Source organism: Canis lupus, chromosome X (assembly GCF_048164855.1).
Source record: "Canis lupus baileyi chromosome X, mCanLup2.hap1, whole genome shotgun sequence".
In the NCBI taxonomy this organism is placed as follows: domain Eukaryota; kingdom Metazoa; phylum Chordata; class Mammalia; order Carnivora; family Canidae; genus Canis; species Canis lupus.
Window position 1 is genome coordinate 33,379,105 of NC_132876.1, and position 144,179 is coordinate 33,523,283.

The window sequence follows — 144,179 nt, forward strand, 5'->3', positions numbered from 1 at the left end:
GGTGTCCCAATAACTGGGTGATTTTGTGTAAGCTGTTTAACTTCTCTGAGCCTTAGTTTCCTAATCCATACAACCAAAATAGAACCTCTCGTGAAGTGCTATTTTATAAAATGTTTATTCATTTAAAGATTTTTAATTTATTTATCTGACAGAGCACAAGCAGGGGGAGAGGGAGAAGCAGGCTCTCGACTGAGCAGGGAGCCCCATGTGGGTCTCCATCCCAGGACCCTGAGATCATGACCTGAGCCGAAGGCAGATGCTTAACCAACTGAGCCACCCCGGCACCCCTTGAAGTACTATTTTAAGAACTGAGATAATGCAGGTAAAATGCTTGCCGTAGTGCCTGACCCATGGTAAGTGCTCAGTGGCTGGTAACTGCCTCTGCTGTGAATTCATATATGTTGTCTGTGGTCAGAGAGATCTAAGGTGCGTGGTTAGAATTGGCAACCACGTCTTCTATTTTAAGCTTTGAAGTATAGAAATAATTTCAAAATTACCAAAAACTTGCAAAAATAAGAATGGAAATACCTATTATTGTTGTTATAGCTCATTTGTACCTGCTCTCTTTCTGTGTATACATATTTTTTTCTGAGCCATTTGAGAATAAGTTATATAATTTTTGACCTATTAACCCTAAATACTTCACTGTTTATTTCCTAAGAATAGGGATATTATTGGAGAATCCTGGATGGCGCAGTCGGTGAGGCATCCAACTCTTGGTTTCATCTCAGGGTTGAGCCCTGCATTGGGTGGGCTCCATGCTCAGTTCTGAGTCTGCCTCTCCCCATTGCTCTTTCTCTCTAAAATAAATAAATAAGTAAGTAAACTTTAAAAAAAAGAGTAGGGATATTCTTTTTACTTGACCACAGTACAGTTACCAACTTCAGTAAATTTAATATTAATACAATTTTTTTTACAATTTTATGTAATCTGTCATTGTATTCCAATTTTGTCAATTGACCCAATGATGTTCTCTTTTTTAAAAAAGATTTTATTTATTTATGAGAGACACACACAGAGAGAGGCAGAGACACAGGCAGAGGGAGAAGCAACTGCCAAGCAGGGAGCCCGACGTGCGACTCGATCCCGGCACTCCAGGATTACAACCTGAGCCGAAGGCAGGCACTAAACCTCTGGGCCACCCAGGTGTCCTCTCAATGATGTTCTGTAAAGAACTCCTCCCATACAGGTTCCAGGCTAGGATCAGGTGTGTATTTAATCGCCATATCTCTCTTATCTCCTTTAATCTGGAAACATTTTCATAGACTCTCTTTGTTTTTATGACATTGACATTTTTTAATGCTTTTAAAAATTGTTTTAAGTAATCTCTACCCCCAATATGGGGCTTGAACTCACAACCCCAAGATCAAGACTCTCATACTCTACCAACTGAGTCAGCCAGGCACTGCATGACATTGACATTTTTTTTAAAGATTTATTTATTTATTTATGATAGACATAGAGAGAGAGAGAGAGAGAGAGAGAGAGAGAGAGGCAGAGACACAGGCAGAGGGAGAAGCAGGCTCCATGCCGGGAGCCTGACGTGGGACTCGATCCCGGGACTCCAGGATCGCACCCTGGGCCAAAGGCAGGCGCTAAACCACTGAGCCACCCAGGGATCCCTGACATTGACATTTTTGAAGAATACTGTCCTCATGCCCCCCCCTTTTCCCTCTTCAACAGAACATTCCTTATTTGGGTTTTGGTTGAAGTTTCCTCATAATTAATTCAGGTTATGTGTTCTCAGCTGAAATACTACGGCGGTGATGCTGGGTCCTTCTCGGGGTCTCGCGTCTGGAGACACATGTCCATCTGTGCCACATTAGTGATGTTAATTTTGATCACTTGGTGAGAGTATTGTCCAATTTCTTCCCTGTATAATTTTTTTCTGTGCAATGAACAAGCACTTTGTAGGGTAATACTTTAAGACCATGCAAAATTCCTACTCCTAATCAAAAGCCATCGATGATCCTTGTCTGACTAATATTTAACATGATGGTTGCAAAATGCTGATTTTCTAACTCCCATACTCCTTCACGTCACCAGCTGCATATTCACAGTAAATAAGATCTCTCCCTCCTCATCCATTTTATTGTTGTTATTTAGTTATGTTTCTTACTGGTATGGACTCACAGCTTTTCTATTTTTTCAATGTTTTGTAATTTATTACTGTACTTATTATTTTGATTCTCAATTTGTCACAGATTTGGCCCACGGCCCTGTCAAGCTGGTTCCTGTCCTTTTGACATATTCCAGTCATTTATTTTGAGCATTTCCTTAATTTCTGGCATAACAGTATGTTCCAGGCTCATCTTATGCCTACCTTGCTCAGTCCTGAAATCAGCCATTTCTCCTAGGACCTCTGTGCAATACAACCCTTTGACACCAGTTTGCAGTCCCTCCTTTTTTTTTTTTTTTTTGAAGATTGACTTGTTTATTTGGGGGGGAAGGGGCAGAAGGAGAGAAGCAGACTCACTGCTGAGCACAGGGGCTCAATCTCACCACCCTGAGATCATGCCCTGAGCCCAAACCAAGAGTTGGATGCTTAACCAACTGAGCCACCCAGGCACCCCTGTTTGTGGCTCTTTCTATCACACAACAGCTGGGTCAGCCCTGCCAAAAGCAAGGTGATGTTTGTGAGATTTTTGTGGAAAGATGTATCTCCAGGGGTCAGGATAATTTCTGGGGAGTAATGGGAAACAAAGTTGATTAGAAAGTTGTCTAGAGAGCTGGAACTTCTTGTGGTAAGCAAATGGAAATAAATGAAGGTCCCCGATCAAAATTCTCAATTGGAAATCCCAGTAAAAAGAATGTAAAAGGTTGATTTCGTGAAGATTGAATTTTTAAGTTGGGGATAGACTGTACATGGCATTATCAAACAAGTATATTCTTTTATTTTTCTAAAGAGTTTATTTTTAAGTCATCTCTATACCCAACATGGGGCTCAAACTCACAACCTCAAGATCAAGAGACTCATGCACCACCACTCCACCAAACTGAGCCAGCCAGGTACCCTGACAATTCGGTATATTCTTGATTTCCTTATTTGAATAAAAAGAACATTATGTAAAACATCTCTCTCATAATTTCCTTGTGTAATATAGGAGCACAACAGCTAAAATAAGTGAAACCAATAGAAATCCCTATTTTGTTTTTGTCCGTGTAACATCATTTTTTGTGCCAACTGCTTTGGGGGCTGGGGTGGGCTCAGGACTAAACACAAAGAATACAAGTAACTGTTTGGAGCCTCATCTCCTTTCTCTGGCTACCCTCTAGTGGAGGTGAACTGAAATGATACAATGGCCTGAAAATCAATTGCTGGAGGAAAAAGAACCAACTAGGTGAACTAGGTGGTGCAATCATCAGTTAGACCTGGGGGGACTTAAAATATCACTGCATCCAATCCCTTATTTTGCAGGTAGGGAAATTGAGGTCCAGGGAGGGAGGAAGCTACTTACTTGCTCAGTCAAAAGCTAATGGCAGAGCCATAATATATGTTGCTTCCTCGTATGCACCATCATTTTAAAGAAATCCTTGAAACTTTTCTATTAAAAAAAAAAAAACTTAGCCCATTTGGAACCAGCAGAATTGATTTAAATGTTGTAGTACTTTGTCATCCAATATATATTTTTCAGTTTTAATTTTTTTTTTTTTAACGTAGGCTCCATGCCCAGCACAGAGCTTAACATGGGGCTTGGACTCACAACCCCAAGAACAAGATCTGAGCTGAAATCAAGAGTTGGACTCTTAACTTGACTGAGCCACCCAGATGCCTCCAGAAATTCAGTTTTAGGAATGGGGGGGGGGACAGTCAGTAGTTATTCCAAAATACTATACATCTGATCCCATTCCAATTTTTTCTTCAATAACAGCTTTTTAAAAAAGATTTTATTTATTTATTCATGAGAGACAGGGAGAGAGAGAGAGAGAAAGAGAGAGAGAGAGAGAGAGAGAGAGAGGCAGAGACACAGGCAGAGGGAGAAGCAGGCTCCTTACAGGGAGCCTGACGTGGGACTTGATCCCCAGAGTCGGGATCACACCCTGAGCCAAAGGTAGATGCTAAACCGCTGAGCTACCCAGGGATCCCCCAATAACAGCTTTATTAAGATATATTTCATATACCATAAGATTCATACCATAACAGTTTGATAGCTACCACCATTTCTTTCAAAAACACATAGACAAGCTTCTCTTTTAACAGTTGAAAGCTATGGGGCGCCTGGGGTGGCTCAGCAGTTGAGTGTCTGCCTTGGGCTCAGGGTGTGATCCTGACTCTGGGGATCGAGTCCCACATCGGGCTCCCTGTTAGGAGCCTGCTTCCCCCTCTGCCTGTGTTTGTGTCTCTCATGAATAAATAAAATCTTTTTTAAAAACCAGTTGAAAATTATTAGTTTTCTTTTCTCCTTGAATATATACAGCAGTTCCCCCCTTATCTGTGGTTTCGGTTACCTGCAGTCAACATAGTCCAGAAGCAGATGATCCTCCTGATAGGTCATCAGAAGGTCAATAGTAGCCTAACGCTGTCACCACACCTACATCATTCTCCTCACTTCGTCTCATCACGTAGGCATTTGATCATCTCATATCATCACAAGAAGGGCGAGTACAGCAGAGTAAGATAATTTGAGAGAGAATACATTCATATAACTTTTATTATAGTATGTTGTTACCAATTATTCTAGTTTATTCGTTATTGTTTTTAATCTCTTACTGATCCCAATTCATAAATTATACCTTATCATAGGTATGTGTGTATAGGAAAATATAGTGTATATATAGGGTTCAGTAACTGCATTTTCAGGCATCCACTGGGGGGTCTTGGGATATATTCCCCTTGGCTAAGGAGGGACTAACTGTACTTCCATTCCTCTTATCTCAGATTTTTCTCCTAATGCAATATATTTTTATTCTCGAAAGTGTTTATGTTGATCATCCTGTCATACCTCCTTGCAGCACATATAGATACACACATTAAACTTGTATTTTTTATTTTCTGTGACCTTAATGCTCTAAATGTTTAACACTTCTCTTCTGAATAAGTTAGCCATACAGTTATGTTGCTGCACACTTGATCGACATAAATGTAACAATTTTAATAAAAAATTAATAAACATGAAAAGAAAATTTTTATTGGAAATACAGCTCTAAATAAGGTGTATGGGACCATATTTAAGTTAGCTCATATTTCTGTGGATGACTATTTCTTTTAAAAATTTTTTTAAAAGATTTTATCTATTTACTTGAGAGGGAGAGAGAGCTGCTGGGCCTGTGGGGGCTCGGCAGAGGGAGAAGCAGACTCCCTGCTTAGCAGGGGGCCTGAAAGGGGCTCCATCCCAGGATCCTGGGATCATGACCTGAGCCAAAAGCAGATGCTCAACTGACTGAGCCACCCCGATGCCCCTGTGTATGACTATTTCTTACTGCTAAAAGGAGACAGGGGTAAGCCTCAATTTTATTCTTGTTTTTCTTTCCTTTTATAGATATAAGCACTGAGGAACCTTATTCACAATTTTAAGTAGGTGACAATTTTGCTAGAGCAATGCCACTCAATTCTTTGAAACTTTTCCAAGTATATATAAAGAATGCAGTGATCTATTATCGTTATTTTTTTTAAGTAAGCTCCACACCCAGCATGGGGTCGAACTCACAACCCTGGGATCAAGAGTTGCATGCCCTACTGACTGAGCCAGCCAGGAGCCCCAGAGGAGGTACTCCTTCAATTTTGCGTTGAGCAAAGCATTAGAAACCACTCGACTGGCCCCAGCACTAGTATTCTGAATTGTCCCTCTCTTTGTCTCTAGGGAGTTTTTTATATCCTCGGGCTAGTCCTTGTAGTAAATTTTGGGATGGATGAAAAATAGGATTTTCTTTTGTCTGTCAAGGGGAGATACAGGCGCTCATGAAAGGGGAGGCAGGAAAGGAGATTCTGCATGTTGCCTCTTCCTCAGTCAGATGGATTTTAGGAAATGTGAGAACATATGGAAATAGAGAAAATGGAAATTGATTCCTTTAACACTCTGTGCCTATACATGCCTTGGAGAATCTTCATGTACCCTCAGACGTAGGTGTACTTATCTTTACAGCAGGTGCAACCCAGGAGTTCTCACATTTTAGTGCTTATTGGAATTGTTTGGCGAGTTTGCAAATAAGCAAATTCTGGGGCGAGTTGCTTGTGATGCTGATTCAGGAGGTTTGGGGTAGGGCCCAGGACTCTGCATTCTAAGCACACTCTGTTTCCTCCTTCCCAAATGGTGCAGGTTGTCTGTGCTTGACACTCAGGATATCCTGGGCTAGAGTATAGTATAAGATGCAGAGGGACAGTTTGCCTTTTGGCTGCAGGCATATACACATACCCAACCACCTGTGGCCTCTTTTTCTCAGCTCAGGGTCTAGGGCAGGCCACTGAATGAGGCTAAAATAGCCACCTAGTGGGTTCTGTGTGGCCACATAAGCCCCAGGAGAGTGGACAAGCCAATAGCAATTCATGGATGTTGGCTACTGGCAATATCTATCCCTAAATAGCCCATCCTCTACCCTCCCCACACTTTGCTCCTTCCTCACTGGGCAGATGGTAGCTTCTCTGAGATTACTCAGTGTGCTATGATGGGTCCGCAGGCTAACGTCAGGTTGTGTGTCTTTCAGGAATGGCTGTGGACCATGTTATGCTGGTGTCAGCCTATAATACCTATGAGAGCCCATCCTTAAATTTACAAGCTATTTGTTAAAGAATTCTAATTTAAATTGCAAAGAACAAAAATAACAAATAAAATTTAAACGGCAACAAATAAAAATATAATAAAAGCAAAGGTAAAAATACTCAAAACATATCACTAATTATTTTCTTACCTTTTACTGTCAGTCATGATCTTGTGATCATTTATATCTCTTACCTCTGTATGGTGGAAATACCATAGAAAAGTGCACTGCTCTGTGCCTCAGGTCCCCATTAATGTTAAGTCACGCTGATAGCTTGAAAGTGGCCATGGTGAACATTATTTGCACAACAAAAATGGCAAATGCTACAAATCTGGCTTTCTTTTAGAGAGCTCTCTGTTAAAGCACTTATCTGGCCACTCACCTCTGGTTGTTGGACTTGGGAAAATCCACGGCCTTACTTGTCTGCCTCTTAGCCTTTGCCCAAATGAGTTAGCTGGTCGAACTTTCATTCCTAGCTCAGGGATTTTTAAACTTGAAGGTCCAAACAATCTTGTAGAAAGTTTTTCAAAATAGATTCCTGATCCACCCCTGCCCCCATTTCTGTTTCAGTGTGACCCAGGAGTCTGTGTATTTAACAAGCTCCTGGGTGCTTCAGAGGAAGATGGACTAAGCAGACAGACCATAATTTGAGAAGCGCTGCCCCATCAGACTGGAGGAAGAGGAACAGGAAAAAGGAGAAACAAAATGTCCTGTTCTTGACATGATTGCATGAGAGCAAAATGCTTTCATGTAATTGTTTATAAGCTTAAAATAAACCCTTTCCCTAATGGAGATGCATGAGAGCCTGGCTGACTGAACCCTGCCTCTAATGGTTTATTCCTTTCATTTAGTGAATGCTCATGTCAAGGCAAAAATCAAACCAATATAGTCACACATAATTTCCCATCTCTCTTCTATTATTCCAACCTTTTCCACATTGTACTGCGCAATGCAGCAGATAAAATCAGATGGAATATTTGTTGAGCACCTCATACTTATAAGGCCCTGTGATCAATTTTCATACACATTCTAGGGGTCAATCCATAATAATCAACAAGGAAGAGGAATGATCTCTTGTCTTCTGTATTTTTAAAAAACATTTTATTTATTTATTCATGAGAGACACAGAGAGAGGGAGGCAGAGACACAGGCAGACAGAGAAGCAGGCTCCATGCAGGAGCCCAATGTGGGACTCGATACCAGGACTCCAGGATCAGGCCGTGGGCCAAAGGCAGATACTAAACCACTGAGCCATCCAGGGATCCCCATTGTCTTCTGTATTTATTTCACCTCAACTCCCAGGGTTATTTTTTTCTCCCAGGTTTTAAGGCTTTTCACCACCTTCCAGTCCCATTGCCACCTGTGTCTGTCCCAGGTGTTGCAGCCTGTGCAGTCTGCATCCCACTGGCCTCATTATTGGAGGTTCACTCTTATTACACACAGAGCTTCATTAAGACCAACTATACTTTTATTTTTAGCCTCATCCAAAACTTACCCTTTAGAAGAGTCTCCTAAGTATGGACTCTGACTTACCTAAGTGAGATTCAATTTAAGCTGTCTTTGGCCATTATTTTAATAAATTTTACTTATATTCAACAGTTTAAGAAAATAGGTTTAGTTCTTATTCTTTTTACAAAGCACTGCTTTACTAAACACTTCGTTTTGTAAGTAACTTAGATTAGTTTCATGGTCCACTAAAATATATGTAAAATTTGTTTTGGGGTTCAGCAGATTAATACAGTTCATTCCTGTATTTTGGCTCCCTCTGTTTGGTCTGGTCCCAGGAGAAGCACAGTATTGCTATCTGCCATCTGCTGCAATATTCCTCCCCATTCCCCTCAACTAGGGATGGTGAAAATCTAAGCCTTTGTTCTTCTAGGAATTTTTTTTTTCTTCTAGGAATTTTAAGTCATGCTTTTGGTCTTCTTATCCAGATAATGAATAATATACACTGCAATGGTGAGTACCACCTAGGGAGACTATTTATTGATTCTGCTGATGCATGTTTGGGGAAAAAAATTAGAGAAAATGCTTTTCGATATACTGATTTGGATCATGATCAGTTGAATTAGAAATTCTAGGGGTAGAACTCAGTCACTGATTGTGCCATTCTGGTGCCACAGGTCAGAAGTTATAATGTCGGGCAGCCCCGGTGGTGCAGCGGTTTAGTGCCGCCTTCAGCCTAGGGTGTGATCCTGGAGACCTGGGATCAAGTCCCACATTGGGCTCCCTGCATGGAGCCTGCTTCTCCCTCTGCCTGTGTCTCTGCCTCTCTCTCTCTGTCTCTCTGAATGAATAAATAAATAAATCTTAAAAAAAAGAAGTTATAATGTCAGCAGGAACATAAAGACATTAAGAACAAAAACAAATGAATAAACCAACAAAAGCAGACCAGACCTATAAAATACAAAGTGATGGTTGCCAGAGGGGAGACGGATGGATAAAATGGTTGAAGGGGAGCAGGAGATACAAGCTTCCACTTATGGAATGAACAAGTCATGGGAATAAAAGGCACAGCACAGGGATATAGTCAATGATATTGTAATAGCATTGTATGGTGACAGATGGGAGCTACACTTGTGAGCAGAGCATAATATATTAACTTGTCAAATCACTAACTTGTATACTTTAATGTAACACTGTGTCAGCTATACCCCCCCCACACACAAAGAAGCCATTAATAGCACAAAGCCTGACCTGTCCTGGCAGCTGGGTCAGGTAGGTGACAGGTTTGGTTGGCTCAATTGGGGTTCCTAGTTGCTATGGACCCAGCATAGCCAGCCCCAGAAGCAATTTCTTTCCTTTTTTTTTTTAAGGGTTTTAGTTATTTATTTGACAGAGAGAGAGAGCACAAGCAGGGGGAGCAGCAGGCAGAGGGAGAAGAGAAGCATGCTCCCCACTGAGCAAGGAGCCCGAAGTGGAGCTGGATCCCACGACCCTGGGATCATGACGTGAGCTGAAGGCAGACGCTTAACTGACTGAACCACCCAGGCACCCCTCCAGAAGCAATTTCTATCTCCCATATCTGCTTCCCTTTCTTCCAACATTTTCCAGTGCCCCATTTTTCTAATTAGAAATTCTGACAAAGATATTTATGTCTATATCTACCATTGTTACTTACAGTAATAAAATACAGGTACATCTTGAATGTTCCATAGATTGCTTAAACTGTGTCCATATGATGGAACATTTATATACCATTAGAAAATGGAAACTGCACATATGTAGCATATCATTCAAATTACCTTGTATAATTGTATTAGCTCTTAAGAATATATATGCATAAAGTAAATATACTAAAATATTAGTATTGGTTATCTCTGAATTACAGTATTATCGGGGATTATTTATACTGTTTGGTATATGTCAAGTTTTCTATGATGAGAAAGTATTAAAGTAAAATAAATATAATTTTAAGTTAAAAGGGATTTCTTATGAATTTGTGTCAGCCTATACATCTGGTACACCAGCAACTGAATCCTCTCTAATGTCTAAGCCTTGCTACTAGTCCCAGCATATCAGCATATATAACCCAACTCTGCTCCCACAAATGCTGCCCCAAGGGTAATATTTTGCATGTAAATAGCCCTTAAATCATGGCTTCTTTATAGATTTTTACCAAATCCTCTTAAGATTTAGGTTTCTCACAAAACTGAAAGTTGAGTATACGTGTCACAGATCTTCATGTCGTTTATGTCGTTGCATTGACCTGAAGAGGCTTTACTATCAATTCTAATAGTGGGAAAGCTTTCTATTAAGGGTGTTCTGACTGTGACTTTTGAAGGAAAGGGCTGTGGCTTATTATCTTTCTATCCTTTCCAGTACCTGGTATAGTAGGAACCCAGAAAATAAGCAATAAAATGACTGAAATTGTAATTGTAACTCTTTCATGAGTATCTGAGATCCAAAGCATACATATTATAGATGGTTCAAGGCAACCTAGGTGATTATCTGAAAATTATTTGCTTTGAAATTTTCCCGTGTTGTTTTAGCCTCAACCAGCTGCTTCAAACTTGGTTCACGCAGTTTTGAAATTCTGGTGAGCTCTTCAAAAGTACATCAAAAATATATTTTGTCAGAGAAATTAGGGTTACGTTTGCCATTAAATACCAAAAGTTTTTACAGAAATCAGCAAGCTGATCTTAAAATTCCCATGGAAATGCAACTGGCCCAGAACAGCTAAAACAATTTTGAAAAGGAGAAACAAAGATAGAAGACTTATAGTTCCCAGTTTCAAAAGTTAGTACAAAGGTAGAGTAATCAAGGCAGTTTGGCACTGAAATATGGATAGGCATATAGATCAATGGAATAGAATTAACCTTTACATTATGGTCAAGTAACTTTCGACAAGGATGCCAAAACAATTCAATGGGGAAAGAATCTTTTCAAGAAATGATGCCGGGAAAACTGAATATCCATATGCAAGAGAATATATGTACAACATACATAAAAATTAACTCAAAACAGATCATGGACCTAAGTGTAAGAGGTAAAACCATAAGACTTTAATGAGAAATCTTAGGAATAAATCTCGAATTCAGCAGTGGTTTGCTAGATATGACATCAAAAACAACGACAAAAGAAATCGATATATCAAAAAATTTTTTAAAGATTATTTATTTATTCATCAGAGAGAGAGAGAGAGAGAGAGAGAGAGAGAATGGCAGAGACACAGGCAGAGGGAGAAGCAGGATCCTCGCATGGAGCTTGATGTGGAATTGATCCCCGGACCCTGGGATCACGCCCTGAGCCGAAGCAGACGCTCAACCACTGAGCCACCCAGGCATCCCTTGAAATATCAAAATTAAAAAGACTTTTGCTTCAAAGGACACATCAAGGTAAAAATATTTTCTTTTTTTAAAAATATTTATTTATTTATATAGTCACACACACACACACACACACACACACACACACACACACACACAGAGGCAGAGGCATAGGCAGAGGGAGAAGCAGGCTCCATGCACCGGGAGCCCGATGTGGGATTCGATTCTGGGTCTCCAGGATCGCGCCCTGGGCCAAAGGCAGGCACTAAACCGCTGCACCACCCAGGGATCCCGGTAAAAATATTTTCAAATCATATATCTGATAAGGGATTTGTATCCAGAATACCTTATATTTTTATATTTTTTAAGATTTTATTTATTTGTTCATGAGGGAGAGACAGACAGACACACAGACAGACACAGGCAGAGGGAGAAGCAGGCTCCATGCAAGGAGCCCGATGTGGGACTCAATCCCAGGACTCCAGGATCACACCCTGGGCCGAAGGCAGGCGCTAAACCGCTGAGCCACCTAGGGATCCCGATGTATCCAGAATATTTTAAAGTCCTCTAACAAAAAATGAGTAGGAAATATCAGAAAGGGAGACAGAACATGAGAGACTCCTAACTCTGGGAAACGAACAAGGGGTGGTGGAAAGGGAGGTGGGTGGGGGGTGGGGGTGACTGGGTGACGGGCACTGAGGGGGGCACTTGATGGGATGAGCACTGGGTGTTATGCTATATGTTGGCAAATTGAACTCCAATAAAAAAAAAGAAAAAAAATAAAGTCCTCTAACAAGTCAATAACAAAAAGAAAAATAACTCAATTTAAAAATGGGCAGAACATTTGAATAGAAATTTTCCCAAAGATGTACAAATGCTGAGCAGGCACATGAAAAGATGCTCATCATTATTAGTCATTAGAGAAAGGCAGATCAAAACCATAATGAAAATGGACTTCACACCCACTAGTATAGCTATAATAAAAAAATTGACAATAACCAGTGTTCATAAGGTTGTGGAGAAACTGGAACTCTCACACGCTGCTAATGGAAATGCAAAATGGTGCAGCCATTGAAGAAAACAGCTTGGCAGTTCCTCAAAAATTAAAAAGTTACCATATGACCAGCAATTTTATTCCTAGCTTTATACCCAAGAGAATTGAAAACAAATATCCAGATAAATGCACAATGGAGTTGTAGAAATGAAATGGAATAAAGTCCTGATATATGATACAGCATGGATGAAGATATTAACTAAAAAAAGCCAGAGACAAAAGAACACATATTTAATCATTTATGTAAAATGTCTAGAATAAGCAAATCACAGAAATAGAAGTAGATTAGTGGAGCTGGAGCTGGTGAATGGAACTGGCAAGTGATTGCTATGGGTACAGGATTTTTTATTGGGGTGATGACAATACTCTAGACTTGGTGGTGATGGTTCCACCACCAAGACTATTGAGTTATACACTAAATGGGTGTATTTTATGGTATGTGAATTATATATCAATAAAGATGTTTAAAAGTGCATGAGACGAGGGGAACCTGGGTGGCTCAGTTGATTAAGTGACTGCCTTCAGCTCAGGTCATGATCCCAGGATCCTGAGATCGAGCCCTGCATCAGGCTCCCTGCTTAGCTCCCTTTGCCTCCTCCTGCTTGTGCTCGTTCTCTTTCTCTCAAGTAAATAAATAAAATCTTAAAAAATAAAAGTTCATGAGAAAGAATGACTTTTGATTTTAGACATGACTAAACACCACACACATATACACACACACACCTGACCCTTGAACAATGCAGGGCTTAGGGGTGCTGAACCCCCATGCAGTCAAAAATCCACTTATAATTTTTGACTCCCTAAAAATTTAACTACTAATAGCCCACTGTTGGCTGGAAGCCTTACTAATAAGATAAATACAGTTGTTAATCAAATAAATAGTTGATTAACACAATTTCTATGTTGCATATATTACACTTTCTTACAATAAAGGAAAAAGAAAATGTTAAGAAAATCATAAGGATTATTATCTGAGTATCTCTTTACTTTGGTTATTAATTGATATACTTGGCAGCTCTCACATTAGGGGCATAAATATCCATGGTTGTTAGGTCTTCTTGTTGGATAGACCCTTTAAGTATGATATAGTGTCCCTCTTCATCTCTTATTACAGTCTTTGGGGTAAACTCTGGGAAACAAACAAGGGGCAGTGGAAGGGGAGGCAGGCGGGGGGAAGGGGTGACTGGGTGATGGGCACTGAGGCAGGCACTTGACAGGATGAGCACTGGGTGCTATTAAGTTGGCAAATCGAACACCAATAAATAAATATATAAACATATATATTTTTATAAAATAGGATGGAAACAGGAAGAAAAAAACAAAATAAAAATCATAAGGAAAATACATTTATAGTACTGTATTTACTGTGCTTACAGGGGCACCTGGCTGGCTTGGTCGGTAGAGCATGTGACTCTTGATTTCAGGGTTGTGAGTTCAAGCCCCACACTGGGTGTAGAGATTACATAAAAACAAAGTTTTTAAAGAAAAAAAAATCTAGGGGCACCTGAGTAGCTCAGTGGTTGAACGTCTACCTTTGGCTCAGGTTCTGATCCCAGGGTCCTGGGATAGAGTCCCACATCAGGCCCCTTGCAGGGAGCCTGCCTCTCTCTCTGTCTCTTATGAATTAATAAATAAAATCTTAAAAAAAGAAAATCTTGTATGTGGACCTGCACAGTTCAAACTTGTGTTCCCATGTTAAGAGCCAATTATATGTATGTGTATGTATATATAATAATGTACATGTACATTAATGTACATGTATATATAATGTATACACACACATATATATAAACTTATAAGCCGGGATCCCTGGGTGGCGCAGTGGTTTGGCGCCTGCCTTTGGCCCAGGGCGCGATCCTGGAGACCCGGGATCGAATCCCACATCGGGCTCCCGGTGCATGGAGCCTGCTTCTCCCTCTGCCTGTCTCTCTCTCTCTCTCCCTCTCTCTGTGACTATCATAAATAAATAAATTTAAAAAAAAATAAACTTATAAGCCTTGACATTCTATTCTACACCATCAGTTTGTTTCATGTTTGTGATTGTTTTATTATTTTTTAAAGATTTTATTTATCCATTCATGAGAGACACACAGAGAGAGGCAGAAACATAGGCAGAGGGAGAGGCAGGTTCCCTGTGGGGAGCCTGATGCAGGACTCAATCCCAGGACTCCGGGACCATGACCCGAGCCAAAGGCAGACACTCAACCACTGAGCCACCCCAGGTGGCCCCTGATTTTGTTTTAGATGATTTTCAGGTATAACTCTATGTGCATGGCCTGAAAAAAACATAGCCAGAGGCTGATTAATATTTCTAATTTCCCTTTTCCTCTTTTTAGTATAGTTTTATCATTTTTAAGATTTTAAATAAAATGACTGTTGAGACCATGTTATGGACTGATTTATATTGCTCCCAAATTTATAGGTTGAAACCCTAATCCCTAATACCACGGAATATGACTATATTTGGAGATAGGGCCTTTAAAGAGGTGATTAAGTTAAAGTGAGGTCTTAAGGTGAGATTAATGCAATTTTATTGGTGTCCTTTTAAGAAGTGGAGATAAGGACATAAAGAAAGGCATCAGGGGCACATGTGCACAGAGGGATGCCCATGTGAAGAGGCAGCATGAGGGCAGCCATCTGCAAGCCAAGGAGAGAGGCCTCAGAAAAAACAAAAGTTGCCAGCATCTTGATCTTAGACTTTTAACTTCCAGAACTGTAAGAAAACAAATTTGTGTTAAGTCACTCAGGGTGCGGTATTTTGTTATGACAGAACTAGCAAATGAATGCAGGCAGACTCATTTGCAACTCAGTTATGGGCTGTCGGGTTAGCCTCTATGAAGATCCACAGCATGAATCCCAACCACCAATATACTCAACTTTTAAAAAAGCATCCTCTCTCATTAAGAGAGGATTAAATTATTTATGATTAAATTATTCATAACTAAGAAATGACTATCTTTGAAAGAATGGCTTTCCTATCTTCTAATGAATTACTAATTCTTTATGTCACTAAACTGTGTATTCTCAAATATTTGTTTTTTGACAATTCAGAATACTGCTTATATATAAGCAGAGTGTAATCAATACCTGTTTGCATGTTGAATTAGATAAGTGGGTTTTTACTAACCATTCTTTATACATAAATATGGATTTATATACTTTATATATATAAATTCTTTTTTTTACCTTATTTATATGTGAATATAAATATATCCCCCCTCTCTTCCCATAAATGGTTCGGCACTGAGGTAAGAGAAGATGACCCCTTTAATCATATAAACATAGTCTTAACAAAATTATCACTTTCCTGTTTCTATTAAGACTCCTGGCAAGACCTTGACACAGATTAAGCACTTGATGTTTGCTGAATGAGTGAAACCTCCACGCAATACCAGGACAGAACTGTAAAACTGCTTTAAGAAAATGCTTAGCATCTGAAAGCAACGCAGGAAGTGGTCTACAGAAAACTGCCACAGCTTGCTTATTAAATAAGGATGGCTATGTACATAATCAAATCCCAAATGATTTTAATTAGAGGGACAGAATAATATAATCTAATTATTAAAAAGATAATATGGGTGGGGGAAAAGGTGCTCACCTAAGTAACTTTGGAAAACAGTTCTGTGACCAGAACTATGACACCAAAGATAAAGACTATACAGAAAAACTGGACTCCTGTTGGTAAAGTTGTTTCTCATGGGGATATAGGTTACCAATTCTAAAACCATTGAATGTGTTGTGCTGGGATTGAATAAATAAGTAAATGGATAGTAAATGGTGGGAGCCAGGTTTCTCTGTTGGAGAAGGAGGTTATTAATAAGCAAGAGGAAACTAGAATGATCCACGTATTAATGGATTAGAGACGTCAATAAGAACTTATAATATTGATGGTTACATAGAAATGTTTCTAGATATTTATATATATATATATATTAGCATACACACATTTATTTCTTTGCTCTGCCAGATGAGAAAGTCTAAGAGAAATGACACCTGGGAGAAACGAGCACATCTAACACCCAGATCTTGGTTTCTAATATCCTTCTCCAATAAAGGGAACCAGGGCTCCTCGATTAAATGGCTGGGGCAGGAAAGATACAAGATGATCCTAGAGCATCTTGGAGTGACAGAAAGTAAGGAAATGCTAAAAAAAAAAAAAATAGGGGATGCCAACTGGACACAGAAGCCAGCTTGAAAGAATTCCTAAATACAAGGCTGGAACAAGCTGAACAACAAAATAATACAGTATTGGTTTACAAGTCAAAGCATAAAATAAATACCCACAAACCCATGCTAACGTAAATAAAGGGTTGAGTTAAATAAATAAATAAATAAATGAATGAATGAATGAATGAGAAGAGACCTATCACCCACACTTAACAATACCAAATAAGTTGTATAGTTACTTGCCCCAAAGGAGGTTTGGGCTGTGCTTAGTGATTCATTTCCAAAGGGTAGATTTATAGAAAAAAAGAAAAAATTAACTCTATAGTAGAGAAACCTGAAAAACACTACTACCTCAGCCAGGTTTTAAGTCATGTTGATAGTATGTATCCTTAGTAGGATGAAATGAAAAGAGCAATTTACCTCTGTGGTCTTCCTTCCAAAAGTCCATAAACCCAGTCAAATCATGAGAAAACACCAGACAAACCCAAACCCAGGGACATTCAACAAAATACTTGACCAATACTTCTCAAAACTGTTGAGGTTATCAAAAGCATGAAAAATCTGAAAAACCATAATGGCTAAGAGGAACCTAAAGAGACCTGACAACCACATGTAATATCATATCCTGGATTAGATCCCAGAACAAAGACATTAGGTTAAAAACCAGTGAAATCTGAAGAAAGCATATAGTTTAGTTAGTAATAATGTACCAAATGTTGGTTTTTTAATGTGAAAAATGTACCACAGTAACGTAAGATGTTAACAGAGAAAGTGGTACAGGAGTTACACGAACTCTTTGCCAACTTTTCTGAAAACTTAAAACTATTTTTTTAAACTTATTTATTTATGAGAGACATATATATATAGAGAGAGGCAGAGACACAGGAGGGAGAAGCAGGCTCCATGCCAGGAACCCGACACGGAACTCGATCCCGGGTCTCCAGGATCACGCCCTGGGCCAAAGACAGGCGCTAAACCGCTGAGCCACCCAGGGATCCCCTAAAACTATTTTTTAAAGAAAAAGATGTATATATTTGGGAGGAGGGAAGGGTCAGAGAGAGAATCTACAGCAGACTCCACGCTGAGGACAGCAGAGCCCAATGTCAGGCTCAATCCCACGAGCCTGAGGATCATGACCTGAGGCAAAAATCCAGTCAGATGCTTAACCTACTGAGTCACTCAGTTGCCCCTTAATATTCTAATATAAAATGTGTATTTAAATTAAGAAAGCATAATAGGCCTAAATGCAATATGGTATTCTGGGTTGGATCTTAGAACTGAAAAAGACACTAAGTGGAAAAACTGGTACAATTTGAATAGTCTGGAATTTACTTAATAATAATGTACCAGAGTTGGTTTCTTAGTTTTGACTAATGCACCATGGTAATATAAGATGTTAACATTAGGAGAAACTGAGGGAATCCTATATAGGATCCCCATATATTCTTTGCAACTTTCTGTTCATCTAGTTACTTTAAAATGAAAATTTTATTTAAAAAATGTAATGCAGGGTAGCTGGATATAGGAGCAAACTATCTGCTTGGAACACCCTAGCTAACTTACACGATGGCATTTGATTTGTTTGGGACTCTGTGATAGATCTTTTTCCCTTCAAGTCTATATCCCATCTCCCTTAATCCCCTCACATCGGCCCTGCTCCACCAACCTGAATGTATTTCATGTGCATAAATCTATACCAGAAAAGTGGCTGTGGTTAATAAGGGGAGCCTGAGTTCCCCAGTAGCATGGCGGACTCAAATCTAGAGAACAAAACAGGCAAAGCTTCAGAACTGAAGGCAACAGGACAGCAGTTGAGGGGGGGGGGTGTCTATTAAGCTGGAGTTAACCCAAAGAAGACAGTTAAGATTTTTTGGGGAATAAGACAAAGATTTCAGGCTGGGAGGAAAGGACCAGAGACCAGGGAAAATGTCACCATGGAGAGTACTCCATTTTCTCTGCCTTACTCTGGCTTACTTATAAACTCTGTTACCCATATTATCCTTGCTGCTTGTAATATTAGATGAACAAAGATTGGCCTGAGATCAAGTGGCTGCGATGAGTTACCAGGAAGGGCAGAACAGACAGGGGTTAGGGTGAGAAGGGGCATTTCTAGGTCCACAGCCACAAGACAGTTCCAAGCCTCTTACTTGTTTCTGTGGGAATCTTCTCCGCCAGACTGTAAGCTCTTCTGGCACAGGAATGTTGCCTTACTCTTCTCTAGTCCCAGCAGCGCTCTGTATATAGTAGGTGTTCAATAAACATTTGCTTAATGAATCAGTCAGAAAACTAGAAACAGTGAAACTGGGAGGGAATGTTTCTCTTTTGAAAAGTTATGGGGAAACATTAAATTTCAAACATGTCTCTACCTTGAATCCCCATAGTAATTGAGGTTATTTAAAAATATTCTACCCTTGGAAAAAGCTGTTTTTCTTTAAAAATAACTGAAATGCTTAAAGAATATTTTGACGATTTTTTTTTTATGAGTGAGGCTATCTGACCTCTGATTTTCAAAATTACACAATTGAAATCAGGACTTGAGAGATAATAAATTGTTAAATATATATTTCAAAGAATAAAAAGTCATTGCCTAGTCATTGCCTAGTCATTGTATCATTTGAAGATCAGAGAAGGTGGCATGCTAAATTATGTTGAGTCATTAACAATTCCAATTAAGGTAAGCAAGAGAGAGAAAAACTCAAAATGACTTTTCAAAGAGCTTTTAATAAAAATCTTTTAAACTTGTTTTGTTCATCTAGCACAGTGGTTTTCATCTTGCCACATTAGGTCCATGATGAAATTTTCAAGGAAGGAAAAATTGGAAAATAAGGGAATATGGTTACTTTTTTGCCCAAAAGCTAGGTTTATTCACTTTAATAGATTGTTCACTGCTCTAAGATGATAAGATTGTACTTAACTTTTTAAACTATCAAATGTTCACTTTTCTGAAGAGGTGATCATAGATGGCTTAAAAAGTGTCAAGTTGGCAAAAAAAAATGTTGGTGCTTTATGTCAATACCTAAAATGATATTCATCTATGAAATCTCAAATGTCTAGAAAGCACTTCTATATACTTTTTTGTGGGGGGAGAAAGTCTAGAGGGCACTCAGGGATTTGGGAAAGGCTGTGAGAAATGTACATTTGTTGAATACACCTACTTGTGAGGCAAAAAGCTTTATACATACATGATTTCTCAGTAAATCTTTACAATTTCAGTTAGGTGTTCTCATATAGATAAGGAAATGTAAATATAAGATATATAACTTACCCATGGAATGTACTAATAGAGGGAACCAAATCTAAGTTTCTCTGATTCTATAATCTGTGCTCTTTCCTCCACACCACTTATTAAATTGAGTTTCTAATACTCATTTTAGGGAGAAATATTAATCAGTTTTTCTTTGTATATATCTTGATTCTGTGTTCCCAAATTCCCCTTCTGACTTAGAAATCTGCAGTGTATTTACATAGTGATAGCAAACATTTAAAAAACTAAATTTAGAGACATTTGTATTATTCTCTCAAAATAGCATCCCAACTATTTTTTTTGCCTTTTTGTTCCAGAAACTGCATAAAACCTGTCAGGAAATAGTCCTGTGGCAATGCTCCAAATATCTGCAGTTGAAATGATTAGCACCACAGTAGACTACAAGTCTTTGGACAGAAGTCAGTGAAAGCCAAGCTGCCTCAAAGAAGTTGAAGACATCAAATTCTCTGTAACACTAAACCAAACTCACTGCCACCCAGATTTTGAGATTAAAGAAACTGGTTACAAAGTCAATGGCATAACAATTCCATGTGTCAGGTAGAGTACAGAAGAGCGAGCAGGGGGGCGGTGGGGAGAGTACAGCACTGGAAAGAGAAAGCAAGGCAAACAATATGTAATTGTTTGTAATATGTAAAAAGCAAGGGGAGAAAGCAAGGCAAACAATATGTAATGAACCAGAATATCCAGAACACTCCAAGACCATGCTGATTAATAAGGATATGATCATGGCTCTCCAGCTTCTCACTCAGATATGGAAAACAAGTGGAGTAAAAAACACATAAACATACAGATGAAATCTTAGCAGTGTTCTTTTTAGAATTAGAAAAATTTTTTTTCTTAAAGGTATGTAGCTAATGCATTATAACTTAAGGGTCCAAAATCCAGTGTTCTGCTTGCTAAAAATCAAAGTATAAAACAAGACTTTATTTTTCTTCCATTCCTCAGTTTACCAAAGTCATTTGAAAATAAAGTCACATATTTAACAAGTGTTTGGCGACCAACTTTTAATAATACATATTTAATTTTCAGAAACATATGCTAACCATCAACAACATGATCAGGGTTCCATTGCCCCAGATGTTATTTCATTGGTACATTATATCAATATTTACAAAGGCTTTCAAATTCAACAACACAAAACAAAACAGCTTAATTTTTAAAACTACAATGCTTTAAAAAAATGTAAACAGTTCATTTTTACATTATTGTAAAAAAGAAGACTCACTCCTTAATGCGGCTTAATTTTTTTACGTGAGCAAAGCCTGGTGCTCATGGATAAAGAATGAAAAGAATTCTTTACATAGAAACATTGTGCTCCAGTGTGGCAAGAAAAAAAAAAGAAAAAGAGGAAAAAGAAAAAGAAAAGAAAAAAAAGAGAAAAGAAAAAAGAAAAATGATATATATACATACAAAGAAAAGAGTCTTAAGTCCACAATTTAGACCACAAAAAAAATCTTATCCCCAAATTGAGAAATTTATAAAAACCATTTATACATGGTTGTTGACCTATTGAAAACCTGTATAACATTTTCAAAACAGTAACTCAGTCAATACCACTTTCCTGAAAAATGAAGTTTTGTGCAAAAGAAATGGTTTAAGCTAGAAACAAGACTCCCCCACCACTCCCTGTAAGAGGCCAAAAGGGCCACTGAAATAATTTAACTCTGTTAGATTTAGTGCATGTAACCAAAAGGCACACACATGTGATTAATATATTAATATATTTTCATGCAGAAACCTGTGCATGTTCACAATTATGTAACAAAAACACAAATATAACAAAACATAAAGCCTAATGTCTGGCAATGTTATTCTAGCCACATTTCTTTCTAGTCTATCAGTCCAGGGTTTATAGATCATTAACACTGCCTCTCAAAAAATATATTATATTTGAACTTCCAATAAAAATTAAAACAAAAAGATGTTAGCCTGAAACACTATAATATACTTTTTTCAGTTCTGATACATATAGAAACTTACTGATATGTTTATTTTAAATGTCATTTCAAATTAAGATACATTTTTCCTTTTGTTAATAAACACTTTGATTGCTCCAGTGAAGTCAGCCGAAAGAAGAACTTCTGTATTATCTGTCTTCATAATACCTTAAAAGCATAAAAAAAAGGTTTTAGTTGATTTTAAAAGAATACAAAACCTGAGGTTATAAGTGCCACATGTCCATGACTCCACACCTTTCCCCCATGTTTATAGTCTTCTCCCACCTCCAAGATTTTTTTTTTTTAAGTAATCTCTATATCCATTGTGGGGCTAGAACTCACAACCCTGAGATCAAGTCACGTGCTCCACGGACCAAGCCAGCCAGGCACCCCTCAGTCTCTTCTTTCCAGCTCGCTCTTGTAATCTTTTCATTCTCTTGTACTCTCCTCTTTCTGAGGCTCACTTCCACTTACTGTGTGTTACCTGGTCTTTCCCTGGCTTGGAGAGATTACAGACCTTTGGGGCCTGGATGCCTGGATTTACTCCCAGGGAGCCCAGGCCTCTAAATTGTCCAATGCTTCACTTCATGGCAGGAGACTAGCATATTATTCAGCCCCAGGACTAGAAGGCTGACAAAACAGGATCAGCTGGGCCAAGTGTGTTGCTATCAGGGGGGTCTCTAATAAGGTTGACAGTAAGGTTCATTGTACAGCAGACATACTGCAATTGCCATGAAATGAAGTATACATGATCACTGTGTAAATACTGACAGCAACTTTTTGCCTCTATGTTTTTTTTAAAGAGTTATTTATCCATGAAAGACACAGAGAGAGAGGTAGAGACACAGACAGAGGGAGAAACAGGCCCCCACAGGAAGCCCGATGTGGGACTTGATCCTGGGACTCCAGGATCACTCCCTGAGTCAAAGGCAGACACTTAACCACAGAGCCACCCAGGCGTCCCCAGCCTCTATGGTTTGTATTGAAGAGCTATATGGCTATGCTGAATGGCAAAATGCCTACCTCTTATATTTGCCAGCAAAAATCATTTAACAAACAAAGTTTGTTAACTATTATGCATAGGCAAAAGCTGTAGATTTATAAAGGACTGATCAGTAAGGAAGAAAATAATCCAAATTGAACTGAAAAGTTGTGTACAGAATGAGTTAAGACAAAATGGCTTCATTTAGATTCGCTAAAAACCTATCCTAAGCCTGTGAACATTTCAGAAACTTACTGATATATCCTTTGATCATATCTCAAAGTTGTGCTATGCAGCAGCAGCAAAGGACTTGGAATATGAGATATGAGAAAGGCTAGAAGAAAATAATTCATTGTGTACAGATAAATGCTTTGTAAGATACGACAATAATGATGTCTCCTATGCAGCAGACGTTTTGCTAGACACTATATATTCTCTTTAATTTTTACTACAACCTTATAAACTGGGTATTAACACTATTTTACACATGCGGAAAATTGAAGCGTAAATTGCCAACTATGTCAGAAATAGAGAGGACGATCAGATAGGTTTTATGATCTCATACCATAGTTTTCAGAGTTTATTCTTACATTTTACCTCAATGGGTACAAAACAGCCATCACAAATCTGAGTATAATGCATTAAAAGTTGTGCCTCTTTAAAAAGGATCCAGTGAGTCAATTGAACCCTGTTAATATGGTGGAGTTTTGAAAAGTTTTTTTTTTAAAGTACTTTTTCATCTTTCCTCAAGTTGTTTTATTTTTTTAAAATTTTAAAGAGATTTTATTTATTTGACAGAGCGAGAGAGCACAAGCAGGGGAAGTGGCAGGCAGAGGGACAGGGAGAAGCAGGCTCTCTGGAGCCCAATGTGGGGCTTGTGATCATAACCTGAGCCAAAGGCAGACACTTAACCTACTGAACTACCCAGGTGCTTCTCTCAAGTTGTTTTAAAAGCTAGAATTTTCAGGGGCACCTGGGTGGCTTGGTTAGTTGAGTGTCTTGATTTCGGCTCAGGTCATGATCTCAGGGTCAGAGATCAAGGCCTGTGTTGGGCTCTGTGCTCAGAGTGGCGTCCCCTTGGGATTCTCTCTCTCTCTCTCTCTCTCTGTGTCCCCCTACCCCACACCATTCCATATTCTCTCTAAATAAATTAATTCTTAAAAGAAAAAAAGCTAGAATTTTCAGTGAAATGTGTAAGGGACATGTACAGAGTATAAAAAAGGTATCACTGGGAAAAAAAAACCCAAATGACTTAAGTTAAAAGAGAACACTAGATCTGATTCTGAGAAAAAAAAGAAAAAGTAAGTATTTCTAGACAGGCATTTAGTAAGGGTTTAATAATGCTGATTTGGTTTATTTTTAAATCTTGTAATTGAAGGACATACTAGACTGAAGTTTATCTATGCTGCCACAGAAGAAATAGTGTATTTGGTACAATGCACAGTGTAAATAATACTATAAGGGAAATTACTTGAGATTAAATGAAATAAAAATATTTATGAACTTTTAAGTATTCAAATACTTTTAGAAGCCCTGTTTGTATACTGTATCTTTTGTTGTGGCTTTAGAACTCTCTAAAAGGTCTGGTTGTAGTCTCTAGAGTGAAAAAGAACATTTAATAAACTATTCTGCAATTCATTTGAATAATAGATTTGTTTTCATTAACTAGTCCAAATTTTTTTTAAGATTTTTATTTTATTTATTCATGAGAGACACAGGCAGAGGGAGAATTAGACTCCCCATGGGGAGCCCGATGCAGAACTTGATCCCAGGACCCTGGGATCATGACCTGAGCCAAAGGCAGATGCTCAACCACTGAGTCACCCAGGTGTCCCGTAACCTGAGCATTTTATATAACTGAAATTACTCCTCATTTCTCTATGCATATGGTACAAATTGCAAAAAAAAAAATCAGAGGCTTGTAAATAGCTACAGATTTGAGAGGTTACAGAGCTATATATGTATGTGGCAAGTAGAAAAAGACACTGCTTTCATTTTGGTTTAATTCATTTGTTCAACACATGCCTATTAGGAGCGGCTACATGCAGGCAAGCACTGTGCTAAGCACTGGCATCACAACAATACATAGGACATTAGCAAGTCTCTGTCCTCAGAATGACAGTCCACTAGAAGAGACAGATAATAAAGAAATTTTGCATTTGTATGTCTTGTTTGCATTTCTCCAAGCAGAACTGCCCATAAAAAAATTATGAGCTTTTAAAATTTTCATTTTTAATTCCCAGGTAAATTTAAATGAAGTCAAGTTTGCAAGAAATAGGCCACTGAAATATTTAGCAAGGGATACTCCCAACAATTATGTTGTAAACAAGAAATATTCTTCATACACATGAAAACCTCACAATACCCTATGTAGGTCAATGAAGCTACTAAGTGCTGACTAGAAAAAAATGTAGGACAAATAAAATATGAGTACCTACCAGAGGGCACAGTATCCAAAACTTCAACATCTTCACCTTTTTCATTCCCTTCTGACTTTTCAGATTGCACATCCAAAGACAACATCAAACTTGGGTTTGGAGCAAAGATGGCTGATGTAACAACTGCATTGTGTGCTGGGGAAAAAGAATTTACTTCAGGATAACAAATAAATTTGATTCTAAACATCAAGACAAGAAGTATCATATGCAAAAAATACAGTAGTGTATGTTATATATGCTAATATCCTTTAAAATTAATACATAACTATTTAAAATCCAAAAATATATTCTAAAAAATATTACATATAGGCATACCTGAGAGACACTGCACATTTTGTTCCAGATCATTGTAAAAAAGTGAATATTGCAATAAAGCAAGTCAAATGAATTTGTTTCCCAGTGCATATATAAAAATTCTGTCTACACTGTACTGAAGTCAATTAATGTGCACTAGAATTAGGTCTATAAAGACAATGTACACATCTTAATTAAAAGGAGGTATGCCTGTACAAGTTCTGAGATTTCATGACTTCCCAAATTTTAGACAAGTTTTTCCTTGGTACAGAAAATTCAAACAAAGCCAAATACAAAGCAAAAGTGGTTATAACTGCCAAATTGTCTCTGAAATAATACCTGTACAAATTTACTTGTAATACATCTCCACTTTAACTTTATTCACTTTGGAAACACACAGAAGAAGGCATTTAGTTACCTTTAATACCTTCCCAAAAATCGTTACGGTCTCTCCTGACTGAAGTAAACTTGCTGAGGTCATGGTAAGTACTCCAGATATAAACATATTTATCTTCTGAGCCACTAACGAGGTAACTAAAATCATGGCTAAATTTGGGAAAGAAAGAAAAAAAATCAGTTTTTTTTTAGGTTTTCCTCTATCACTGCTTCCTACTTTAAAATACCTAAGCCAACACACAAGAGAGCTTGTTGAAATCTAGACTCCTAATCTTACTCCAGAGGTTCTGAACATGCAGGTTTGACATAGAGGCCAGAGGCACAAGGATGCTCATTAAAGCTCTAGATAACTGTGCTGCTAGTTAACCCACATTGAGAGAAATACCTACTTAACAAGATGAAAGAGAGAAGCAGAACACTTCACCAATTAAATTTCTCGGTAATTACTGGGTAATTCAAGAAGAAAGGAGAACTGTTAAGAAAAGGGCTGAAAGAGGGCTATAAGAAGAGGCAGTTATTTCAGGAGAGCCTCCAGACCCCAAATTAAGAGTTCAAATAATAATGTTCTGTAAAGGTGTAAATATAGGACACTGTAACTTTAGGGTGTTAAAAGGCTTTATTAGCTTCAGTAACTAAAAGGATAAAGACCATGGGTGGGTGGCAGGTAAATTTCCTCTTAGAAAGCTTACATAAAAGTACAAAAGCACAAACTCTGGAGCCGGGAGTGAGTCTTCTAATCCTAGCTCTGCAACACCTAGTGACTTTAGACAAATTACTTAATTTTCTGAGTCTTAGTTTCTTTGTCTGCAGAAAAGGGGCAATTCCAACTCCATCTACTAAATAGGTGGATAAGGTGAGTACTGCATGATAATAACATGAGATCAGTTGTAAAAGTGCAAAGTAACTAGAAACACCATATAAACATAAGGCATAGATCAAAGAAAATATGGGAGTAGATGAGAAATATTCTGATCTCTTGAGAATTTCTCATTGTCAATTTACCTGAAACTTGCTTTGATCTGGCTGCTGCTGTTGACATAACCCTTATACTTCATGGAGAGTGACAAATCTCTAAGATCATATAGTCTGATTCTGGAGTCATTTGAGGTTACCAGTATCTAAACATAAATCAAAGGAAAAGTTAAAAACACCACCTTTTACTCTAAGTTGTTTTTTTTAAGATTTTATTTATTTATTCATGAGACACACACACACACACACACACACACACACACACACAGGCAGAGACATAGGCAGAGGGAGAAGCAGGCTCCATGCAGGGGAGCCCAACGTGGGACTTGATCCCAGGACTCCAGGATCACACCCTGGTGTGAAGGTGGGCGCTAAACTGCTGAGCCACCCCTTTTACTCTAAGTTAACGTATAACCAAAAAGTGTATTACATATACATATACAGAGAGAATATACCTCAAAACTAAAAAAGACTGTATTCCATATGAAAGAAAATATAAGCCAAGACAGTAGGAACTTTCAGGAGTCTATTATATATAGTGTGAAAAGAGATGGTTCTGAATACTGAGTACCTTATTTTCTCCAGGTAAAGGTTCAATACCAGTAATTTTTCTTCCAACTTTGTTGCGTCCTCTGGTAGATCGGACATGTATTTGTGTGTGGTATTTCAGATGCTAAAATGAAATCACACATTTAAAATATGAGAATTAGAAGGAATCTCAAAGATCATCCAATCCAGCTTGCAGACAGGCATGGTATTACTTGCCCCAATTTATAATGCCCAGAGAGGATACACCACTTTACACAAAACTGCTAAGTATTCCATTATGAAATTTACACAAGATAATCATTTACCTCTGTATCATAGAAAATACATCTGCCATCATATGTCCCAATCACTGCGTATTTGCCATTCTGACAGAAATTTGCAGCTGTGATCAATTTTGTTTGACCGTCTACTTCATTCCATAAAGCAACTTTTTTGTCAGGTATGTTCCAAAGGCGGAGCTTTCCATCCAATGACCCACTTAGAAAATACCTGTCATCCTAAAGGTGTTGCAAAATAGAAAACTCTCATTTTACCAGATCAAGAAAAATTCATTAGGAAATCAAAACATAAACATATTAGAAATAATGTTTAAAATATGTAGATTCCATTTATAAAATATTATTCTTCAAGCATTATTTTTTTAAGATTTTATTTTTAAGTACTCTCTACATCCAATGTGGGGCCTGAACTCACAACCCCAAGATCAAGAGTCACGTGCTCCGAATGAGCCAGCTGGGTGCCCTCAAGCAAGCGTTATTAACTAAAAATAACAATTAGAAACTTCAGTATTCACTTTGGAGAAATGAATTTCTGACTACTTTATCATATCCTTAAACTGTTTTTTCCAACGTACGAATGTTAATGGATAATGTACTGGGAGCATATATTGTGTAGAATGGTTCAAGAAGTTTGAGGAATTCTGGGTTACAGAAAGTTAAAGACGATTCTCAGTTAACATGCATTCTCAATCTCCAAAAGAGGAATAAACTAGGCAGTGTTTTCCAACTTATATAAGCAGGGACCATTTTGGGGGAAGTGGGTGTTGTGGTTGAGGGAAGTTAGGCAGGAACACCTAGCAGGGCTAGCACCTTCAAGGAACATGCTTTGGGAAGAACTATCCTATAATGATATGTTTGTCCATATCCTCCTCTGGGATACATGTAATGCTTGGGTAAAAGAGTAACACCGGTTAGCCCACAGAACCAGTTATTTTGTGGGAACTTTGACACCAGGTCAGTAGGAAATCACTTCAGTATTCAAATTCTCAATCTCAAAGCAGGGGTTCTTGACAGGTGGCAAAGCTGGCCCCACAGGGGACATCTAGCAATGTCTGGAGACATTTTTGATGGTCTCAACTGGGGGTGGGGAGTTATTGGCATCTAGTGGGTAGAAGCCAGGAATGCTGTTAAACATTTTTCAACGTACAGGATAGACTTTAATCCTTTTACAACAAAGAATTATCCAGCTCAAGGGATGCCTGGGTGGCTCAGCAGTTGAGTGTCTGCCTTTGGCTCAGGCATGATCCCAGAGTTCCGGGATTGAGCCCCGCACTGGGCTCTTGCAGGGAGCCTGCTTCTCCTCCCTCTTCTGTGTCTCTGCCTCTCTGTGTCTCTCATGAATGAATAAATAAAATCTTAAACAAAAAAGAAAAAGGAAAAAAAAAGAATTATCCAGCTCAAAATGGCAACAGTGCCAAGGGTGAAAAACCCTGCTATAAACTAAACCAGGCCTACCACTAAGCTGGTCTAATTTTTTAGAAAATATTTTTAGTTTATTTATTTATGAGAGGCACACACATAGACACACACACACAGAGAGAGAGAGAGAGAGAGGCAGAGACACAGGCAGAGGGAGAAGCAGGCTCCATGCAGGGAGCCCGATGTGGGATTCGATCTGGGGCCTCCAGGATCAGGCCCTGGGCCAAAAGCAGGCACTAAACCGCTGAGCCACCCAGGGATCCCCTGATTATGCATTTTTAATTTACCAAAGTTCTTAACCAAAGTCTTCTAAGGTTCAAAATTATTATGGTCTTACACTATAAGCCTGCCCAGGAAGGGAAATTATATTGAGGGGAAAAAAAGTTCATTCTTCTCTCTTTATCTGGGGAAAAAAAGAGAAAGAAATGTAACTAAAATGTTCCATTAATATGACAAAGGTTCTTAAACATAGAGCGAAGAGGACATGAATAGAAATAGGATTTATACATTAACATAGGGGAGGGTAAGTCAGGTCAACTCAAATCCTCCACTTATTTAAATCTAGCTAGTGGAGCAGCACCAGCATGGGACTTCCCTTGTGCTTTTAGTTGCAGAGTGAAAATTAATTTAGCCTTACTCATTTGGTGGCTCTATCCTACAAGGACATAAGATAGGTCAGCAATTCCATGATGAATTTTCCTCCTTTAGTTGAAATCATACGAAATACTTCCTTTTCAGAGGAAAGAAACTGAGATTTTCTACATTGAAAATGAATTAAGATGGCTGGCTCATTTGGAAAAGCATGTGACTCTTGATCTCAGTGTTGTGAGTTTAAACCCCACACTGGGTGCAGAGCTCACTAAAACAAAACAAACGAAACAAAAAACCCACAATACCCCAAAACCAAACCAAAATCCCAAAAACAAAAAACAAAATATTTTTAGATGTTAAATGGGAATTCAGTATACCTTGTAATGCATTTTGGTCTTTGGCTCTTTCAGCCTTTTCTTCTTTGTCTCTTCCCACTCCACACCTCCCGCTATTCTTGCCTATTTGCTTCCCTATATTTAATTAATCTACCTGCTATCTCCTTTTCTTCCTCCATCTCCAGTCTCTCTTGTCTTTAACAGGACACGTTATTTTATTTATACTCAGCATGTCTTATTAAAGATCTGGGAAGGCTTTTCATTCTTACAGTTAGACCATAACATTTCCAGTTTTTCTAATACAGATTAGCAAAATATTTCCTTTCTCATTTTTTTTTAAAGTAGGCTTACACGCTAGCCCAATGTGGGACTTAAACACATAACTTGGAGATCAAGACCTGAATTGAGATCATGAGTCAGATGCTTAAGGGGTGCCAGAGTGGCTTAGTTGGTTGAGCATTCGACTCTTGATTTTGACTCAGGTCACAACCTCAGGGTTGTGAGACTGAGCTGCATGCTGTTACAGAGCTCTGCACTCAGCGGGAAGTCTGCTGGAAATTCTCTCCCTCTGCCCCTCCCTCTCCCTCTGCCCCTCCCTCTCACGTTTGTGTTCTCGCTCTCTCAAAAATAAATAAATAAATCTTAAAAAAAAAAAAAGAAGGGCACCTGGGTGGCTTGGTCAGTTAAATATCCAATTCTTGATCTCAGCTCAGGTCTTAATCTCAGGGTCATGAGTTCAAGCCCCACACTGGGCTCCATGATGGGTGTGGAGCCTACTTTAAAATAAATAGGGGGGCCTGGATGGCTTGGTCAGTTAGGAGTCTGCTTTTGGCTCGGGTCATGATCCTAGGGTCCTGGCACGGCCTCACTTTGGGCTCCCTGCTCCATGGGGAGCCTGCTTCTCCCTTTCCCTCTGCCTGCTACTCCCCCTGGTTGTGCTTGTATGCTGTCAAGCGAATAAATAAAATCTTTTAATAAATAAATAAAACAAAATGAAACACTAAATTAAGTTGTTCTTAACTATGTGGCTGTTAATAACTTTTTTTTCTGTAGTCCAAAAGCCCTCAGGGACACCAGGTTCCCTTGCCTTCTTCTGGTCTAATAAAAAATACATAAAAATTACTTACTCTTGGATGGAAAGCTATGGCAGTGACAAAATCTATATGTTGAAAACAGCAAAGGCATTCTCTTCTGGAAATGTGCCATAACCTGACCGTTTTATCCATCGAAGAAGAAAGCAGGAAGTAGTTCTATCAAGAAATTGACATTGATCATTTTATCACCCTATGAAAAAACACTACTTGTACAATTAAAGGCTTTTATTTTCAGTCCTATGTATTTCAATAGTTTTGTTATTATACTTAGCATCAGAAAGAACAAGATTATCCAATTCACTTGGAAGATCCCATTTTTTCCCAGTTACATACCATATTCCTTCAATTCTAAGACTTTTTTTATATTACCTGTTCTGAAATTAGGAAAATCTTACCATCTATGTCAAAAGAAATCTGCTAGGCAACAAGAGAGGACTAAGGTGTGCCTTAGTTGTTATAGTCTGCATGAGGCTATGAGTATAAGGCATCCATTCATTTGACTGTCACTTCAGTTCAGTTATTTTGACACTGGCAACACTAATTTATTTTAACTCACACAAATTCCCTAAGTGACACTTAAAATGCCTTCAAAAAGATTACCCTATAATGCAGCAGGAAAATGAAAAGTTATTGTGCACCTGTCATACCCTAGGCAAGAAAATGAGAGAAAAGAAATTGTCAAACATCTCGGAATAAATCACAGAATTTTCAAAGCTATAAGAGGGTAGTGTAACTGCTTTAGGCACTATGATGGCTCAACCCAGGAACCAAACATATATCTGTCAAAAGCTTCCAGCTGGCAGAAGTTCATTAACTTTTCAGCATAATCTATTTAAGGAGAGAACTATGAGTTATAATGAAGGAGAAAACACAAATGAGACCCTAGTGTTCTTTGGTATGTCTAAAGGTGCTAAACAAATCAAAGCAATGATGACATTTATTGAGTACTTGCAATGTGCTAAAAGTTTTTCTCAACACTATGCTATGAGGTTGGTTACATTATTATCCCCCTTTACAAATGAGAACACTGAGGGACAGAGATATTAAATAATTGTCTAAGACTACACAGCTCATCAGTGGCAGAGTGGAATTCAAACTTAGGGAGTCTGCCCTTCGGGCCAGGCTGTAACCACTACACTCTTCTGCAGAGTGCTTAAGTAGAACATGTTTTAAAAAAAGCAATAAGATGCTTAGTCATTTGCTAAAAGTAATAAAGAATCTTTAACATTTGAATGTAAAAAGGCTTAAGTGCAAATATTGATTTGGATACATTGCTGCACTAATAAATATGTGCTATTTGGGGCTAGTTTTAAAAGTGTATGCGTTATGTGGTATACCTGTTTTATTTTTTTTAAGATTTACTTATTTGAGAGAATGTGGCCATGTGTGCATGGTGGGAGGAGCAAAGGCAGAGAGTGAGAATCCTCAAGCAGACTCCTCACTGAGAGAGGAGCCCAACGCAGGGCTCAATCCCAGGACCTTAAGGTCATGATGTGAGCTGAAATTGAGAGTCTGACATTTAACAGACTGAGCCACACAAGCGCCCCTGTTTTTTAAACAGATAGCGTAACATACAATTAAAAAATAGAACTTTAGGGATGCCTGGGTGGCTCAGTGGTTGAGCATCTGTCTGCCTTTGACTCAGGGTGTGATCCTGGAGTTCTGGGATCAAGTCCCACATTGGGTTCCCTGTAAGGATCCTGCTTCTCCTTCTGCCTGTGTCTCTGCCTCTCTCTGTGTGTCTCTCATGAATCAATAAATAAAATTTTAAAAAAACCCAGAATTTTGATAAAAATGTTACTCAGACATCAAAAAGAATGAAATCTTACCACTTGTAATGACATGGATGGAACTAGAGAGTATTATGCTAAGTGACAATAAATCAGAGAAAGACAACTATGATATGATCTCACTCATATGTGGAACTTAAAAAAACAAAACAGATGAACATAGAGGAAGAGAAGGAAAAATAAAATGAGGTGAAATCAGAGAGGGAGACAAACCGTAAGAGACTCTTAACTTTAGGAAACAAAGTGAAGGTTTGCTAGAGGGGAAATGGGGTAACTGGGAGATGGGCATTAAGGAGGGGACTTAATGTGATGAGCACTGGGTGTTATATGCAACTGATAAATCACTAAACTCTATCTCTGAAACTAATATAACACTATTCATTAATTGATTTTAAATTAAAAAAATAAAGATGGTTTCTACATAGAAAAAAAAGAACTTTGAAAGATTTATAACTTTTGAAACATCTAATAACAATTATTTTTATTTTCAAGTTCCACTCAGTTCCAGAAATGTTCTGAAGAGTATGTACAGTTTTCTATTTTCAGTTCATTAATAAAACTGTATAAAACCCAAATCTATGTATATCAACAATATTCAGATAAAAAATAAAAATAAAAACCCCCAAATCTATGGTCTGCTCCCCATTAAACTCATTTTATTCAATTCTTGCAATACTCTATTGCTTTAAGCATATGAAAGAAATATGAAAACATCCCTAAAAGTGAAGATACTGAAGACTTATTAAGATTTGTTCTGTTATGCTAAGAAGATTCTGTTCAATAAATACTTATTGAATAAATGAAATTAAATACTTTTCTTGAACCAAGCAGTATCTTCAGAGTCAAAGAAATTAGATTTAAACCTAAGTTCCACCCATAATTAGTTTTGTGATCTCGGATAGGTCAGAGACCTAGTCTCCTTATCTACAAATGAAATATTGTCTACCTCACAGGTCACTTTAAGAATTAACAAGGTAGGTCGCCTGGGGTGCTCAGTCCCTTAATTGTAGGACTCCTCAGGTCATGATCTCAGGGTCCAGATCTGGAGATCAAGCCCAGTGGTATCGTTGGGCTCTGCACTCAGCAGGGAGTCGTTTCCCTCCTCCTCTCTCCCTTTGCCCTTTCCCCTGCTCGTGTATTCTCTTTCTCTCCTTCTCTTAAATAAATAAATAAATAAATAAATAAATAAATAAATAAATAAATAAAATTTTAAAAAAAGAATTAACAAGGTAATTCTCATTACCTGGCACAAAGTAAGTCTTCAATAGATAGAACAATCACTATAAATACTGATTATGCTAGATACTGAAGAGAAACAAAAGTAAAATAAAATCTGGTCCCTACTTTGGCCCTTAGAATCCTGTTGCAAATAATATCTAGACATGTACATAAGTAAACAGGTAAAAAAGAAAGCAAAAGAAAAGAGCACAGAGACAGATAAAGGCCTTATGAACAAAACCAAGATTCCTGGAGAAGAAATTCTGCCCTAAGACTCCAGTGTGACTCCTGCTGAATTTCTAGCCTGCCAGTCTGCCCTACAGATTTCAACTTGCCTGCACCCACAGTTGAGTGCTCCAATTCCTTAAAATAAATCTCCTTATGTATGTATGTTCTCTTGGTTGTATTACTCTGGAGAACCCTGACTGATAAGTGGTCAACGGAGAGCTCATTTCTTCCAGTCAGGGTTACATCCCATAAAAAATATTGGGTTGTTTTCAGAAAGTAAAACGAGTGAAGGTTCCCAAATATGTGTGTACTTTGTACTTATCCCCAATGAGTATGATTATTAGATTCTGGAAACTTCAGATTTGTATCTTCTGACAACTCAGATTTCACACAGGGTGTGGGAGGAGTATAAAGATACAATTAGGGCTCAGTTTAAGACCAGACTACCAGGTAAGGTCTAAGTTTTTTCCAAGTTAGAAAAAGACATTATGACAGATGGATTTTTTAAAGCATCCAGAATACCTAAACAATTATGACGGGAGCAGCAATTCATAAATGGAGTGATTCAAAGTTGGAGCTCAGGGAAAGCCTGACTTGCCTATATATACCAGTAGTAACTTTGTGGTACATGAGGTTCACTTGACACAGTGAAAATATATGTGCAACACTGATATCCCTCTGCTGGTATTTTGTTAACTCAGTTGACTTTTCTCAGTTTAAGGCTTTTATATTTTTAAAGCTTTTTTATTCATTTATTTATTTGAGAGAGAGAGAGAGAGAGCGCACATGCAGTGGGAGGAGGAGGCAGAGAGAGAGAGAGAGGGAGAAGCAGATGCTCTGCTGAGCAAGGAGTCCAATGTGGGGCTCGATCCCAGGACCCTGGGATCATGACTTGAATTGAAGGAAGACTTAACCAACTGAGTCACCCAGGAGCCCTAGTTTAAGGCTTTTAAATATTACTTCCCCCTCCAATTCTAAATATATTTTAGATCCTGATTACTGACAAATGTTAATCACAAAGGAAATATAGGGTATTATGCAAGAATTCCAAACAATGCTTCATGCTTCAGACGCCTTAAATAAAATGTAAAGTATCCCTTTAAGTTTCTGCAAAACTGCTAAGATACTTGTTCAGTGGTGGAACAGGCCCCTCTACTTCTGAAATAATTTTGCTCTAAGGGAAAAAACCAAAATGATGACTTATTAAAGAGTTACATATTGGTAAACTTAATGATTCAATAAATATAGATTAGCCAAAGCAGTCTTGCTTAGATCAGACTTCACCATTGTAGCTGCAGTCATATCCACTTTGCGAGGATAGTTACATTGCAAAATTACTTCATAAAGAAGAAAAAAGTACAAATATATAGACAGTTCGGGACAGAAGCTGTTAAGTAATATATACATTTTATTAGCCTAACTTGATGTTTCTCCTCTTTTTAACCGATTACTTTGTAGATAACTCCCATGAAATATATATAACCATTCAAAAACTTGACAGTGTGACAATCATAAGAAGAAAACACTTGTTTTTATCCCAAAGTCATAATTACATAGAATTAATACACTCTTCAAGTAAGAATTTCTTACTTTAGACCATGAAAGATCAAGAAGATCAGCGGTGTGTCCTTTATATTTGCAAAATGGCCGCTGCCGAAAAGGTGCATTTTTATCATCAGGATCTTCATCAGCTCCACTGCATACCTATTTAGATATAAAGACAAAGGTTAAAACTAGAAAAACAAAAGCTTCATACTCTTCCTACCCCATCCATTCTATCATTTTGTATGCTGCCTAACTGAAATCTTGATCTACCAGTAACAAACTCCCCTTTACGATGAATCTACTACTTATCACTCATCCATCTCCTTGTTCTAATAAACCAGGATCATCCCTGAAGACTGTGCTATCACAATCTCTCCCTCCTTAACAGAGCCCCTACTTTGTCCTTTTCTGAGCATCTGTTCCTTCCGGAGAGGTGGGAGCCAGCACCAGGGGATGAATCATGATCGGTCTTGAGCTCATTCCCTTTCCCAGTGATGATTGATTTAGGCATGGGCATGTGCTACAGTTTTTGTCAATTAGACATGAAGGAAAGTGGTGGGGGAGACAGAGGAAAGGCTTCCAGAAAGATTTACTCACTCTTAAAATGGGCATACTAAAGGGATGTTCTTCTTTCCTTCCTCTGAACATTGCTGTCCGTATGACACCTAAGACTGTAGTTGCCATCTAACTACCGTGAGGGGAACAAACCAAAGAACAACAGACAAAGAAGAGCAAAGCAGGAGGATGGCAGGACCCTGTGTCCCTGATGACACTACAGAGCTGCTGAATTAACCAACCCTGGTACCGCCTTACCTCCAGACTTGCTTCCTCATTGTTTAAGCCATTTTCAGTTGGATTTCTGTTATTTGAAGTCAAAAGCATCCTGACAGAGGTAGGTAGAAAATAATGCCATACATGTGTGCCATGCATTTAGTTTACAACATGCTTTTGTATTCATTATCTGAATGAATCCTAACAACTCTGTCAGGTAGGTATTAACATTATGAAGATGGAGATATTAAGAAAAAAACCTGAGGCTCAAAGAGATCAAAATAACATATTAAAGCTCACACAGCCACCTGTAAACAGCAGAACCAAAGCAGAAATACAACCATATGTCCAAAAATTGTCCCTCAAATGTTTTAGAGGATGTAGCATAGGCAAAAATACAGAGTTGTTAGCTAATAGGCCTTGCATATTTAGGTAGGATGATGAGGATGGGGGAAAAGCGTCTGGAGATATAACAGGGGATTAGGGTAAAAAGGTACTTTGAGACCAGATCATAAAGAGCCTCACATTTGTGGCTTAAAAGTTCAGATATTCTAAGGCAGTGGAGAGCCAGGACAGGCTTCTGAAAAGAAAAAAATAACACGATGTGACCAGTGCTTTGGAAAGAGAAAGCTGGGCAGTAAGGTAAAAGATGGTAGGGAGAAAGAGTTGGAGGCAGGAAGAGCAGTAAGTGTAAATAAGAATGAGGAAGGCTTAAACTAGGCCAGTGGCCATAGGACAAATAAAAACTACTACTACTATTTGCCTAGAACTTTACAGTGTATAAAAACATCTTTATATCTACTGCAAAGGTAGAACAGCTACAAGAGATGCTGTGACCTTTTGCCAAGCACTCCTAATCCTAGAGGACTACAGCTTCATCCTCTAGTTGTGTGTCAGCCTAGAGAGCACAGAAGAACACATAAAACTAAACAGGGTTGCCCTACTGCATAAAATTCAACCTTTTGCTAAATAACCATTTACATTTCATTAATTCCTCAGCATCATTCCTCTAGCACTGATTCCAGATCTTATTTTTCTCTTCAAACATCCATGTTCTTCTCCTTGTACTCTACATTTTCTTTCAAAATACTTTAATACATCTTTTTGATTATAAATACATGACCAGTGTAGACAATTCAGAAAGCATTGGAAGCAGAAAAACTAAAATTAAAACATAATTTGCTAACATTTTGATGGCCTTCATCTTTCATTTCTTAAAAAACATTAACTGAAATCATTGCACACATGATTCAGTATCTTCCTTTCCATTATACCATGAACATTTTCAGTAATTCACTCTCTGAAAACATTTACTAGCTGCATATGGATGTGCCATAATTTAATCATTCTCTAACTGGTCATTTAGACATTGACAATTTTTTGTTAGAATAGCAATTCAATGAACATCCTGGAACATGCATCTTTATCCCTATTTTATTATTAAGAGTATTACAGTTAAAAGGTTTAAACCCAAGACTTTTATACTATCTTCTGTTATTTGTTTTTAATAAAAGCAGGTATGTTTACTAAAGAAAATTTTAAAAGTACAGACAAGTATAAAGAATCAAATAAAAATGGCCTAAAATCTCATCATCTAGAGATGACTACTACTAATAATTTAGTAATTTCTTTTTCCCCCCAAAGATCTTATTTTCAAGTGATCTCTACACCCAACATGGGGCTTGAACTCACAACCCTGAGATCAAGAGTCACATGTTCTACTGACTGAGCCAGCTAAGTGCCCCAACTTTAGTGTATTTCTTTGAAAAAAAAACTTTTTTTATAAGATTTTATTTGACAGAGAGAGTGAGTGAGAGAGCACAAGCATAGAGAGTGGCAGAGGGAAAAAGAGAAGCAGACTCAGGGAGCCCGATGCAAGGCTCCATCCCAGGACCTTGAGATTATGACCTGAGCCGATGGCAGACGCTTAACTGACTGAGACACCCAGGCACCCTTCTTTGAAAATTTTTTTAACCTCACATTTTATTTTGAATATTTTTAATGTCATTAGTCTTTGAAAATAATCTAAGGACTCCATAGTATTCTACTTCAAGAATTATACCATAGTTTTTATTTTCCAACTGTTAAAAATTTAAATTGTTTAAATTTTAACTATTGTTAGAATACTAAGATGAAAATCCTCTTACTTACATCCTTGAGCCTGATTATTTTTTTTAAAAAAGATTTATTTATTTGAGAGAAAAAGAGTGAGCATGAGCAGGGGGAGGGGCAGAAGGAGAAGCAGAGGCCTCGCTGAGCAGGAAGCCCTATGCAGGGTTGGATCCCAGGACCCTGGGATCACGACCCCAGCCAAAGGCAGACACTTAATTGACTAAGCCACTCAGGCACCCCCGATTATTTCTTCTTGACAGAATTTTTAAAAAAGATTTCATTTATTTATTCATGAGAGACAGAGAGAGAAAAAGAGAGAGAGAGAGAGAGAGAGAGAGAGAGAGAGAGAGGCAGAGACACAGGCAGAGGGAGAAGCAGGCTCCATGCAGGGAGCCCAACGTGAGACTCGATCCCGGGTCTCCAGGATCACACCCTGGGCTGAAGGCAGCACTAAACCGCTGAGTCACCTGGGCTGCCCTCATGACAGATTTTTAAAGGCAGAATTATTAAAGGTAGACTCAACCAGTAAAATGTTATGTATTCTATCTATATGTATTCTCTATAAGCAGATATCTACATCTAGAGAGATATTTATATCTCTAAATAAATATATATAAAACTTTATTATGGCCATTTCAAATATACATGAAGTAGAATAATGTAATAAATAGAATGAACTCCATACATACATCACCTGCTTTAATGATTATGAATATTTTACTCATCTTGTTTTATCAATCCTTGCACGTTTACATATTTGCTTATTTTTGCTGGAGCACTTAAAGCAAGATCTAAACACCAATGATTTTACCAGTAAATAATCTTTATGTATTTCTAATTAATAAGCCCTCTTAAGTATAACTACCATGCCATTATTACACCTAAAAAATACCATTTGTATCATCTAATATCTAACCTATATTCAAATATCTGGTTATCTAAAAATGTCTTTTAAAGTTGGACTGCTATGAAAACTTGTAAGCCTTTTGATATTTATTAGCACTATTTACCAGTTATTGTGTTAATTATTTGAGATAAAATAAATAATATAATTCTTATCATTCTTATATTCTAGTCTCAGTATTTAAAAGCTAGAATGAATCTTTTAAAATATGTTAGATTATATTATTCTGTGTTCAAATACCCTGGCACAGAGTCAGGGCTCATAAAATGTTAGCTGTTGTTACATAAATTGATGTAGTACACTAAGTGCCTTTAACAGAAATATGAGCAAAATACCTTGGGGGCAGTGAGGGAACATATGAATAATATATACTGGATGCAGCAAGAAATGCTTCAGTGAGGACTCTTGAGTCTTAAACCAATTGGCAAGGCAAATGGGAACAGCATATGTAAATACATGCAATCAACAAAGAATCTGACATTTTTGTTGGGGTAACAATGAACATCTGAGAAATGGCTCAGAACACAAGGTTTGTGAAAGGGAAGGGTGAAAAATAACACTGAGAACTAAGGTCAGGCTGATCTCTGCAAGACTGAGCCACAATAACGAATCTGGACTTAAATCTATAGGTAAAAAAAGAGAACCCAAAGCAGTGCTTTAACAGGAAAGGAACTAAATCAGGTATGTTTTATAGGAAAGTAATTCTGTTAGCAATGAGGATGAAAGACTGGAATCTGGAAGAATAGCTATTATGATTCAAAGTAAGAGGTAAAGGCCCAGATTACAAACAGTGGAAATGAAAGGCCAGATTCCAAAGACATTTCTGAGATCCAGTTGGCAGGATCTGGTGAATGAGCAAACGCTGAAGGAGAGAAAAGTAAAAAGTGATCACAGTTTCTAACTCAGAAGATGGTATGGCTTTTAACTAACTGACATCAAATACATTATCAAAGGAGGGGTTATCCAGGGAAAATTATATATTTTTTTAAAGATTTTATTTATTTATTCATGAGAAACTCACAGAGAGAAAGGCAGAGACACAGGCAGAGGGAGAAGCAGGTCCCACGCAGGGAGCCCGACTTGGGACTCGACCCTGGGGCTCCAGGATCACGCCCTGGGCCAAAGGCAGGCGCCAAACCACTGAACCACCCAGGGATCCCTGGGAAAATGATATTTAATTCTGCTTTGGATATATATTATCATCACTGATGCCTGTTTTTCCCCATGCAGAGCTCCTTCACATAAACTGTCCATCGCATCTTTATACTTCAGTGCCTAACACGTAGTAGAAATGTAGTAATTGTTGTTGACCAAACCAAATCTAAATCAATGCATATTTTTGAAAGATTTACTTATTTTAGAGACATATTTTTTAAAATTTATTTATTTTAGAGGGCATGCATGAGGTGAAGGTCAGGGGGAAAGTCTTCAAGTAGACTCCCCTGAGCATGGAGCCTGATCTCACCACCTATGAGATCATTACCTGAGCCAAAACCAAGAGTCAGACATTTAACCCACTGAGCCACCCAAGAGCTCCTGAATGCACTTTATTTTTTAAAGATTTATTTGAGAGAGAGAGAAAACACGTGTGTGTATGTGTGCAGGGTTGGGGGAAGGGCAGAGGGGCAGGGAGAGAGAATCTCAAGCAGACACCCCACTGAGAACAGGGCCTGATATGGGCCTTGAGCTCATGACCCTGAGATCATGACCTGAGTCGAAACCAAGAGCCACACGTTTAACCTAAGCCACCCAGGTGCCCTTCAATGCATATTTTTAAATAAAATGCTGCACATGTACACTTTCACAAAAATTACCTCTCACCTCCATATAGCTAACTCCTTTCATCTAAATTTTAGATTTTAATAATCTTGAAGGAGATCAGACTATGTCACCCCAAAATATTCCCTTCGCATAAAGATTATTTTGAACTGGAGGCAACTGAGAAAGAACAGACACAAGAAAAAGTCTCTGCCCTCCCTGCTTCTACTCGAAAGCAGAGCAAGAAATTCTTTGTGAGGGTGTCTCCCCTTCATCTCTTCCTTGCCAAGAAGGGGAAAGTACATCTTACCTCTGGAGATAGTTACTAAATAATCCTTATCCTCCATTAGTTTCCCCCAATATTTTTACCTGGTCACAATTTATTCCCTTTAGGGGAGTAAATTTGAGCTTTAGGCCCAACCCCTTTCCTTCTGGCCTGGTCACCTCTCCACAAACTTACCACCTTTGTTAAAATCATATATAAGCCCCTGGGTCTAACTGCTTCTTTAGGTATTCAGTATTTTTCTATGAAGGCCTCCATATACATATATAGTGAACTGTTTCTCCTGTGAATCTGTCTTTGGTCAGGTTATTCGTGGATCCCAGCTACAATCCTGGCTGTAGAACCTAAGAGAGTAGCAAATTTTTTCCCTCCTTAAAATCTTCTCTCAAAAATTCAAAGCAGCAGTTAAATGCTATAACACCCATAATGATGTCCCACTAATCAAGCACACCAAACACAGATTTAACCCAAGAAAAGCACCAATTCCTATATAAACAACATAGTTACAACTTCTACTTTCAAGCAGAAATTTTACAAATCTCTACCATACTGGAGCAAACTCGGCACATCCTCTTCCTTTCTTCCATTTCTTCCATTTACAGAGCTACTTTTGTAAATCAATAGGAATGGAGAGAGCATAATAGGCAGAATTCTAGGCTTGGCATGACCAATGAAGAGGTTAGGGATCTTGGGTGTGTCATTCTCTATGCCCAGCCATAGTACAGGTAATTCTTTTTTTTTTTTTTTTTTTAAATTTTTTTTTTTAATTTTTATTTATTTATGATAGTCACAGAGAGAGAGAGAGAGGCAGAGACATAGGCAGAGGGAGAAGCAGGCTCCATGCACCGGGAGCCTGATGTGGGATTCGATCCTGGGTCTCCAGGATCGCGCCCTGGGCCAAAGGCAGGCGCCAAACCGCTGCGCCACCCAGGGATCCCAGTACAGGTAATTCTAAGTACTCTATTTTACATGAATGCTAACAAGAATGAGGATGTAGTTCAGAAGAGATAAGTATATCACTATCATAAGAAAAAAAGAACACACACATCAGGAAAGTAAATCAATGAATACACTGTATATACTGCCCCTCACTGTAGCTAGTGCTATGATAAAAGATAATATCAGATATCATACTCCAAAGGCATATGAAATCGAGGCCTCTTCTAACCACCCCCTAACAAAATGACAGAAGTGAAAGAAACACCAATCTTTTCCTGAAAACAACAGATATAAACGATACTCAACTACTATAGGAAAAAAACCTCAATACTCCAGGGGGTCACTACTTTTTGTATCAAAGAAATACTATGCTCCTCATTTTGAAAGCCTATATTTTGGGCACCTGGGTGGCACAGTTGGTTTAGTGACTGACTCTTGGTTTTGGCTCAGGTTGTGGTCTCAGGGTCGTGAGACTGAGCCCCCAGTCAGGCTCTGTGCTTGGCATGGAGTCTGCTTGAATTTCTTTCTTCCTCTCCCTTTTGCCCCTCCCCACACCACATACTTGTGTACAATCTATCAAATAAATAAATCTTTAAAAAAAAGGCCTGTATTCAAACAAGCTCAGGAATTACTTAGGTTTTCTGGGGGGAGGGGGAAATGAGGTAAGGGTGGATGGATGTAGTTAAGAATATGGGGGTGCCTGGGTGGCTCAGCCAGTTAAGTATCTGTCTTCAGCTCAGGTCATGGTTCCAGGGTCCTGGGATTGAGACCCGCATTGGGGTCCCTGCTCAGCAGGGAGACTGTTTCTCCCTCTCCCTCTTCCTGCCACTCCCCCTGCTTGTGCTCTCTCGTGCTCTGTCAAATCAATCTTTTTTTAAATTAATTCATTCATTCATGAGAGACAGTGAGAGGCAGAAACATAGGCAAAGGGAGAAGCAGGCTTCCTGTGGGGAGCCCGATATGGGACTTGATCCTGGGACCTGGGACCATGCCCTGAGTCAGAGCCAGATGCTCAACCACTGAGCCACCCAGGTGTGTGTGTATGTATGTATGTATGTATGTATGTATGTATGAATGAATGAATGAATAAATAAATAAATAAATAAATAAATAAATAAATAAATAAATCTTTTAAAAAATCTGTCAGTAGGGGGGGCTTTTGGGTGGCTTAGTCAGTTGAGATTCCAATGCTTGATTTCATCTCAATCAGGTCATGATCTCAGGGTGATGGGATTGAGACCTGCATAGAGCTCCAAGCTCAGCACAGACTCTGCTTGGTATTCTCTCTCTCCCTCTGCTCCTCACCCCCCCGTTGCAACTCACACGATCTCTCTAAAATAAATAATAAATGAAATCTTTAGAAATACATTAAAAAATCGGTTAGTAGGACTGTTGAAATAAGTATAATACAAGATGGTACAAATAGTTCCTGTTTTTAATAGTAGTCAATGCCTGTAAGATTTATGGTGAATTAAACTAATAAAAGCAAAACCTTCTCTCTAAAGCAAAGTGGTTAAATTTTTTACCACTACATTAGTCAGTGAAGGCTTTATAGAGGAAGTGAGCCTTGAAGAAAGGGCAAACTTTGAATAGAAAGAAGGGAGGTTACAGGCATCCAGATAAGGAAGATAGGAACAAAGGCACAGAAACAGGAATTCAAAACCGATTCAGGCCCACCACAGTCAGGCATGCGGTTAGGTTCCAAGGGCACTAAAATCCATAGTACAGATTTTTGCCTTAAATCAGCCCAGAGTCTAGTCAGTGAGAAAAACTGCCAAAGAACACACAGTAGTGGTATCAGTGTCAAAGTATCTGTAAAGTTTTGTGAGAACACAAATGAGGAACAATTTTGCCTGCCTGATTCAGGGAAAATAATGAGAGAAGATAAGATATTTGAATTGAATCTTTTTTTTCCTTTTTGAACTGAATCTTGAAGGATGAATAGAGTTCTGCCCTGTGAGAAAAGGGGACAGGGAGGGCACTGTGGGCAAAGCAAACAGCAGACAAAGGCAATGAACGTGAAATAATGGTTAGGGTACAGTACAGACAGACCTAAGTCCAGTGTGGTGAGCAGGGTGCACAGGCACCAGGGAATTAGAACTGAGTTAAAAAGGTAAGATGAGGGGGATCCCTGGGTGCCTGCCTTCGGCCCAGGGCATGATCCTGGAGTCCCGGAATCGAGTCCCGAGTCAGGCTTCCTGTATGGAGCCTGCTTCTCCCTCTGCCTGTGTCGCTGCCTCTCTCTCTCTCTTTCTCTGTGTCTGTCATGAATAAATAAATAAAATCTTAAAAAAAAGGTAAGATGACAGGGTGCCTAGGTGGCTCAGCTGGTTGGGCCTCTACCTTCATTTCAGACCATGATCCTGGGGTCCTGGGAAAGAGCCCCACATCAGGCTCCCTGCTCAGCGGGGAGTCTGCTTCTTTTTCTGCCCCTCCTCCAGCTCATGTTTGCACTCTCTAATAGAAAGTCTTTTTAAAAATTTGCATTTACTATCATAAAATATACATACATACACACACACATATAAAGGTAAAATGAGGCAATATCAGGAAGGGCCTTATTCTGTAGGCGACAAGAAGCCATCAAAAGATTTTAAACCACAAAATGGCATCAGATCTGGATTTTGGGAAAAAAGCTAATGGTAGTATAGAAAATGAATTGGGTAGAGACCAAAGACAGAAAAAGCAATTAGGAGGCTATAGCAAACATCTCAATCAACATTGAGGGCTGAGATATGTGAGTGACAATGGAGAATGAGGGGACAGATTCCATGGGGATTTGTAGGCAGAGTAGATAGAAATGTATAACTAATTTGATATGTGGGTAAGGAAAAAAGTAAGGAGTATTTTCTGATGGAGTTAAAAAAGTAAGGAAAAAAAGGTAATGGAGTATTTTCTGATGGAGTCAGAAACGTAACTTATGGATAATGATGCCATTAAAGAAGGCTCAAAAGAGAGAAGCAGGGCTGTGGGTAGGTAATATAAATATTTACATGAGTGACCATTAATATCTAAGCCAGTTACTGAAGCCAGCCAGCTGGGGATAATCCTAGGCTACTCATCAACAACCCCAGCTAGTCCATCACCAAGTGCCAGAGATCCTACATCTTCTACATCTCTCAAATTAGCTCATCGTTATAGTTTCTAGACCCACTGTTTCATAAAGTATTTGTTTCTCTCCTGGGTTAATAACCTTTTAAATGGTATCTCTCTCTGTAGCCTGGACCCCATCTAATTGATGCTTTACAGGGTTTACCAGAATGCTCTTCCTGAAACAAAAATCTGAACGTTTTAACTCAGCTCCTGACTGAAATTTCTCAGGACCTCTCCCCTCCTCCCCCCGACCCGTAGCTTGCAGGACAAAGTCCAAATATCTTGGTTTAACACAAAGGGCCATTTAAAATCCTAATCCTGCCTTCCTCTCCTCCAACTCTCACACATGCCTGCTCTACTCTAGCAACACGGGACTTCAGGTAGCAGCACCGTTAACATGCCATCCTGTTTCAGCCTCCAGGCTTTTCCACTGGCTGTTCACTGTGACGCTTTCCTTTCTTCCTTCTCTCACACACTTAGCTCCTGGCTCACAAACAAAGCCTCCAGGAAGATTTTCCCTCATGCTCTGATTTGTAAAGATAACTCCTATACTTGGGTAGTACCTTCTATAGAATATTACCATCTAATACTAGAATTGTGAATGTATCTATTTCATGAGTCAGCATAGTCTCTGAGGGCAAAGACTATGTCTCATTTGACTGCAGAATCTAGCAGTATCTGGCACACGTAACAAGCACTCAAAAAATATTTGTTGAGGGAATTCAATTTTAGACCTATTAATTGATGTGCTTGGTGAATACACTGACAGAGAGACTCTATAAATACTGCTACGTGAAAAGGGTAGCATGCCCAATAATATCTTATTGTTTAAAACCCATAAAGCTATTCAAAGGAAACAAGAATTATGAAGGTAGAGCCAATTCACTTGAGGCAACAAATGAATATGTCATATAAGGATGGGCAAGGATACAACCCTGAAAAACAGCACCATTTAAGTGGAAGAAAGAGACAGCAAGGGTATAGGAAGAGAACAAGGAATAACAGAACCATAGAAAGCTGAGAGGAATATGTCAAATACTATAGAGACAATGAAATTTCAGGAAAATACTGTTGAGCAGGTGAACATTTTAGGTTCTTTGTTTACATCCCCTTGTCTAGATCAATACACAAGGAGCACAGGGAACAGCTTAGAAAAATATTCTCCATTTGGCTTTTTAGGTTTAACATTGGTTATTTTTAACCTTCCAGCTATCAGATCAAATGAAAATCATTAAGATATTTTAAACTACCTGAAACTGTCATAAAATATTTATTAAACCAATAAGATAGAAAAATTAAAATATTTCAATATCTGTTTTTCTTTTCTTAATCACCCCTTATTCAGTATCCAATGTTTTTTTAAATTGTAACATGGATTTGAGGGGAGGGGATTTTGTTTAATTCAAATTTGCATTACTAGTTTAGTAGCTGGAATAGTATCATCCACTGTATGACAGCTTTTAAATACCACAATTTTTCATTTACCAATTCTAAAAGAAGAAACTCTTGTTTCTAATGTATCTTAATTTACTGCTTTCATGTAACTATAATTGCTGCTAGACAATAAGGTACTTCATGGTAAACAAATCAAATTATAGCAGTTAACAAGAGTAATCAGAAAATACTGAACATACCCCTGTATCTGTATCAGACTTTGATGAATTCAGACTTTCCTGAGAAGGGGATGGGGACACACGTCCTAAAAACAATATAATAATTATAAAAACGTATGTAAACACACTTACACAAAACATCAATCAGAAATAATGATACAGCAACACCTAATTAATAGTCATATAATGTAACATTCTGAAAAAACACATTTTCTAAATAAGTGAAGCATTAATTCTTTGGCCATCAAAATATTGGTTATCATTTTTATCATAACATCTTTATAACCATATAACCAATGTAATAAAATATTTTAAAATCCTCATTATTCATAGTGAATACAAACAAGATGAACAATAAAGGGGCACAAAGGGCCTGGGGTGGTGTAAGTCTCAATGGCCACTAAAAACGTCTTTCTGCTCCAGGCAGGGCAATAAAAGAAATGTAAACATAGTTTAACTTTTTGCGAACCCATTATCTTAAATTATGTATAACACAATGCAAGCTATACCCACAGGACCACTAAAGTATGTGAGGCCTCATTTGCCAGTTTAGTGGATCTTCCTAGATTTCTATATTCCTCAAATTGGTGCTTCAGATATACTCTATACTCCAGCCCATGGCTACTTATTCTTTCTCCCATCCCTTAACTTCTTGGTTTCAGCCCTGGTTGACCGGAGTGAGGATGGGAGTGAAAGGAAGGGGTTTGTGAACAAAATTTATTGAAGTTAAACAATTATAAGAGAAGGAACCCATAAACATAAAACTCTCATTTCCATCAATTCTAACTCTCCTGGTAAGTTATCAACATACAGAACTAGTTTACATAGCTGTAATCACGTGTACATGTATCACATTCTGAGGTTTCCCTCTGCCATTTAACCTTTTTTTCATATACCTCTAATGTACTGACAAATCACATTTCCTTTTCATAGATGGGTCTCCTTTAGCTTTCTTTACGTATTAGATGGATATTATTATTTTCATTCTTTTTCTAGATTAATTAGGTTATTTCATTTTAAGCCAGGGGAGAACTAAAGGTTGTCAGGGGAAACCAAGTAACTTTGTTCTCAACAGCTGATGAAATAAACTCTGCACTACACTTCAAAAGGGATAAAGTCAAAAGCTTTATGGTAGTATTTTCCATGGGATTTATATGCTTTTTTTGGTGTTGACTTCTGTCCTACTTTTAGGTTTGTGACCATTATGAAAAATAGTGGTTATTGCAAATGGTTGCCAGAGAAAGACATTATTATACCTAAAATATAAAAACAACAGATGTCTCTAGAGTTTTAAAGCCCACAGGTGAATGAAAAATACCTTCGGTATTGTATTTCATTCTCATATTGTTGAAATAGTCAAAAGCATTTTTTAGAGCCCATATTCTCACTACGTTATCTTGTCCAGCTGAGGCAAGTAATCGGCCACAGTGAGAAAATTTCATGGTCCACACAGCTCCCTATGAAAACAAAGAAAGGTTCAAAGTTATTACAAAGGGTGACGGGCACTGAGGGGGGCATCTGATGGAATGAGCACTGGATGCTATACTATATGTTGGCAAATCGAACTCCAATTAAAAAAAGTTATTACAAAGTTGAAACTTTTTTTTCAAATACTTTATTTATTCATGAGAGACACACAGAGAGAGGCAGAGACATAGGCAGAGGGAGAAGCAGGTTCCCCACAGGGAGCCTGATGTGGGACTCAGTCCCAGGACCTCTGGATCATGCCCTGAGCCAAAGGCAGAGGCTCAACCACTGAGCCACCCAGGTGCCCCTAAACCTTTTTTTTTTTTAAGATTTTATTCTTAAGTCATCACTACACCCAATATGAGGCTTGAATTTATAAGCCTGAGATCAAAAGTTGCATGTTCTACCGACTAAGCCAGCCAGGCACCCTTAAGAGTCGAAACATTATTTTAAAGCCAAAGTAAAGAATTATTCCAAATTATACATCCTAAGATAATGCTCACATTCTGATACGACCTGAGGCCAACAGTTCAATGATGCAACAGCACAAAGAGGAACTTTTAGGAGAAAGGCAGAATAAGAAAGCAGCATTTTACCATAATCTAAATTAACAAGGTCAAAGCACAAGCCTTGTCTACAAATTAAAGGAAATGGAGTTCCAAGATGGCCAGAAATCATTGTAAAAACACAAATAAAATCTCAGTCTCCTAGCTGAACATAAGGGGGAGTGGCATCAGAGGAGACAGAGCCCTCAGGATACCACTGATACTCTTGATCAGGGCTGAGGGAAATATAAGTTCACATTAGCAGTGACTTTCATTGCATTGGGCATTTATAAAGTGTTGGAATCATGTGGTCTCATCCTGTTTTTTTTCTCCCTAGAAACAATGTTTCACAGTATATGGTCAGAATTCCCAGATACTGGGCACCTGGGTGGCTCAGTCAAACACCTGCCTTCAGCTCAGATCGTGATCCTGGGGTCCTAGGATGAGCCCCAAGTCAGGCTCCTGCTCAGCAGAGAGTCTGCTTGTCCCTCTCCTTCTGCCCCTCCCCGCTACTCATGCTTGCTCTCTCTCAAATAAATAAAATATTAAAAAAAAAAGAATTCCCAGATACTGCTAACAAAGGGAAGTATGTATGTGTTGGGGGGTGGGGGTGGGGTGATTAAAGAACGTGAACCCTTAAATTGGAAAACCCAAATGCTATTACAACAAATACTGTTAAAACTACTATTGTATTATAACACATATCTATGCAGATCAAAAAGATTATCCAAGTTATGGGGTGCCTACTTATTTGGGAGACCATGCAACTCTTGGTCTCCAGGTCATGAGTTTGAGCCCTATGTTGGGTGTAGAGATTACCTAAAAATAAATAAACTTAAAAAAAGATTATCCAAGTTAGAGGCAACAGCTCATTTACTGAAATAACATTCATTTCCACAAAATTCCAGTATATTAAGAAATTTGTTATTGGGAGCCTACTAAAATGAGACTTTAGTTAAAACTGGAAATAATGAAAGTGAATCAAAACAGTACAAGGGTGAGTGGGTGACGGGCACTAAGGGGGCCACTTGACGGGATGAGCACTGGGTGTTATTCTGTATGTTGGTAAATTGAACACCAATAAAAAATTATTCTATTAAAAAAAACAGTACAAGGAAATTCCTCAAGGAAGTTATCAGAATCAAATATTTTATGTGGAGATCATAAGCACCAAAGTCTAAATTCTAATCTGGCTGCCATCTAATATGTTTACAGTTGTTTCCTTCTAGTTAAGCCAAATTTTGGATTTAAAATCTAAATAAATAAAATATTTTTAAGAATAAATAAATAAAATAAAATAAAATCTAAATAGACACAGATTCCCTGATCAAAAACTCATAGCATCATCTGTCCAATCTAGGAGTTTATTACCACCTTCCCTGTGTTCCTAGCATTTTCAAGGGGTAACCTACAATATCACTTGTGCACTTTATAACTACTGTGGTACATTTTAACTCTGGTAGAAAACATGTACCTGTCTTCCCTGGTTTTAGCTGCCATTTGACAAAATACACTGACCTACTGCAATATTTGTGTTAATTATTTAAAATACACTCAGGGAGGGGCAGTTGGTTAAGCATAAAACTCTTTTATTTTGGCTCAGGTCATGACTCTGGATAGTGAGTTCAAGCCCCACATCGAGCTCAGTACTCAGCAGAGTCTGCTTCTCCTTCTTATTCTGCTCCTTCTGCTGCTTGCTCTTTCTCTCAAAAAAAAAAATAAATAAAATAAAATATCTTAAAAATATGCCCAGGAAGCATTTTAAATGTCTTCTAAAGACACAGACCACCCTGTAAATTTAACTGCTTTAAAGTTTGGTACCTTTACACAGCTTTCTTAATGATACAGGCCTAGAGTTTACTTATTCAATAACTTTCACTTCTTGAGGGATGCCTGGGTGGCTCAGTCAGTTAGGAGTCTGACTTAGGCTCAAGTCATGATCCCAGGGTTCTGGGATTAAGCCCCATGTCAGGCTCCTGGCTCAGCAGGGAGTCTGCTTGTTTGTCTGTCTGTCTCTCTCTCTCTGTTCCCCTTCCTGTGATCAGGCTTTTTCTCTCTCAAATAAATAAAATTTACAAAAATTCAAAAACTTTCACTTCTTGATATTTGCAAATGAAGTATCTGATAAAGGGACAGTATCCAAAATATATAAAGAACTTATCAAACTCAACACCCAAAAAAAGCAAATAACACAGTTAAGAAATGGGCAAAAGACATGAATAGACATTTTTACAAAGATATCCAGATGGATAACAGACTCATGATAAGATGCTCAATATCACTCATTATCAGGGAAATACAAATCAAAACCATGATGACATATCACCTCACAACTGTCAGAATGGCTAAAATTAACAACACAAGAAACAACAGGTGTTGGCAAGGATGCAGAGAAAGGGAACCCTCTTGCACTGCTGGTGGCAATGTAAACTGGTGAAGCCACTCTGGAGAATGGTTTCTCAAAAACCTAAAAATAGAACTACCCTATGATCCAGCAATTCCATTACTAAGTATTTACCCAAAGGATCCAAAAATTGAGATTCAAAGGGGTACATGAACCCTGATGTTTATAGCATTATCAATAATAGCCAAACTACAGAGAGATCCCAAATGTTCATTGACTGCTGAATGATGAATAAAGAAGATGTGGTATAGGGCAGCCCAGGTGGTTCAGTGGTTTAGCGCCACCTTCAGCCCAGGGCCTGATCCTGGAGACCCGGGATCGGGTCCCACGTTGGGCTCCCTGCAAGGAGCCTGCTTCTCCCTCTGCCTGTGTCTCTGCCTCTCTCTCTCTCTCTCTCTCTGTGTCTCTCATGAATAAATAAAATCTTTTAAAAAAAGATGTGGTGTGTGTATATATATATATATATATATATGTACATATATATATACACACATATATATATATATATACACACACACACAATGGGATACTACCCAGTGATCAAAAAGCATGAAATCTTGCCATTTGCAATCACATGGATGGAGCTAGAATGTATAATGCTAAGGAAAATTAAGCCAATTTGAGAAAAACAAATACCAATATGATTTCACTCATACATGGAATTTAAAAACCAAAACAAGGCAGCCCTGGTGGCTCAGCGGTTTAGCGCCGCCTTCAGGCCAGGGTGTGATCCTGGAGACCCTGGATCAAGTCCCATGTCAGGCTCAGGCTCCCTGCATGAAGCCTGCTTCTCCCTCTGCCTGTGTCCCTGCCTCTCTCTCTCTGTGTCTCTCATGAATAAATAAATTTAAAAAAAATAAAAAATAAAAAATAAAAAAATAAAAATAAAAACCAAAACAGATGAACATATGGGAAGTGGGGGGGGAAAAGGAGAGGGAAACAAAGCATAAGAGATTTTTTTTAAAGGATTTATCCATTCATTTGAGAGAGAGAGAGAGAGAGAGAGAAAACACACATGAGTGGAGGGAGGGGCTGAGGGAGAGAAAAATACAATCTCAAGCAGAGTCCCTGCTGAGTGCAAAGCCCAAACACAATCCAAAACCCCCGAGATCATGACCTGAGTTGAAATCAAGAGTCAGATGCTCAACTGACTGACCCACCCAGGTATCCCAAACTGTAAGACTTTGAATAGAGAACAAATTGAAGGTTGATGGAGGGAGGTGGGTGGGGGATAGGCTAGATGGCTAATGAGTAATAAGAAGGAACTTGCTGTCATGAGCACTGGGTGTTGTACGTAAGTGATGAATCACTTAACTCTTATTCCTGAAACCAATATTGTACTGTATGTTAATGAACTAAAATTAAAAACAAAACAAAACAAAAAACCTTTCAGTTCTTAAATAATCCAGAAATAGACTGTATTACCTAGGCAATAAATCATTATTAGTATTAATTTACTCTTCTTTTTTTTTTTTTAATTTACTCTTCTTGAGTCAGGTTAGCAAAATTATATACCTAAGAGATTGGCTTTATAGAAGCCAATATACTTCTCTCAATGAAAACAGAGTCAATCCTGAAAAAAATAAAGGTTGCTTACCATATGCTCACCACTAAGATCTTGTACCACTTTGATCTGATCAAAATCATAAGGTCCTTTGAAACCATGTGCTGCTTTGAATTTGACTGGTCTTGTATATGGCATTCCTTCATCATCACTTGATGAAGGATCATCTTGATCAGTATGAAACACTGAATAGAAAAGCAATATAGAAATAATCACTAGCTAATGTAGACATAGCTATCATATGTCCATATCTACTCTTCACCAAGAAAATTCATTAAATGGAAAAGCAGTATCTATTACACCAAATAGCATATTGGTTAAGAACATGTGATCTGGTGCCAGACTGTCTGGGTCCAAATCCAGCTCTGCCATTTATTTGTCTATGTGACCATAGCCAAAGCACTGGACCTTTTGTGCCTTGGTTTTCTCATCTATAAAATGAAGATAATAACAGTACTTACCTCATAAGGTTTTTATGAAGGTTAAATGAGTAAATACTGGTCCAAGTGCTTAGAACAGTGTCTGGCACAAAATAACTACTGTATTAGTGCTTATTAAAAAAAAATAAATGAGTACAATTCCCACAAAGGCATAGGAAGTTAAGATCTGAGCAAATTTAGAATATATTCCTAATTTTGAAAATATTCATAAAAATGAAACAGCCTTACAAAACTAGCTTACAAACTGATCAATGAATACTCATCGCTTCCAGGTTGTCATAGTTATAGAATATGTAAAAATTCATGTTTAAGATGAACAAATTTATTTTTCTTCCTCTCATAAAATTAACTGATACCTACAGTACAGTAGTATTGAAGTGCTAAGATGTTTGCTAAAAGGCTCCTTACTTTCAATAAAACAGAATGCTTCTTATAAAGTATTTGAATGATTACAAATCAATTAAATATTCATTTGTAATGTTCTATTTCACTTACCTTCATCTCTAACACTTTTAACTTTATTCACAGCACGCTCACCATATTCCTCTGCAAGGTGCTTTGCTCTCTTTACTGATTTTCCTAAGAACTTCTTCAATTGAGTCCTTAGCAAAAATGCAAAAAAAAAACAAAATTATTTTTAAGATATTACCTATTTGAGACAGAGCAAGGACATGAGTAGGGGAGGGGCAGAGGAAGATGGAGAAGCAGACTCCCTGCTGAGTCTGCTCAGTCCCTGTCCAGTCCCAGGACCCTAAGACTGACCTGAGCTGAAGTTAGACTCTTAACTGACTGAGCCATCCAGGTGCCCCCCCAAACCAAAATTATTTATTAACTAACTATAAAAACTCAACAACTAACAAATAATCTCATCAGCTGTGATTAGTGTATTATAATGGACAGTATCATATACTCTAGAGTATTTGTTTTCTTTCTTTGTTTTTGAGGGAGAGAGCAAGTGAGCGAGCTCAAGCAGGGGTAGGGGATGGGCACAGGGAGAGGGAGAGAGAGAATCCCAAGCAGGCTCCTTGCCCAATACAGAGCCCGACGAGGGGCTTGATCTCAAAACCTCGAGATCATGACTTGAACCGAAGGCAGGTGCTTAACTGACTGAGTCACCCAGGTGCCCCTCAAGCATTGGTTTTCAATGGTGAATAATAAATTGGCAGGGATGGGGTGGGAGGGGAGTGTTTAAAGTGCATGAACCTGAGACCCACCTGCAGATCATATGATTTAGAGGGTCTGAGGTGGAGCTATTAATCTACAGTGAGAATGTCTTTGAGAAGACTACTTTAAAGAGCAATCCTTGGGACACCTGGGTGGCTCAGTTGGTTGAATGTCTGAATCTTGCTTTTGGCTCAGGTCATGATCTTGGGTCATGATACTGAGTCCCACATTGGGCTCTTGAGCTCATCAGGGTGTCTACCCCTCCCCTCCCCCTGTTTGCACTCATGCTCTCTTTCTCTCTCCTCCTAAAATAAATAAAGAACTCTTATAAAAAAGTAATCCTTAAAAAAACATTTTGCCAATATAAAAACTATAGGGGTGCCTGGTTGGCTCAGTCAGAAGAACATGTGGACTCTTGATCTAGAAGTTCTGAGTTTGAGCCCCATGTTGGGTATAGAGATTACTTAAAAATAAAATCTTAAAAAAGAAGCAAACTATAAGGAGGGGGCACCTGAATGACTCAGTCGTTTAAGAATCTGCCTTCAGCCCAGGTCATGATCCTAGAGTCCTGGGATGGAGCCCTGAGTTGGGTTCCCTGCTCAGCAGGAGTCTCCTTTTCCCTCTTCCTCTGCCACATCCCTGCTCAGATTCACTAAATCTCTTTCTCTCAAGTAAATAAAATCTTAAAAAAAGAAAGAAAGAAACTATAAAGGGATATTTACTTACAGAATAAAATGTTTGGTACCCTATGATGGCCTTTTGTCTCTTCTCTTTCAGTTTGGGTATTTGCATGCAATACAGTTAGGCTGAGCTTTCCCAGGAAGTATTCCCAAACACAATGTAATACAAGTATGCATTTCAACTGTCCATAAACAGGACTTATTTATTGCTTTTTAAGTAATCTGTCTCAAATTTCATATATTAAGATCATAAAAAATAAAACACAGTACATAAATGATATTTAAAACCAAAACAAAATTTACAGGAGGCAATTTTTACCAATTCATGGAACTCATGATGTTAAAGGGTAGTATTTGAAAGAGTTGCTAAGCCATATATAGAAAGATGTTCACTGCCACATTATTTACAAAACATAAAAAGTAGGGAAAAAAGGCATAAAAAGTAGAGAAAAACTGAGTTTTCATCAACAGAAGAATGAATAGGTGCTGGTATATTCTTACAATGGAATGCAATAAAATAAATGAGGCAAACCTCAGTTCTTCAAATGTACCAAGCTCTTACTCATCTTGGGGCCAATGCCATGTTATTTCTGCCTGGAACATTCCTCTCATGGTTAATTTCTACTCATCTTTTAGGTCTTGGACCAAACAGTTACTTCTCAAAAAAAGCCCTCAAATCTTTTTTTTTTTCTTAATGATTTATTTGAGAGAGAGAAGAGAGGGCAGTGGTCGGGGGAGAGAAAGCACAAGAGCACAAGCAGGGAAAGCTGCAGAGGGAGAGGGAGAAAGAAGAAGAGTACCCCACACAGGGCTTGATCCCAGAACCTGGGATTATGACCTAAGTTGAAGGCAGATGCTTCACCAACTGAGCCAGCCAGGTTCTCCCCTCCTTGACTCTTTAGAGCAGATTTTCCTGTTTTCTACTCCCACAGTACCCCATACATTTCTTTTATTGCAATTACTACAAATGTAGTTAGATTTATGTTTCTCCTACTTAACTGGGAGCTCTAGGAAGGCAGGGACTACATTTGTCCTAACTATTGTATCTGCAGCACTGAATTCCCATATCTGGCTGATAGAAAGGCTACAATATATTTATTATTGGTACTGATATAAAGAGATGTTCATTACAAATCAGATATTTTTTTTTTTTACAAATCAGATATTTTTAAAAAGCCAGCTGACAAGGGCACCTGGCTAGCTCAGTCAGCAGAACATGTGACTCTTGATCTCCATGCTGAACATGGAGCTTACTTTTGAAAAAAAGGCAAATAAAGCAAGCCAATAAACTATAGGCACAGTATTAATCCTGCTTTTGTGAGGGAAAAAATTCTAGGCAGAATACACCTAATTATTAACATTGGTTATTTCTGGATGAGGAGACTTTCATTTTCCGTATTTCTGTATTAGTTTTTTTGTTCTTGTTGTTAAAGGAATCTTTATACCTAAGATGGGGCTTAAACTCACAACCCTGAGATCAAGAGTTGCATGCTCCAACCAGTCCAGGCATCCTTGTATAAGTTTTGATAATAAAAAAACACAGATGATAAACCATTTTAAAAATTAATATAAGAGGTGCCTGGGTTGTTACGTGCATTGTGGGTAAATCTTTTCTGAGAGTTCTCAATGCTTTCTTTGATACACTTCCCATACTAAGGAAAGATCAGACTATAGTGAAGAATTTGCTTTGGGGCCTTAGACTCATCTGCCTTTGGCTCAGGTCATGATCCCAGGGTCCTGGGATAGGGCCCTGTGTGAGGCACTCTGCTCAGCAGGGGAGTCTGCTTCTCCCTCTCCTTCTGCCTCTCCCCCTGCTTGTGCTGTTTGTCTCTCAAATAAATAAAATCTTTAAAAAATCAGAAAACACATTAAGATAACATAAAATAAAGGTAAAATGTAATTTATGTAGACTGTAGGTGTCACTGAAATTGAGAAAAGGAAATTTACCATGAACTGGAGTAGTATGGAAAATTGTTTAGTTGGATTTGAAAGCAACATCAAGAATAATCATGTTCTACTAACATTTCTGGTCCCTACCATCAGAAAAATAATACAGGCATGATGCAAAATTTATTGATCATTTACTATTTGTCAAATGCTATAAAAATGACCACCAATACAGCCTCAAGCAACTCCTGTTCCTGGGAACAGGAAATGGTGGTGGTAGATGGACATATAAACTAGATAGAGCACAGACTTAAAATAGTATGGCAATTCTCTTATTTTTTTAAATAAAAGCTTGAAATAAAGAAAAGGAATGTACTGTAACTCACGTTTTCTGTTTTAACCTTCCACCATCAGTATCTGTTGTCTGAGATTGTAACTTCTCTTCATCATCTGACTGTGCTGCGTCATTACTACAAGAGGGGGAAGAAGTCATTTTAAAAGAAGCCATTTCCCCCTACACCTCTCAACAATCTCTATGTATATTTACTATATATTTACTATATACTCAGGTACTCAGAATAAGAAAAAAACTATGTTAACATACTTTATAGAAGTTTAATTTTAATAATGATCCTGAGACTGTAAGAAGTGAAAGGTCAAAGAATAGAATCTTTAAGCATGGTATAATGTACAAAATGCAAGTGAAAGCAATTTAGGAACTTATGGAAAACCTACTACCAACAAGGCTTCTTGCTGGACAAAACATGCTGCACAGAAATGACAAATTAACTTCCTCTTTGCTTTTCAGGCACATCATGTATTACACTTTATCAAGAACTACTTTCAATAATAATCACTTCTTTGATCTACATACATCTCAAAGTCAATCATCGCACTGTAAAGTCATTTTCTAGCCTACAAAGATAATACAATTACTTATAAAATTTGTAGTACTTAAAGCCAGGTTTTAGAAAACCAGGTCTTCATTCCACATGGCTTTTTACCCTCAATATGTTTCAATAATGTCTCTAGTATTATATAAATCATTTTAAAAGTGAAACAAAATACTATGAGATTCAAGAGATATTCTATTTTCCTCAAGTAACTTTATGGTCTTAAGAGAGAACAATATTGAAGAATTCATATATTAACTCTTTTAAATCCAAATTTTAAAAAAGAAGACTGCATGAAATCAAATTAGGGACTGCTATAGTTCATAAACACAGAAATCTTCACCACTCTGAAATATTACAAATGATAAATAATAACAATAGGCCATACCTTACATATTCCTTAGTCCTTCTCATGATGTGTAGAGTGAGAGGATTAATACCTGTTGGCAGTTTCTCTTCTGCAAGACTCAAAGGTATTTCTTCTCCAGTATCTAGGTTCTTAATCATGACACTGGCTAAAATTTCCTGAGATAAATAAAAATAACACCAAGAGGACCTATAATTTAATTATCTTTTTGAGTCTGCAAAATTCTCAATTAAGCTAAGGACTTTCTAGATATATTTAGTACTGTGTACAATAATTTTTAACTTTAGTGAGATACAATTCATACACTGAAAAATGCACTCATTTAAAGTGTATAATTCAATGATTTCGAGTAAATTCAGAGTTGTGCAACGATTACCTTTAAGTTTAGAACATTTCCACTACCTCAAAAAGAAACTCCATATCCATTAAATGCCATACCTCATTTTCCTCTCCTCTCATCCTCTCATCCCCTGGCAATGACTAATCTACTTTTTGTCTCTATGGTTTGCCTATTCCAGACATTTCATATAAATCAAATCATCTTGTATGTTTGTCTTTTGTGACTGGCTTCTTTCACTTAGCACCATGTTTTCAAGGTTCATCCATACTGCAGCATGTGTCAGAATTTCATTCCTTTTAATTTCCAAAAAAACAATCCATGTGGTTTGGATATACCATATTTTATTTATCCATTCATGGGTGATGAATGTTTGTGTTATTTCCACACTTTGGTTATTATGAATACTTGTGTACATTTTTTGTGTGGACATATATTTTCATTTCTATTTGGTATATACATAGATACAAAGGAGTGGAATTGCTGGGTCATGGTAATTCAATGTCTAATATTTTGAGGAACTGCCACACTGTTTTCCAAAGTATAATAATTTTTAAAAATATATTGCTTAAAAGAAATGAAAACTGGGGCACCTGGCTGGCTCAGTTGGTGAAGCATGTGCCCCTTGGTCTTGGGGTTGAGTCTGAGCACCATATTGGGTGAGATTACTTAAAAATAAAAAAATCTTTAAAAAAGAAAAAGAAAGAAAAAAAGACATGAAAAATAAGATTTTTGCATCAAAACTTTATTTGGAGTAAACTGGCCAATCGATGTATACTAAATTTTAATGGTAAGAAGTAAGCACTTAGTCTGTATACTGTGCATCACTTAGCAAGTATAAAAACATATAACATATAAAAAGAACATCAAGTTCTTTTTAAGCCTACCTTCTATTAAATTTGGACCTTGTTTTCAATACCACGTAATGGTATAAAAAGGTAAGTTTAAGTTAGAGTTGCAAACTCCAGAATATTAAAAAAAAAATCTGGGGTGGCTGGCTGGCTTAGCCAGTAGAGCATGGGACTCTTAATCTTGGGGTTGTGAGTTTGAGCTCCATGCTGGGTGTAGAGTTTACTTAAAAATAGATAAAACAGGGACACCTGGGTGGCTCAGCAGTTGAGCATCTGCCTTTGGCTCAGGGCATGATTCTGGGGTTCCAGGATTGAGTCCCACATCAGGCTCCCCGCAGGGAGCCTGCTTCTCCCTCTGCCTGTGTCTCTGCTTCTCTCTGTATCTCTCATGAATAAATAAATAAAATATTTTAAAAAATAGATAAAACAATAAAAATGTTTCTAAAAACTAAGAAAATCATCAATTTTCATTTTTTTCTTCTACATTTTTTTGCCTAACAGCGATAAACTTTAAATTTTTTTAAAATCATGGTAAAATATTTTTAGTTGTATATTCAGTGGTATTAAGCACATTAACAATGCTGTGCAACCATCACTACCATTCATCTTGAGAATTTTTTCATCTTCTCATTATGATTTTTATATTTTATGTTTTTAAGAACAAAAATAAAATCTAATTATACCTCATCAGTAAGCTCTCTTCCAGAGTTGGATCTAGGTCTCTGAGGGCCCATCACCTCACCTGCTACAGTCTGCCCATCAGGTGCTTTTCCATTTTCCTAAAATTACAATTTTATAAACAGAAAGTGACTGAGTCGATTTTTATAAACACTCAATTATTCATTACCACACACAGTTCTAAAGAATTCCATAATTCACATAATGGAGCCTACTGAAAATTTAAATGAAACACTCCATTTCAGTCTTTTATTATTCCCAGCATGCTGAAAAACACTAAGTATCAAAACCACTGCTGCCCATGAAATAATGTCTTAGTATTTGAAAGCAAATAAATGTTCTATTTGAACCTGACCCAAAAGCAGTTCTCTACTACCAGAATGCCAGCACTAAGACTGACATTAATCAGGACTATACTTGTGCTTATCTCGAAGGCAGGGATTGGCAAACTTTTTCTATAAAGAGCCAGATAGTAAATATTTTAGGCTTTCTGTTTCACATGTAATGTCTATCATGTATTCTTTTTTTTCACCCTACAATCCCTTAAAAATGAAAAAACCATTCTTAGCTCCGGGACCCTACAAAGACAGGCTACTGCCAGTCTGGGCTCTAAAGCTATGACAAGATTGAAGTGGCATATCTTCCAGTCTGCTAACCTGTCCCAACCACAGCTACTACACAAGTAAGCCTTGAGTCCCAGAAATTGGGCTATGGTAAAATTCATGCTATCAGGTGCTTTCTATTGCCTCCATATGGATATATAACATAGTATATGAATGTTTTTTTCATGATCAGGTAAAGGAAATTATAAATGAAAGTCCTCAATTTTGACCACCATAGGTCAGGTAAATGAAGACTGTAGTTGATGCTTATTAACATTATAATAATATTACAAATAGCAGCATCTTCCTTTTTTTATATTTCCTACTGCATGCCATGTACTTGGCATAGTTCATTTCATCCTTACAAAACATCTTCAAGGAAGGTTGTTCCCTCATTTTATCACAGGGACATCTGAAAGTCAGATATTAAATAGTTTGTTAGAATCACCTAGCTATGTAGTAGCAGAGCTAGAAAGGGGATATAAGAAGGCCAGGTTTAAGGACAAAGAAATATTCTGCCTGGAGAAGAAGGAAGGTTCAACAAGCAACAAACCAGCCAGCTGTGGAAAGTTGTTAAAGCCTATGTCAAATATAACATGAATTTACCAACCTGGGCAGTAACTATTTTATCTCCACTGGTAGCACTTGCCAAGTCAAGAGAAGGTTGAGAATCCTTGACTGTATTCTCTGAAGCCATGTTCGTACTTAGGAGAGTATCAGATGTAATATTCTCTTTGGGAACTGCAATGACAATGATGATAATAATAATAATGATGATGATGATGATGATAATGGCAATAACTAGTATTTATATTTGGAACCTTATATAGAGCTTGAAAGCACTTTAACCTTTGTCTGATTCTTACAACAATCCCATGAGGAAAGTGGTTTTATTACTCTCATTTTATATATGACAAAACCAGGATTCAAACAAGTTATTTCAATTTCTCAAAGCTATACAACTTATACACGAAGAGATCTATCTCTTGAATTCAGATCTTAAGTCTCCAATGGTAACAGATTTGAAAATTTGAAGTCTACTAAAATGTTCAAACATAGTAATGTAACTTACTACCAATGTAAACATTTTCTCTTTTCATTACTAAAATAACTTTTATAACTTGGTCATGGTCATCAACATGGTTATATATAGCATAACTGAAACAAAACCAAAAAGTCAAATAGCTTCAGCTCCAAAATCTCTCCACAAGTTATTTCTCAATTAAATACTTGCCGTCTAGATCAGGTGTTTTAAGGGCCTCAAACTCCAATTCACTTTTCTTTTTTCTTGGTGGTGGAGCAGGTCGAGATGGAGGTGGGGGTCTAGGAGGTGGGAAATTAGTTGGAGGGGGAGGGCGTGCTGGAACAGGCTTCTTTGTACTTGCCACAATGTCAGGTTCTGGAGTAAGCTGTCTTGGGGGTTTGGCGGGAGCCACTTCTTCCATGGCAGCAAAATCTTTAGTAGATAAAGAGTTTGAGGACACAGGTTCTAGAACCTCACTTCCTTTGGCTTCCACAGCTTCCTTGTTCAATACTTCTGTTTCAGTTGCAGGCACATTATGCTGCTCAGTTGAACCTATTTCAGTTAACTTAGTGATTTCATCTACTGACTTCTCATAGATGTCATCAGAAGGAAAACATCTTTTTGATTCTAATTCAGTTTCTTCAATTGCATTCTGACTTTCTGCTTCTTTGGAATCTTCCTGTAGTACTTGATCTATGGCTAACAGTCCAGGTATATTGCTAAGATCTGTTCCAGCTACAATAGAACTGGCAGTAGCCTGATCAGAGTGTCTTTTTCCTTTGGAATCTGAGGAGTCATCTTCCAGCTGTAGTACTTTCTGACTCTCCTCAATAATACTTTCAATAATCTGATGAAAGGTTAAAAAGAATTTTTTTTAAAAAAAATGAAGCTATTTACAAGAACATAGTAACAGCTAATCATTTACATAGTACTTACTATGTGCCCTGGGAATGTACTGTTCTTAGCACTTTACATTTTTTAATCTCTACAATAACCATATGAGTTAGCACTCTTAATATCATCATTACACAAATGAAGGAACAAAGGCATAGAGGGATCAAGTGATTTGTCCAAGGACACACAGCGAGTAAGTGATGAAGCTGGCAAAAATCCCAGGAGTTTGGTTCCAGAATCTGTTCTCCTAACCATTATAATAGGGAATCTGTTAGTATGCATAATCACAAAAGTTCAACCAACCCCGTAAAATAAAAGATCAAACCTAAATTTACATTCAGACTCTTCATACCCTTGTCCATTTACATATTTATGCCAAGTTAGTTGCAGTAACAACCTGCTGCTTTAGTTAACAAAACTGAGAATTAAAACCACCTAGCACAAGAATTCGAATTGTTTAGTTCTGAACTCAAGCCTATGACAGAAAAGAGATGCAGGGAGATTAACATCCTTTTTTTTTTCAAGATTTTATTTATTTTTTCATGAGACACAGAGAGAGAGAGGCAGAGACATAGGCAAAAGGAGAAGCAGACTCCTCACAAGGAGCCCAATGCGGGACTTGATCCCAGGACCTGGGATCAGGACCTGAGCCAAAGGCTCAACCACTGAGCCACCCAGGTGCCTCAGAGGTTAACATTCTTAAACTATACCAAATGCTCCACTATTCATCGAAATGGCAGAACCATGAGTTCAAAAGCTCAGCTCACCTTGCCTTTTCCCCCCGTTTACTTCTTTTTTTTTTTTTTTTAAAGATTTTATTTATTGGGATCCCTGGGTGGCTCAGTGGTTTAGTGCCTACCTTCAGCCCAGGGTGTGATCCTGGAGACCCGGGATCGAGTCCCACATCAGGCTCCCCGCATGGAGCCTGTTTCTCCCTTTGCCTGTGTCTCTGCCTCTCTCTGTGTGTGTCTCTAATAGAGGGAGACTATTAAGACCTAGTCTTAATCATACTTTGACCAGAGGAATATTAACTAGAGTCCACCTACTTTGTCAACTAGGTGGTTACTGAGCACTGAATACCTTAGTGATAACAGAAGCCAGTGGGTTGAAGAATGAGTAAGAGTGACAACACAGAGATAGCACAATCTATGTTTTCAAAAAGCTTGGCTATAAATGGAAGAGGCTGCAAGAAAGTGACCCAGCATTTTTACAAGCTGAGGGGAAGGAGCCAACGGTAGAGTTAGATAAAGTTCTGGAGAAGAAAGGAAAGAGGACTATTGTGTATTAGACCAGTACACATATTTTCCATTTAATCTCTGCACAGGCTTTGAGGTAGCTAGATTATCTCCCTCCTACAAAAACAAGAATCTGAGGTAAAGGCATTAAGAATTTTGTCCAAGGTTCCACCACTAGTAAACTACAAGGTTCAAAACTGAAATCCAGATTTTTCTCAAAAATCCAGTGTTTTTTTTATATTACACCATGCTACTTTGGACAGGAAAAAAATAAGTTCTCAGACTTGAAAAAGAGGCAAAAGATGAAAACAAGTCTGCAGGTAAGGGAAGTGAGAGCAGATGAAAAGGAGTAAATTCAGGCTTCTTAGTCTTTAATGTCTATGTGTGGTAGGAAACAAGGTTATCTGCTTTTGAAAGCAAGCAGGATACTAGTGGGCACAGTGAGCATGAGGTGACTATTAAGGTCTGGAATAATCACTATGCATAATGGAAATGCTAATACCAGAAAAGGGGTTAAAATGAGCTTAAAAATCATAAGTCTTCCCCAATCCCTTATCCCTTCACTGAACTCCTATCATTCTTACCATTCACTATAGTGTGAATTATAATATAAACACAAAGTAGTATATGGGCTAGCTCTATATAAATACTTTCCCCATAACAGATAATTAGTTTTTTAAACACAAGGCCCATATTTTATCCCTCTTGTTATGCCCTCATAGCACCTACTTACAATACCTAACCCTGTATTCCCCGCCCCAACCCTCAGGTTTTAGAAGGTAGCAAACAGGGAAAGACGAAGAGAACAACGAGAATCAAGACCAACACAGAGATGAACAGGCTAAAGCAACTGTTCATTTCACATCACCTTCCTGCTTCAAAAAACTCACTGATTTTCCAGTAACTGTAAAATAGAAACCAGATGTTTTAGTATAACATAAGAGGCATTCCCATAGTTTGGGCCTAACTTTGGGCTCTAATGTCATTTGTAACCATTCTGCACATTTCTCTTTTCCATGCCTTTGGTTATGCCTTTCAACTGTCATCTTTGCCTGTCCAAATCTTAACCATTCATCAAGAACCAGCTCAGATGTTACTTCTTCCATTAAGTCTTCCCCATTCCTATCTTCAAGCAGAAAGTAAAGGCTCCCTTTCTGCCCTTATAGTTTGTAAGTTTATACAAACACATTTTACACTCAGTTTTGTGTTTAACTAATTTCTTCTACTAAAACGTAAGTTACTGGGGACAGGGATCGTCTTGTCTGGTGCACTGTATATTCCCACAGCTTTTATCATTCATATGTGATACTTAAATCAATTGAAAAGACTAGAACTTAAAAAGTGAGACCTAGTCTTAAGCTTCACTCAGCTGCTCCATAGTGTTTACTATTTTTTCAGTTTCTAAAGTCTCCTTAAAAATTACCTTTATTGGCCACTATTAGTTACCCATTTGTATCCTAAGAAAAAATTCTTGAAAAGGAAAACTAGTGGAAAAAATAGAAACATTTCAAGTTTTCAACAATAAGAATAACTAGATACATTGTAATATATTTGCTTCATAGAAAACTGAAACATCAAATGAAAACTGAGTATTGAAACTGTAGAAATACAATAAAAACTAATGATGATAAGAGGAAAAGGTAAAATATAGAATTCTATTTACACTATTATTAGACAAAACAAAACAAAGTCATGCAAATGGGTGAGAACCAGAAAGCAAAGCTGAAAAATTAAGATAGCTGTTTGTTACAGTGTGAACTATGGGCTATTCTGATTTAAAAAGAAAAAACTGGTTACTACTTTTGTTCCCTTATTTATGCTGATATACAATAATACCATTTCTCCCCAAAAAATCCTTTTGAGGGAAAAAAGTATGATCAATATTAAAATAGAGAGTTCACTGGGCACTTGGGTGGATCAGTAAGTTCAGCATCGGACTCCTGATTTTGGCTCAGATCATGATCTCAGGGTTATAGGACAGGCTCCATGATGGGCAAGGAGCCTGCTTAAGATTCTTGCTCTCTCTATGCTCCTCCTCTCTTTCTCCCTCCTTCTCTAATAAATAAAATAAAATACACTTAAAATATGGAGTCCATTAAATTTATAAATTCCGGGGCACCTGGGCAGCTCACTTGTTTAAGCATCTGCCTTTGGCTCAGATCATGATCCCAGGGTCCTGGGATCGAGCCTCGCACTGGGCTCCCTGCTGAGCGGGGAGCCTGCTTCTCTCTCCCCCACTCCCCATGCTTATGCTCTTTCTGTGTCAAATTAATAAAATCTTCTAAAAAATTATAAATTCCATAAGGTTAGAACAATGGATTCTCATCAAGGGTGATTTTGCTCAGCACTCCTCCCCAGACATTTGGTGATGTATGTAAGATATTTTTAGTTGTCATGATAGGGTGCAAGTAGGGAGGAATCTATTGATGTCTAGTGGGTAGAAGCCAGGGATGCAGCTAAATACCCTACAATGCACAGAAACGTCTCTCCTTCCCTCCAGAATGAAAAATTATTCAGCCCAAAGTGTCACTATTGAGAAACTCTAGGATAGAGAATGCGTCATTTTGCTGGTCTCTGGAAACCCACCAGCCAGAACAGAGCAAGGGGTACAGAAAATACTCACAAGTAGGAGAACTAAATGAACACATAGTATCCTTTCTCCTCCCTTTTTATCCTGATACTGTGAACTACTCATTGTCAAAATTTTTATCTTGTGTTCAGTTTCTTCTAGTAAACCAAACTCTGAAGCTTTAAAGAATCAAATTTTTAAAAGGTATCAAAGGCACTATATTACAGTAATGACTTTGTGCAACCTCTAACTCTTAAAGGCATCAGAATTTGCTGCACTGAGCCTTTCAATACCTTTAATTCTTGGTAGTTACCTCAAGAATAGCTACAACTTAGGGATGCCTGGGTGGCTCAGCAGTTGAGCACCTGCTTTGTGCTCAGGGCATGATCCTGGGTTCTGGGGATCGAGTCCTGCTTCGGGCTCTGCCTGTGTTTCTGCCTCTCTCTCTCTCTCTGTCTCTGTCTCTCATGAATAAATAAAATCTTTTAAAAAGATAGCTAAAGCTTATTCTAATAAAAATGCAAGCATAAAAAATCAAAATACATTACAAAACAATTTTGTACTGTTTCAAGGAAAAATTATCAATTAGTGTGTTTATGAAATGACCTCTAAAAAGCATGGTGTGTCTTCAATCTCAAATTCAAGATTCAAGGAACATTTAGTGAATATCCACCAAGTATACTGCACTACAAAAAATATAGAAAATTTTCCACTTTAAATATACCATATGTATATGACATCTGTTAAACCAATACTGACATTGTATCTTACCAACCTTTTTAGACACATCTTGTTTCAGTTCTTGTACAGGAGACTCATTTCCAACTTTGTGTGCAGTGTTCTCAGTTTCCTATATTAAAAAGAAAAACAGATCAAATGATGACACTTTTTCTTTAAAATTCTTTTTAAGATGGGTACAAATTAGAAAACATAACCTTAATAAAGCAGCGGTCCATGAAGAGCTTAGATGTTTGTATATGGAAAGATGCCCAGATATTTTATGCCAACAGGGATAATGTGATTTGCATAAGGTTACGAATCAGCAATTTTCTATATTTCTTTTTTTTTTTTTTAATTTTCTATATTTCTATAGCAATAGGTTATTGCCCCATAAATGTGCCCATCTTTTTAATATTAAAAATTGTACAGGAAGATAAAAACCGCCAACTACCTTTGTAGCTTAAAAAGATGAAGGACTTAAAGCAAAGGGTTGAATCAGGATTGCTATCTTTCCCACAGTATTGCACCATAAATACACATAAATATAAAAGTACATAATACAGAAAATCACATTCAGAGAATAGTTTTCTTAAAAATACTACATGCTTTAGATGAAAGGAATCAAGACAACCAGAAGTTAAAGTTCCGCAATAATAGATGAAAAAAATTAAACCCACCAAAAATACATATATATCTACGTATACATTCATATACACATACGTACATATATATATATATTTGGGAGGTTAGAGAAGGTAGAGAGGGATACAGATTTTCTGCTGGGAAAAAATTCTAGTAAAATAAGACAATTACACATTTGCAAATATAAACATAGTATTCATCTCCATCCTAAATTGTCATTATGTTTATATAAAAATAGCAATTTGAATGCTACTAATGATACTGAGAAAAAAACTTTTCATATTTTTTGGTACACATCACAGAGTTAGAGAAGGTTCATAATAACCATTTTTGACAGATAAGCAACCTAAGGCACATAACGATGTATCTAAGTATCAGGGTAGCACTTATACAAGTATTAGGATATGACCATGACAGGTACTGTGATAAAATTACTCCAGACCAGTATAATGCTAAAGATTTAATGTGCTAGAGAAATTTCTGTAGTACTTCTGTTATCTTCAAGCTGAAAAGCTGTTTCATGGAATTTTCAGTGTCAGGTAAAATCCAAACTCTATCACAACCCATGAGGGCCTACATCTTTGACCTCATCTATATTTCTCACTTCCCCTGTCCACCACAACCCCACATTCACACTTTGGCCAATCAGATGATTCTTTACCATCTTTAGGGTGATAACTCAAGCATTATCACATCAGAAAAGCCTTCCCTGACCACCTTAAAATAGCCTTACCTGCTTAACTTTCTATCACATTATCTATATTTTGTTTCTTCATTGCACTTATTACCACCTGAAATGACCATTTACTTGCTTATTCTTTTGTCTCTTCCCTGCCCCACTAGAATGTAAGCTTCATGAGATCAAGGCCTTTGTTCCATCTACCACTATGTACCTAATACCTAAAGAGTGCTGGGCAAAAGTAATTATTTGCTAAATGAATGTTGAATAACGCATGGCTCTGGCTTTTCTTCAGTAAATACACGTATCTTAAGTTTATATATCCTTTAATCAAATCCTGGTTTTAAACTAAAAGAAAAAGAACTCTAATCAGAACCAGTTAGTAAGATAATCTTGACAAGATGGAGAGAGAATACTTGAAAGCTGATAGTCATTAAGAACAGTTAATGCATATTAGAGAAACACCTGTAATTATCTTACGAATTAAGTATATTTATCCAATTATCCTCCAATAACTGTTCATTAGTAGGAAAATCAGAAGTACTATACAACATTAATTCCATGGGTATGTTCCTTAAGTTAACCTAAGCAAAAATGCACACTACTAATTCCTCTACCTCAATATAATTTGTTTGAATTAAGTACTTAAAATCATCACGGATTAACATTCTCACATTGATCAAAACTGCCAAGCACTGATTAGACTTCATTTTATTTGGCTTCAACAAAACTCTCCTGGACTTTGAACCTTTGAAAGGTATCAAGCTCTGTAAGGTAAACTGTGGTTAAGTCACAAGTTTGATGGAGTGATATGGCACCTACCAGAGGATCTAATCTCTAGAGAAATTAATCAAGATTTCTTAGTAAAACTTGATTTAGTACATATATAGTCATCTATGATCCTTTCTCAGTGATGTCAAAGGTCCAGGTCCTTCCCCTAGCACCTTGATCAGGCTGTGGAGGTAAAGCAATGGAAGCCAAGAATATGCCTGCAGACGACACCAACTCAGACTTCAGACACTCATTTATTACCTCCTTCTGGAGATGGACTGCCCCATTACTAAAGCACGAGGCCTACCAAATCCCAGCTTCCCACCATCAGGCCATTTCTTTAACCCATTTCTATCACAACCCCAGAAATATACTTCCTTAAGTAGTATGGTGGGGGGGGGGGGCGCTGGGTGGCTTAGTTGGTTAACCATTTGCCTTCAGCTCAGGTCATGACCTCAGGGCCCTGAGATAGAGGCCTGTCAGGCTTCCTGCTCAGTAGGTGTCTGCTTCTCCCTCTCCCTCTGCCCGGCCTGCCACTGCCGCCAAGTGTGTTCTCTCTCTCTCTCAAATAAATAAAATCTTTAAAACAATAGAAGTATGGTAGGATCATTCAATTTCTAGCAATTCAGACCACTGTCTCCCTCCATCTCTGTTGGATATTAGAGAACTGCCTGTACTTTCCAGAGTATTCAGTTCTACAGTTTGAGCTTTTGAATTTTAATAAGCACATCCAAAAGACTAATCATTTTCACAAATAAGTTGCACAAAAGTAATCTACACTCAGGGAAATCTTATTATCTACTAAAGAACAGTGAGCTAAAAATTTCAGTTTTTTAAAAATTCAGGTCACTTCTAGTTTTTACTAGTGAGGAAGGGGAAACTATTAACAGTGACCAAAGTGAAATTTTATGTATTTATTTATTTACTTTTTAAAGTTTATTTATTGTGTTTTTTTTTAAGTAATCTCTACCCCCAAAGTGGGGCTCGAACTCATGACTTTTAGATCAAGAGTCACATGCTCTTCTGACGAAGCAGCCAGGTGCCCCTAAAGTGACATTTTAAAAAACACTTTATAGAGATGTGATCTCTACTCTCTTTTGCTAAGAAGGGGGGGGGGGAACCCACCACCACCAAGAAACAACTGTTAAATAATGGCCACAACAGTCCACTGATTCCTATCAACACAATCCCTTTGTTCAAGTCTTGACCTTCTAACTGCCTCTTAACCATTCTCTGTGCACTTAGTCTCTTGCCTCCAAACCATCTCCCACCCTTCCACTCACTCCATACCTTTAGTTAATTCCTCAGCAAAAAAAAAAAAAAAAAAAAAAAAAAAACCTCTGAAGAGCACAACTGGTAAGACAGATAAAAATTGACTTTTAAAATATCTTAAAAAGAAAGAAAGAAAGAAATAATAAAATATCTTGCTTCAGGCAGCCCTGGTAGTGCAGCGGTTTAGCGCTGCCTGCAGCCTAGGGCATGATCCTGGAGACCCTGGATCAAGTCCCAGGTCAGGCTCTCTGCATGGTGCCTGCTTCTCCCTCTGCCTGTGTCTCTGCCTCTCTCTCTCTCTGTGTGTGTCTCTATGAATAAATAAGTAAATAATCTTTTAAAAAATAAATAAAATAAAATATCTTGCTTCAAAATTTTAAAGCTCAGAGTTTTTTGAAAAAGATTTTATGTATTTATTTGAAAGTGGGGGGGGGCAAGGGAGAAAGGGACAGGCAGACTTCATGCAGAGCTGGAGGTGGAACTCGATCCCATGATCCTGACATGGGCTGAAACGAAGAGTTGGATGCTCAACCAACTGAGCCACCCAGGTGCCCCAAAGCCCAGAGTTCTTTTTTTAAAATTTATTTCTTTGACAGAAAGAGAGCACAAGCAGAGGGAGCAGCAGAGAGGGAGAAGCAGACTCCCCACAGAGCAGGGAGCCTGATGTGGGGCCCGATCCCAGGACCTTGGGATCGTGACATAAGCCGAAGGCAGACGCTTAACTGACTGAGCCACCCAAGGATCCCTAAAGCCCAGAGTTCTTAAGCTGACATTCAAAGTTCATTGAAATCTGCCCCCACCTCACTTTTCCATCATTTCACTGCTGAAACATTTATATTGGTCACACCAGTCTTTCAATGCTCCCAGCAAATTCTGTACCTTTGCATATTAATGAGCTCATACTATTGCCTAACATACAATGCTTTCCCAATTTTTCTCTATCTGCCTATGCAGATCTCTTCCATTGCTCAAAGCCCAGCACAAGTTCTACCTCCTCCCTGAAACTTTTCTCTTCTATTCCAGGTACCCATGCTCTCCTATTGTTTTATCTCCCCCAAACTCCTTGGAGCACTTAGAAGTCTATTCTATTCTACAAACACCAATATCTCGTATACATCTCTCTTCTGTGAGATTGTAAAATCATCAAAATCAGGACTAAACCAAATTCTTCTTTGGATTGCTTAAAATATCAATAGATATGCTGTTATACATGATATTCACTCAAGAGTCTGAGTACATTCATGCTACAAAGGAATAAACTGTTGATGCATGCAACAACTTGGATCTCAATCCTTTGAGGCAGTCTCAAAAGGTCACACACTATATGACTGCATTTATAGGATATTCTTAAATGACAACATTACAGAAATGGAAAACAGCTTAGTGGCTGTCTGGGGTTAGGGATGATGTGAGGGAGGGAGTGTGTGTGAATTTATAAAAGGGTAACACAAGAGATATCTTTGTGGTGATGAAATAGATCTGTATCTTGTGGTGGTAGTTATACAAATATACATATGTAATAAACTGAAGCAAAACCATATACTCATATTGTACCAATGTCAAATTTCTGGTTTTCATATTGTACTATAATTAAGACATAACCACTGGGTGAAATGGATGAAGGATACATAAGAGTTCTCTAAATTACATTTGCAGCTTCTTGTAATCTATAATTATTTCAGAAGTAAATAGCAATATCCAACTTTGTGTTTATTTACTAAATATGTATATTTTCTATCTAATTTTATTCAAGTTAAGCACAATCTATAATTACTGAGATAAAGTAAATTTCACAAACCTATTTCTTATAACCAATATAAATATCTTAGAGCTAAGTGGCTTTAAAAACCTACAGGCATAAACAGCAATCATCTCTGGATATGGGGATTGGGAGGTGGACAATGAGGAATGAGAGGGAAGCTACATTTTCAACCATCTACTTTTTTGTACTAAGCAAATTTTAACCATGTCCATGCATTATTTATAATTGTTTTTATCAAATAAATACAAGAGAACTTTTATAAAATACAAGGAATGAAGAATTATGATTTAATCTTAAGTACTCAGTTTAAGAAAAAAATTATCATTAGCTTTCAATCTCTTGCATATCCTCCTCCATTTTTATTATATTCTTTCTCCCTCAGACATGATTGATACCTTCAACTTTGTGTTTGTCACTCCCTTGCTGTTCTTTATACTCTGTGCTTCTATCTCTAAACAACACATTATTTCGTTCTGCATGTTTTTGATCTTAATATAAATGGAATCTTACTGAATGTATCTTACTGTGACTTGTTTTTTCCCCACCCAACACTATGGTGCTGAAATCCATCTATGTCATTGTATATAATCAATTCATTCATATCTACTGCTATAGAATATATGCCACATGAACACACCACAATGTATCAAAGAGATGAATATCCAACGTGTATAAACAGAAAGTAGGGACACTAAAAAAATACAGCACGTTTGAGATTATACATACATTATATATAGTAATACACAAACATACACATACAGTATATACTCTATTTGATGTAAATAGTTCTGTTTGATGATATTCATGGACTTAAAATGGCTTTCCCTAGCATAACATCTCAATACCAAACTCCTTTGCTTGGAGATAAGGCTGGGGTTGATTTTTATATATAGTAATGATACTAAAGCATGTGCCCATAAGAAGTATACAAGTTTTTGGTTATTCCACATTTTTGTCATGCAAATATTACTTTTTCAATTAACATACACACATATTTTATAGTATTCTTCTATTCTAAAAATTATAAAACAAAATTAGTGGAAATCTAAAAAACTTACAGTCCCTTCCTTGTAGCACAGCATTTGTTTAGAAATAACAATCACACCTAGTAAGATACAATGACAATATTACTTAGCAAAAAATAACAACAAAAGAAAACCAAGATTTACATAAAATAGAAAAATGAATGAAAAGTGTACACAATTTTTGGAGATATAACTCTCAGAAAACAAAACTTACCTTTAATGTTGAAATTCCAACCTTTCCTGGAGACCTGTACAGAAATAAAAGGAAGGAGGTGTTGAATAGTGGAGGCAAGAAGGGAAATACTTCTATACATTTATTAAAGACACTTTATTAAAGCCCATATTTTAAAAAACATTTATACATTTTGTGATTGGAAAAAGTCTTCTGTGCACATAGAAAATGTAGACAACACAAAAAGTAGAGAATAAAATACAAGTAACCCATAATCCTACCATCTAGAGATTTGAGTATGTACCTTTCATCTTCTCAGATACATAGAACATAGAATACTATAATAAGCATCCTTGTAAATAAAATTTTGTGCTCTTCCACGATAAATTTCTTGAGAATAAATATTCTAGGGACGCCTGACTCTTGATTTCTGCTTGGGTCATGATCTCAGCTTTGTGAGATCAAGAAGGGTTCTTGATGGTAGGGCTCCACAATGGGCATGGTGCTTGCTTAAACATTCTCTCCCCCCTTCTCCCTCTGCCCCTCCCCCACCCAGGTCATGTGCCCTCTCTAAAAATAAGTAACTCTTAAAACAAAAACAAAACAGTAGCTATATAAAATAGTGCCCACAATTTAATTGTAGTGCCTAGACAATATAATTCCATGTTAACAAAGGACAACTTCCAAGAATGAAAAATATATTCCCAATTATTTGGCTTCCCTGGCAAACAAACTGCTATGTAACAAAGTCCTCTTTACCCAGAGGTGATTAGACCAAGGCTATTCCGATATTTAAAAAAAGAAAAAAGAGGGTGCCTGGGTGGCTCAGAAGATTAAGCCTAGGACTCTAGATTTGATTCAGGTGATGATCTCGGGGTGGCGAGATCAAACCCTGCTGAGGGCAGAGTCTCCTTCTCTCCTTCTCCCCACCCCCCCTCACTCTAGTGCACTCTCTCTCCAATAAATAAATCTTTTTTAAAAAGAGAGAAGGAGAGAAAAGATTCCAAACAAAGGATGTCTAAAACATAAGTGCAATCCAAAGAACATAAAAACAAAAAACCTTGAAGAAGCCTGAATTTCTATGTAGCACATATTCTGAATGCCAATTAGGAAAAAAGAAATCATCTGCTTCAGAGGTGTAGCAGCAAAAGGAAATAAGATTTAAAAAATGTAGCCCCCCCCCAAAAAAAATGTAGGCCCCATATGAGGTAGAGAAGAGAAGAAAGAGAAAATCCGTCTTCCTCATGAGCCTCACTTTGAGCAATCTGGCCAGGTTTTTTAGCTGTCAAAAAAAGGAAAAAAACACAGAATGGGGAGTCACATTTATCTGTTATGTAACAGATTTCATAAAGAGCACTTTCTAGCCATTGATTCACAGGATCTAAATTATGGGCCAATTGTTGACATATGTGGAAATATTCCAGCTTGGTTCTAACAGGACTTTACATATAGTCATGTACAAAGTATAAGGAGTAATTTATTACTTCCTTTTGAGAGCCAAGGGGACATAGTGAAAAGAGCAAGACCTTTCAAGCATATGGACCCTGCTTAAATGTTCTACCATTTACTCTACGTGCGATCTTGATCAAATCATTTAATTTTTCCAAGCTTCAATCTCCTCCTCTGTAAAAGAGGGTAAAGAGGGTAAAAGCACTCTACTTCATAGAACTTCTATAAGGATTAAGTGAGAGCACATGGGGCATGCACAGTTAAGTGGTAGTTTCTTCAGAAGCTTTAAATTAAAAAAAAAAAAGCTTTAAATTGCTTCATTGAAACTCACAAATGAGCTTCAGCCAGTTTCTCCAAGATACTGTCAGCAGTGGGGAGCCTGAGATCAATTTCTGAAACTCAGAAAAGATAACCCACAGGCTGTCATCAAGCTCCAGCCCATTTACCAACAGGGAATATGAATAAAATCAGATTATATTGAGCTGGTGATTAAAATGGAATCTGGTTTACATTTTGAGATGCCATTGAACAAAAAACTAGTAACAAAAAAACACTCATGTTTGAAACATTTTAAATGTTACAAGGTTGTTATGGTCTTGGTTAGCAGTAAAATGTCAGGCTACTATACCTTTTTCTAGGCTTATCAAGCCTAAGATTGTCTTTAACAGGGTAGCTTGTAAGAACAGCTTGTTTGTTTGTTTGTTTATGATAGTCACACACACAGAGAGAGAGAGAGAGAGGCAGAGACACAGGCAGAAGGAGAAGCAGGCTCCATGCACCGGGAGCCCGACGCTTGTCTTTAACAGGGTAGCTTGTAAGAACAGCTAGCTTGCTTGCTTGCTTGCTTACTTGCTTACTTACTTATTTATTTATGATAATCACACAGAGAGAGAGAGAGAGAGAGAGAGAGAGAGAGGCAGAGACACAGGCAGAAGGAGAAGCTCCATGCACCGGGAGCCCGACGCGGAACTCGATCCCAGGTCTCCAGGATCGCGCCCCAGGCCAAAGGCAGGCGCCAAACCGCTGAGCCACCCAGGGATCCCTGTAAGAACAGATTTCTTTTGTGATACATTTTTGAACCATTTATAGAACACTGGCATCTAGTAAAAGTGAAAGCGCATTTGTAATTTGTGAAGTTGGCTAAAATGATGTGTATCATGTGCCAAGATGAGAAAAGAACAATTCGTTTTACCCTAAGAAACAGTAAATCATTATTTAGTATTCCCACAGGAAGTGTTCCTAATGGGGCATTGTAATAATAATAAAACAATGGCCATCATTTATTAAGCAAGTGCCCAAAATCTTGCTAAGACTTGCCTTGTTTTAGCTTCTTTTGTCCTCACAACTTTCCTATGAGGTAGTTTTATTACCTTCCTTATTTTACACAACAAAAACAACTGAGGCTTGGGTCAGATTAGGTCATTTAAATTGCACTGCTAGTAAATAGTAGGGCCAGAATTAGACCCCAGGCAGTCTGACACAAGAGTCCACTCTCTAAAATACTTTGCAGTATTGCCTCCTTTCTGGGTAAGGCCTTAAAAGATGATTATGAAAATATTCTAATTGGTGCTAAGAATGTACGAACACTAAAGTAAAGGCAATTAGTGCTGCTTCTTGGGTTGGACTAGACTGATTAAAGTCAAAAGCTCTGAATTCTGATCTGCCTTTAACAACTACAATTAACACCTAATTGATTTGGCACTGCCAGGGAATAAAAATAATGAAATGTTCCATATATAAAATTTCAAGAGAGACGAAGCTTCTCTTTTAGTGCCAAACTTCTGAAAGTATTTTAATTATTTTTGAATTTCCATTTCAAAAGCTGCTTGTAAATAAGTACATTATAGGCTAAGCCCTGCCATTCCAGTAATCTTTCCCTTGAAAATACCTTCTTAAACAAAGGATATAAAATTTTCCCTTTCTTACTGACTCAGAGTAATTATGCTCAAATACCACACTACATTTTAATATAGTAATGCCCTTCAGGGACATTTATTTGTGGGGAATTTATTTGCCTTCACACTACAGGACCCTAGGCTATTATGCTTGGAATGTCTGTGTTTTACAGTTTTGTGTCTCTTTCCTCAATTTAAGTGGTCATTTTAATTGGTCAGTTCTTACAGTTGGCCGTGTGCCTGTCTTTAAAAGCTTCTCTCCCCATCTCCTTCTAATTTTTGCTTCTAATCTCCATTGAGCTGGGAAACCAGGTTTTTAAAAATGGAATTGTATGCTAAAGGAAGAATCCAGAGATTCTGAGTGAGGGTCTCCCCATGAGAATTTTTGTGCATGACTTTACTGTGGACTTTGTGGCACTATTTTTGATTGGTTAGAGGCTGTTTAAGTGATTATTTCTTATTTTCAGCTGTACTTCAGAATCCATTAGCAAAGTAGTAGTTGCCCAGTAAGCCAGGTATCACTAATCTTTGGTATCCCTGGACAAACACTCAACTCCTCTGTTTCTGAGTCTCTAACTTCAAAGTCGAGATAACATTATACTATTTCAAGCTGATTATGTGCCTAAAGAAAACAATTCATGTTCAAGTTTGGGGACAGGAGAAATGGGCATCTAGAGGTCAAGAAAATTGAGTTTTCCCAACAAACTAAACTGCATGACCTTTAAAAGCAGAAGTTTTTAGAGTTCCTGTAATTTTAGGAAATTTTAAGACCCCTCATTAGTTCAGGAGTGAATAGGTTAATTTGTACCACAACTAATGATCTAAATTTTATACCCTTTGATTTCCCTTAAACTTGAGATATACTGTAGGAAACACTGACATAATCCAACACACACATCCAGAAATGTCCAGTAATACTTTTTCTAGTTAACTAGAAAAATATTCCTTCAAAATGTCTGTAGATACTAAATATTGGAAATTAGATTCCTTCTTTTTACAGGTCAAGGTCAGTAATTTTTCCTAGAAAAAGTCCAAATGCCTACATAAAATAACTTTTACTGCACCACACACAAGTGAAATCTTTAAAGAATTCTGAAGTGGGGTGCCTAACTGGCTTGATCGGTAGAGCAAAGGACTCTCAATCTCAGGGTTGTGGGTCCAAGCCCCACATTGGGTATGGAGCCTACTTAAAGAAAAAACAAAACAAAACAAAAAACTCTGAAGTACCAGGTAGACATATTTAAGTATTGGTGGTATACTTCACTTAAAACCTAACAAAGCAAAATAAGGTCTTCAAAAGTTCATTTAGAAAATTTTATCATAGGATATTTTCAAATGAAATATTTTCAACGTATTAAATATCTGATTGACAAAGCTTAAATAATAAATGTGCAAAAAAATGTACTTATGAAGGTGAACAAAAATATAAAGGCTAAACTTCCTTGATTATCTAATAGCAAAAGAAAAACTTCCAACATACTAATACTAGTTACAAACACAGAAAATCTTTGATTTTGTACCAGTTTCTGAAATTGAAGACACTATCTACCAATGGCACTATTATATTTAAACATGAAAAACAAGTAATTTCTAAAGCAGCTTCACAATAAAATCTGTTGTAAAAAAGTATTGATACTCTACTTAAAAAAACCACATTAAAATTATTTCTACTGTGGCTTCCACTTAGATTTTGAATATAAAAGCCATTTTCAAATTAGTACTTCAGTAACTTTCAACACAGAATATCTTAATTCACTATATCCTGTTTTTAAAAAGGTTTTTAAAATTTATTTGAGAGAGCAAGAGCAAGAGCCATCACAGAGGGAGAGGAAGAGGGAGGAGCAGACTCCCTGTTGACCAGGGAGCACAGGTGATGTGGGGTTCCATCCCAGGCCCTGGAGATCATGACCTGAGCCTAAGGCAGACACTTAACAGACTGAGCTCCCCAGGCACTCTTCATTATATCCTGTTTTGGGTAAGAAAGTTGTTTTCATACTTGTTGAGTTTATACTAACAAAGCTCATGTTTGAATATAAAATAATGTGTGACAGATGCTTTCTCAAAGTCCCCATCCATCTAGCATTTTAATTATCGTTTTCCTTTTGCAGCTAGGGTATTTGTGTTTAGAACAATTCATCTTAATGTCTGCACAATAGAATTTTTAAAATTTACATGGCTTCCAAACATTGCTTTGGTGATTTGGCAAGACAGTATAGTAACTATTTTTCTTTTATAAACTCTGACCTGATTTGGCAATAGCCTTCATATACCTCCAGCAAAATTTCATTAGAATAATAAGGTCACTACTCCCAAAGGTAGGTGCCTAGTCACTAGACTTGGATCTGATGACAATGACCGCAACTTACCTAAAAGTTGCCCAAGTTTCCATAGGAAGCACAATGTTTAATCCTTTATAAGCTCTGACATAACAATACTGCATTCAATACAATTTCAGTGAAAGCTAACAAATATGTAAGCAACACAACGTTTTATTAACCCCTTTAAGATAGCTTGACTTTGGAACTTACTAAACCTGACTCTCTAGTAATGTTGAGAACAGTTCTCATATACTTCGGAAAAACAAAATCAATCTTATAGAAAATGCATAACAGTAGCCTACTTTTAAGAGATTTGGATGCACCACAACTGTGGGTTTTCTGTCACAGGTGTTAGACATGAGTCTATATATCTATTGATGTTACCTACTGTTAAAGGTATTTACAATAATTGTTTTTAAAATACTGAAAGGAAAACAAAACAAAACCCCAAAATCCTAAAAGGACTTTAAAAAAAAGGACTCAGAAGGGAAAAATAACAGTTATTAAAGATTTTATTTGAGGGATGCCTAGGTAGCTCAGCGGTTGAGCTGCCTTCAACTCAGGGCGTGATCCTGGAGTCCCGGGATCGAGTCCCAGACGTCGGGCTTCCTGCATAGAGCCTGCTTCTCCCTCTGCCTGTGTCTCTGCCTCTCTCTCTGTGCTCTCATGAATAAATGAATAAAATCTTTAAAAAAAGATTTTATTTGAGAGAGAACCAGGAAGCAGGGGGGAGAAGCAGAAGGAGAGGGACAAGCAGATTCCTCACGTAGCCGGGAGCCTGAAGTGGGCTCTATCTGGAAAGAAGCTTAACCACTTAGATCAATGAACTCATTTCACATGTGAGGAAAATGAGGCTAAATCATTTCCATTCATGGAAAATGCTAGGCACTGGGTGTAAGATTTTTTTAAAATTTATTTATTCATGAAACACACACACACACACACACATAGAGAGAGAGAGAGAGATATGCAGAGACACAGGCAGAGGGAGAAGCAGGCTCCATCAGGGAGCCCGATGCGGGACTTGATCCCAGGTCTCCAGGATCATGCCCTGGGCTGAAGGCAGCACTAAACTGCTGAGCCACCCAGGCTGCCCGGCACTGGGTGTAAAACAGTGAACAAAGCCAATATGATCCGGACCATCCTAGAACTTAAGATCAAAGGCCTAGTTAGGATTAGGACACAAGGCTCTTTGCTGATTTTAACAACCCATGCAGCCTGTGAACTTCCCTAATAATTCTAAAAAAAAAAAAAAAAAAAAAAAAAAACGGGTCATGGTTTCACATGGGTAGGTAGCCAATCAAGTAAAATTGGCCACTTATTAAGGCTTTGAAAATCCAAAGCTTTAATAATCCAAATCCACCACAAATTGCCCAGGGAAGAACAGGGGACCCAGAGACTGAAAGGGCAACATGACATCAATTTGGAAGTAGAGGGGCTAGAAGTTTAGCTATATAGTAAAATAACATGAGGATTCAGGAGATATGGGGTTTAGCCCTGAATCTGCTAGTAACAATGAATGTGACCACAGAAATATATTCTGGGGGAGTTTTTCCAGCTTTGAATTACGGCCATTTCAAATGTATACAAAATTGGGAGAACGTTATGAACCCACATAGACAACATATTGACAATGTTCAATAATGGTATCAATATTCTTCCCTCCACACCCCTGCCAGGTTATATTAAAGCAAATTCCAGAAACTGTTTTATTTTTACCCATAAAAATGTTATGTATCTAAAAAAGACTTCTGGGCAGCCCGGGTGACCCAGCGGTTTAGCGCCGCCTTCGGTCCAGGGCGTGATCCTGGAGACCCCGGGATTGAGTCCCACATTGGGCTCCCTAGAGACCCAGGATCAAGTCCCACATCGGGGTCCCTGGAGTCCCGGGATCAAGTCCCACATCAGGCTCCCTGGAGACCCAGGATCGAGTCCCACATCGGGCTCCCTGCATGGAGCCTGCTTCTCCCTCTGCCCATCTCTGCCCCTCTCTCCGTGTCTCTCATGAATAAATAAAATCTTTAAAAAAAATAAAAAAGACTTCTATTTAAAACATCACAGTACTACTATCAAATTTAACAATACACTATTATACAGTCACGAATTCATATTGCCCAGATTATCTCAAATTTTTTTTTACAGCTGGTTCCTTTCAATTAATACCCAAATAAGGTCCATGTGTTACAATCAGTCGATTGGCTCTCTCAATCAATAGGTTCCCCTTCAATCTCTTATTTCTTGCAGTTTATATATTGAAGAAATAGGTTTTTCATCCTGAAGAGGATTTTTAGGGCAGTGAAACTACTCTTTATGATACTATAATGAGGGGTACATGTCATACATTTATCCAAACCTGTAGAATGTACACCAAGAGTGAACCCTCAGGTAAACTATGTACTTCGGGTGATTATGTCAGTGTAGACTCATCAACTGTAACAAGTGCACCACTCTGATGTGGATGTTGATAATGCGGGAGGCTATGCATGTGTGAGTGGGAGGAGGTAAATGGGGAATCTCTATACCTTCCTCTCAATTTTGCTGTGAACCTATAACTGCTCTAGAAAAAAATTAAGTCTTGGGGCACCTGGGTGGCTCAGTGGTTGAGCATCTGGCCTTTGGCTCAAGTCGTGATCCTAGGGTCCTGGGACTGAGTTCCACATCAGGCTCTCCACAGGAAGCCTGCTTCTCCCTCTGCCTATGTCTCTGCCTCTCTCTCTCTCATGAATAAATAAAATAAATTAAGTCTTAAAAAAACCCAACCAAACAACAAAAAGAAACTAGGTTGTTCATCCTGTAGAAATTCTCATGGTCCGAATTTTGTTCACTGCATCTCCACAATGTCATGTCATAAAAAATATTTTAAAGGAAAACATGCAGAAGAAATTGTAGGGATGGAATGGGCACATATCCAAAGAAAACTGCAAAAACCTGTAAGAACAATATCAGAAAGATTGGTGCTCAGAATGTGCTGGTATTTAAAAAAAATACCAGCTTTGATTTATATTCAGAGTAAGAACAACAAAAGGTACAGGTCTGCTTATATGTATAGGCAAATATTAGAATGGAAAAGGCTGTCTCAATTCTTTCTTTTTTCCAATTAAGATTACTGAGAGTCAAACCAGAAAAGGAAAAACAAATCATAGAATGAGGAAACTGAATCTCAAAGCATTCAAGGAGATAAAAGTACTTAGATAATCTAAATGAGTTCAGTTCTCCTGTCCTAGACAAATTATATCCCAGCATACCCTGAGAATTTACACAGCTTACTCCCTTATCTAAAACCTTTAAAGAATCAGAGTCTGGAAGAAGAAAATGAAAAAAAAAAAAAACACTCAATGGTTAACAGTGGAAAGTAGATGTAAAAACTATACACAGATTCAATTCTAAGCAAAATTCTTAAGTACATTAATGGTTTAAAGGCCCTAGGTGTGGGTAAAAGATAATCATTAAGAGTAAGTATTCACAGAAAGCCTGTCATATGAGATTAATCTAATTTCCTTTTCTGATAGGGTTACTGGCCTATGATATAAAGGGAATATTGTACACATGCAAAAAAAAATATCTGGATTTAAGCACTAAATTTTATAATACTCTCACAATATCCTTTTTTAAAAAAAATATTTTATTAAGTAATCTCTACACCCAATGTGGGGCTCCAACCCACAACCTAGAGATCAAAAGTCACATGCTCTACTGACTAAGCCAGCCACAGATAGCCTTGTAGACAACAAACAGATGTAGGCTAGAATATATTCAGGTAGGTTTATAACTGGTTGAACATTACTCAAGGTAGCTGATTAGTGGATCAATGAAAAACCATAAGGAACTATTAAATAATTTCTCCTGTGTTCTATTCTACTTTTTTTCTTAAAGATTTTTTATTTTTTCTTAAGATTTTATTAATTTATTCATGAGAGAGAGAGAGAGAGAGAGAGAGAGAGAGAGAGAGGCGGAGGGAGAAGCAGGCTCCATGCAGGGAGCCTGACGTGGGACTAAATCCCAGATCTCCAGGATCACACCCTGGGTTGAAGGCAGTGCTAACCGCTGAGCCACCTGGGCTACCCATCTTAAAGATTTTTTTGTTGTTGTTTTTTTTTTAAAGATGTTATTTATTTATTCATAGGGACACAGCTAGAGAGAGAGGCAGAGACACAGGCAGAGGGAGAAGCAGGCACCATGCAGAGAGCCCGACGTGGGACTCGATCCCAGGTCTCCAGGATCACGCCCTGGGCTGCAGGCAGCGCTAAACTGCTGCGCCACCGGGGCTGCCCTCTTAAAGATTTTTTAAAGTGATCTTTACACTCAATGTGTGGCTCCAACTTACAACCCCGAGATCAAGAGTCTCATGCTTTACTGAGTCAGCCAGGTCCCTCAATCCTACTTATTCATTTATTTTTAAAGATTTTATGTATTTATTCATGAGAGACAGAGAGAGGCAGAGACATAGGCAGAGGGAGAAGTAGGCTCCCCCTGGGGAGCCTGATATGGTATGGTACTCAATCCCAGGACCCTGGGGTCATGGCCTGAGCCAAAGGCAGATGCTCAACCACTGAGCCACCCAGATGCCCCCCTTATTCTTATTAATGTCTTGAATGTGGACACAGATGGTACATCTACCAAATTTGCAGATGACACAAAGTAGGAGGGATAAGGAATATACTAGCTGACAAGACTCATAAGTATTTTAATACATTAGAACAAGAAGCCCAATCTTAACAGAATGCAATATAGTAGGGATAAATGTAAAATGCATGATTGGAGAGATATGACTTAACAGCAAACCAGATCAAAACATTTAGACATTTTTGTTGATTGCTCACAGTAGAGGCTGTAATAGGGTGGCTGAAAAAACTAGTGTAATCTTAAACTGAGTTAACAGAACTACTATGCCCAGGGCAAGGGGAGTGGTAAATTCTGTTCTACTTCACACTGATAAGAACACCCTTAAGAATACTGTGTACCAGTGACGCCTGGATGGCTCAGTCATTTAAGTGTCCGACTCTTGATTTCAGCTCAGGTCATGATCTCAGGGCCGTGAGGTCAAGTCCCATGTCAGGCTCCATGCTGAGCAGGGAGTCTCCTAGGGATTCTCTCTCTCTCCCTCTTTAAAATAAACAAATAAATAAAACTATGTACCACTGGGATATCCACATTTTAAGAGAAATACTGATGAGATAGAATATATCTGAAAAAGAGAAACCAATTTAGTGAATGTTCCAGAAACCAAGTAGAATGATATATAGAACTAAGGACACTAACTATCCTGGAGAAGATAAGGAAGAAATGAATGCCTCTTTACTTTTTGGATTTGGGATTTATTTTGCAAAGTATAGGCAGTGAAACTTTGCATATTATCTAATTTTCTCATTGAAACATATTTTTTAACTTGTAAACTGTTATTTTATATTTGATATGTACAAAGAAGTGTATGTAGTATATGCATGTCATTATGAAACATAACAAATAAAAGGAACCGAGATTTACCAAGTCACCTGAAAATGAGTATAGCATCAAGACCAGTATGGCTACTGTGTTGCTCTACTCTATCTGCTGCCTTTCCCTTAGAGGAAACCACTAGCCCAGATTTGTTTTTTGTTCTTTCTTACTTTATCATTTAAAAGCGTAAGTTATCCCTAAACAATACATTGTTAAGTTTCGTTATTTCTGAGCTTTGTTTTCACTGATGCACTTTCACAGAAAAAAGTGTTGGACTCTAAAATAAACACTGCACTCAAAAAATTTTAGTATTCCTGTCAGAATAAAGGCTACCTTTATCATTACACAATAGTTGTATTTAAATCTCACAACTATGCCCATATCCACCAGTCTCCTTCCACTTCTTCCCCACCTAGGCCTGCCAAATTTAGCAACTACAAATATAGGCTGCCCAGTTAAATTCCAATTTCAGATAACAAATACATTTTCTGTATGTTTATCTAAAATTGGAATTTCACTGGCAGTTCTGTATTTTATCTGGCAACTCCACTCCACACCCAAGTTAATTAAGTGGACAATTAACCCTATGATCTGTTAGTGTGTAATAAAGAGAAAAAGTGGGAGGAATTGCCTGGTCAATGTCATCATATAAATATTCATCTAAGTATTCAATAGTGTTCACTGATCAGGAAAAAAAATTGCACTTGTGTGAATTCAGTCAAAGCTTTCCCACAGTGCATTCAGTATATATGCCTAAATGCAAATACCACTGTATAAATGCAGTTAAGTACATTTTTCAAAAGCACTCAGTGAAGAGTAGGAAGGTATATTATTAGCTTAATTATGTTGGCTTATATTGTCCCCTCACAAAAAACAAGAACAAGATGGCTACTGTAACAAACTGACAAAATCTCTAGATATGTAAATTGACTTATAATCATTATTTAAAGATATCTATATCATTTTGAAGCTGTCCTCAGTCAACATGTTCAAAATGAGGTTAACTTATATAGGTCAACGTCAATAGCCAACTTTCTAGATCAATATCAATTAAAATTATGTTGTCATTAAAAGGGGATTCAACTAGCACCTACCTGGCTAAGTAGGTGGAGCATGTGACTCTTGATCTTGGGGTTGTGAGTTCGAGCCCCACATTGGGTACAGAGATTACTTAAAAAACTAAAACCTTTAATAATAAATAAATAGGGAGTGCCTAGGGGGCTCAGTCTGCTAAGTGTCCATTCTTGATTTTGGCACAGGTCATGATCTCAGGGTTGTGAGATCAAGCCCCTGTTGGGTTTGGCACTGAGCATGAAGCCTGCTTAAGATTCTGTCTCTCAGGATCCCTGGGTGGCTCGGTGGTTTAGCACCGCCTTCGGCCCAGGGCATGATCCTGGAGTCCCTGGATCAGGTCCCACATCAGGCTCCCTGTGTGGAGCCTGCTTCTCCCTCTGCCTGTGTCTCTGCATCTCTCTCTCGGTGTCTCTCATTAATAAATAAATAAAATCTTTTTTTAAAAAAAGGATTCTCTCCTACCTCTGCCTCCCCTGTGCCTACCCCTTTCACACACTCACGCTAAATAAATAAATAAATAGAAATTCAATTACTATATATACAAAATCTTTTTAGGGCACTCTTCATGTTATAAAAAGGATACTAGAAATATTTCAGATGTAGTATTTCTCAATCAAAATACTGCAATATGAGGTATGTGCTTCCCAAGTCTGTCATTACATAATCTCAAAATCCTTCCACAACCAGAATCACTAATAGCTCTAGATTTGGATTTAATCACTTAATTAATCATTTAATCACTAATAGCTCTAGATTTGAATGGCAATCAATACAAGTGTGTATTAAGAACCTTTATAGGGATGCCTGGGTGGCTCAGTGGTTGAGCGCCTGCCTTCGGCTCAGATCATGATCCCAGGATCCAGGATCAAGTTCCGCATTAGGCTCCCTGCAAGGAGCCTGTTTCTCCCTCTGTCTGTGTCTCTGCCTCTCTCTGAGTCTGTGTCTCTCATGAATAAATAAATAAATCTATAAAAAAAGAACCTTTATAAATTCCCCCAAATAGAAGCTAGTTGCATGCACTGTTTTGCCTGGCTTACTGCAAAACCCACGTTTTGAAATCAGGTATTGACATGTCTGACTATAGGTAGGATTCTTGGTTTTTCAGAGCTTCAGCAAGTGGTTTCTCTCCAGGCAATCATTGGATCACCTTTCCCAATTTTAAAATTAAATCTTCAGCACTCATATGATGAGGCTCTAGGTTAATGAGGCCTTAAAATCATGGTGCATGTGCTTAAGTCTACTTTTGAAAAGAACACTGCATTTCTGTGGTTTCAAAGAGCCAGATCCCATAAACCACCCTACCTCTAAGGTTCTCACCCTTTAGCTACAGACACATCCTTCTGCCTTTTGGGCTTGATGTTCCTTTACCTCTTACCTGAGGGTTGTTATCTGAAAAGCAAACAAACACAATCTGTAAGCCTTTTGAGAATAGGGAGGAAGGAGAGTGCAAACTAAACCTCTATTTGCCACCTGCTTCATAGTCAACTAAACAACAAGGAACTCAAAGACCCACCTCCTGCAGTACACAAATAAAATATTAAGAGCAATCTCACACTTAACATTCACATCTCTAGACTTCGTACTATACTAGGTGAAAATATACCAAGATAATTTGGCAACACACAAAAACATGGACAAAGTCTTCTTTTTCTGTCAGTAAGAGGACGCACCTTTTTCTAGGCTCCGAGAAAAAAAAAGGTGGTTGGCTCTTGAAGGAGCCTCTTGCAAAATTCCTGACAGACTCCTAAAGAGGTAAAATGGAACAATGATATGGAAGAAGGAGTATAAGTGAGTCAGCTGGAATAAAGCTGGGGAAACATTTTTTTTTTAATAAGAAGATGACTACCAAGGGCTTAACAGAGAATTACCCTACAGCTTGATTTTGTTTTTATCCTCTTCTTTTTGCCTTTGCCATCAGGAAACTATAAAAGTAAAATAAGCTTATGCAGTTTGTCAGAGAACTGAATTGAGCAGAACAAAAAAACAGCTTGCCTGTACAAAGAAGGTGCAGGGATTCTAAGGTTCTTGAGGTGAATAGGCTATGAGCACAGATAAGGCCTTACCAAGTCATTAAAGTAAGCAGGTAATTAAAGAGTTTTGATTTCTAAAACCCAGTAAGTTGAAATAGGAAGATCTAATGGTAAACTAAGACCAACACACAAGTGGCTAAGTCTAAGTTAGGAATCAGAAGGGTTCTGGTGATCAGAAAACCCTGGCATGAAGATTTTCTCCCCACTTAGGCCAGGCAGGAAAACAACATCAAACACAAAGCCAAAAACAAAGCCAAAAAACCACAGAGTTGAACAAAAATTGTAAACAGTTCAAATTTAGATAAGATACCGTTTTAGCTTTTAAATCTTGCTCTAAGTGCCTTGTTTTTAAAACTGGAATTGAAGTGTTATATACTGATTTTATTATATAAGATTTTATTTCTTTGAAAGATAAAGAGAATGCATGAGCACATATGAACGTCCTTGAGGAGGAGCAGAGAGAGACAAGCAGACGCCATGCTGAGTGTGAAGCCTGAGGTGGGACTCAATCTCATGACTCTAACTAAGATCAGGACCCAAGCCAAAATCAAGAGTTGGGCATCCAACTTACTTAGGTACATTTTTATGGTAAGTTTTATTAATCATATATGAAGGAGTAAAATCACTCATAGAAAGTGGTAAGTCAAATAACATCTTCAAGTAATAACAATACTCAAGTTAAAGAAATGAGATCTAAGAGAAAATCATTTGCTGGCCTTTCAAAATCAAATCATTTGTAAAAATAAACAAATTAAATAATTTGTGACAGTACCACACCTATTCTCACAACTCTAAGTTGGCTGCTACCAAAAGTGACAATCCCAACTCAACCTGAAAAGTCTAGGAATAGCAGGAAAGAAAGTGTTAGGCAATCACAAATGACTCTTATTTTCCTAGTACAGCCTTAATGTCATGTTTTAACTAAGCTGTTGAAAACGGACTCATTCATATTTCCCTAGATATATGGCAATACTAATTTATTAACAAGATTAACAAAAAGCCAAGAATATAGTTATAATTATCAAACAGGGAACTAACTGAACCCTAGAGATGTGAATTACTACTTCTATTATTCTTTGAAAGGCCATTTTTAGTTTTAAATACTATGAAAGCCATGAAGTAGAATATATCTAAAATACCTAATAACTGGGATCCTGGGGGGGTCAGTCAGTTAAGCGTCTGCCTTCAGCTTAGGTCATGATCCTGTCCTAGGATCAAGTCCTATGTCAGGGTCCCTGCTCAGTGGGGACTCTGCTTCTCCCTCTGCCCCTACCTTCTGCTCATGCACATAAACACTCTCTCTCAAATAAATAAAATATTTTTTCCCAAAGATTTATGTATTTATTCATGAGAGACAGAGAGAGAGGCAGAGACATAAGCCGAGGCAGAAGCAGGCTCCTTGCAGGGAGCCCAATGCGGGACTTGATCCCAGGATCACGCCCTGAGTCAAAGGCATACTCCCAACCGCTGAGCCACCCAGGTGTCCCACCAAATAAATAAAATCTTAAAAAACCCTAATAATGATTTTATCCATATTAATGGGAATAGGTGGTGAAAAAAATTTGGCACAATAGCTGTTTTTTTTAAAGCAGGTTTTGTGGCAACATTTATAAATAATCTTTAATAAAATCAAAGAAAACTTCATAAAGAAATATAAATCTAGTCACATATTTTTGTTTTTTTTAATCACATATAAATTACAAACTTAAAGGAGATCCTTAAGCAATGATGTGCATTCTGTCTAAAATGACAATCTGATTTTTCAAAACTGATTTATATAATTCATGCAGCTTTATGCCATATTCCTGAAAGAACATCTTGATAATCTATTTACTAACAAAAATAACAGAAAAATATATCTGTTCCCTGGGCCTACTCAAGAATTCTTTTTTTTTTCTACTCAAGAATTCTAAACTAAAAACATTCTAGTTTGCACATTTACAGACATTTAATAAATACCCACATTAAAAACAACTCCAGGAAAAGGCATCTATCTCACAATGTCCCAATTTGCCCAAGTGGGTTAGATAAAAGTCACATCTCTTAATGATTTTTTTTAAGATTTTATTTATTTATTCACAAGAAACACACACACACACACACACACACACACAGAGGCAGAGACATAGGCAGAGGGAGGAGAAGCACGCTCCATTCAGAGAGCCTGATGTGGGACTCGATCTTGGGACTCCAGGATCATGTGCTGAGCCAAAGGCAGATGCTCAACCATTGAGCCACCCAGGCGTCTCTCTCTTAATGATTTAAAGTAATTTCTAGTAAAATCATAACAGAAACAGGTAACTAAATTTATGACTGCCTAGAGAAGTCAATACTAACACAGTCATGCTAAATCACTTTGTAACTTACTCTTTAAAAATAAACAAGAGGCTGGGTGGGCTATGGGCCATATCTGAAGCTTTAGCAAGTTAATGTGCTAATATGATTTTTGCAAGTTATCTAAAACATGCAATAGTGTATTAATCTTAGAAAGGAAAAGGTGGGGGCGGGGCGCCTGGCTGGCTCAGTCGTTGGAACATATGACTCTTGATCTTGGGTTGTGAGTTCAGGTCCCACACTGAGTGAAGAACTTACTTAAAGAAAAAAAGTAAATGCCAATAGGATCAGCCTATATAAAAATTTGAACTTTAAAGAATCTGTCACAATCCTCCTTTAAAATTTTTTACATAAATCAATTCTATTGTCAGTGAACTTATTATTCAGACTTTGAGATTCTTCCTTTTTCTCCTTCTGAGTTTACTGCTCATTACCAAAGATGGGCAGAGGAACAAAAATCAAACCAAACCATTCTTTTTTTTTAATTTTTATTTTTAATTTACTGCTGTCTATGATAAAAGCCTCGATGGAAAAAGAGGTTGTAAACTAATGACTGAACTGAGGTTTTGGTGTAACTGATAGCTTTTAATTATTCATGTTCTCCTTCCATGTCATGAATAGAAAAATAAGCATACTTCAGTACATTTAATATTAAGCATTTTATTTTATAAATTTTATATTATATAACTATGCTTTATGTATTTGAATTTCTATTTCTGCATACTTTAATGAATATGTATTAAAGACTCAATACTCTAGAAAAATCTCAAATTACCTTAAATGCTTATTTACATAAAACATTCTGAGTGGCACATTTATTATTAATTATAAAAAAGGTTATTCAATCTTAGATCTTAAATAGTAATTACTGATAATGTTATTTTTCTAATTAGCTACGAGGAATGCATTTTTTCCTACTAATTTGACAGCCAAAAGAGGTTTGATTAGGTGGAAAATATTAATAACTACCACATGCATTCATTGTGACTGCTAGAAAACAGCTTTCAAGGGGAAGAAAAAAAAAGAAGCATTGTGTTTCCAATTAGTGGCTTGTAGCCAAAAATATGATCAGTTATACCAAAAAAGCAAAACAACGCCCCCCTCGCCAAAACTGTGGCCTAAGTAAACAAGTGACAACAATCTCCAAAACAAACACAGAAAAAAAAATCCAGGATCAAGACTTTTTGATGAAGCACAGAAGCCCAATCAGCAATAGCTCACATCTTGAGGGGTTTTCTCTTAGGAACAAGGAACATACTCCACGAAATGTAGTTAGAAGTATCTGGGATTCCAGCTCTTGCAGCAGCAAGGTCATTTTCTGACCCAGCTACTGTACCATAATCAATTCCATCAAAGCTTAAAAAGAACATGAAAAATACTGCTTATTGTTTTATTTTTTTTTTAGAGATTTTATTTATTTATTTGAGGAAGCGAGTGAGCGCACAAGCAGGGAGAGGAGAGGGAGAAGCAGACTTCCTGCTGAGCAGGGAGCCAGATGCGAGACTCTTATCCTGGGACTCCAGGATCTTGACCCAAGCTGAAGGCAAATGCCCAACCGCCCGAGCCATCCAGGTTCCCCTGCTTTTTATTTTTCTAAACAATAAATTATACATACCCAAATGGCAGGAGAGTTAGTCTCATCACTCTAACAATTCACACTTAAAATATAACATCACAAATGTTTACAGTTTAGAAAAGGAAAGTAGGGAGAGACCTAACGTTTTATATTTTCATTCAAAACCATTATCTAATTACCACAAAGTAGTGAAGTTCCACTTCTGTTGGCTAGCCCTTATCTACCTTGGACTGAGTTTTATTTGCAAAATTAGGATAAAAATTGTCCTACCTATCCCACAAAAATTGTCCCTTCTGCCTCATAGAGCTGCAGGATAATCAGAAGAGATAATGTGACTAAAGAAGTACCTTTGAAAACTCATGCCCAACACTGGTTGACAGCATGGCATTATTCTTTACACATAACAACACACAGGACTATAATACTTATTATGAACCCATTCATCCCTGGAAGAAAAAATTGATAACAAGAAATTGATATGACTACGGGATAACTGACAACACCTCCCAAGGCTTCACTGTTCACATTTAATATTTGCTGAGTACAGGATGTCCTCAAGTTACAAAGGTTCCATAAATCCAAACCACTGTCCTTGCCTCAGCCCCCTCCATTTCCTCCGTCTTTACTCTTATAGGAACTGGGGTAGGAGTGGGGGTGCAGATTTGGGAAAACCAGGAAGTTCAAAAGTAGAAGAAAATGTGAAGAGAAGTGGACCACCACAGAGCATGCCTACTCACCATCCCTATTACCATCTAAACCTTTTGTTGCTACTACATAGCAGCTGTGAACATCTCTCTCTGCTGGGAAATAAGGCAAAAGTTAAAGGTCAACAGCCAAGAGCTATGGCCTGGAACAAAATAGGGACAGTAAAGTTCACTTAAAGGAAAAGAGACTGATCTCAGTCATTAGCCTTAATCTCTAAAGCCAACCCAATATAGATAAAATATCAATTGCAAAGTATTGACAAACCTACTCACTTCCACTCACAAATGTACTAATTTTATCAAGCTACTACCTATTCATTCTGCTCACCTGTCTTCCATTAACCCAATAAACCTACCCCCACAAGTGGAATGCTAACCAATCCCACTTACCAACACATCTGCTATATCCGATTTAACCAATCTTTCCCTAACTCTTCCCAAAGACCCAGCTGTTATAGTGGCCATCACAGTCCCTTCTCAGTTGTAAGGGACAATAAGTTATTAAATGCTAGTGAATTTCTGTAGTAATGACACTGGGTAAACGAAGGAGAAAGCTGGGGGTAAATGAGATGGATATTAAGTTCATCCTTGGCTAGTTTTTCCAGTTCGAGAGCAATGCCAGAAAAAAACACTCCCACCTCTTCTCTTGAGCCTACTTAGTAACCAGGATGCTTGCTTCTGAGAAAGTGGGTTTGAATACAGCTTCTACATTCTATTCATTGGTTCTCTAGAAAGTTTGACCTGTGGTTCATAAGAATGCCTACAGTTCAACGAGTTTGTACCGGAATAGTCTATGACAATTAGTGGTCAAGTAGGTTTTATACAGGTATGGCTTGCTCTGTACAGGTTACCCACTGGAAAATATTAAGGTTTTCTGTCAGAAATTTCCATTTAAAAAATTTTTTTTATCTTCCCCCTCACTCCTCACTTTCTATATAAAAATGATCAGGATTAGGGCCCTATGGAAAAGTAAAGCTTTTATTGCCCTTAAATCTATTTGTGGAACTAAAATAAAGTTCTCTTTTGAGCATTATCAGAATTTCACCACAGTTTTGATTAGGATATATTAGTCTTAAAACGAAGCCATTCAAATCATGATTTCAACAAGAATTCAAGCCAGGAACATTTATTAATTCACAAACTTACAATCTTAGTACATAATCTTCTAGTTTAACAAGATAAACATGTTTTGAAAAGTAAAAAAATAAAAAAAATCTTAAGATTAAAATTCTACTTTGAGTTTAAAAAGACATTATTGTTATGTATAGAAACAGGAATACTGGCTAAATCTTTAGCAGATTAATAACCTTGTCCAATTCAGTTAACCTGAGATTATTAATTGTGCTTATTTGGAAGTTACATCATACAATATTAATAAGCATGAGCACCAAACAGTAACACAAATACTAATAATGCACAAACCAATTTTATAAATCCTAAATACTTCTTCAATGTTTTTAATTTTTTTAAAGATTTATTTGACAGAGAGAGAGAGAGAGCGCGCTGCTGCAGGGGGAGAAATAGAGGGGAGAGGGAGAAGTAGGCCCTCTGCTGAGCAGGGAGCCCGATGTGGGGCTTGATCCCAGGACCCTGGGATCATGACCTGAGCCAAAGGCAGATGCTTAACCCACTGAGCCACCCAGGAACGCCCCCCCCCCTTTTAAAAGTAACCTCTACATCCAGCGTGGGGTTCCAACTCATGATCAAGAGTCATGCTCTTCTGACCGAGCCAGCCAGGTACCTCTTCAATATCCTTATTTTTAGCAAGACAAGTAAACATTTATTGAGGTTTTTAAGAGATTAAAAAGTACTTGTCAAGTAAATAGAAAGGCTTATAATAACGACCTCCACTACTATCCAGTCTTTACCTTTCCCTTCCCATTTATTCGAAGGCTGCAAAAGAAAGATAACCTTTCCTAATTTCTAAACAATTTTCTCAAGTTAGAATGAATTAATCTAAGAGTCATTCTTTCTATAACCCACAGAAATCATTATTGTTAGAAGTCAGATTGCTTATTTGGTAGCTGCTGATGAATCAAGGTGCTTTTATGTCACTTCAGCTAGTTTGTGATGATTTGCAAATTTATTTCTTAACTGATCACTCTTGATCTTGAAATTTATTCTAGCTGATATTACAAAAGGATGGCCATTGGATGTCAGTGATGCAATGTATTCAATCTTCAAGACAATGACTAACAATGGAACTGGGAACAGTAGTGTGAGGAACTGTTGCCTAAATGCATTCTTTTTAAATTCTGAAGGCTTAAAATGTTTGGAGACAAAAAGTTTTTGCGGACTTAAAACTAATTTACCCAGATGGAATGCCAAACTATAAACTGCCAGACAGCTGCAGCTGGCAATAAAATACTAAAACCTGAAGAGCTTTAACAGAACCTGATTATATGGTAATCCTAGTAGCTGAGACAAGGCAAAGGAGCTAGAAGAATAACTGATAGGCTGATTGCTATGGCAACCAAGATAAATTTGTATACTGACTGGGGAAAAACATAGGGGTTGCCATCAGGTATGAGGCCCACATTAAGTTTCACATGCTTTTTCCTCAATTTTAAATCATGAGATGACAAACTAACACAAAGCCCACTCAGTCTGAAATAAGAGAATGGGGGTTCTGCTCTAAAGAGTAAGGAAAGCCCCCAATTAAAGGTTTATCTGAATAATATCCCACAGCTAAAAGAGAACAGACCGAGTGAAAGTTTGTAGAAATTAGTTTAGCTCTGGGTAGAAAAACAGAAATGTAGGTTATTTATCAATTTAAGTTAGATATCAGGAGGACATCATAAAGTACCTACAGTTTTTGTTACTTTAAATTTTGTTTAAGGTATTTCTTATGGGCTATTAATCTCTTACAAAAAGGATTATTTAATTCACACTGTGTAGATGCGAATCTAAAACAATAGTAAATGGTGTGCTTTGTTTTATCTCAATTATCTACGCTCCAGGAAGCAGCCTTATAACCTGGTCTCTATATTGGCTACTGGGGCTATCCTCACCCCCTGTGCCTCAATCACCACCCCCATCAACCAAACCCTTCCTCCACCTACACTACCCCAGGAAGTAATTACCAGAATTGCATGCAGAGTATGAGGAGGAAACAAACAGCATCTTTAAGGGGTTTGCCTGGTAAATTCACCTGACTTTGTCAAAGTTAAAACAATGAAGAGAACACAAGGAAGGTTGTATAATGTAAAGGTTACCCAGTAAGTCTCAAATACCAAAAATCAGAAATTATTTACTGTTCAGTAAGCCCACCACTGAATTGCCAACATCCTAAAACTACATAGGTTTTCAACATCTTAAAAATTAAATTTTATCTACTCTATGTTATGCAGTAGGTTATCACAAGAGCCAAGTAAGCTTTTCAGTTTACAGGAGTTTGTACAGATTAAAAGTGAGCCCCCAAACTGCCATACTAATACGAACTGTCCTATCTCCATGAATCACCAATTGACAGTTGGAGGTCACTAAATTTAGAGCCTGAATTTACCTTACATGTAGGTCTGTCCCCCCCCCCCGCCCCGCTTCAACATGAAATTACGTGGGTGTGATAAACAGCTTTTACAAATATATTTCTATCAATCCACAAAGCCAAAAGCAATCAATAATAATCTGGGATTTATAAATATAATCTGATTAAATGCCAGTCTATGAACAGCCATTTTAAGGAATCTTTCCTAAAGTAACCCATATTGCACAAATGTTTTTAATCGAAATTTGTATCTATTTTCACTTCAGAGGGAAATATTTCTGATGCCTAAGTAAAGTGAGAAGCTTAAGTTTTCAACAAAGGCGGCTATGCAACTTTTTGTTTTCAGATTGAACAATTCTTCAGGACAGTCTGATCTCAGTTCTCATGACTTAAAAAAAATAAAGACTTCACCATTACTCCAATCTAAAATGAAAGACTAGTGGGGCACTTGCCTGGCTCAGATGGTAGAACATGCAACTTTTGATCTCAAGGTCCTCAGTTCAAGCCCCATGTTGAGCATGGAGCCTATTTAAAAAAAAAAAAAAAAAAAAAGACTGGGGCTCCTACTAGACTCCTGAAACTAAACTGAGTAACAATCACTGTTCTTAGATCAACTATTCTGCCACCGGTTTTCATCCTGATCTGGAGAAAATTAGTGGGCAAAAGCTAGAATCCTAGACAGAACAGTCCATGTCCTCTGACATCAGGGCATGACAAAACAGAACCACCATAGATAGGAGACCATCTTAATACCCCACTAATAGGGTAAGTGCCAGTAACCTAGAGCAGGGATAGCTAGCAATACTTTCCCTCCTTCCACAGACAAGGCAGCATGGTACAAATGAAGAATCAGGAGACCTGGGTTATAGTTTCAAGTCTGCCACTAATCAGCAATGGGTTGACCTTCCCTCTCTAAACCTAGGTTTCTCTCAGTTAAATGGGAGGGTATGGGACGCCTGGGTAGCTCAGCGGTTAAGTGTCTTCCTTAGGCTCAGGTTGTGATCCTGGAGTCCCAGGATCGAGTCCCATGTCAGGTTTCCTGCATGGAGCCTGCTTCTTCCTCTGCTTATGTCTCTGCCTCTCATGAATAAATAAATAAAATATTTTTAAAAAATCAGAGGGCTGCATTGAATGATTTCTCATCCTTTCCTATCCTAAAAATGTTACCATTCTATCCATCCTTTCAAAGCCTCAAAAATATTTTGGTTGCCACTAAAAAATAAAGAATGCTCAAAATGTCACATTTATTTTTATAACATGTTCTTACTGCCAGTCTTTAGTGTATGTATGATCCATTCAACTAGCAGGAGCATTCATCTTGAAAATCATGGAAAGATTTCCCAAGAACAAAAGCTTACCAATAAAAGCACACTATTAAACCTCAACACGATGACAGACTTTTAGAGTTGGAAGTTCTCAGGCTGTAATCTCAATTTAAAGATGAGGAAATGAAATGACTCAGAGTCCAGGGCTTTTTCTACTATACCACACTTCCTCCTCCCTTTCCTGCTTTATCAAAACATAGCAAAGTAGCAAAAAGAATGAAAGACTGCAAAACTGACCTGGATTCTAGTCCTAATTGCCATTAATTTGCTGTGGCACCTTGGACAAGTCACTTTCCCTCGTTAGGCTTTGGTTTTCTTATTTATGTATGTATGTATGTATGTATGTATTTATTTATTTATTTGGTTATTTATTTATTTAGCAGAGAGAGAGTGAGTGAGTGAGAGAGAACAAGTAGGGGGAGCAGCAGCGGGAGAAGCAGGCTCCCTGCTGAGCAGGGAGTCAGATGTGGGGCTGCCAGGCTTGAACCCACCAGGGTCCTGAACCCTGAACCCAAGGCAGACACTTAACTGAAAGCACTTAACTGACTGAGCTACCCAGGTGCCCCCACAATAATTTATATGCAGAAATTTAACTAGATGCCCCTTCTAGCTGTAACATGGTATGATGTTATTAAATCCCTATCTTAGGGAACCCTCTTGGGTCCCCTCCCTCCTCAGAAGCTTTGTACTCTCAATAAATTTTGCTTTCTGCCCACCAAAAAAAAAAATCATATCTGACAAAATAAACATTCCTGAAAGAGAAAAGTGGGAATTTCTAGCCAAGAGAACTGAAAAGTGGGCTGCCAGTTTTAAATAGATGCATCAGTTCAATTCAGCAAGCTGGTCCTAAAGCATTCTACTCCAGAATCTCTACACACACTTACACACAGTGTGGCATAGCTATGATGTACTGGAAAAAAAAATACTGGACTATGAGTCTGAAAAACTGGCTTCAAATCCCAATTCTATCACTTACAAGCTGTGTTTCATAAGCCAATTCATTAATCTCTCTGAGTCTAAGGTTCCTCATACGTAAAAATGGAGAAAACAAGGAAATCTGACCTAAAATATCAATCAAACTTAAGCATTATAAATGTGGTGTTATAGGGGCGCCTGGGTGGCTCAATTGGTTAATCATCTGCCTTCAGCTCAGATCAGGATCCCAGGGTCCTGGGATCAAGCCCAAGTTGGGCTCTTTGCTCAGTGGGGAGCCTGTTTCCCCCTCTCCCTCTGCTGCTCCCCCTGCTTGTGCTCTCTCTCAAATAATAAAAATCTTTTTGAAAATTAAAAAAATACAGGATCCTTGGGTGGCTCAGCGGTTTGGCGCCTGCCTTTGGCCGAGGGTGTGATCCGGGATCGAGTCCCACATCAGGCTCCTGGCATGGAGCCTGCTTCTCCTTCTGCCTGTGTCTCTGCCTCTCTCTCTCTCTCTTTCACGAATAAATAAATAAAATCTTAAAAAAAGAAAATTAAATTAAAAAAATATAAACATATGTGGTGAATATTGCAAAGCTGGGCAATTGGAGAAGATCTGCCACTGTGGAAAAGTAGGCAGTACTGGAATGAAGTCTTTCTATTAAGAAACTGGGCTGATCTTTAACCTCTAAAGAGTAGAACAAAACTGAAGACACCACTGAAGGGAACAGAAGAAATAAATCAATTTCAGGAAATGGACTGTGTATTTGGATTCTGATTAACAAAACATGAGATAACTTTCACTTGTGAATCAGTTTACTACAATTTGTTTTTCTTTTTTAAAGATTTTATTTTATTTATTCATGGGACACACAGAGAGAGAGAGGAGCAGAGACACAGGCAGAGGGAGAAGGAGGCTCCATGCAGGGAGCCCGACATGGGACTCGATCCCGGGTCTCCAGGATCACACCCCGGAATGAAGGTGGCGCTAAACCGCTGAGCCACCGGGGCTGTCCGGTTCACTACAATTTGATGAAATGATCTATGTACTGTGGTACACCCGTCAGCAAGGAAAATTTCTTAAAGTTTGCAAACTCAGCTTGTTAAATTCTTAAGAGTCTGTATGGTGTGCCACTGCAGTTCAATCAAGGGACAGAAGATATTTCTGGTGACCAGATATCTAGTGATACCATCTATTTCCACAAATCAAGATTTCTCATTGCATTTCTCTTCAAGGTATCTTACACGAAAGACAAAACCTGTCACAACAGAGGAAATATCAATGATGCCACAACCATTTTCAGTCCTCCCAGTACTACTAGTTCTTTTCAGATGCAACTGTCCGGACGAACCTAATTCTCTTCCAAATCCCCCCTACTAATACAGATGGGAGCCATGAAATTCACAGACTGACACTATAGCTTTACCCATAGAGTTCAACACCATTAATATTTGGAGAAGTTAGAGTTAAAATTAGAAGGTTAGGTCCCAAGAGACGTTTTTACTTTTCACCTACTATCAAAGGATCAAAGTACTTGAGAAGCTCTATTATCCCAAGAGGCAAGAAGTGATTCTATCAATTCTATCAAAATGACTCACTGGATTTAAATAAGTTAAATAGCTCCAAGTTCTGCATACTTCCTCTCAAAGTAACCACTGTGTGAAGTTAAATTTGTTAATTCCAAGAAAGGACAAGGGAATGGACATTTGGGTTCTTTCTGTGCCAAGTACTAGACAAAATAAACTCCTGATATAACTGTTCTTCAAAATTAAATGTTTCGTTCACTGAGAAGGAACAATATTCACATATTTCTAAAATGATTACAATCATATACATAGTTATTTCCTTCCCCACTCCACACATACTCAAAAGCATTAATCGATTAGGTATATCATTCAACCTAAATCGACAGTTCAAAGGGAAAAGCAACAAAAACAAAATTTAATTTCAAGGGAATCCAAACATTTTGGCGCCAAAAGTATTTTCAATCCTGTACCATCTAGCTATGAACTTGTTTCAGATACTGAACTTGAAGGAGACTCAGTGCCAACTCAAGATTGGGCCTTGCCACCCAAAAATCTCGTAATAGTGATAGGAAGGCTGGTGGAAACACATCTGCCATCTACAACGTACATTTCTTTCTGATTTTGCTGCTGTGACTTTTTTGCTATATGTTATATATAAAATATATTAAGCTTTAGAATGACTTCTAGAAAGTACAAATAACTTTATTTGCATCAAGCAGTGTTTCTTCCATGGGGAAAATTTGGGAATTGAAGGCAGCTAAATTCCTGTAACCGTATAAGTGTCTACTTACATTAATATACAAATTTCACTAATTCTCGAGTTCTTACAGCATGAAAATATATTTCACTGCCTCAATTTCCACCCAAGTCCGTAGAGGAGTTCGGCAAAATAGCTTTAAATCCTGTTTCAACTTTTAAAAGTGGAGGAGTCGGTAAGTAGAAGTCCCAGTCAAGCAGTCCCAGACAAGCAAAGCATTCCAACTACTGCACTTTCTTACTCAGAATCTCTCAAACTAATCATCATTAAAACATTTTGCAGAATTAGATAAACAAGACAAAGCTGTGGCTCTTCCAACGAACAGATTACTCAGCACTTGTTTGTATTTCTGTAGTTGGTTATGTACAATTGTAATTGTGGCCGGCTATCCTTTTAAGACGGCATTCTCCCTAATGGTAAGGACCGTGTCTTCGATTTCCTTTGCCTCACGGTGAGGTGCTATTTTAGTAAAACACTGTTGATGTAGGTACATCAGCTAGAGGACTTTCCTAAGTAAATATCCAACCTTTCCCTCTGCCGCTCCTTTTCTTTCTATACAACGAAGAGGGCGGTGGATAATTAAAGCTACCTTCGAAACGAATAGGTAAGTTAGCGGCAAAAGAAGAGAACCAGCGGGAAGTGCAATTTCTTCTGTTACTGCTCTGTGGTCCCCAAGGCCAAAACGGATGTTTCGAAGGTAAAACGCTGAACCTCACAAATACAAATCGCCGGCTCTCGGACACGTAAAGTGTCCCACCTCGAAGAAAGCAGGGCAAGACAAGAAAGGGGCTCCTTAGCCCCAGGGACCGCTCCCCAGGGAAAGGAGGAGGTTTTGCCAAGGTGGGCCATTCCCCCTCCCCCGAATCCCTCTGTAGTGCGGGAGTGAGAACAGAGAAGCAGCGGTGGCGGACACAGCGAGACCTGGGAGGGGTGCCGGGGGGAAGGCACAGGGGAAACCGGGGGACCGGAGCGCCCGGCTTCTGGGCCATAGCTCCAGTTACTTACCCTACAGGGTAGCCGCCCCCTAGGTGCACATCTTCAGGGGCATCAAAGAATTCCTCGGTGTCGCTTTCCGACGCCATTTATAGGACACACCCGCGGGTGAGGGGGCCGGCGCCGCCTGGAGGGAGGGTGACTTTCGTCTCCTCCTTGTCGTCCTCCTCCCCGGCGAGACCGTGAGGAGGTGGGTCCCGGGCGAGGATAGGGACGGAGGAGACGATCTAGAGTGAGGAGCCGGTGAGGAGCAGGGGGCCGCCGTCAGCTGCCGCGCTGCGGGAACGACCAGTCAAGCGGCAGCCTGAGGAGGTGGCGGTGGGTCCAGGGACTGTTGCAGCCGCCGCTCCCGGCGATAGGTGTACAGGGAGAGTGAGCGAAGAGGCGGTGGCTCTCTGTGGGGGAGGGCGGGCGCGCCGACGACAGCGGCTCCAATTTCTCCCGCAGCAGCAATTACAGCAGCTGGGAGAGCCAGATGCCCGCAAAATACGGACGCGCACCTAACCTCGCGAGATTTCGGGAGGGGCCGGTTAGAGCGTGGGCGGGGCGAAGAGGAGGCGGGGGCGGTTCCAGAGCGGCGGCGCTCAGATTTCTGCTACCCGAGAGGCCTATCAAAACGGCGCAAGCGCGTTGAGGGCGTTCGGTGACGGACGGAAGTAGCCGAGGAGGGTGGGGAAGAGCCTCCTGGAGGGAGGAGCCTACAACCTGCGCAGGAGCGGGGTGGTGCCTCGGCTCCTAGGGAGTGCGCCCAACGTAGGTGGGGTGTGGCGGATTGTCTTACCCTGTAACCCTGGAGTTCGGAAGACCCGCATCTTCAGAGGGGTGGTTTTGAGTCTGCTTTTTTTCCTTGTGAGGAAATGATGTCGGGAAACCTTGGCGTTGTGGTTTGCATTTACGTCGTCTTCATTTATCCAAGCCCAGAGTATCCCACCCTAGGGCATAGGCAGGTCCACCACCGCTAGCGTTACGGGAATAACTCGAGCTGTTTACTACAGGATCTCTGATTGAGGTCCCTAGAGACGATCCTGCCGGCCAGAGGGTGGGGTCCATGAGATCGTGGGGAGTGTGCCAGTTCCATGAAGTAATGATGGATTCATTGCTGGAGCGGAGCCAGCATAAGGCTTCCAGTTACTCTTTCTCTAAACAAATATTTGTTGCTGCCCACACTTAATGTGAGAGAAATTCTTACAGACTGGCCAAGATGTGGATCAGTCAGTGGTAAATATTTATTGAACAGATACTACTGTGGCAGAGCTAAGAGCTAGTAACTTAATTCTGACCCTAGATTGTCCAATGTCCAGTGATAAAAATAGATAAGTACTTTTTGAAAGACCAAGATGTTCTTTCTTGACGGATCATTGACCACAAAAGTGATAACATTGACTTTCTAGGTGGTCGCTGAAACGCTTTAGTTTCCCGTTGACGTCATGACTGGCGGGCTCTCGGAACTGTTTGCTCAGCCTCAACTACTTCTCAAGATGGCAGCAGGAAAGACTGAATTGGCTCTGGGCTCTTTGCCTTGGAGGCTAAAATGGGGTTCTAAATTTCTCCTTGTAAAGCAACTGGGAAAAGATCTAGCGTTGTCTGGCGTGCTTGAGTAAAACCAAATGCCATATACTGTAACTTCTGTAACATCCCAGGGAATTCAGGGGAAACACTGCATGTTCAAATATGGTAATATTTTTTGTAGCAAACCGTATGATTATTCATACGGGGTAAATGAATACCAGTAAATAGCCTCATCAGTTCAGGTTAGATAGTACTGCCAAATAAGTTTAGGTTAGATCAATTTGACTGTCAAATAAGTTCCTAAAAATACAAAACATTTTCAGTTTCCAGGACTTTTTGGATTTCAGAATTGCACGCAAGGGATTTCTGAGTCCTTGTGAGGATGTGATTTTTGTTACAGTCCAGTAATTATTAGCTTTTATGTGTTTTAAACATGTTAATTTCCCAGGTATAAAACGGTATCTCCAAATACTAACTTATTATTTTTGTTGCTCACTAGGAGAGATATGCTTATTTTCCTTATGGATTGTGAAAAGAGCAAACAAACTCCCTGAATTTATTCTCTTCCTAGTCATCTAATAGTGAATTTATGTTTGCCTTAAAAATTGAGTTTGGTGTTGGGGTGCCTGACTGGTTCAGTTGGTAGACCATGTGGCTCTTGATCTTGGGGTCCTGAATTTGAACCTCCCCTTGAATGTAGAGATTACTTAGAAAAAAGACAAAGAAGATAATTTAGTACCTGTCTTCCAGGAGCTCACAATCTAGCAATGGATCCAAATATGGATTCTTGAATTGGTGCTTTTTTTTTACTATACCATATCACATCTCTTGGGTCTTCTTTTTTTTCCCTCTATCTCTCGGACCTTTTAAGGTACCTTAAACATTATGCTTAGAAAAAGTCTAAGTGGAGAAATTATAAGCAGATAGCATTTTTAGAGCTATTAAAGTTGCCTGTTTAAATGCTTTTATCTACTATGTGAGAAAGTAAGTTTCTGGTAACATCAAAGCATATGTGTACTGCATGTCATAATTTTTAAAACAGATTTATTTATTTTAGAGAAAGAAAGCATGAGTAAGGGAGGGGGCAGGGCCTTAATGCAAGACTTGATCCCATGACCCTGAGATCATGACCAAAACCCAAACCAGAAGTCAGATCCTCAACCCACTGAGCCACCCAAGTGCACCTCATAATTTTTTTAAAAAGATTTTATTTCTAAGTAATCTCTATACCCAACGCGGGGCTTGAACTCATGACCCTGAGATCAAGAGTCACATACTCCACCAACTGAGCCAGCCAGGCCCCTACTCCCTATCACCTGTTACCATTTTTAAGAATGTTTTGCCTGAATCATCTAAAATTTTAAAGCAGCAGGTTTTAGATTTAGTCCAAGGAAGTTAAAGTTTTTCCCTTTATTAGAAATGAAATTTTTTAATCAAATCTAATTTCAGGTAAAATTCTACTTATGATAAAAATAATAACTGCACCAGTTGAAGCCGAAATAGTTCAGGTCTCTGAGCGTAAAGAGACTGCCCCAAGGTGTCATTAAAAGAAATTGGAGGCTATTGGTCCAAAGCAGGGATTGGCAAATTATGATACACTGGACAAATCCATCCCACTGTCTGTTTTTGTAAATACAGCAATTCCTCCTTATCTATGGTTTCGCTTTCTGCAGTTTTAGTTGCCCAAGATCAGCTGTGGTTCAGAAACAGATGCTTCTCCTTCTGACATGTCATCTAACAGTACATCAGAACACCTAAATCAATTCCCTTCCTTTATCTCATCACATAGGCATTTTATCATTTCATATCACCACAAGAAGGGTGAGTACAGTACAATATTCACCACATTCACATAACTTTTATTAGTCTATTGTTATAATTATTCTGTTTTATTATTAGTTATTGTTAGTCTTCTACTGTGCCTATTTTATAAATTAAACTTTATCATAGGTATGTGTGTATAGGAAACAACATAGTATATATAGGGTTCAGTACTATCTATAGTTTCAGGCACTGCAGGGTTCAGTTTCACTGGGGGTCTTGGTACATATTCCCCAGGGATAAAGGAGGACTACTGTAAAGTTTTATTGGAACACAGCCAGACCTTTTTGTCTATGTATTGTATGTTTACTTTTAGAGTTGAGTAGTTGGGACAGAGACTGTATGGTCCACAAGGCCCTAAAATATTTACTATTAGGCTCTTTACAGAAAATTTTACCCACCTTTGGTCCATAGAATATTATTTTATGAGGTGCCCCAGAACTGAAAGTACATGCATATTAAATGGTTATTTGAATTAGTTTCACAACAGAATTGTATGATGCCACAAAATCATACATAGAGATAAGAATGAGAATAAAACCTTTTCCTACCTGACTCCTTTCTAGTGACTTTAAAAAATACCCAGGTCTGAGGCTAAAGTGAGTTGAGGAACATTTTTATGTCTCCTTATCTGAAAAGCATAAACTCTACTTAGGAGTTCCAAAGGCAACAGGTCACAGCCAGTGTATGGAACAATTTGTCTATGGGATGTTCACTCTCTTCTCTTGGCAAGAATAATACAAACTGGCAGTATACTTGAAGCCAATTTTGCTCCAAACTCAGGTACTCACTGGGAGCATCAGTGACAAGACTGTCACAAGTGTAGGCTTTAATTTTTTTTTTTTACAAACAAGAGCTAAAGTGATAAATCAGGGGAAAACTTTTTATATGCAGAGTTAGATGATTTGAGATACAATATTGACATGAACTGATTTAATATTGTAATCTCTGTGAGAGTTTTTATGGATTTTGAAGTATCAGAATCCATAAAAGAAAATTATTCTGAAACTGGCCAAGAATTCTTAGGTCCAAGCTACAATTCTGTAATCAACCTTTGATTATGTTTGAAAGGTCAGTTGTGTTGTAGATTATGATGTTAAGTATTATTTTAAAAAAATCACTTCTATTTGGCTTTGGAATCTTTATGTCTTTTTAGGGTCCATATAATCTTCTTAATGATCTTTTCTTTTCTTTTCTTTTCCTTTCTTTTCTTTTCTAAGATTTCATCTATTCATTCATGAGAGACACACAGAGAAAGGCAGAGACACAGGCAGAGGGAGAAGCAGGCTCCCTGCCCGGAGCCCCATGCAGGACTCCATCCCAGGACCCGGGGATCATGACCTGAGCCAAAGGCAGATGCTCAATCACTGAGCTGCCCAGGTGCCTGTTAATGATGTTTTCTTGATATTAATATTGAAATGACTTTCAATCTTTGAGTATACAAAAACCAAAAGTAGAGAAAGATAGTCTAGAAATTTGTTAAGAGATTCAGGAAAAAAAAGAGATGCAGAAAACTAGTTTGGGATTTAAATTGTCCTACTATGTAACTGAATACTAAGTAGCCATGTATTACTGTTCATATAGACTATGGAATAAAACAGATTATTTTAAACAACAACATAAAGAGAATTTATTCATTTGCATAATCAAATATGGACTGCTATAATACTTGTCTATTCCTTTGTAATTAATGTATTAGAGAAGAATTTGAGCATAAAGCAAATTTTGTATTTGCTTTAGTGTGATTTTTGTCAGCCAGAAACACTAGGTAAAAGCAGAAAAATACACTCAGCTGAATCAAGTCACATAGGAATGCACAAAATATACTTACATCTACCTCAGTTCATTGTGTGTATTTTGAGTTACACCCGTCCATATCTAAGCATTAGAATTTTCCTTCAGAGTCTGATTTCAGATAACTCTCCCACCACTTCACAATAACAAGCCACAACTCCTCTGACGCCTATTTCCACAAGCAAACTTCAGGTCTTCAAAATATAGTGCTCTATTTATTTCAGTATTTATGTGTTTATTTCATAACCACTTAATAGGTATAAAACTGTGCTACTACCATTTTTATTAGGTTTGTATGTTTTTGTGTATGTGTCACGGACAGAAGTTTTTGATTTTGGGTTTTTGAGGGTTTTGTTTTTTAGAACAGTCAGGTGTTATTCGGTCTTCATAAACACATAATATTTTCTTGGTAGGGTTTTTAAAGATTTTTTTTATTTGAGTATAGTTAACATACAGTGTTATGTTAGTTCCTGCTGTATAATATAGTGACCAAGTTTTTGAATGTTGTACTCCTAGCCTCATTTTCCACATAAACCATGGGGTTTTTATTGAACAACTTTGTGTAGTAGAGTGATTTTTAGGAAAGCATATGTTACCACATGGCAGCACTGACTAGTCCAGATGAAGTAGCTTTAGGCATGGCTGGATCCAGGGTCCAGTATATCAGTCTCTTTCTTCTTGCCCATCTCACATCTTTGCTTATCTCTGCTGCTTTTTGTGATTTGGTTTCAATTTTCCTATCACAGCTTCCTTCTTGAAGTCAGTGAAAAAGGTTACAGGCAACTTTAGTTTATAATGTCCTAATAATTCTCAATCCCAAGGGAAGTGAGACTTTTTTTGTCCCAGTGGTCATATATTAAATCTCAGAGATGATGTTGATTGGCCTTAGGAAATTCCTCTAGCTAAGGGCATAGAGAACTCTTATTTGTCAGCCTTAAGTCAGCTGATTCCTTGATATACACCAAGTAGGGAGAGACTGCTATGAATCTCTTTCTCACTAGGACCACATGGAATATGCAATGGTTGCTTTTTCCAAGAGAGAGTTACTAGGAGACAGGAACAATGTGCTAACCACAGTCATTAATGGTTCAGTCTCTGTATTCATTGACGTGACAAAAGCTCATGATGTGTTAAATAAAAACAGATGTTATAAAATATTGCATATGGAGTATAATCTCATTTATGTAAAATCATTTATCTACGTATATGTGTGCATAAGCATGGAGGATTCTGGAAGAATATTAACAAATGATTGATGATAATGGTCTTTGGCTGCTGATTAAATATTAAGAGATGTGTGCCTTATTTATACCTTTGTATAATGATTGAGTTTTCTACAGTGAATGTATATTACTTTTTATTTTTATTTTTTACTTTTTAAGATTTTACTTTTAAATAATCTCTACATCCAAAGCCGGGCTTTAACTCACAACCCTGATCAAGAGTCACATGCCCCATCCACCGAGTCAGCCAGGTGCCCCATATTACTTTTTAAATGAGGGAGAATAGTAAAAGAAAATATATAACCAAGCATATACAAGGTACACTAAAATACAAAATAAAGGCCTGAGATTTGTTGCCCATATAGTACACGACTGTGAGTCTTGGGCCTATTGCAAGCATCCCACTTAGCTTCTAGAACAGTTCAAATAAGTGCCACTAAGAGGCTGAACTTGGAAAAAATACCCACAAAGCAAATCTTGGAATGTAGTTGAGTCTGCCAGTAAAAAGTATTATTTTTATTTTTGCGCTGCAGGCCTAACATCCAGAGAATGGTAATGATAATTTCCAAAGGCACTGTGAAGCTTCTAGAGGCAAAGCATAATATTCAAAGTTCACTTCTGGGACACCTGGGTGGCTCAGCGGTTGAGCATCTGCCTTTGGCTCAGGGCATGATCCCGGAGTCCTAGGATCGAGTCCCACATCGGGCTCCCTGCATGGATCCTGCTTCTCCCTCTGCCTGTGCCTTTGCCTCTCTCTGTGTCTGTCATGAATAAATAAATAAAATCTTTAAAAAATTTTAAAAAATATAGGTTCACTTCTAATAATATGAACTAACCGTAATTTTGTTTTTCAAAACAATAAGCAATATATATGGCCTGATCTAAACAGGGGTAAACTAAGACATATGAACTTTATGCTTCAAAATATTACTTCATGGGACACCTGGGTGGCTCTGCGGTTGAGCGTCTGCCTTTGGCTCAGGGTGTGATCCCGGGTCTGGGGATCAAGTTCCACATCAGGCTCCCTGCATGGAGCCTACTTTCCCTCTGCCTGGGTCTCTGCCTGTGTCTCTGCCTCTCTCTCTCTCTCTCTCATAGATAAATAAAATCTTAAAAAAATATATTACATCAGACCAAAAACTGGGGTTTTTGTTTCCTGTGACGTTTACATATATTTTTAATTGCTAAAGCTGACTCAAATGGCAAACATTTATATAGAAATATCAATCATCAGGCTAATACACATGTGTGCATACACACATGAGACATGTATTTAATAGCAAAAATTAGAATTTCATGGACTCTTAGAACTAGAAGGGATTTTAAAAATGGCTTGTCCAAACCTCATATCTGAAATAGGGATTCCTTTTACAAGCTTTCCTGATAAGTGGTCCTTCAGGGACATGGAGCTTACTATTTACCCAATCCACTTTTTAACTATTGTTTTTATTTTATTTCATTTTATTTTTTAAGTAATCTCTATGTCCAATGTGTGGTTCAAGAGTCATGTGCTGCTCTACTGACTAAGCCAGCTAAGCACCCTTACCCAATTCACTTTTTTCTCCTTCTTTTTCCCAATCCACTTTTTGATAAATGTAAACAAATTTCTTCATTGTATTTAGCCCAAATCTGTGTTTCTAGTTTACATCTACTGGTTATAAATCTGGTTACTAAGTCTAACAAAACCTTTAATCTATTTAAAGATGGTTACCAGTCCTCTTTATTATTTTTTATTTTGAGAATATACACTGATGTGTTTACACTAAATGTGTTAAGAGACAAAGACAAATGGAAATTTCAAATGGCCAAATGTACATTAAATAAGTATGGGATAATATGTGTACATACTAAACATGTTAACCTATGTATAGGGTACCTGCCTAATGGTATGCTCTCTGTGTGTACCTAGTAATATTGCATTAGAATAGTTCTTTATACTTTCTGAGATAGTTTCAAATATCTTATGTCATTCAGTGATAATAAAATAGTAATAGTTGCTATCATTAAGTTAGTGCTAGGTACTTTATTAAGTACTTTGCATATATTATTTCACTTAATCCATGTAATATGAGGAATATACTATGTTTTAAGTAGGGAAAAAGATCTAAAACAGTTAAGTAACTTGCCCAAAGTTTCACAGCTAGCATTTAGTGGTCAAAATTTGAGCCTAAGTTCACACTTTTATTTTATTTTATTCATTATCTCCCCAGAGTTTGCTCTAGTTTTACCAGCCTGTAACAACTGAGGCATGTTAATGAGTGAAGTGTCAGAAGTGATAATATCATAATAAAAAAAATTAAAGCAATTGGTTGATATTCCTTTTTTTCATTTTTGTAATGGTTTTCTTTCTTTGTGTGTGTGTGTGTGTGTGTGTGTGTGTGTGTGTGTGTGTAATGGTTTTCTTAACCTCAATGGGTGCATCTCAACATTGGGAGTTGTGGTAGGCAGAATTTTAAGATAGACCCCAAGATTTCCTAGCTCTTAGTTTACTCACCCTTCCTCCCAGTTATTCAGTTCAACACGAATCTAGGTGCGGCTATGATGGGATTTTTGCCGATGTCATTAAAGTCCCAAATCAGTTGACTTTAAGATAGGGAGATTATACAGGTGGATTTGACCTAATCACATGAGCCCTGTAAAAGCAGAGTTTTCTCTGGCAGATGGGGAAGAGGAAGTCAGAGAAATACACTCTGGCTGGCTTAGAAGAAAGCAAACATGCTGTGAACTGCAGATGAGGTGTGGAATGTGGCCTCTAGGAACTGAGAATGGCCCCCTGCTGATAGGAAGGAATTGGAGCTCTGGATCCCGCAGATGCAAGGCACTGAATTCTGCCAACAGCCTGAATGAGCTGGGAAAGGGAGCCCATGCTCCATATGAAAATGCACCATGGCCAACACCTTTATTTCAGCCTCATGAGGCCCTGAGCAGAGTCTGGCCACACTGGACCCAGACTTCTAACTTACAGAACTGTGAGATAACAAATTTATATTTTTTAAAGCCACTAACTTTTGGATCATTTGTTATAAAGCAATAAAAACTATTACAGGGAGGGCCACCTGACTGGCTCAGTCAGTAGAGCATGTGACTCTTAATCTCAGGATCCTGAGCTCAAGCCCTATGTTGGGCATAGAGAAAGAAAAAAAGAAAGAAAGAGAAGAAAGAAAGGAAGAAAGGAAGAAAGAAAGAAAGAAAAAAGAAAAGAAGAAAGGAAGAAAGGAAGGAAGGAAGGAAGGAAGGGAAAGAAAGAAAGGAAGAGAAAGAAAAGAAAGATGAAAGAAAAGAAAAGAAAAGAAAAGAAAAGAAAAGAAAAAAAAAAACAACTACAGAGATAAATATCCCTACCCTCCCTCTGCCAATTAAGAAGGACAGATCTAGGAGCACCTGGCTGGCTCAGTTGGCAGAGCATGCAACTCTTGATCTCTGGGTTGTAAATGCAAGCCCCACATTGGGTGCAGAGATACTGAGAAATAAAATCTTTAAAAAAATGGATGACAGATCTAAGTAGGTCATGGTAAAAAAAAAAAAGTGTAATATGTCAACAGATGCTGTTTGCTTTCTCAAGTCCTTAAGTGCACTTGGGAATACATGTAACAGTGGAGTGAACATTAAGGTATAATGTAACAGAAGAGAAAAACGGTGAACTAAAAAAAATAACCTACTAGGCAGCCCAGGTGGCTCAGTGGTTTAGTGCCACCTTCAGCCCAGGGTGTGATCCTGGAGACCCAGGATCAAGTCCCACGTCCGGCTCCCTGCATGGAGCCTGCTTCTCCCTCTGCCTGTGTCTCTGCTTCTCTCTCTCCCTGTGTCTCTCATGAATAAATAAATAAAATCTTTTAAAAAATAATAAATAACCTACCATGCATTTGTAATATGAGAGAAGTATCTTGCTTCACATACACTCATACAGAGACAGACTACACCCCAATTCACCTCCATTTGCAAAATATCCTCTGAAGCCTTGTAATCCTGCTACTCAACCATATATTAGAGACTGTTTGATCCCCTGCTTCTATGGTCTTTTACCCTTGAGTGAACCTGCTTACATCCAGAATTTGGGTTTAGTTTCAATGTTAATCTCACTACTGACCTTACAGTATTGTTATCCTGTTACCGGCTTCACTGTGGTTGCTTCATTATCCATTCATTCATTTAACAGATGTTTATTAAGGGCTTACTATACGCCAGGCATTGTGCCATGTAGTGGGTTAACAGTGGTATGGCCCAATCCTTCTAGGTTGGGCTTTTTATCCTTGTCATCTTAGTTCTTGATTTGCAGGATGCAAATTTGCAGGTGGCTCAGCGGTTGGATGCCTGCCTTCAGCTCAGGTCGTGATCCCAGGATCCGCGATCGAGTCCCACATCAGGCTTCCTGCAAGGAGCCTGCTTCTCCCTCTGCCTGTGCCTCTGCCTTTCCCTCTCAGTCTGTGTCTCTCATGAATAAATAAATCTTTAAAAAAATAAGTTCTTGATTTGCTTCAGTACTCTGCTCCTGGAATCTGACACATATGACCCATCATCTGGGAATCAGGCTTCCAACAGTCATTGCTCAGCCCCTTAATAACTAAATCTAGCTTTTCACTTACAGCTTTTGCTTATGTTCCTTATCTTTGAAGACTGAACTTCTGGACATCAGCCTTTTCTAGTTTTGGAGAAGCCTTGACCACAGTTTTCCTATGTTACCTGGCTAGTGCTAAGTAATGGACTTGAAATTCTAGTTTGCCATGCCAGATCTGTTCACCTACTTCAATTGTCCTGTCCACCAGAGTCTTATTAGCTGGCTGTTCTGGTTTGTTAATAACTATTCAATCCTTAGACCTACCATGCCCACATAGATCTTGGGGTTGAGAAACAGTAGATATACTTTTAACTTTTCAAATTTTCTAACAAAGTTTTATACCCCAAATAATCATTTTGTCAAAAGTAGACAATCTGTTTAAAAACTAATCATTGGGGCACCTGGCTAGCTCAGGTCAGTAGAGCATGCAACTCTTAATCTCAGGATTGGGAGTTCAAACCCCATGTTGGGCAAAGAGCTTATATTAAAAAAAAAGTTAAAAAAATCATTGATCTGGTCTCAGTCTTAGGAAAAGTTTGATAGTCATGGCCTAAGAAGAACAATGGAAGATGGAAAGAGAATGATCATTTGTTTTGTACCAGTGATCTGGCCGACATTTTACATCTTATTTTAGTCATTCAATTTTCAAACCTTTCCCCACTGTGTTTTTACTTTTATTTTATAGGTGGGGACCTGAAGCACAGTAGCTGGGTCAGAATTTGAACTTAGGCAAACCTGACTTTTTTTTAGGATTATTTATTTATTACTTTATTAGAAAGAGAATAAGCATGAGGAGGGGCCGAGGGAGAGGAAGAAGCAGATCCTCTGCTGAGCAGAGAGCCCTGTGTAGGACACAACTCTAGGACCCCATAATCATTACCTGAGCTGAAGGCAGATGCCCAACTGACTAAGCCATCTAGGCATCCCTGAACCTGTCTTTTATTTTTAAAAAATTTTTATATTTTATTCTGAACCTGTCTTTTAAATGTATGCTTTTTCTAGTATACCCCACCTATATACATATATATATATCTGTGTGTCTCTCATGAATAAATAAATAAAATCTTTTTTAAAAAGTAAGTTAGAGAGAAGAAAATGTTATTAAGAAAATCATGAGTGGCACCTGCCTGGCTTAGTGGGTAGAGCATGTGGCTCTTGGTCTTGGGGTTGTGAGTTCAAAGCCCCATGTTGAGTGTAAAGCTTACTTAAAAAAGAAGAAAGAAGAAAATCATAAGGAAGCGAAAATAACTTATGGTACTATATTGTATTTATTGAAAAAATATCTCCATATAAGTGGACCCATGCAGTTCAAACCTGTGTTGTTCAAGGATCAATTGCACTGCCAATACAAACCTATTTTAAGCTACATTTCTGATATGAGGTGTTTTGACTGTATAAGTAATGTGAATTCTGGACCCAAACATGCCTGAGTTCAGGTTTGTGGTTATGATGTCTAAAGGGAATTTATCTCTCTCTCTCCCTCCTCTTTTTCTATTCTGTGCAGAGCCAAAACCAAGCAAGCATGTATCTCTACCATCTGCTTCTAGGTAGTGTTTTTTTGTTGTTGTTGGTTTGTTTTTGTTGTTGTTTTTACTCTGTTCCTCCATTAAGAGCATCATTTCTGGGGCTATGACTTTAAGCAGAGGAGGGAGATGCTGTGTGCCTGATCCAGCTTGTAACCTTGGCTGGACCCCTGGATTTGTTCCTTTTGTCCCTTGCTTGCACTTGATTGGCCCATTAAAACTACTCTCTGGGGTTTCTAAGAAGCAGTAGCTATCCCAAGGTAAGTGCCAGCTTTATAGCTTTCTTTCTTTCCTCTACATTAGTGCTGACATGTTCTTACTGGCTCTTATTTTCCCACCATCTCAACCATCAGCCCTGCATTTAAAAGGACATGATCTGGGGATCCCTGGGTGGCGCAGCGGTTTGGCGTCTGCCTTTGGCCCAGGGCACGATCCTGGAGATCCAGGATTGAATCCCACGTCAGGCTCCCGGTGCATGGAGCCTGCTTCTCTCTCTCTCTCTCTCTCTCTCTCTCTCTGTGCGACTATCATAAATAAATAAATAAATAAAAAAATAAAAAAAAGGACATGATCTGGGGCACCTGGGTGGCTCAGTCCGTTAAGTCTCTCTTTTTCTTTTAAAAGATTTTATTTATTTATGAGAGACACACAGAGGCAGAGACATAGGCAGAGGGAGAAGCAGACTCCCTGTGGCAAGCCTGATGCAGGGCTGGATCTGGGACCCTGGGATCATGACGTGAGCCGAAGGCAGATGCTCAACCACTGAGCCACCCAGGTGCCCAAATCTCCATCTCCCTCTCTTTTCTTAAAACACCATATTTTATTTATTTATGAGAGACACAAAGAGAGAGGCAGAGACATAGAGGGAGAAGCAGGCTTCTCTCAGGGAGTACAATGGGGGACTTGATCCCTGGACCTGGGATCACACCCTGAGCTGAAGGCAGATGCTCAACTGCTGAGCCACCCAGGTGTCTCCCAAGTTCCCAACTCTTGATTTCGACTTAGGTCATGGTCTCAGGGTCTTGAGGTCAAGCTCTGGGTGGGGTTCCTCATTGACCATGGAGCCTGCTTAAGGTTCTCTCTCTACCTCTGCCCCTCCCTTTGCTTGTGCTCACTCTGTCTCTTGAAATAAAATCTTTAAAAGGACATAGTCTATCTGTCCTCTTGCTGTCTGTCTCTCTCTCTTATCTGTCATTATAAGATGTGCTATACTAGAGATATTTCTTCAGACATCTCTGCTGATGTATTACCTCAATTCAGTCCTGCTCCACAGAAAGATAGGGCTTTGGGTAGGTAGATTGGTAAAAAGACAATTCTACCAAGACAGGAGGCTGTCAGAGAAGAAGTAAAACAGACTGTACAGAAGCTCTGCCTTTGGGTTTATATTGATTAGGTTATAACATAGTTGTTGTGGTGGCTATGTTGTTACCAGATTTATAATGTCTTTGAAAAAATAAGGATGTTTGAGGTTCTGGAGCAGGTAGTGTGTCTTATCTAATACCAGCAGCAGGTCCTGAAGAGGATGCTTTCTGGACTGGAGAAATGCAGAAAGGGGATCAAGCACTGTTTGGGCAGAAAGTGAGACTCCATTCTCTCTGGAAGAGTATAAGGCTATCAAGTCTGCCTAGGAAGTACAGAGGTTCAATCTGTTTGGAACTTGTTTTAAAAAGGAAATCTTAAAAAAAAAATTCACTTAAGCATCTGACTCTGGATTCCTTTGTTAAAAAAAAGATTTTATTTATTTATTCATGAGAGACACAGAGAGAGAGGCAGAGACATAGGCAGAGGGAGGAACAGGCTCCCTGCGGTGAGCCTGATGTGGGACTCAATCCCAGGACCGCAGGACCACATCCCAAGCCAAAGGCAGACACTCAACTGCTGGACCCAAGGGTCCCCCGACTCTGGATTTCAACACAGGTCATGATCTCAGGGTCCTGGGATCAAGCCCTGTGTCAGGCTCTGTGCCCAGCACAAAGCCTGCTTAAGATTCTCTCCCTCTCTCTCTCTCTGTCACCTCCTATCCCCCCACTGCTTGTGTGTATACGTGAGCACAGTGCCTGCTCTCAAACAAACAAACAAAGAAACAAACAAACCTCTACATCCTGTTTTGGGTTCCTCATCAGATGACCACAATCAAGATCCTGACACCTAAAGTAAAGAAAGCTATGTAAGCAGCATGTCGTACTGCAGTGATTTTCAAACTATATATTCATGTGGGGAGCCTGTTAAAATATACATTATGGGACTTTACCCTAGACCTGTTGAATTCTGATCTTGGGGAGGACCCTGAAATCAACATTTTATTTATTTATTTTGAAAAGCTTAAGAAGTTTATTTAAGTAATCTCTACACCTAGCGTGGGACTCAAACTCACAGCCCCAAGATCAAGAGCTGCATGCTCTACCAACTAGGCCAGCCAGGCACCCCTGAGATCAGCATTTTAAGAAGCTTCTCCCAAATGACTGTGATGCAGGTAGTGCTTTGGCAACACTTTAAACAAAGTTGATTTGAAGAAGCTTCACATTTTGTTTTTATACCTAAGGATTGCTGTTTGGCCATTGGACTGAAGATTTCAGCCATAAATACTCAGGGGCATTTATAGAAAATAAATTCCTTCCATTCTCAAAGTGACTGTGACATTGGGGAGGGGAGGTCTAAAAGTGGAATTATTTAAAAAAATAGATATATTTTGGTATACATTTAAATACATATTTCTACATATGTAGTCCCACACCCAATGTGGGACTCAGACTCATGACTTAGAGATCAAAGTTGCATGTTCCTCCAACTGAGCCAGCCAGGCACCCCAGGACTATTAAAATATAAATATAAGAATTTTAAGCAGCCCGGGTGGCTCAGCGGTTTAGCGCCTCCTTCCGCCCAGGGCGTGATCCTGGAGACCCGGGATCGAGTCCCACATCGGGCTCCCTGCATGGAGCCTGCTTCTCCCTCTGCCTGTTGTCTCTGCCTCTCTCTCTCTCTGTCTCTCATGAATAAATAAATAAATAAATAAATAAATAAATAAATAAATAAATCTTAAAAAAAGAACTTTAAGCCTTTGTAAATGCTTAATGGCAGTTAGTGTATGTATGTGGGATGGTTCTGAAGATACATGTTGTTCAAGCTGGAATAGGGAGAAAAATTGAACTGGAGGGAGGGAGGTAAGGAAATGCAGCCCTATATGTTGGAGGAGGTGGGTGTGATATCTAGAGTTAGGTTTGTAAAAAAAAAAAAAAAAAAATCCAAAATTCTAAAGTGTTTACTGCGAAAGAGAGAAGAGACAGAAAATGTGTGGGACAACCAGAGTTGGGGACAGAAAGAAGCTTAAGAAAGAATATATCATGAAGTTGGAAGGTGCAGCAGCCAGGGAGTCTAGAGAGAGACAACAGAGAAAGACTGCAGACCATTTAGGATGCTATGATCCTAGGGGCAGGGATAGGAACAGTATGGGATTAGAGCCGCAGGGAGGAAGAGATAGTAACAGGACATCCTGGGAGCAACCATAAGGAAACTAGCCCTGTTTCAGGAAGTTAGTGCTATTTCAATCTGAAGCCCCAAACCATGTCTGCTGAAGGCTAGATAAGAAAGGACTTTGCTCCTCAAAAGACCAAAAAGTTTATATTGTAATCTGGGATTAGAAGGTGCAAGTAGGAAAAATTAATTAGAAAGACTAGACTTCCAGGTCAGAGTCTACTCATGATGGAGAGTCCTCTATGCTATATAGAATGTTACCATGACTACCAGAAGGACCTAGTTAGTAGCTGAGGCTGTGCCAAGTTGAGTGGTACTTTGCCATTACTACAAATGTAAACACCTTTCTCCCAGATTTTCCTCTCAGTTCTTCAAGTTAATTTGTGTCTGGAATAGACCAAGGGAGTGGGTCAGTAGATACACAATGATGATCGCATTTCATTCCATCAGCAGCCCCCACAGATGTTTCACTTGAAGAACAAGATGCTCATCCTCTAAATCCTGAAAAGAGTAAAAATGTTTGCCATTTTCATCTCCAAACGGCCCTCCTTAGACCAGGGCCAAGGCCAACAACTAGCCTCCTGGCTGTAGCTTTAGCTTATGCTTCTGCGTAAGTTTATCGGTACATATTCCGACTGCTTCTAAACCCTGGCTTTCTTGTTCTAACTACCCATACACCAAGGCACTTTCTTGCTGCCAGCCTATGGCCTTATCAAATATTCAAGTCTCTGTTCTTTTAGAAAGGTTTAATGGTCCCAGTCCACGAATACTCTATGTGTGTCCAGGTCAATGAGGCGAACAGTGAAGACCCTTTAATGGGACACCCCTGCCAAAGCAGGACACAGATTAGGGGACTCAGACCCAACCCAGATCAGTACTTCACATTTCCCCGTGGCTAAAGACCTCCCAATCATGGTTAGGCACTTCTACCTAGGATAAAGGCCCAAGTTTTCTGGTGTCATCTTTGTTGTGGAATGACAACAACAGATGTCCTCTATTTCCATAGTCTCTCAACTATCTCTCTTCTAATCCCAGAAATATCTTCAGGTTCTTTGGGCTAGGCTAGCTGAGCGGTCCTCAGGAAGTTTTAGCTAAGCAGCTGTTGATAAGAATGTGATGGTGTAATGAAGGCATCTGGGGAAGCTGCTCTGGGGATAAATTGTCCTCAGTCTCAGGATCAAGTTCTATCTAAAAAAGAAAATTTTAGGTGGCTTCATTGCACTCTGTATCTAATACCAGGCCCTGGAATGTTTCTGCATGCCAATAGTAAATCTATCCCCATAAGATAGGCCTAGCTAGAATTATAAATAGCTTTTGAAGAGATTTATTAATTTGCCTACAATGGCTTTATGATAAATTATTATAGGAAGCTAAATTTATTTACAGATGGTTGTATCTTTGAGCAGATTGACATAGTTGTCAGTGAGGACAATCATGTTCTTTATACTATTGGTGACAATATTTAGTTTAAATCAGCAAGACAATTCTTACATTCTTACAAGGTAGTGTTGCATCATATTTTTACAAAAGAGAACTTTATGTGGTTATAACAAAAATATTAATGGAAGGGCATCTGGCTGGCTTAGTTGCTCTTAGGGTTATGAGTTGAAGCACCACGTTTGGTGTGAAGCCTAGTTAAAAATAAATATTCATGGAAACTGTGTTTTTATATTACTTATAAAGTTTATTCATTCATTTATTTATTCTCCATAAGATTACAAAATTGAGTAAGATATGTTTTATTTCCTCAAAGACCTTAGAGTTTAGAAAGGAGAACAAATATGCTAAAACTGATTGAAATATAGTATAGTGATAGAGATATATGGTGGCAGTGGTTCTCAACTTTGTTTTTTTATCAAGAGTTTATTTATTTGAGAGAGAGAGAGCGCGTGCACATGAGTAGGGTGAGGGAACAGAGGGAGAAGCAGACTCCCTGCTGAGCAAGGAGCCCGATGCAGGGCTCGATCCCAGGGATCATGACCTGAGCTGAAGGCAGATGGATAACTGACTGAGCCACCAGATGCCCCTGGTTCTCAACCTTGGATACACATCAGAACCACCTGTGAGCTGTGGAAAGTTCTGTTGCCCAGAGGGCACCAGAGGGATGGCCTTTGCCTGAAAATAGAAGGAAACTCTATAGCTGAATTCTGAAGGATAAGTAGTTCATCAGGTTAAAAAGAAGAGGAAGAGCCTTATAGGCAGAGGAAACTGTACTTGTAAAGGCACAGATGGGGAAACTGCAAGGCTGGAGACATCATATCCTAGTATGCAAAAGAAAGGGCTATGAAGGATGTATTTGGGGGTGTCCAAGTGGCTCAGTCGCTTAAGCATCTGCCTTCAGGTTGGGTCATGATCCCAGGGTCTTGGGACTGAGCCCCGTATCTGTCTCCCTGCTCAGTGGGGAGTCTGCTTCTCCCTCTCTGCCCCTTCCCCACTCATCACATGCTCTCTCTCAAATAAATAAATAAAAATAAAATCTTTTTAAAAAATAAAAATATATTTGGAGAAGTAGGAAGGGGCCATGTCTTTAAAGGCCCTAGAGATATGTACTTTATTATATATGGAGCTACTGAGGGTTTTTTAAAAAATATATTTATTTATTCATGAGAGACAGAGAATGAGAGAGAGAGAGAGAGAGAGAGAGAGAGAGAGAGAGAGGCACAGACACAGGCAGAGGGAGAAGCAGGCTCCATTCCATGCAGGGAGCCTGACGTGGGACTCGATCCCGGGTCTCCAGGATCACACCCTGGACTGAAGGTGGTGCTAAGCCACTGAGCCACCCGGCCTGCCCTACTGAGGGGTTTTAAGCGGGGATTGCCATGATCATGGTCAGCTTTTCAGTTTTATTTATTTTTAAAAATATTCTATTCATTCAGAGAGAGGAAATGAGCAAGGGGAGGGGCAGAGGGATAATCTCCAGCAGACTCCCTGCTGAGTGTGAGCCTGATGCCTTGCTCACTGTGGGGCTTGATGCTCAGTGAGAGCTCAATGGGGGGCTCAATCCCATGACCCTGAGATCACTACCTGAGCTGAAATCAAGATTTGGACATTTAACCAACCGAGCCACCCAGGCGCCCCAGCTTTTCAGTTTTATAAGCTTGTTCTGGTGGCAGTGTTAAGGAAAGGAGGAGATGACCCAAACTGGGTCATAGAGACCTATTAGGTAGTTATTACAGAAATCCAAGTGAGAAGTCCTGTGGGGTTAGACCAAGGCCGTGGCAGTGAGGGTAAAGTAGAGGAAATGGACATGAGAAATACTCAGGAGGTAAAATGACCTTGGAGCACGGAGGCAGGGGATACATGAAGAAAGAGGCACAGGACTGCAGAGTTTCTCATTAGGGTGACTAGAAGAATAGAAACATCATTGACAGAAACAGAAGTTAGTCTGGGGAGGCACACGTTTGACTTCAGTGTTTGGTTAAATATGAAGGGACCAACAAGCAAGAAGAAATTGCCAGGACGTGCACTTGAATGTACAGTTCTGGACATTTGAAAAGTGATCGAGACAAGCAATAGAAAGTTTAGATTTGTACCCATCCAAATGATAGGAAACAGGAGTAAATAGAGGCTCTGAAGTTTGAAAATTTTGTTTCTTCACTTTTGCTTACCTTACCTGACAGCCCTCTAGTGACAGTAAGCACACACTGCATGTCTTTTTTTTTTTTTTTTTTTAAAGATTTTATTCATTTATTCATGAGAGACACACAGAGAGAGAGGCAGAGACACAGGCAGAGGGAGAAGCAGGCTGCACGCAGGGAGCCTGATGCCGGACTCATTCCCAGGACTCCAGGATCACGCCCTGGGCTGAAGGCAGGTGCTAAACCGCTGAGCCACCCAGGGATCCACCCCCCGCCCCCCCACTACATTTCTTAAAAGTGCCTCACCTCAGTTAATGCAATCATGAAATGGATATTCAGAACCCTGGTTTGGTCAAAGTATTATTGTGTCAATATTCCAGTATTCGTATGTGGTAGCACATCTATGCAGCAAGGGTCTCAGATGGAGCCTGATGTTGTTCTTTACACTAATTCTGGGAGAGTCAAGAGGATTTGAAATTGACCTACCGGGGATCTATTTGTATGAGAGATCAGGGAGTCCTCCATGAAAAAATTCATTCTTATAGCAGTGGTTGTCACCTTCCACTACAAGTCAAAATCACTTGGTGAGCTTAAAAAAAATTTCTAATGCCCATGATGCATCCCAGACCAATTAATCAGAATTAATTGGCTAGGCATTAATATTTACTTTTTTAAAAGATTTTATTTCTTTATTTGACAGAGAGAGAATGCACAAGAAGGGGAAGCAGCAGAGACAAGGAGAATCAAGCTCTCTACCGAGCATGGAGCCTGAGGCAGGGCTCAATAACAGGATCCTGGGATCCTGATCTGAGCCAAAGGCAGCCACTTAACCGACTGAGCCACCCAGGCGCCACCCCCCCACCCCCAGGCATTAATATTTATTAAACCTCCTCAGGTAATTCTTTCTATAGCAGAGATTGAGAACTGCTGCTCTAGAGGTTGAGAAAATATCCATTTACAGGGTTGTCAAAGATATTGGCTGAAGGCAGCCAAGGAGTGGTTTTGGGTGCCATGTGAGTCTACGTATCAAATTGCCCTTGGGTTCACCCCGAAGGGAGTCCTACCTGTGGCCCCACCTGAATTGCCATACTTGAGACCTGCATCTAAGGAGCTACAAAAGAGTAAACAATGAGGTGCCTGGCTGGCTCAGTGGAACATGCAACTTTTGATCTCAGGGTTGTGAGTTCGAGCCCCATATTGGGCAAAGAGATTACCTAAGAATAAGACTTTTTAAAAAGATTTTATTTATTTATTCATGACCGAGAGAGAGAGAGAGCTAGAGAGAGAGAGAGAGAGAGGCAGAGACATAGGCAGAGGGAGAAGCAGGCTCCCTGCAAGGAGCCCAATGTGGGCCTCAATCTCAGACCGTGGGATCATGCCATGAGCCGAAAGCAGATGCCCAACCACTAAGCCACCCAGGCATCCCAGGAACTTTAAAAATAAAAGAGTAAAAGTTAAAATACAGCGTCCTATAAAACTATGTAGGATAGTAAGAACATAAGGAGTTAACAGTTCTGACATTGGCAGCAACATTGGTCATGTTGGTGAGGGTGATTCCTTTAGCAAAATTTTATTGGGAGCCTGTACTATGTGCTAGGCACTCGGCTAGGTGCTAAGGATACAGTGGCAAAGAGGACTGACAAAGTCCTTTCTCTTTTGGATCATGGATTCTAGCAGTTTTGTTGGGACAGATGGACTAACAAAATGCCAGGCAGTGAGAAGTGATGTGCAGGATATTAAGTAGAATGACATGATAGAGAATGAATATCTATTTGGATTGGTAGGTCAGGGCGGTTGCTCTCTGCAGAGGGGACATTTATTTATTTTTAATTTTCTTTTTTAAAAATTTTATTTATTCATGAGAGACACACAGAGAGAGGCAGAGATACAGGCAGAGGGAGAAGCAGGCTCCTTGCAGGGAGCCTGACGTGGGACTCGATCCCAGAACTCCAGGATCACGCCATGGGCTGAAGGCAGCACTAAACCGCTGAGCCACCCGGGCATCCCCAGAGGAGACATTTAAAGTAATGAGTGGGGATCCCTGGGTGGCACAGCGGTTTGGTGCCTGCCTTTGGCCCAGGGCGCGATCCTGGAGACCCGGGATCGAATCCCACATCGGGCTCCCGGTGCATGGAGCCTGCTTCTCCCTCTGCCTGCGTCTCTGCCTCTCTCTCTCCTCTCTGTGCATTCTCATGAATAAATAAATAAAATCTTTAAAAAAAATAAAAAATAAAAAAAAATAAAGTAATGAGTGAATGACAAGAAGGAGGGAGCTATAAGGAATGCAGGGAGAAGAACATTGTAGACAAAGGCAATAGCAAATATAATGCCTGCAAGGCAGGAACAGCTTGGCGTATTTGAGGAACAGAAAGGAGGCAATGTACTGTACCTGATTGATTGAAGAGAGAGTGGCACAAGATGAAGTTCTAATGGTTGTTGGAAGTCAGCTCTAGGCTCATGTCGAGCCTAGTAAATCATGGTAAAGTCTGAATTTTGTTGGTGTTGTTAAGTCTGAATTTTAATTAAGTGTAGTGGAGAGGCCCTGAATGGTTTTGAGCAAGGAAATGATTAAAGCTAATTTATATTTTAAAGGATCATTCTTACTATTGTTGTGGAAAATGGATTGGATTGGAGAAAGAATGGAAATGGGGGGAACACTTAGTAGGGTATTTGCAATAGCAGAAATAAGATATGATAGTGGCTTGGGTTAGGATGATAATAGTGGACTTGGAAAAAAGTCAGCATATTTGAGATATATTTTGGAGGTTGAATCTTTACAATTTATAGATTAATGGGATGTGGGGGCAGGAGAGAGGTATCAAGATGATGGTGATTCGCAGTAGCAGCAACATTGGCAGTGTCATTGTTGAGGACAGTAGCTCTTTTGGTAATGGGACTAGTACAGGTGGCTTCAGCTAAGACATCAGCTCACGGGGCCTTCATGGGCATTTTAGCATACAAGCCACTCTTGGTCATGAAAGGAACAAGAGACATCAAAACTGGGGAAAATAGTAGGCACCACATAGCAGCAAAGCAAACTCATTTATAGAGCATATTGTGATGGCCTCTGACGACTTAACTGCCAGAAATATTTGGGAAACACTTAAGAAGGGTTATTTATAACTTCGGCAGAACAGAAGAAATGGAGTCAGAGCTATATTATTATTTTGTGATTCCATAAGCTGCTTTGACAAAATTAATCTGGATTACTCTTTTTTTTTTTTTTTTGGATTACTCTTAAAAGAGGTCACAGTTGGGGTGCTTGGGTGGCTCAGTCGGTTAAGTGTCTAACTTTGGCTCAGGTCATGATCTCAGGGTCCTTGGATCAAGCCCCATGTCAGGCTCCCTGCTCAGCATGGAATTTGCTTCTCCCTTTCCCTCTATTCCTCCCCTCTCTCACTCATTCTCTCTCTCTCTCAAATAAATAAAATCTTAAAAAAAAAGAGAGATCCTAGTCAAAGCTATAGTAAAATAAAAATCATCAAATATATTTTTTGTAAAACTTTTCTCACCAACTATGCAAACATTAAGATTTTGTATTACAATTATGCAAGAAATCTTCAGGTACATGCTTACGAAGATTCAAATAATACAGAAGTTAAATGTTATAATTGTTACTCTTCCTCCAGCTGTTTTCTGGTCATATTCCCCAAGAAGAGGTAACCATAAGAGTTTAGTGAGTTTCCTTCAAAATGTTCTATGCTTTTATATATATATATATATATATATATATATATATAATATGTATATATATTAAAAAGTACATACATATATATGTATGTGATGTGATTTTTAATATATAAATATGTAACATTATATATTTTCTTATATATTGTGATATAATATGTTATATATACATGTATAAAAGTATATTAGAAAAGCATATATATGTACACATATACAAAGACATAGAAAAATATTTTGAAGGAAAAGCATATAGAAAAAAAGCATATAAAAATAGCATATATGTAACATTTATGTTACTTATGTGTATAAACACACATATAGATTTTTAAATTTTCATTTATTGTTAAGGAAAATAATTAAAAATAATAAAGATAATATAAGAGAATTTTATTTTTTATTTTGTTAAACATTTTTTATTTCTAACTAATCTTTACACCCAACATGGGCCTCAGACTCACAACCCTGAGATCAAAAGTTGCACACTCCATTGACTGAGCCAGCCAGGCACCTCTAGTTTTTTTAAATAAATAAAATCATACCATTTTTAAAAAGATTTTATTTATTTATTCATAGAGACACAGAGTTTAGCAGTGCTAAACCGCTGCACCACCGGGGCTGCCCAAAATCATACCATTTTAATTGTTATTATTTATTTATTTTTAAAAGATTTTACTTATTTATTTGAGAGTGAGAGTGAGAGAGCACGAGCAGAAGGGAGCAGCAGGCAGAGGGAGAGGGAAACGCAGCCTTCCCTGCTGAGCAGGGAGCCCAATGTGGGGCTTGATCCCAGGACCCTGGGATTATGACCCAGGCCGAAGGTAGACACCTAACTGACTGAGCCACCCAGGTGCCCCAAAATCATACCATTTTTAGTATATATGCTGCCAAAATGAGCACAAAATTATACCATAAATATTGACCTGCATGGTTTTTTTTTTAAGATTTCATTTATTTAATCATGAGAGACACACAGAGAGAGAGGCAGAGACATAGGCAGGGAGAGAAGCAGGCTCACTGCAAGGAGCCCAATGTGGGACTCGATCCCGGGACTCCGGGATCATACCCTGAGCCAAAGCAGATGCTCAACCACTGAGCCACCCAGGCGTCCCCCTGCTGGATATTCTACATTAAATCCTGAGACTAGTTCAGATTCTCCTTCGGTCAGGTCGAAGGGGGCTCGGTTAGTTTCTGCTAGGGTAGAGGTAAGTCATATTATGGCTAAGGGTCAGGTGGAGAAGATTGGTCATATATGTTCTTGAGTAATAATAAGTGTGGATAGTGTAAAAGATCCATTTATTAGTAGTACAGAGAGGAGGATAGTTGCTAGCGTGACTTCATATGAGATTGTCTGAGCAACAGCTCGAAGGGCTCCAATTAGGGCGTATTTGGAGTTTGAAGCTCATCCTGACCAGAGAATGGAGTATATGGCGAGGCTTGATATTGCTAGCATAAACACTACTCCTAAGTTCATGTTAATGAGGGGGTAAGGCATGGGGAGGGGGATTCATATAGTCCAGGGCCAGCGATAGGGCTAGGATGGGTGCTAGGGTAAATATAGAGGATGTGAGGGGTTGTAGAGGTTCTTTTGTGAAAAATTTTACTGCATCAGCAATGGGTTGTAGAAGGCCATATGTACCTACAATGTTAGGGCCTTTTCGGAGTTGTATGTAGCCTAGGACTTTTCGTTCTACAAGGGTAACAAAAGCTACAGCAAGGAGGATTGGGACAATTAATGAAATGATATTAATAAAGAACATGGTGTTAGGGAGAGGAGTTGAACCTCTGAGGATAAAGGTTTAAGTTTTATGCAATTACCGGGCTCTGCCACCCTAACAAAGTCCTCTTTCTTGGGCTTATGGGGAGATAAACTGGTTAGATTGAGCTTATTCCATCTATTAGTTTTAAGGCGCTTTTATAAGGTGGGCCTTATTTCTCTTGTCCTTTCGTATTGGGAGAAATTATTAAATAGATAGAAACCGACCTGGATTACTCCGGTCTGAACTCAGATCACGTAGGACTTTAATCGTTGAACAAACGAACCCTTAATAGCTGCTGCACCATTAGGATGTCCTGATCCAACATCGAGGTCATAAACCCTATTGTCAATATGGACTCTTGAATAGGATCGCACTGTTATCCCTAAGGAAACTTGTTCTGTTGATCAAAGACTATTGGATCAATAAATGATATAATATTTTGACTGGTAAGTCTAAATTATAATCACTCGGAAGTTTTTTTATATTCCGAGGTCACCCCAACCTAAATTGTTAACCCATAATAATGGTAACATGTTATACCTAATAGGTTAATAAGATCTATGAATTTGGGTTAATTAATTAAAGCTCCATAGGGTCTTCTCGTCTTATTATGTTATTCCCACCTCTTCACGGGAAGGTCAATTTCACTGATTGGAAGTCAGAGACAGTTAAACCCTCCTGTAGCCATTCATACAAGTCCTTATTTAGAGAACAAATGATTATGCTACCTTTGCGCGGTCAGGATACCGCGGCAGTTGAACAGATGTCACTGGGCAGGCAGTGCCTCCAATACTGGGGATGCTGGAGGCGATGTTTTTGGTAAACAGGCGGAGCTTATGTTTGCCGAGTTCCTCTTACTTCTTTTAATCTTTCCTTGGGTGCATACTTGTGTTGATTAACAATGGGGTTGATAAGTATTTTATTTTTGGATTAATTTTATCATATTGTTAACTATCAGTGGTCTATCTGTTTCAGATATAAGCTTATGCAGGGAGAAATAATTCTTGTTACTCATACTAGCATTGTTGCTTCTATATTTAAATAGATTAACCCAGTGTCACATTGGAAGTTAATTTAATACGGTTGGAATTAAGTCATATTAATTGTTGAGCTTGAACGCTTTCTCGTGATCATGGTATCTCCCCTGCCAGGTAAGTATTTGAACGCTTTCTCAATTGATGGCTGCTTTTAGGCCAACTATGGTAGCATTAATATATACTCTCTAAGAAAGGTTGTATCCTTATTCTAAAAAGCTGTACCTTTTTAGATTATATATTTTTTATTTTTTTAACTTTTTTCCTTTTTAGATTATATTTTAAATTTACATTAAAATTTTAATTTTTTTTTTAGGTAAATTTAAAGTTGAACTAAAATTCTGGTTTTGGGTAACCAGCTATCACCAGGTTCGTTAGGCTTTTCACCACTACCTATAAATCTCACTATTTTGCGACATAGATGAGTTGATCCTTGTAGATTGTTCATAGGTAACTCATCTGGTTTCGGGGGGCTTAGCTTAAGTTCTCTTTGTTAAGTTATTTCTGGCTAATTCATTATGCAAAAGGTAAAAGGGGTAATCTTTGCTGTTTTGTACTGTTAAAATATCTTTCATCATTCCCTTACAGTACTATCTCTATAGCTCCAATTAAAATTTCTATCTCCTATACTTTTATGGTTTAACTAATGTTTTGTTTTATAATATTGTAGTACTTTAGTTTGAGGTTTAGTTGGGCTAGCTTTTGTTCTAAGTGGTCATAATGTATGAAATCTTCTGGGTGTAAGCCAAATGCTTTGGTTAAGCTACACTTTGGTTAATCCAAGCACACCTTCCGGTATGCTTACCTTGCTACGACTTATCTCCTCTCGTGTTTTGGTATAGTTAATATGTTATGTGTGAAGTTTTTACTTGAGGAAGATGACGGGTGGTGTGTGCATGCCTCATGGCCCTATTCAATTAAGCTCTCTATTCTTAATTTACTACTAAATCCTCCTTCGGTTTTTAATTTCACAAAAACTTTCATAAGATGTTCTTAAAGTAGAAAATGTAGCCCATTTCTCCCCATCTCATGAGTTACACCTTGACCTAACTTTTTTATGCGACATGATTGTGCTTACTACTCTTCCTTTTAAGGGTTTGCTGAAGATGGTGGTATATAGACTGCATTAGCAAGAGATGGTGAGGTTTATTGTTTTTTTTTTTTTTATCGATTATAGAACAGGCTCCTCTAGAGGGGTATAAAGCACCGCCAAGTCCTTTGAGTTTTAAGCTGTTGCTAGTAGTTCTCTGGCGAATTATTTTGTTATAGAATAGCTTATGTTTAGGGCTAAGCATAGTGGGGTATCTAATCCCAGTTTGGATCTTAGCTACCGTGTAGTCAGAAGTTTTAAAGTCACTTTCGTAGTATATTTTATGGTAACTGTAGCTTTTTCTGGCTTAGTTAAGTTTTAACTTTAGTACGGTATTATCTTAACCACGCTTTATGCCGTGGGCCTATTTGGGTTAATCCTATGACCGCGGCGGCTGGCACGAAATTTACTTTTACCAACCCTCTTTAGTATAGCTTAGTCGAACTTTCGTTCATGGCCTAATTTTTATCACTGCTGTATCCCGTGGGGGTGTGGCTTAGCAAGGTGGTGTGAGCTACTTTAGAGTGTGCTTGATCCACTCTTAAATGCTTAGTGATTTTTTTTTTAAAGTTCTTATTTATGATAGGCACACAGTGAGAGAGAGAGAGAGAGGCAGAGACACAGGCAGAGGGAGAAGCAGGCTCCATGCACTGGGAGCCCGACGTGGGATTCGATCCCGGGTCTCCAGGATCACGCCCTGGGCCAAAGGCAGGCGCTAAACCGCTGCGCCACCCAGGGATCCCAAATGCTTAGTGATTTTGAGGGCATTCTCACTGGGGCGTGGAGGTTTGCATGTGTAAGCTTACTAAGGACTAGTAGGAAGGCTAGGACCAAACCTTTGTGTTTATGGAGTCTTATGACTCATCTTGGCATTTTCAGTGCCTTACTTTATTTATTAAGCTACATTAACAGGTGTTTTATGGTGTTATATATTATGTTGATGAGAATGTGGGATTGGATTTTTGTGAGTTGAATGGAAGGGGTGTAGTCAAGGAAGTCCTATCTATAGATTGTGAAATTAGGCATATGAAGTTATTTTGTTGAATTAACTAGAGTTGTGGTGTAATTATATGAAATTTAGATGTGGCTTATGAATGTTGCATTTACTTAGTCCTTTTCTTGGGGTTTGGCGGGACATAAATAGGTATATTGTAAATAAGATGAGTTTATGGGGGTAAGGGGGGTTTAGATTAGTTAATTTAATGTTTTGTGAGTACATGCATATGTGTGTACGTGTGTACGTGTATACGTGTGTATGTGTATACATGTGTACGGGTATACGTGTATATGTGTGTACGCGCATACATGTGTATGTGCATACGTGTGTAAAATCTGCAATAAACCAGAGGCATTTTTCCATGTCAGTACATTTTCTTTTTTAACATATATTCCATTATATGAATATCTTGTAATATGTTTTATCAGTCCTGTATTTTTTAAAAAGTTTTTATTTATTTATTTATTCATGAGAGACACAGAGAAAGAGGCAGAGACACAGGCAGAGGGAGAAGCAGGATCCCCACGGGGAACCTGATGCAGGACTTGATACCAGGACCCTGGGATCATGCCCTGAGCTGAAGACAGATGCTCAACTGCTGAACCACTCAGGCATCCCTTATCAGTCCTGTATGGGTGTTTTGTTTTGTTTTTTTCATCTATACTTTGTCCACTTATGCAAGTGTATCTGAAGGCTACCACTCTAGAAGAGGAATTGCAGAGTTGAAAAATGCATTTAATATTTTTTAGATATACAATCAGATTGTCCTATAAGAAGAATGTACCCAATTATACTCTCACTAATAATATTGGAGATACTCTGTTTCTCTACACCCTCACCAACACTGGATATCATTAGCTGTTTTTATTTGCCAGCCAGATGGGTAAAAATTCGTATTTTATTATTGTTTAATTTGTTTTTCCCCAAAATATTAGTGAGGTTGAATATTTTCCATATGTTTACTATTTGCATTTTTTCTATGAATTGTGATATTCTTTGTTTGTAATGTTTTTTTGTTTTTAATTTTTAAGTAATCTCTAACCCAATGTGGAACTCGAATTTACAAAGCCAAGATCAAGAGTTGCATCCTCTACTGACGGAGTCAGCCAGTTGCCACCCATCTGTTGATATTCTTTACTCGATTTTTTTGGTGGGTTGCTTGTCTTTTTCTCATTGATTTGAAAGGATTCTTCATGTATTTTAAGTATTAACTTTTTTCTCACGTAGTAGAAATCTTTCCTTTCTGCTCTATTACTTGCCTTTGAATTTTGTTATCCTTTTTTTAAAAAAAAAGATTTTATTTATTTATTCATGAAAGAGAAAGAGAGAGGCAGAGACAGGCAGTGAGAGAAGCAGGCTCCATGCAGGGAGCCCAGTGTGGGACTTGATCCTGGGACTCCAGGATCACGCCCTGGGCCGAAGGCAGGTGCTCAACCACTGAGCCACTCAGGTGTCCCTGTTATCTTTTTCTGTACAGAAATTTAAAATCTCGATATAATCAAATCCATAAGTCTTTTGGACTTGGGGTTTGGAATCTTGCTAAGGAAGGACCTCCTAATTGAGGATTAGATAAAAGTATGTTACTGCATTTTGTTTTAATCCACCATTTTTCTTTTAAGTGTTTTTCTTTCCTATTTCACTACAACTTAAACATTTTATTTTATTTTGTAAATAGCTTATTTTTTAAAGATTTTATTTATTTATTGACAGAGAGAGAGCACAGCCCGGAGAGAGGCAGAGGGAGAGGGAGAAGCAGACTCCCCACTGAGCAGGGAGCCCAATGTGGGGCTGGATCCTAGGATCCTGGGATCATAATCTGAGCCGAAGGCAGATGCTTAAATGACTGGGCCAGCAGGTGCCCCACTACTCAAACATTTTAAACTATTAAATGTATGTTATATAAAAAATAGTACAGGGGTACCTAGATGGCTCAATGTTGAGTGTCTGCCTTTGGCTCAGGTCATGATTCCAGAGTCCTGGGATTGAGTCCCACATCGGGCTCCCTGCAGGGAGTCTGCTTCTCCCTCTGCCTATGTCTCTGCCTCTCTCTTTGTGTCTCTCATGAATAAATAAATAAAATCTTAAAAAAATAGTATAGGCATAATAAAAATAAACACCTGTGTACCTACCATCCAGCTTAGAAAACAGAAATCATTAATATCTTAAAAGGCCCTTGTATTCTCTTCCTCATTTATGTCCCCTTTCATTACTGCCAGGAGTAATCACTATCTCTCTATTTTAAACATTTCTTTGTTTTTTTTTTTCTCCCTTGATATATTAACCACCTATGTATCATGTATTTTGTTTAATTTTGAAAAATTGAGTAGTAAGCACTAATCTCCTTAGGAAAGGACAGACACTATTATTGCCATTGTTTTTTTAAAAAAGCTTTATTTATTAATTTGAGAGAGAGTGTGGGCAGGGGCAGAGGGAGAGGGAGAGAGAAAATCTCAAGCAGACTCCATGATGAGTATGGAGGCGGATGCAGGTTTCCATCTCAGTACCAGGAGATCACTATCGGAGCCAAAATCAGGAGTTGACTGCTCAACTGACCAAGCCACCTAGGGTCCCCTATTGCCATTATTAAATAAAGGCTTTCAGAAGAAGAGTCCCTGGGGGCTCTGGCCAACTTCCCTGAGTGTTTATAAGAATTCCCACTGAGGGAGTTCATGGGCAAAGTCATAAGTGAGTGCTGCTGTGTTACATGATGGTGTGTTGGAGCTGGCTTGTACTGACTGATGATTACATTTTTGGAATTTTTTAAAAAAAATTTATTTATTTATTTATGAGAGACACACAGAGAGAGGCAGAGACATATGCAGAGGGATAAGCAGGCTCCCCACAGGGAACCTGATGCAGGACTCAATTCCCGGACCCCGGGATCTTGACCTGAGCCAAAGGCAGAAAGATGCTCAACCACTGAGCCAACCAGGTGCCCTACAATTTTAGGAAATTATGTCATGTTTGCACCTTGAAATTGGCCAGTTGGCCATAATGGGAATATTTGCATCATGAAAATTGACAAACTCTAAATTTTGGGCTTTTGTTTTTGATTAAAAATATTTTGGAGTTGTCTGGCTTGCTTAGTTGGAAGAGCGTGCAACTCGATCTCTGGGCCATCAGTTCAAGCCCCACATTAGATATAAAGATTATAAACAAACAAACAAACAAACAAACAAAAGACTTTAAAAAATAATTTGGAGAGCCAGCTACCCAGCAAAGCACCAGTCCTGAGAAACAGGGCCCACAAGAGTCAGGATATTTGGCAAGGCTGTAGTAGTGTGGACCAACTTTTGTACATTCTGCAGAAAGATGACTAGAAAGAATAGGCTGCCCTATATTTTTTAAGCTCATCAGAGTCAACCTCTAGCTCTTAAGGTGAAAACATAACATTCTGTGTTTGTGTGTTGGGAGTACGGGGAGAATCTTTATCTGATCTAGGCATCAGAGGTTTTTAGAAATCTTGCCTGTTTGAAATATTTTTAATTTACCCTGTCACTTGATTAATGGTTTGACCAGCATAGAATTTTAGTTTGGATGTAATTTTCCTTCAAATTTTGAAGGCATTGCTCTAGTGTGTTGCAATTTCCAGTGTTACATTGGGAGGTGGTTCAATTAAAGTAATTATAAGATTTAGGTTATGGTGGTGGAAGTAGGCAGTTGAAGTAGCCTGGAGAAAAACATTACTGGATGTGAGCAGGTTAAGGAATTGATTGACTAGAGGGGTTCAGTGACGATCCACGTGAATATCAAAGGCACCAAGAATGACAGTAGTGGTTTTGGACAGCAGGATGTCATATTGATGCCAAAGTCATAGGTGACAGAGTGCTAGATGTGTGGAACTGGGGATTTTAAAGGAGGAATGAATTGGAGATGGCCACGACGACAATGGGCAACAAAGAGAGCACTTTACCTCCAAGTCTAGCAGTGTGACTTCTGTGGAAGAGAAATAGCCTCCACCTGGCAGAGCTTTGGGGAAAGCAGTGTGCTTAGGGAAGTGTGCAGTTTTAGGGAGAACAAGAAGGGGAAGGAAACATTTAGGGAAGAGGCAGGGGTTTAGCAAAGTTTAATGTTGATAATAATTGAGTTTCAGAGGTGCCTGGGTGGCTCAGTTGGTTAGATGTCTGCCTTTGGTTCAGGTCATGATCTCAAGGGCCTGGGATAGAGTTCCACATCAGGCTCCCTGCTAAGCAGGGAGTCTGCTGGTCTCCCTCTGCCTGCTGCTCCCCCTGCTTGTGCTCTCTTTCTCTGTCAAATAAATAAATAAATAAAATCTTTAAAGAAAATAACTGCGTTTCAGAGGACATAGTAGAAGAATTTGGAAAGGTAAGGAGAGTGAGAGATTTGGTTACCTTAGAAGAGGATGAGTACGGTATTCGAATTAAGATATAAATTATGATAAACGAGGTTTGTTTGTTTGTTTTGATAAACGAGGTTTGGATGGCAGTTGTGACTGAAGGAAATAGGATCTATAAGGCACATTAATGCAGTTGCTGGATGAGTGGGTATGCATACACACGAGGAATTTTAACAGATAACTTAATATATAATGAACATTTTATTTTTTTAAAGATGTATTTATTTATTGTAGAAAGAGAGAGAGAGTGCGCACGCAAGGGGGAAGGGGCAGAGTGAGAGGAAGAGAGAAACTTTAGCGGACTCTGTGATGAGCACGGAGCCTGATATGGGCTCTGATCCCATTACCCTGAGATCAAGACCTGAGCCGAAGCCAAGAGGTGGATGCAGTGCTTAACCAACTGTGCCACCCAGGTGCCCGTACAATGAACATTTTAATAGAATTTATTGTAGAACTTATTTAATGGTCAATAATTTGCCTTCTGAAAAGTTTGAAGCAATTTACAGTCACTCTCACCAATAGAGTTTAAAAGAGTCCATTTCTCCCCACTCTCATCAGTAACATTGGATATTAGCAAGCACTTGATTGTTGCTTTCCTTTTTTAAAAGTTTTTATTTAGATTTCATTAGTTAACATGATTGCTTTCATTTTTGCCAATGTGATGGTAAAAAGAAGAGGCTTCATTGTTTTCATTATTATTGAGGCTGCACATTTAAACATGCCTTATTGGATGGGCTGGCTCAGCGAGAGGAACATGTGACTCTTGATTCTGGGTTCGTGAGTTGAGTTTAAGCCCCATGTTGGGTATAGAGATTACTTGAAATAAATACAAATTTAAAAAATGTCTTATTGGTGAGGTGCCTGGGTGGCTCAGTTGGTTAAATGACTGACTTCAGTTCAGGTCATGATGGGGCTCCCTGCTCAGCAGGGAGTCTGCTGGTCTCCTTCTGCCCACTCCTTGCTTACACTTGCATGTGCATGCACATTCTCTCTCAAATAAATAAATAAAATCTTTCAAAAAATACCCACCGTTTGCTTCGATGTGGATAGAACTGGAGGGTATTATGCTGAGTGAAGTAAGTCAATCAAAGAAGAACAATCATTATATGGTTTCACTCATATGGGGAATATAAGAACTAGTGAAAGGGATTATAGGGGAAAGGAGGGAAAATGAGTGAGAAATATCAGTGAGGGTGACAGAGCATGAGAGACTCCTAACTCTGGGAAACTAACAAGGGGTAGTGGAAGGGGAGGTGGGGGGGTGGCTGGGGTGACTGAGTGACGGGCACTGAGGGGGGCACTTGACGGGCACTGAGGGGGCACTTGACGGGATGAGCACTGGGTATTATACTATATGTTGACAAATCGAACTCCAATTAAAAATATATAAAAAATTTTTAAAAATATCTTATTGGAAATTCCTATTTTTTGTCTTTGAATTACCTGTTTGCCTATTTTTTCTTTGGATGGTCTTTTCCTATTGTTTTGAAGAAACTCAAATCAATTAAAAATATTTTAATCCTTTGGGTTTTTTTAAAAGATTTTATTCATTTGTTTGGGAGAGAGAGAGAACATGCATAGGAGCTGGGAGGGGAGGCAGAGGGGCAGAGGGAGAGGGAGAAGCAGAAGCAGACTTCCCACTTAGCAAGGAGCCTGACCTGGAGCTGGATCCCAGGACCCTGAGACCCTGACCTGAACCAAAGGCAGGCACTTAAAAGACTGAGCCACCCAGGCACCCCAATCCTTTAATTTGTAAACATATTTTATCCCAGTCACTTTATCTATCTAGTCTATCTATCTATGTATCTATCTCCATGCCCAATGTGGGGCTTGAACTCAGGACCTTGAAATCAAGAGTTGCATGCTCTACCCACTGGGTCAGCCAGGTACCCCACATTTATTAGTTTTTAAATAATAACACTTGACTTTTGTTTATTCTGTCATTTGTTGTGCAGTTTTGAATTTGTATGCAGTCTGGCCGATTAAAAAAAAAACAACTCTTTTTAAGTAGTCTGTACAGCCAACATGGGGCTTAAACTCATGACCCTGAGATCAAGAGTCACATGCTCTGCCAACTGAGTTATCCAGTTGCCCCTATGCTGTTTTGTTGTTGTTGTTGTTTACTTTGTAGCCCCTGGCTTTTGTTAGTTGCTTAGAAAGCTTTTCCTATTTCAGGGTGCCTGGGTGGCTCATCTGCCTTTGGCTCAGACCCTGATCCCAGGGTGCTGGGCTCCAGCCCCATGTTCTGTAGGGCTCCTTGCTCAGTGGGGAGCCTGGTTCTCCCTTTGCCACTCCCCTAGCTTGTACTCTTTCTCCCTCTCTCTCTTTCTCTGTCAAATAAATAAATAAAATCTTTTTTAAGAAATAGCAAGCTTCTCCTGTTTCAAAATTGTTATAGCAGTATTTTGTATTTTCTTCTATTCTTCTATGTTTTGTATTTTACATTTAAATCTTTAATCCATCTGGAATTTATTTTTGTATATGGTAAAGAGATTCTGATTTTTTTTCTCCAAATGAATAGGAAACTGTACTGACCTCATTTATTAAATAATCATTTTCTTCCACTCTGATTTGAATGCCACTATTATCACATACTGGAAATACATAGATATGTTTCTAGACTTTATTTATTGTTGCTGCTTTATGCAAGTTTTGCTCCTAGTAAAGCAAGTTCTTTCTCATTCATATTTTTAAAAAATTTCTGAGATATGCTCTTCTGGATGAATTCTACAATTCTTTAACCTTTCCAAAAATTTCTTTAGGTTTCTTTCTTTGTTTTGTTTTAAGTAAACTGTGTAACATGGGACCCCAAGATCAAGAGTTACATGTTCTACTGACTGAAGCAGCCAGACACCCCTGTTTTTCCATTTTTTAGAAATGTTTTTTTAGAAGATTGTTTTTATTTATTCGTGAGAAACAGAGAGAGAGAGAGAGAGAGAGAGAGGCAGAGACATAGGCTCCATGCAGGGAGACTGACATGGGACTGGATCCTGGGTCTCCAGGATCCTGCCCTGGGCTGAAGGCGGCGCTAAAGCGCTGAGCCACCCAGGGCTGCCCTTAAAAAGGGTTTTATTTATTTATTTATGAGAGAGAGAGGCAGACACATAGGCAGAGGGAGAAGCAGACTCCTCTCAGGGAACCTGATGCAGAACTCGGTCCCAGGACCCTGGAATCATGACCTGAGCCAAAGGCAGATGCCCAACCACTGAGCACCCAGGTGCCCCCTGTTTTTCCATTTTTAAAGATGTTCTTCTATGTGCTTCAGTGAAGTTTTACGGTTTTCTTTTTTTAATTTAAGATTTTATTTATTTATTTGACAGAGAGAGCATGAACACAAGCTGGGGGAGTGGCAGAGGGAGGGGGAGAAGCAGATTCCCTGTTAAGCAGGGATCCCAATGACAATAACATGGGGCTCAATCCCATTACCCAGGGATCCGTGACCTGAGCCAAAGGCAGATAGATGCTTAACCGACTGAGCCACCCAGGCATCCCTATGGTTTTCTTGATACTGATTATACACAATTTTTCTAAGTATTTTATAGTTTTGCTATCGTCATGAATTTTTTTCATTGCATTTTTTAGTTAGTTATTATCATTATACTGAAAGCAATTGAATTTTATATGTTCATCTTTTATCTTGACTCCTGTAATTTTATTAGTTTTTATTTTATACTTTTCAAGTTAGGCTATCATATTATCAGCAAATAGGTTGTCTCTTACTTTCCAGTATTTAGCACTCATTTTTTCCCTTTTTAAAATTTTTTGTTAAGATCGGTATGGGGAAAGTGGATATTTTTTTCTTGTCACTTAATCCTAATAACTGTAATCATAGATGACTGTTAAGCTTGCATCTCTTGCATTTTATTTTTTAAAATTAGTTTTATTAGTTTTATTATTTTAAAAGATTTTATTCATTTATTCATGAGAGACAGAGAGAGGCAGACACACAGGCAGAGGGAGAAAGCAGGCTCCATGCAGGGAGCCTGATGTGGGACTCTATCGATCTCAGAACTCCAGGATCACGCCCTGTGCCGAAGGCATGCACTAAACCGCTGAGCCACCCAGAGATACCTAGTTTTATTATTTTTAAGTAAGCTCTAGGCTCAACATAGGACTTGAACTCATGACCCCGAGATTAAGAGTTGTGTGCTGCACTGATTGAGCCAGCCAGGCACCCCTTTATTGCATTTTACTTTATTTATTTTTAAAAAAGATTTATTCATTTATTTTAGAGAGGAAGAGAGCGGAGGGGCAGGCAGAGGGAGAGAAGCAGACTTCCTGCTGAGCGCGGAGTCCAACAGTCAGGGCTGGATCTCAAAAAGTTGAGATCTTGACTTGAGTGGAAAGCAAGAGTCAGATGCCTGGGGTGCCTGCATGGGTCAGTCAGTTAAGTGTGTAACTCCTGGTTTTGGCTCGGATCAGGATTTCCAGGTTAGGAAATCAAGCTCTGCTCTGAGCCCAAAGTGAGGCTCCAGGCTCAGTGGGGTGTCTGCTTCCCTTCTGCCCCTTTCCCCTAACTCTCTCTCTGAAATGAATAAATAAATCTTAAAAAAAGTGTGGAAGCTTAACTGACTGAGCCACCCCGGTGCCCTGCCTCTCTTGCACTTTATTTTTTTTAAAGATTTTATTTATTTATTCATGGGAGAGACACAGAGAGAGAGAGGCAGAGACACAGGCAGAGGGAGAAGCAGGCTCCATGCAGGGAGCCAGACGTGGGATGGGATTCAATCCCCAGTCTCCAGGATCACGCCCTGGGCTGAAGGCGCCACTAAACCGCTGAGCCACCTGGGGTTCCCCCTCTCTCTTGCACTTTATTTATTTATTATTTATTTATTTATTTATTTATTTATTTATTTATATCTCTTTTTTTCTCTTGCACTTTCAATTAAGATTTGGGTTTTCAATGTTGGCTGGGTATTTCCCAGAACCTTAAACTCAGCATGTCCAAAATTGAATGGGAAGTCCTGATTGCCCACACCTGCCCAAACCTATCCCTAGTACTCATTTCTTTATTTCTGTTACTTGGGTTCAAATGACTCAATTGTTTTAGCCATTCAGGTTCAAAACCTTAATCATCCTTGATTTTCTCCATACTTCTTTATTCCCTTCTTCTACTCCACCCCCCCTTACTACTGTTGTTCAGAAGTTTTTCTTGATTTGGTCTTTACCAGCTGTTATATCACATATCTCCTCCTTTCTATTCTTACTGTTATTACTATTATATTCTTAAATTTAACTAACTACAGTACCATGTAGTAGATGCTACAAGAACTATAGGTGTAGGGGAGCCTGGCTGGCTCAGTCAGAGGAACACGTGGGGTCCTAATCTTGAGGTTGTGGGTTTGAGCCCCTCACTGGGATTTGAGATTACTAAAACAAATAAAGAAACTTTAAAAGAAAAAAGCTGTTTATATACAGAACTACAGTAGCTTAGAGGAAGACGTGATCATTTCTGTTTTTTGCTAAGTCAGAAAGGTTGACATTTAACCTCAACCCTGAAGGATAGATATAATTTTTTTAGGTGGAAAAGGAGGGGGCGAAGAGGCATTTCTGGCAGAGGAAATAGCATGAGTATATGTCTTATATATTTATTCAACAAGCATTTATTGAGTGCTTACTATTTGTCAAGGGTTGTACTAGGTGCAGCTCAGTCTTGTGGGGGAAAAATATATGTGAAGAGATAATCACAATAAGACATTATGTATAATATAAGTGATTCTTTATTAGACGAGTCAGTTCACTCAATGAAGATGTGCTTTTGGCCAAATATTTGGGTAGAGAAGCTATATATGTTCAGTGCTAAAGAATCTTAACTAAATTTGACTGATTTCTCAAAATATGTTTGTGACTGAGTTAGTAGCCGATTTTTCACCTCCCCCAAGGCATTCTTCAGTTTTGGGGCAAGGAGTGTTGGGGTAGGGGAATTGGTTTAGTAAGCAACTGATAGGACACAGTCCTTTTAATTTGTTAATTTAATCAGCAAGCATTTATTGTAGGCCTATTGTGTGCCATTTATTATTAGACTCTGGGGATACACAAGGAGTAAGACAGAGTGTCTCCCTTTAGAGAAAACTGCAATTGAATGGCTTCACTGGCACACAAAAATATAATTATAATTCAGTGAACTACAACTGTGATAGAACTTTACATTCTGTATTATAGGAGGATGTATGAGAGATGCTTGAGAAAGTACCAGGGAAGATTTCCTGGAGGGAATGATATCTGAGTTGAGCGTTAAGGAACATATCAGGATTTGGCCGATGAAGGGGGTAGGGGCAGCTGAGGCATTCTTAGAGGGAAGAGCACCAGCAAGTCAGAGAGAGAAGTACAAATAGAGAACTGTAAGCACTTTGAATTGCCAGAGCATGGGATACAAGGTGGAGAATGGAGAGGAATTACAAAAGTCAGAGGAGGCAGGATCATGGATGACCTTGTATGACATGTTGAGAAATTTGAATTTTATCCCCCATGTGCAAGGGAACCACTGGGAAGTTACATGGTCAGTTGTGCATGTACAGTCATTATGTTCACTGTGTTGAGGATGGATTTGAATGAGAAAATTAAAACAATAACAACAAAAACAGATTCCCACCGCCAGCAAGATAAGATTGGCATGGAACCTAAAAGTACATGGTATTGAAGGGGTGCAGGAAGACACCCCAGAATGTGCCACTTTGGCATAAGGATTATTTTGAGTTAAAAAGTAATCAAAACTCTGCTGATGCAGGTAAAGCACTCTGCTTCCCCCTCGAATGCCTAAATTTACATGGGAAAGAACAGCCTATACCAGGAAGTGAGCTATTAACTGAGACTGCCCTCTTCTTAAGGAACTTATCTGCATAATAGAGCAAACTTTGTTTTTTCACATATTTCCTTTCACCTTCTTGCAGTCCTTAGGGCCTTATCCCTCTCCTTAGCTCATGTGAGCTTCATGTTACCTAATTGTTTTTGGAATTTCCATGTGTTTGTGGATTCCCCCGTATGTAGCCCTATTAAATTTGATTTTCTCCTGTTACTCCATCTCCTGTCACTGTAATTCTAAGTCCAGCTAGAAGAATCATAGGGCAAAAGAAGGTCTTACTCCCTGACAGTATCTTTTGAGAGTAGTTTAATGTGAGCTACAGTGGTGGATTGAAAAAGATCTGGTGCTAAATGATCCTAAAAACAAGATGGATTGTGGCCAAATTGTGAAGGTCTTTTTTTTTTTTTTTTTTTTTTTTTTTTTTTTTTTTTTTTTTGTGAAGGTCTTTAGTTGTCAAGCTAACCAAGGAGCTTGATATATTTGGTAGGCACCAAAGAATTTGAAATAAATTTGTATTATGACCAGATTTGTGTTTTAGGAAGATGATTCTGCAAACAGCAAGATTAATCATAGCTTTAGGGAGAGCTACATGATATTATCAATGGAGACAATTTTCTGGAACATTTGGAAATTAAGAATAAGTAGGAGAACTATAATATTGTGATTTATAAGAAATATAGGGGTGTGTGGCTTGCTCATTCGGTGGAGCATATGACTCTTGATCTTGGGGTTGGAAGTTTAAACCCCATTTGGATGTAGATATTAAAAATAAAATCATAAGAAAAAAAGGAAAAAAAAAGAAAAAGAAACACATATTTGGTCATACAGATGACCAAAATATAATTCTCATAAATACTTGGTTTTTTGGAGAGCATGTGATGTAATGAGCACTGGGTATTATATAAGACTGATGAATCACTGGCCTCTACCTCTGAAACCAATAATAAATTACATGTTAATTAATTGAATTTAAATAAAATAAAAAATAAAATATTTTGGTTTTGTTCACTGTTCCTGGTTTATAGTTGCCAAAACCCTTAGAATTTCCTGAACATAAGGGTAGTGGGAGCATCTTTTGTTATATTTGGTCTCCTCTCCTCAGTTCTTGAAATCTTTTCAGAGCCATAAAGGTGAAATGGTTTTTTTTTTTTTTTATTTATAACAATCCCCTTTCCACTACAACTAGGTCTATGTTAAGGAGGTGAGTTTTGGAATATACCTAAGGATGGGGGCTGGTTGCCAGGGGAAGTCAACCTGGAATAGGAGATTGGAACTTTCAGCCCCATCCCCTAATTTCCAGAGATAGGAGAGGAGCTGGAGGTTGGATCCATCACCAATGGCCAATAATTTAATCAATCATGCCTATGTAATGAAGCCTCTATCAAAACCCAAAAAGACAGGGTTTGGAGAGCTTCTGAGTTGTTGAGCTTGTGGAGAATTGGGGAGAGTGGCACACCGGGAGGGCATGGAAGGCTCTCTGCCCTTTCCCCATACCTTGCCCTGTGCATCTCTTCCATGTGGCTGTTTCTGAATTAAATCCTTTCATACTAAACCAATAATCTAGAAGTAAATGGGTTTTGTAGAGCCCACTTTTAGGCAACAGGCTTTAGCACTGGAATGTAGAAAGGGTCCACAGCAACCCCCTGGCTAAATCCACACAGGTCCATCAGGTGACCCACCTCAAAATATCTGTAGTCCCTCACTGACCAATAGGCTGCTTAGAACCAGGCATGTTGCCAAAAAAGGGAAAATGCCATACATCGCCATACTTTCTCACCTTCCTGCTTTAAAGACAGCCCCCATGTACTGCCTTGTTGCAGTTTTTCCTTTGCTGCCCTACCAGTAGCTCCCTTCTGGTGTTTTCAATAAACTTCTATCTCCTTTCTTCTGTTTTGGGTGAATCCTTTCACCGCCTGTGCCACTGTCTTCCACCTGATCATCACCCCACATCTGGAGGCTTCCATCCCATCGGGAGGGAGACACTCAAACACAGGTTTCCCCGAGTTCTGAGAGGTGCTCTAGCAAATTAAAGGGATCCAAGGAGGGGGTCGGGGGAACTTCTGATTTATAGCCGTCAGATGAACAGGTAAGAACCTGGACTGGTAATTGGTATCCTGAGTTGTTGGGGGGTTGTTGAAACCTCTGATTTGTATCCTGTTGGTCAGAAGCACAGATGACAACCTGGGTTCACTTCTGCTGTCTGAGGAGTGAGTGTGTGTGTTTGCAGTCTTCTGGGACTGAACTCTTAACTTTTTGACACCTAATGTTGTCTTCAGGTGGATAGTACCAGAATGAAGTTGATTTGTAGGACACTCAGCTGATATCCAGAGCATTGCTTGTTGGTGGTGCGGAAGAACTGCTCCCCACCCCCAAAACACACATTAAAATTGGGAGCAGAACCCCAAATAGGAACCCTTTGGGTCTTCTGGGTCAATCCTATACTTTTTGAATCATAGTAGTGTGCTCAACGCTATTGTAATTAAGTGTTTAATCTCTCTTTACCTTCACTATACACTAAACTGTGAGGACTGGAACCATGATTGTTTGGTTCATCATGGCATCCAGGAGGGAGGGCATATGCCCTCCCTCCTGGTATATGGGACATAAACAATACACAGTAAGCATTTGTTGAATTATTGTATTCTTGATCTCAGTATATGTTTCATAAGTCTGGGTACATGGGAGGGTATTTAGGGAGAATGTTTTTCCAGATGACTGGGAGTTACTTGTAGCAGAAGTGCATCAATTATGTGTGGGCTTCTCTCAGACCTATGGAAAGTCCTTAAGAAAGAATATCTATCCTCCCATCCTCCTGTTTGGTTTCCATCTCAACAAATGATGCCCTGGGTAGTTCTGCACCTCAGCTAAGCATTGGTCTATTTAATGTTCTTCTGCTTTCCCTATTGTATTGTAATTCTACATGATGCTAGGTGGATGTATAATTTTTTAGGCCAGGGGATCTTTGAGGATGGAGTGATCTCTGAGATTCCTTGGTATTCTAGCTTATGTGATAGGGCATTTGGTTAA

At 38.6% G+C, this 144,179-nt stretch overlaps 1 protein-coding gene across 2 annotated transcripts; it reads right to left on the minus strand.

The window, feature by feature from the left end:
• Positions 1 to 20,929: 20,929 nt before the first annotated feature.
• On the minus strand, positions 20,930 to 102,450 carry WDR44 (WD repeat domain 44). Of its 2 annotated transcripts, XM_072817977.1 has the most exons (20): positions 101,967 to 102,450; positions 74,177 to 74,210; positions 67,867 to 67,941; positions 62,604 to 63,240; positions 61,980 to 62,110; positions 60,773 to 60,868; positions 58,923 to 59,059; positions 58,028 to 58,111; positions 54,406 to 54,512; positions 53,504 to 53,655; positions 48,809 to 48,947; positions 47,512 to 47,576; positions 36,063 to 36,176; positions 31,270 to 31,392; positions 27,825 to 28,016; positions 27,542 to 27,643; positions 27,001 to 27,116; positions 26,021 to 26,148; positions 25,309 to 25,443; positions 20,930 to 22,056 (listed from the first exon to the last, which is right to left on the minus strand). In XM_072817977.1, exons 1-20 carry the CDS (start codon positions 102,041 to 102,043, stop codon positions 21,962 to 21,964), a joined length of 2,739 nt encoding a protein of 912 aa, XP_072674078.1. In that variant the 5' UTR covers positions 102,044 to 102,450; the 3' UTR covers positions 20,930 to 21,961. The 2 variants fall into 2 exon arrangements, with proteins under 2 accessions (XP_072674078.1, XP_072674079.1); XM_072817978.1 differs by lacking the exons at positions 74,177 to 74,210; positions 101,967 to 102,450 and adding an exon at positions 73,996 to 74,038.
• Between the last annotated feature and the right edge of the window lie 41,729 nt (positions 102,451 to 144,179).

Excerpts from the sequence above, each read along its gene's own strand:
- WDR44 (XM_072817977.1), bottom strand. The coding sequence starts at position 102,043 with ATGGCGTCGGAAAGCGACACCGAGGAATTCTTTGATGCCCCTGAAGAT. Across the intron at positions 58,112-58,922 it reads AGGACTAAGGAATATGTAAG|TAATGACGCAGCACAGTCAG; the intron begins GTATGGCCTATT and ends CCCCTCTTGTAG. Across the intron at positions 27,117-27,541 it reads CTTTACCTGGAGAAAATAAG|ATACTGGTAACCTCAAATGA; the intron begins GTACTCAGTATT and ends ATTTATGTTTAG.